General features: G+C 38.3%; 4 protein-coding genes across 13 annotated transcripts in view; 2 read left to right on the top strand and 2 right to left on the bottom strand.

Annotated features, from left to right (window-relative positions):
• Nucleotides 1-24,500: 24,500 nt before the first annotated feature.
• SEC23A (Sec23 homolog A, COPII coat complex component) lies at nucleotides 24,501-95,689 on the bottom strand. Of its 4 annotated transcripts, none has more exons than XM_034992902.1 (20): nucleotides 95,503-95,689; nucleotides 77,485-77,726; nucleotides 75,760-75,817; nucleotides 75,473-75,559; nucleotides 74,124-74,360; nucleotides 70,957-71,036; nucleotides 69,621-69,765; nucleotides 67,315-67,473; nucleotides 66,100-66,215; nucleotides 62,880-63,003; nucleotides 59,838-59,918; nucleotides 58,186-58,275; nucleotides 56,895-57,001; nucleotides 50,647-50,800; nucleotides 43,152-43,229; nucleotides 40,786-40,947; nucleotides 38,524-38,610; nucleotides 36,543-36,698; nucleotides 34,627-34,692; nucleotides 24,501-25,899 (listed from the first exon to the last, which is right to left on the bottom strand). In XM_034992902.1, exons 2-20 carry the CDS (start codon nucleotides 77,703-77,705, stop codon nucleotides 25,810-25,812), a joined length of 2,298 nt encoding a protein of 765 aa, XP_034848793.1. In that variant the 5' UTR covers nucleotides 77,706-77,726; nucleotides 95,503-95,689; the 3' UTR covers nucleotides 24,501-25,809. The 4 variants fall into 4 exon arrangements, with proteins under 4 accessions (XP_034848793.1, XP_034848792.1, XP_034848791.1 ...); XM_034992901.1 differs by lacking the exon at nucleotides 95,503-95,689 and adding an exon at nucleotides 87,633-87,654; XM_034992900.1 differs by lacking the exon at nucleotides 95,503-95,689 and adding an exon at nucleotides 83,526-83,744.
• Nucleotides 95,690-97,097: 1,408 nt separating this feature from the next.
• Nucleotides 97,098-118,882, top strand: GEMIN2 (gem nuclear organelle associated protein 2). Of its 4 annotated transcripts, XM_034992905.1 has the most exons (10): nucleotides 97,098-97,295; nucleotides 97,679-97,763; nucleotides 99,151-99,240; nucleotides 100,079-100,138; nucleotides 103,066-103,179; nucleotides 104,839-104,883; nucleotides 106,013-106,081; nucleotides 111,177-111,287; nucleotides 113,218-113,276; nucleotides 118,422-118,882. In XM_034992905.1, the coding sequence occupies exons 1-10, from the start codon at nucleotides 97,126-97,128 to the stop codon at nucleotides 118,459-118,461; spliced, it is 843 nt and encodes a 280-aa protein (XP_034848796.1). In that variant the 5' UTR covers nucleotides 97,098-97,125; the 3' UTR covers nucleotides 118,462-118,882. The 4 variants fall into 4 exon arrangements, with proteins under 4 accessions (XP_034848796.1, XP_034848797.1, XP_034848799.1 ...); XM_034992906.1 differs by lacking the exon at nucleotides 104,839-104,883; XM_034992908.1 differs by lacking the exon at nucleotides 111,177-111,287.
• TRAPPC6B (trafficking protein particle complex 6B) lies at nucleotides 111,242-136,617 on the bottom strand. 4 transcript variants are annotated; one of them, XM_034992910.1, is made up of 7 exons: nucleotides 136,120-136,617; nucleotides 128,840-128,907; nucleotides 127,988-128,105; nucleotides 126,670-126,753; nucleotides 125,253-125,346; nucleotides 124,644-124,792; nucleotides 122,967-124,154 (listed from the first exon to the last, which is right to left on the bottom strand). In XM_034992910.1, exons 1-7 carry the CDS (start codon nucleotides 136,198-136,200, stop codon nucleotides 124,140-124,142), a joined length of 609 nt encoding a protein of 202 aa, XP_034848801.1. In that variant the 5' UTR covers nucleotides 136,201-136,617; the 3' UTR covers nucleotides 122,967-124,139. The 4 variants fall into 4 exon arrangements, with proteins under 4 accessions (XP_034848803.1, XP_034848804.1, XP_034848801.1 ...); XM_034992912.1 differs by lacking the exons at nucleotides 122,967-124,154; nucleotides 124,644-124,792 and adding an exon at nucleotides 111,242-111,356 and having other exon boundaries at nucleotides 136,120-136,605; XM_034992913.1 differs by lacking the exons at nucleotides 122,967-124,154; nucleotides 124,644-124,792 and adding an exon at nucleotides 114,797-114,824 and having other exon boundaries at nucleotides 136,120-136,603.
• Nucleotides 136,618-140,709: 4,092 nt separating this feature from the next.
• Nucleotides 140,710-144,179, top strand: part of PNN (pinin, desmosome associated protein) — a 6,970-nt gene continuing 3,500 nt past the window's right edge. Inside the window, exons 1-7 of the mRNA XM_034992904.1 lie at nucleotides 140,710-140,921; nucleotides 141,598-141,669; nucleotides 142,067-142,135; nucleotides 142,623-142,695; nucleotides 142,813-142,907; nucleotides 143,076-143,151; nucleotides 144,097-144,179. The exon at nucleotides 144,097-144,179 is cut by the window's right edge and continues 73 nt beyond it. Of these exons, the coding sequence (XP_034848795.1) occupies nucleotides 140,809-140,921; nucleotides 141,598-141,669; nucleotides 142,067-142,135; nucleotides 142,623-142,695; nucleotides 142,813-142,907; nucleotides 143,076-143,151; nucleotides 144,097-144,179 (581 nt within the window). The 5' untranslated portion in view covers nucleotides 140,710-140,808. The remainder of the gene's footprint in view (nucleotides 140,922-141,597; nucleotides 141,670-142,066; nucleotides 142,136-142,622; nucleotides 142,696-142,812; nucleotides 142,908-143,075; nucleotides 143,152-144,096) is intronic.

The following is a 144,179-nucleotide window of genomic DNA, read 5'->3' as shown; positions in this document are numbered from 1 at the left end:
CGTCATTATGTCATTTAATTCTCCTCCCAGCTTGGTGAGTTAGTTGGGAAAGTTTATATTATTGTGGAAACCCACAATAATATACAAGGAAACAGCCAGAGAGGTTAAGGGACTCGAGGAATCGGAACTTAAATCTAAGTCCTTTGGCTCTAAATGCTTGTTTTCTTTCCATGATACTTGCTCAAAGACAGAGCACCAAATATCTGATGATGTGCCTGACATTTTTAAACACACATGGAGACAATTATAGAATAGTGAGACTATCGATCTCTTTGCAGGAACAGAATTTTAAACTGAAAATCCTATCTTGTGAGGCAAACAGGATTTTTTTTAAAGATTTTATTTATTTATTTGAGAGAGTGCGTGAGAGAGCACAAGCAGGGGGGAGGGGCAGCGGGAGAAGCAGACTCCCTGCCAAGCAGAGAGCCTGATGCGGGACTCAATCCTAGGACCCTGGGATCATGACCTGAGCCAAAGGCAGACACTCAACTGACTGAGTCACCAGGCATCCCGAGGCAAACAGGATTTTAAGAACAGATGACGACCTTAGTTGTTGTGTCTTTGGAAAACTCCAACAATGGAAATACAGGCATCATCCCTGCAGAAAATACAAATGCATGTCCCCCTAAAGTAGACCAGCCCTAGAATAACATAGGGTCTTGTCTCTGCCCTGTTTGCCAAGCTTTATCCTCTTTGCTCTTGCTGCACATGTGTCCGTGTTTCTTTTCCTCCTGAGCTAACCTGCACCTAACAAACCAGAAGGTATCTGAGGAATGCTGGCGACCTAGAAAGATTCTAAAACAAAACGCCTGTTCAGAAAGGACATCAAATATCCCAGGTGTGGAGTATGAACCATTACAGAGTTTAATGACCGGTGAAGCACACAGCCTACCACCTTGCTCCTAGGGAAACTTTTACACCATCTCTCTCAAGAACCCACCTCATGCATCCATAACTTTGCCTCTGCACTCCATCCGCATACAGACAGATTTGACAATGGTATAAGGACCTAATATCCTGAATTCAGTGTTATTTATAAGTACTTGTATATTAATCATACCTCCAACTAGAAAGTGACCTCTTTTTTTAAGATTTATTTATTTGAGAGAGAGAGAGAGAGAGCGAGCGAGCACAAGGCGGGGAGGGGCAGAGGGAGAGAATCTTCAAGAAGACTCACTGCTGAGCGCAGACCCTGCGTCGGGCTCCATCTCATGACCCATGAGATCATGACGAGCCGAAACCAACAGTCAGACGCTTAATCGAGTGAGCCACGCAGGTGTCCCTAGAATGTAACATTTTGACATCAGTGTCACTTCCTTGTATCCCCGCCCCTTTGTCAGTATCTACCACAGCAATAGTCATTGTGACAGTCTATTATATCAGTGGTTCACAGTGAACCACAACAGCCAATATTCACACATTTGCGTGCTTCCCTCCCCATTTAGAGCATACCATGGACTGGTGTTGATCATAGAACTGGAAGTGGCACTGTCAATCCCTGGCCTAAGCCTTGAGAAGATCTGGAACTTCCGCTTGTGAACCCACGGGAGTTCTGAGCTACTATATGAGAAGTTGGGCTGTCCTGCTGAAGAGGAGGAGGCCCTGTCATCCCAGCGTCCCAATTGAGCTCTGCCCCCAGCTGCTCCAAAGTTGACTGAGGCACAGGGGTGACCATCAATAAGATCAACAGAACTCTGCAGCTGAGCCCATACTGCAGAACTATAAGAAAATTAAGGGTTTGTTTTATTGTCTTAAGCCCCTAAGCTTTGGGATTTATTATGCAATAATGGATAACTGAAACGGGTACTTGAAAAATATTTGTAGAATGAATAAATGAATGGAATTCATTTTTTTATTACTTTTGCTAAAAAACTACCATGGCAACAAATGTGACACTAAAAACTCATAAAGAAACAGAACAAATGAACAAACAAAACAAAACTCATGGATACAGAGAACAGACGGGTGGCTGCCAGAGAGGAAGGGGGTTGAGGGTGACATGGGTGAAGGGGGTCAAGAGGCACAAACTTATAGTAATAAAACAAATAAGTCATGGGGATGTAATGTACAGCATGGTGACTATAGTTAATAATATTGTATTTCATATTTGAAAGTTGCTAAGAGAGTAAATCTTAAAAGTTCTCATCACAAAAAAAATTTTTAATTTTATAACTTTTATGGGGATTGATGGTAACCAGAGTTATTGTGATCATTTCACAGTGTGTACAAATACTGAATAATTACGTTGTGCACCTGAAACTAATAGGTTATATGTCAATTATACCTCAATTTTTATTTTTTTAAAGATTTAATTTATTTATTCATGAGAGACAGAGAAAGAGAGAGAGAGGCAGAGGGAGAAGCAGGCTCCCCGCTGAGCAGGGAGCCCGATGCGGGGCTCGATCCCAGGACCCTGGGATCATGACCTGAGCCGAAGGCAGATGCTTAACGACTGAGCCACTCAGGCGCCCCTTCTTTTTTTCTTTTTTTAACATGTAATGTATTATTTTCCGCGGGATCTTGAGCTGCTTCCGTGACCCCATACACTCAAATTTCAGCTCCCCATGCAGGACACTCCTGCACTGATACTGACTCTTCCTTCCTACAATCCATCCCAACTCCCAGAACTGTTACAACGTTTCAACAACTCCTTTTTGAAACCCTTCAGGTCAGTCTGGGTGCAAGGGTCCCCAGTGATCCCTCTGGGCCAGATGTAGTTGTAAGGATAGTATCTCGGAATCCTAGAAAAACAAGAAGAGAAACTATACGCCCCAGTGCAGCACATGAAAATGCATACCATATCCTGACACACGTGTGGACATGCTCGGTAAGTCTGGGTGTGACAGTAAATAAGTATGCATTCTTTTACAAGCTCCCCAAATGATTCTGATACACAATCAGGTTTGAAAACCACTGTCCTGGTCCATTTAAAAATATAACTAATTCAGGAAAAACTGGTAGTTTTTACCCCTCAGGGCATATGTCATACTAATGGTATGTGAAAGATGATACATTCTTAATTATGTGGCCTATCTTGACATCTTCAATTCACTAGATGTCATCAACTATCTTCTTTAATGCTGAGGCATAAAACCAGTTTAATATCTCAAAAGGTTTTAAAAATCTCAGTAGTCATCCTAAAACTGGTACCCTTACCCCATAAAATGGCATAGATTTAGATTTGATTCTTTGAAGGGGTATTAATGCACCCTTACTATAATGTTTCCAGCTGATACACTTAAGAATATATAACTTGCCTTCATGTTTCTCTACTTTGCTAATTAAATGTAATGTTACGGCTTCCAGGTCAAAGTGGAATCGGGTTAACATTTTCCCATAAAGATGCTCCTACATTTGCACTAAAATAGCCATGAATGTATAAGACAAAACCCACCACACATATACCTTAGTGATTAATAACCTTATGGCAGAATCTTAGTGGAATCAAACAAAGCCCAAGGCATGTGCAAACTCACAAAGAGAAAAACCTATTTGTTGTTCATCACACCACACAGTCTGGTTTGCATCATGAAAAAGAAGCTTCTTGGCGAAAAAAAAATAATACAGATTTTTTTATTGAAACAAACAACAAGTTTTTTTTATTGAAGTATAATATAGATACAGAAAAGCTCATGTATCATAAATGATACATTGGCTTTTTACAAACTAAACTCATCTGTGTAACTAGCACCCACATCAACAGATTACCAGCGGCCCAAAAAGTGCCCTCAGGCCCCTTCCCAACCACTACCCCAACCCCCTAACACCAGGGTTTGAGCTTCACCGAAAAATCAGGAAAGATATTTCTATTCCCCCCACTTTCAGTTCACGGACTCAGAGTCCAAGAGAATGTAACAACCACTTTTGCGTCCTCCCTTCTCGCCTCTTGCCGTGAGTGTCCCTCCTGGAGGTGCTGCCTGCATGCTCCCCTGCACCCCCATCCCAGCCAAGCCTTGCAAAACTGAAGAAATCAAGGACTTTCTGCTCATACCCAGGCGAAATGATGCCAAATACATCAAGATCAAGAAAACTAAGGATAATGTGAAGTTTAAAGTTCGATGCAGCAGATACCCTTTACACCATGGCCATCACATACAAAGAGAAGGCAGAGAAACTGAAGCAGTCCCTGCCCCCAAGTTTGGGAGTGAAGGAGCTGAAATGGACCTGGCACAATGATTCGAACTGCATTAAATTTTTTAAATTCTTAAAAAAAAAAAAATGGACCACCCAGAGAAAAAGGCAGCCGCCCTCTATGCTCCCTCGGGGGCTCCTCTCTGTGCCAAATACAATATCATACAAGCCTCTCCTTCCCTACCCTACTCCCCCAAATCTCTGTACCCAGGCAGAGTCTGCAAATGGCAGGCAGTGCTGGGTGATCGGTATGTGTGCAGAGCTGCAAGGAGATGCGGTGAGGGACTGGAGTGGCAGCTGGTGGCTTCTGCCATAGGGACCCTGATTGCTGGGGACTGTAGTTTTTATGTATGAGGATGCTTTGTGTATCACAGAATCAGACATTAGAGCTAGATGGCATGTCAGTGAAACAAATGCCTACTTAGAAATGGGGAGTTAAGTGGAAGGCTCAGTGCATTAACCTGTCCTTCTCTGCAAAAGAGACCATAAAAAACATTCATCTCCTCTGAAAAAGAGACCATATCAAAACATCTTTGGACGTATCAATACATCGACATATTTTTGCGGGTGAGGGGAAAATAACAAAAGGCCTCCTCACCTGCCTGATGACAAATACACCGTCTGGATTCATCTCACCTTGTTCAAGGGATAAAAAGAAGGAAAACCAACATGAGTCTATGGGAAGAAGTTACAGGATAAAGAAAAAGAGAGCCATATGGAAGAGACCAGGAAAAAAAAGAGCTAAGCTCCAAAAATAAACTATTTCCGTACTCCAGAAGAAAATTTCCAACCCTGATTAGCCCTTTAAGGACAATATAAAAAGACACAGGGTTTAACAAAGAGAAACGGGACAAGGAAGGAGCAGGCTGGAATGAGATGGCAAAATGATCATCTTAAAGAGACTGAAAGCACTCTGACACACAGTACTGTTTTAGTGAACAGTTTGATAATATCTACGAGTTTAATTATATGCATGCCCTATTACCCAACAAACCCTCTCCTAGATAGAATCTTTACCCAAAGAAATGTCACAGGGGCACCAGGATACACATTTCAAGTTAATAATACCGTACTGAATATTGGAAATTTACTAAGAGAGTAGATTTGGGGGCTGTAAGTGTGTGAGGAGAAGAAATGTTAATTAGGGGCACTTGGGTGGCTCAGTCAGTTGGGTGACCGACTCTTGGTTTCAGCTCAGGTGATGATCTAGGGGTTGTGAGATCGAGCCCTGCATCAGGCTCCATGCTGAGCGCAGAGTCTGCTTGGGATTCTCTCTCTCCAATTCTGCCCCCCTCCCTCAAATAAATAAATAAATCTTTTTTTTAAAGCTATGTTAATTAGCTTGACTGTAGTAATCATTTCACTGTGTATATATGTATATCAAATCACCGTGTTGTATAGCTTAAATATATACAGTTTTATTTTTTAAAAGTTTTTAAAGAATGTTTTTGGCAGAATTGCTTGTAGTAGCAAAAACAAACAACCCAACAGCCCAACTGTACATAGGATAATGTGGTAGTATACACAAACGATAGAATACTCTTCAGAAATGAACATGAGCAACCTAAAACTCACCACAGCACACATGAATGTCACAAATATCATGCCTTGGGCGCCTGGGTGGCTCAGTTGGTTAAGCAGCTGCCTTCGGCTCAGGTCATGATCCTGGAGTCCCTGGATTGAGTCCCGCATCAGGCTCCCTGCTCGGCAGGGAGTCTGCTTCTCCCTCTGACCCTCCTCCCTCTCCTGTGCTCTCTCTCATTCTCTCTCTCTCAAATAAATAAATAAAATCTTTAAAAAAAAGAAAAAAAAAAACAAATATCATGCCTTGTGGAAGAAGCCAGATAAAACCTTCATAGTGATTGATTTCATGTATATAAAGTTCAAAAGCTAACCTACAATATTTAGAGATGCATACATAGGTAGTCAAACTATTAAAAAAGAAAAAGTAAGGCAGTGATTACTACCAAAGTCAGACGTGTGTGACCTTTGAGAGGAGCAAGGCTTTGTGCTTGGGATGAGGCATGTGGGGAGCCCTGGAGTGTTGCAGTATTCTCTTTCCTAACCTGAGCTGGTACACACAGTTCATTCTCTTAGTATTTCTCAAGCTGTACCTTAAGGATGTAGACACTTTTCTGTATGTGCATCATATTTCACAACTTTAAAAAGTGTTAGAAACATATTAGCAGAATTAAATCTAGGTTGACAGAAAAGGTGGGTTTGATAAGAGAAAAAAATGAAGGCAAACTTGTATCCTCTTATAAACTCAGAGGTGGAGACCAAAGATGACAGCAAGGAGAGGTGAGATGGTGACCATGGAGGTAAAAAAAAAAAAAAAAGACAAGGTTGGAATTTAGACAACTTGAGATCCCCAGAAAAAAAGTCCAATATAAAACAGAAGGGGAAATCTAATAAATGATAACTGAGTAACATAACAGGTGCTAGGCCAAGTACTTTGTATAAATTAACCCACTGAATCCTTACAATAACTCTAGGAGGTTAAATATCAACATCAGTTTTCTTCTTTACGCTCCTGGGAAAACCAAGACCTAACTTTCCCAAAACCTTATGACTGGGAAGCGGTAGGCAGGGAAGAGGTAAATAGATGCCTTGAGCCTCTGTCTGTGCGTGACAAGAGTCAGTCCTCTGAACCATTACTCCAAGCTACCACCTATTTTTCCCTGCTCTGGATTAAAACACAACATACTGCAACATTCAAGGCCAGAGGTCAGTGGAGAAAATCTTCTAAAAGATTTAAGGAGAAACTCATTTTGATCCAAGGATTTTATTTTGTTTGTTTATTCATTTTGTTTGTTTTTTGGTCTTTTTTTTAAAGATTTTATTTTGATATAAAGAGAGCACAGCAGGGGGAGCAGCAGGCAGAAGGAGAAGCAGGCTCCCCACTGAGCAAGGAGCCCGATGTGGGACTCCATCCCAGGACCCTGGGATCATGACCTGAGCCGAAGGCAGACGCTTAACAGTCTGAGCCACCCAGGCACCCCTGTTTGTTTATTCATTTTAGAGAGCACTAGAAAGTGCTGGCCCATGCGTGTGGAAATGGGGGGAAGGGGTAGACGCAGAGGGAGAGCATCTTAAGCAGACTGGTGGTGGTGAGCCCAGAGCCCATGGGCCCAGATCTCACGACCCATGAGATCACGACCTGAGCTGAAATCAAGAGTCAGAGGCTTAATGGACTGAGCCACCAGTCGCCCCAACCTAAGAATGTTATATGCAACCAAGTTGTCTCACACTTGTGAAAGCAACAAAACAAAATCAGGTATTTCAGAGAATATGCCCACTCATGTATAATTCTTTCAAAAGATATATATTTGGGGGTGCCCGGATGGCTCAGTTGGTTAAGCGCCTGCCTTCAGCTCAGGTCATGATCTCAGGGTCCCAGGGTCCTAGGATCAAGCCCCGCATCGGACTCCCTGCTCAGCGGAGAGCCTGTGGTTCTCCCTCTCCCTGCTCCTCTCCCTTCTTGTGCTCTCTCTGTGTCAAATAAATAAATAAAATCTCTAAATATATATAAATATAAATATGTATATATAAATATATATATAAACATATATATATTTGAAGACAAATTTCAAATGACCCAGAGAAGAGGAGGTAAAATGGAGGAATCATAACACAATGATTTTTCCAGAGATCTGAAAATAATTGAAACAAATATAAATTTAAATACTGCAGAAATAGTTTTTTAAAAAACTAATGTCAAAATGTACTTTTTTAATTTTTACAATAATCTATATTTAAAACCCCAGGTTCTGTTAACAAAAACTGTCTGCGTGGGTGAGGGACAATGAGCAATGAGAAGGTAGAAAGTAGGTGAACCTGCCCCGCCATGGTAATCAAAGCTGCTGTTTTACTTTTATGACAGAGAAATGTAAGTTAAAGAATGCTTTTGAAAAACGTAGAGAACTAAGTACCACTAGCAGAATTTAAATACGTGTGCAAGTATCTCCAAAGGAAGATAAAAGCAAAGAAAATGAGATCCATACTTCAAAACAATGAAAATGCAGAAAAAAAAGGGAAAGTAAAACGTGAAACAAGATGAAGAGTAAAACCAAATGTCTTATAGTCAAATGGCTTGCAGACTGCGTTTAAGAGTCCCATCTAATATAAAGTGACGTAAAGGGTTAAAAGTTAGAGGGAAGAAGAATGTAGGAAAGACAAAGGCAGGTATAAAAGAGGCAGTGAGGAAGTTAAGGCCAAAAACCTTACATAGGGCAAAAAGAATCATTTTACATTAATAAGCGGTATGGTCCTTAGTTACTAGCATAGCAGTCAGATCTTTATATGCTGACTAGGACTGTATTGAAACCCATACAGGAAGTAAGTCTTCAGAAATACAAGAATACATTTTCAGCAACTCAGTAGTAGCAGTGGACTTTGACACAGTATCTATCTTGACAAATCAAGTAGGCAAAAAATAAACAAGGACAATGTTTCAAGAAATCCACAATAAGGGTGCCTCGGTGGCTCAGTCGGTTAACTGGCTGCCTTTGGCTCAGATCATGATCCCACATCGGGCTCCCTGCTCAGCGGGGAGCCTGCTTCTCCCTCTGCCCCCACCACTCATGCTCACGCGCGCTCTCTCTCACAAAAATAAATAAAATCTTTAAAAAAAAAAACAAAACATAATAAGATCAAGTTAATAGATATGTATATCAAATTAGATATCCCACAAACCAAACACCACCTCCTAAAAACCTACTAAGTAAAAGAAAAAAATAAAAAAATGAGCTATGATCAGGATCAATTTAGAGATAACCAAAATGAGAATACTACATATAAAAGGATATGCTATCACCAATGAGACAGATGAAAATATTAATAAACACTTTAAATACTAAGCAAGAAAGCATTAAAATAAATGAGCTGAGCACTTATAAGAAAGCAATAAAGCAAGTCAAGGGTAAACACAAAGAAGGAATTAATAAAAGAAGAAAATAATGAATAAGAAAATGAAATTGATAAATAACCCCACAGATGGTTCTTTTTTTTTTTTTAAGATTTATTTACTTATTTGAGAAAGAGAGAGCGCACATGCATGCATGAGCATACAGGAGGGGCAGAGGAAGAGAATCCTGAGCAGAACCCCCTGAGCAGGGAGCCCTATGCGGGCTCAATCTCACGGCCCTGAGATCATGACCTGAGCCTAAGCGAAGAGTCGGACGGTTAACGGACTAAGCCACCCAGGCGTACCCCAAAGATGGTTCTTTGAAAAAAGCCATAAAATGGATAAAATTCTGTTGACTCTAATCAGCAAGCAAAGACAGAAAGTACTCACAGAGGATCAGGAATTGAGAGATGAGAACTTCTTTAAAATACAAGATTAAAAGTTTTGAAAATCTGGATCAAACAACAAAATACAGTTCCACACCGGTTAGTTTGGCAAAAATCATAAAAACCTAACAATAACCAACACTGTGCATGTGTGGTGGATGCACTAGGCTAGACTATTGAAAGCTGCTTTCGTTTTGAGGTTAGGCAACACTGAAGACTTCCAAGTAGTTTAAGTTGCTTTTATTTCAGTCTAGTCCCAGCACAGCAAATAGTGCAAAGGGTACCTAAGACGAAGGTGGCTCGATGCAGCTCCCCGTTACTTCCCTTGTTTTTCACGACGGCACACCAGAATTTTAGCTCAGCAGCTCAGAGAAGCACAGAATGGACGGCTCCCTGACTTGTTAATATACCAGACACATTAAAATCCAGAAACAGCTTTGGCTACTCAAGAAGCCAAGTTGCCTGTCCCTAATGTTTAGGTTCCATGCCTTGACATCCTTGCTGCTCCAGCTGTAGGGCAATGCCCTCGTCTGCACTGCAGGATCCAGGTGTTTTTCATTTATGTCTCTCAGGGAATTTATGTGCCAAGGGTTGGTCATAACCTTTCACAATGTAATACCCACTACTCTGATATGTCTATTCATTTGTTCATTCATTCAACAGATATTTGAGAGCCTTTTGTGAGCCAAGCAATCTAATAAACCCTGGGAATACAGAAGCTGGGCAAAAATTACTGCCCTCAATAGGGACAGCACATTCTAGCAGGAAAGACAGACACAGAAAAAAAAAAAAAAATTGTAATACCGACCATGTACTAGTATCTATGGGAGCAAGCCATGGGAAGTCAGGGAAGACTTCACTGGGAAAGGATCCTTTAGAATAAGTATGCAGGGGGCTCCTGGGTGGCTCAGTTGATTAAGCGTCTGCCTTTGGAAAAAAATAAAAAATTAAAAAAAAATAAAAAAATTTTTAAAAAAGCGACTGCCTTTGGCTCAGGTACTGATTCTGGAGTCCAGGGATGGAACCCTGCATCAGGCTCCCTGCTCAGCGGGGAGTCTGTTTTCCCTCTCCCTCTGCCCCTCCCCCACTCCTTCTCACTTGCTCACTCTCTCAGATAAATAAATAAAATCTTTAAAAAAAAAAAAAAAAGAGTAAGTATGCAGTATTTGTCTTTCTGGGTCTGGCTTATTTCACTTAGTGTAAAGTCTTCCAGGTTCATCCATATCGTTGAAAATGGCAGGATATCCTTCTTTTTTAAGGCTGAGTAACAGTTCAATCTTACATATATATATATTTCACACACACAATGAACTATTATTCAGCCTTAAAAAAAAAGGAAATTGCAACAATACTGCTTGTATACTTGAAATTTGCTAAGAGGATAGATCTCAACTTAAATCTCTCACCACACACACAAATACAAAATGGTAACTACGTAGAGATGATGGGTAAGTTATTTAGCTGGGTTGTGGTGATCTTTTCACAATGTATACATATATCAAAACATCAAGTTGCACACCTTAAACACACACAATTTTTATATATCAAACATACCTCAATAAAGTTGTTAAAAAATAAAGAAGACGTGTGAATTTTCTAGCTACAATGAGATACCTCCGGGCACAGGCTGCCTCTCTCCTCTCCCTCCCATGTCCACTACCCTCCTCCAAGCATCACCCGTCTTGCCTAGATGACCGCAAGTCCTTCCCATGTGCCCCCCTGTTGATTACATCCAGCCTTACCACCCTTCACTTTTCTGCTCTGAAGATACATTGCCTTTCAGGATCTGACCCCCGTCTGTCTCACCAGTTTTATCTACTGTATTTTCCCAGGTATTAATTGGGAGCAGAAATTACACAATTGAAATGACCCCCTACACCCTTGCCAGAGAATTTCTTGTTAAGAGTTTCTTGCAGGTCCCAACATTCTCTTTGCTATACGTCTGACATAACACCAGGGCCTGGGAATGTGCTGTACGCTCTCAGTGGGCGTGACAATGCTGAGGGCAGCGATAGTGGAGGAAACGGACTATATCTCCATTAAAAATAAGGAAATTGGGGCACCTGGGTAGCTCAATCAATTAAGAGTCTGCTGGCTCAGGTCATGATCCCAGGATCCTGGGATTGGTCCCGCATTGGCTCCCTGCTCAGTGGGGAGCCTGCTTCTCCTTCTGCCCTTTCCCACAACCCCACCCCTGCTCCTGCACGCTGGTGCACTCTCTCTCTCTCTCTCTCCCCCCCCCTCACGCATGCGCAAAAATTAACAAATAAAATCTTAAAAATAAAATGAAATTTGGGGCGCCTGGGTGGCTCAGTTGGTTAAGCGACTGCCTTCGGCTCAGGTCATGATCCTGGAGTCCCGGGATCGAGTCCTGCATCAGGCTCCCTGCTCCGCAGGAGGCCTGCTTCTCCCTCTCCCACTCCCCCTGCTTGTGTTCCCTCTCTCACTGTGTCTCTCTCTGTCAAATAAATAAATAAAATCTTTAAAAAAAAAATGAAATTAGGAGCCTCAGAAGAGAGGGAGGGTAAAGTAGGAGATGGGTAGTAGTAAAAGAGGGAGATTTAGGACATGGGTGTGAAGCTTTGTGTCTCAACCCAGCATCAAAGTGCTTGGCGGAGGGTTAAGTAGTAGAGACCCAGGTAAGTATAAATCCCCAGTCAAAAGAGGCTTGAGTCTGTTCCTGCCTGGAGTTCTATTCTACAGGTGACTATAGTAAAGTAGATAGCGGCGTGGAGAGGGCCTGAGAGAACAGAGCTTCACCCCTGCTCAGGTGTAGCTGGGTACAGGCAGTGAGCTGGAAAGAGTCACAAGAGGTTTCGAACCCCTTAATGAAAGGTGCAGAAGGTACCTGAAAATCAGCACACTGAGCAAGAGGTCATCTCAGCTTAGAGCGGCGATGGCCCGCACCCAGTGGCCAGTGTGGACCCGCTGACTTTGGGAAGGCCAGGAGGACCAGTGTGAGCAGGTGTGGGAGCCTGATCAGCAAGGGGTCACAGCCGGACTTTCCTGGAGCATCACCAAGAAAAACAGGCCAGAAGTTACAGAAGTGACGCACAGTGAGGAAAAGGCTGATGGCCAAAGACCAAATGGGACGGCCTTCCACCCAGAAGTTGGTGAGGTCCAAATGACCCTTTGTGGCTTGTAAACTTGCTCCCATACACAGAGGCCAAGGAGAGACTGAAAAAGGAGGCAGGCCACTCCAGATTGGGAAGTCCAGGCATGGAACCCTACATCAGGCTCCCTGCTCAGCGGGGAGTCTGTTTTCCCTCGCCCTCTGCCCCTAAGAAGCAAGGGAACTTACGAGGCTCGTCTTCGGTGGCCGCAAGCGGAGTAGATCTCTGCACCCGCTCACCGGAATCTTAAGTTTCTACAACTGCCTTAACTGGGTTCAGGTAACACCAATCAAGGCTGTGTTACAGAAACAGGGCCTAAAGAGGGAATGGCGGGCGGAATCTACATTACAAGGACAAGGAGGGAGCCAGCTCACAGGTCAACTGGAGGTCACGACCTCTCAATGACCTCCACCAACACACTGCCCTTATCTCAGGACCACTACAAGCTCCACAGGAATTTTAATCACCCTCAGGGAACGGAGCAAAAAAGGAGCATGGATCCTGGAGAAAACTATCTGGACTTAATCTCTAGTCTACCACTAAATAGCATGTGATCTTGAGTAAGTTGTTTAACCACTCTGTGCCTTAGTTTCCTCATTGGCAAACTGGGAATTATAATAGTGTCTGTCTTAGAGGTTATCCTTAGCACATAGAACACTGCCTGGGGGGCGCCTGGGGGGGCTTCAGGTCGGGTTCTCAGGGTCCTGGGATCGAGCCCCACAGGGCTCTGCCCTCCTTCTCCCCCTCCCCTGGCTCGTGCACACTCATGCACACTCCCACAGTCTCTCTCTCAAATAAATAAAATCTTAAAAAAAACCCACTGCCTGGCACTTATTAAATGCCCTGCCAAGTGTTGGCTGTCATCATTGTCATGGGAGGCCTGACTGCACATTACAAGCACTCAATCGTTTAATCCTCACACAACACTATGAGGTAGGTACTATGATTTTAGAAGGATGTGAAACAAAACTTGTCAAGAGACGGGGCACCTGGGTGGCTCAGTGGTAAGCACCGACTCTTGATTTCCGCTCAGGTCATGATCTCAGGGTGGTGAGATCGAGCCCTGCACTGGGCTCCGCACTCAGTATGGAGTCTGCTTAAGATTCTCTCTTCCTTTCCCTCTGCGCTCCCCCCGCCCCCAAGCACTCTCTCTAAAAATAAACAAATCTTTAAAAAAAAAATGTGGTCACATCTAGAGATGCTAGGATGGTGCGTGACCTCAAAATCCCAACCCAGCCTCTCTTACTGTACAATTGCTGCTTTTAAAAGAATTGATTTACAGAACAAATAAAAAATTTCATGTATTTATAATTTTCTTCTGAGAACTCCGATTTTGAAAGCTTGTCTTGCATGATGTGGAATTAAAGTCATACTCTTCAATTTTGTACCCTTTCAACAAACTATGTTTTACTTTTGGGGTCCAATTATTTCAGACAGGAGTCGGGATTAGGTTTCAAAAAACAAATACTAAAGCATGGGTGTTGATAAAAAAATGTCACATAAAAATTAGAAAAGTTCAGAATTTAAATTGGAGGAGAAAGATATTAAAACAGGATTTGAGTTTCCAGTTATGTAATAGCTACTGACCCCCTGAGGTGAAAGTGTTAGGCCTTCAAGCTGTAGTCACCTCCACTGAAATTTATTTTAGCATTTTCTAACCTGTTTCTCTGAAATGCTTTCCTTGCTATTTTTATTATATTATTATTTATTTCTTCCTTTAGTGACTCTCTCCTTTGTTCACTGAAGGCTTAATATAAAAACTCAGAGTGAATTAAAATGTTCACTCAATTCAAGAGCTAGTTCAGCAATTCCACAAATAAGTAGAAAGTGAAAATAATAGAGAAATATAATGACACATTCCTCAACAGAAAAAAAAGCACAGAATAATTTTTGTCTCTTGTCAAGTTTTTTTTTAAAAGATTTTACTTATTTTAGAAAGAGCGCGAGCAGGGGGAGGGGGAGGAGCAGAGGGAGAGAATCTCTCAAGCAGACTCCCAGCTGAGTGAGGAGCCCACCACAGGACTTGATCTCATGACCCGAAGATCATGACCTGAGGCGAAACCAAGAGTCAAGATGCTTAACCGACTGAGCCACCCAGGGAACCCTATTTCTTGACAAGTCTTGTTTCACATCCTTCTAAAATTTAATAGTAAAGAATTGGCTAGAAATACAAGTTTATTAATTTTGTGAAATCCCCGGATTCAGAAACAAATGACAAATATATTCTGTATGAGTCATCTAACACATAGCAAATCTTTCATTGATAGGATGAATGATTAAATATGCCTTCCTCCCTGCAGATTATCTGACTGGTAGGTTAGTTCTATTTCTAACTTTTTAGAATCATCAGCAACTAATATTTTTAGCACAAAGCACTGCTCTATAAATCATTTGTATCTCTGGTCTCTGAACACTTATCTAACCTACATGCTATTGCATATAAAGTGATTGAATGGTAGTATCTCTGAGCTATTTTTCTAGCTACAACTGTCAAGAAACACTTACTGATGCTACACAACGTGTCCTCGAGTTGTGAAAAAGAGGGTCCATTTTTAGTCCTGACTCCAGGCAGGGAGGGACTCTCGTCACCCAAACACACTTTCCATGGCTCCAGCCCACAAAGAATCCCCACCCAGCAGGACAGACCCAGCAGGCGGAGAAGAACATAACCACACAACATTCTACAGAAAGCTGGTGCGTCGTGTCCACCATTCTCATTAATAAGAAAAGCAGGCAGATGGCCTTGTCCAGCGTTTTAGAGGCAAGCATAGCCTTTCATAAGAATTGGTTGAAGATTCAGCTCCTAAGGTTTACCTTGAGCAGTTTCTAAGCAAATCCTGTAACTAGGAATAAAGGTTCTACAGTCAGAACTATATATCACGAAACAGACTGCAGGGGAAGAGTTGAGTGGGTGGGACCCAGGAGAAAATCTGGGCAAAGAATGTGTCAGAAAACATAATTATTTCCAAGACATGCTGATTAAGAGAAGAACCAGACTGACCATGGGATTCTCTGTGTGTGTACCGTTCACACTCTTCTGATGGATAAATATGCGGCAAGTGGCTTGGACTAAGATGTCAAGATAACATGGACAGCAGGTTCCAGAGTGAGTTGTAAGGCCATCAGGCAGAAATATAAATGAGGTGATGCATATTTCCCACCTAGCATAGGACCTGGTCACTTGTGAGTGGGGCTATGTCTATGACTTGGAGTGATCTTTAAGTTTATTCGGTGAGAGTCACCCCAAAATGATCACCCTGCTACAGTGTCCATCGAGTGGCTGAGGGGTGGGAAACTACACACATTGAACACCTTCAAAGGGACAGTCAGAGACAAAATACAATAGCTTTCATAATTATGGCTCACGAGCCTCCTCATTCAATATACTAGTTACAAAGATGTGGAGCGAATCATATGTAACTCCCATTACTCATTGATATTAAGGCTTCTGTTGTCAGAAAGCTGTTAAGTTAGTAATCCTGCTGGGTAGTGTTAGAAAGACACCTGAATCTGCTGCCTGGACAGATAAAACACTGCATCTCCTGGGACTGTGTCCAAATGTGGCACACTCTGTCTTCGTCTGATTAGTTTCATGAGTACTGAATCCCTATTCTTTGCAATATCAGGTCAAAAGGTAAATCATCATGGCCACGGTGGTCTTTATTTCGCCAATAAGTTTAGTTCTTCTCAGATAATGGGGATTTGCTGTAAGGGCACATTTGGGAATCAGGGTGAAAGGATTCTAGAAATAGCCATTCTACAGGATTCAAGGCAAAATAGGAACCATTTCCGAGCCAGAGTTCATGAATCTTCACCCTAATGTTCCACCACCAGTGTGCTTCTTCCACTTCTTGTTTTTCCTCTATCATTTTTCCTCTCATTACAGAACGGCTGCTATTCTCTGGAGTTTCCTATTCAACTTTTAGAGGAGAGTGTAATTGGTCTAGTTCGTTACCATTATCCTTACAGAGGAAAGTTTTTCACACCAACTCATTTCATAGCTCACCAGCCAGTCTGTGGATTAAGCGCCTTTAGAAAATTTGATCCTATCTCTTTGCTTAGGAAAGAGACTGGGGCTGGTTGCTCAGCTCAGCAGAGGGCTGCAAGTGGGAGCGCATCTTCAATGTAGCACATGCGATGACTGACATGCCTCATACGCTACGGTAAGGATTTGGTTTTCTTCCTCTGTAGTGGTAACTTTAGGTTTTCTTTATACAAATGGATTTTATCTATGACAGAAACAGAGCCTTATATAACCCATATCACAGCTACATCATTATTAAACATATTTTGTGATTATTATTCTTAATAAATGAAAGTATTCTTTGGACATGGTTAAATGTAACTGTTTGACAATCACAGCCTCATCATCTACTTAATCATAAGAAATCCCCACATCATTCCACAGAACTATTATTGTGTGGAAGGTCCTGCAGAAAGGTGGAGATTTTTTTTCAATGTAGTTAGCTTCCTTCATTAGATACAGTCAGATTCTTAAGTTTTACAGACAGCTAATGATATCGACTTAAAACTGCAAGGTGCAGATGGAGAAGCAGATGTAGCTGTCACCGGTAGAGGCTGAGTAAGCACAGTGGGCGCCGTGAATGTTCCTGCCAGGGGACCGGCAATAATAAAACATTAGTTCCCTGAAATGGTGCTGGACTTTAGACTCCAAATGGAAGCTAATCATTAGAGTCATTTACAACAAGCCATGTCAAGAGTGTGTATGACACTCAGTAAGTAAACATAATTGAAAAGGTTCACTATAAATATATAAGCAGATGAGAAGACACAACACACACAAATCAGTAGTCTGTTGGTCTAAAGTCTGCTCAGACGGTCAAATTTATTTTTCTAACTCCAGGAAGATCCATGTCTACCCTAATCCATATGGGGATCTAAGCAACTAATAAACATACTTAATTAAGAACATTTCAGAATATGCCTTGGCAGTCTATTTCATGGTCCTAAAAAAATGGGACATTTCTTCTTAAAATAATTAAAGACAGCTGTTAACTAAGCCATTTCATAGTTTATTACTCAGGATCTTATTTTTTCAAAACACCTGTTAAAATACAGAACTTAATCCTGGGTATTATCAAAACCCAGGATTCAATGAAAACATTCTCTTTGGTCACATGATATTGTACTACCTATTAATATTTCAGTAACTTGATAGCCTTTTTAATAGAAATACTTCCTTGCTGAAAAAGATATATTGGATAAATCAGTTGGCTTAATGTTCTCATTAAAAATAGAATTTTAGAATTAAACACTGCAAGAGACCATACATGATGGCATAATCCGTGCTCAACAGAGGAAGACTGTCTGTGCTCCCTACATACCTTGTTAGCACTTAGTAAATAATTAATAAAAGCAACTTCATCTAATCTCATAGCTTCAGCTATCAATTCTAGGCTTATGGTTCCCAAACCTAAGTCTCCTGATTCCAGAATGCACATTTCCGACCGACTGTTGGACTTCTTTGTGTGGAAGTCCCAACACATGGTGAAAATGTTGCTTTTAGCAGAACTTGCTATTTAAATTGTGGTCCAGAAAGCACCACTGGTATCCTGGGGAATTTTGTTTGAAATGCAAAATCTCAGACTCCGTTTCAGACCTACTTTAAAATCTGCGTTTAAGGGGCGCCTGGGTGGCTCAGTCATCAGGGTCCTGGGATGGAGCCCCGCATAGGGCTCCCTGCTCTGCGAAGAGCCTGCTTCTCCCTCTCCCTCTGCCCCTCCCCCTGCTTGTGTTCCCTCTCTCGATGTCTCGCTCTCCATCAAATAAATAAATAAATAAAATCTTTTAAAAAAAAATCTGCATTTAATGATCTTCTGTAGGTGATTCCTATGTATGTTCAAGTTTGAGAAGTACTGTTCTAGGATTCGTCTCTGTTGAATTTTACCTCTTCACCAATGTTTTCCAAACACGCAAAATATTTGACCTCTCAGCATCTCACAAGGATTTTATGTAGATTAATTTTTAAACCTTTGCAGACTAAGTTATTTTTAAACTGCCTTGAAGACAGGAACTATCTGCTCTAACGCACTAAATAAAGTGAAATGCGATCCCTCACTTCGGAGGTTCTTTAATCAGTATACTTATCACTTCAAAATGACATCCTTACTGTAACTCAAAAGTAATCTCCAGATTTGTTTCTCTTAGAAAAATCTCTAACCCCTACAAAAATTGTTGATTTTATGGATCTCCCTACTTTGCCAAAACAAACAGCAGAACAGGTTAAACATATACATAAGGATCATTCTGTGGCTGCTTCACCCGGGTAAGGCAGCTGAGCGAGACCTTGACACAGATCAGAAAACAGCCCTTTCCCCAGGAGAGCAAGCCACATTTCCTATAGGAAACAGACTCACGCCACTTGTCTCTGCAATGCACTTTTCTCTACCTAAATACTCTGGTTATTGCTGTTGGAAAACACACAGTGCTCTGTTAGAAAGTGAGTGCACCATGTCCTGCTTAGAAGCGTTTTTCTAAATTGGCAAACACCTCCTGCATTATGGGTTGCCCGCTCTCTTTTAATGACAGTATCAGAGAGCGCCAGATGGCTTTGTAGGTCAATGATTATCATCCCTCAGAATGTGTTGTGTAAAACAGATTTAAATGTTCTCCATCAAATTCCAGTCAAGGCTTATTCCGGTATGTGGCATGTTATTCCTTCCCAATTCACTAACATTATCTTTTCTCTAAGTGTTAAGTCATCTGTAGCATTCAGCAATTTACAGCTATCTTGTTTTACTTGCCACTGAAAGTGCTCTGTATACAGAGGTCAGATGACCAACCATCTGGGATATTGACAGGGAATTCTTGAATTGGATAAAAAGATAGGGCTTGACCTCAATGGACTCTTTGAACTCCAAGATTCCACAATTTCTCTAGTTTGAAACTACTTCTACATTCCTGAGTAGGAAATGTATGACTGTAACATCTAATCTTCCCTGAAATTCACTGGGGGAAAAATTTTAGATGGCTTGGTCATTAAACAACTAAACAATTATGCTTCTTAATTGGACTGAACAAAAAGTTTTAAATGATTACTATGACTTCCATTTAAAAAAACACTATTTTACTATTCAGAAGATGAGTTGATACTCAATTTCCTTCTTAGCTTTAGAAATGGGTTTAAGACTTTTAAGCTCTTTTTGGGCGCCTGGGTGGCTCAGTCATTAAGAGTCTGCCTTCGGCTCGGGTCGTGATCCCAGGGTCCTGGGATCGAGCCCCGCGTCGGGATCCCTGCTCGGCGGGAAGCCTGCTTCTCCCTCTCCCTCTGCTGCTCCCCCTGCTTGTGTTCCCTCTTTCGCTGTGTCTCTCTCTGTCAAATAAATAAATAAAATCTTAAAAACAAAAAAAAAAGACTTTTAAGCTCTTCTCTTTTTTGTTTTATGGAACATCTCCATTGATTTTTGTTTTGCTTTCTATCTCATTAAAAATCTGATTTTATCATTATTTCCTTTCTTCTTTCTTTAGATTTGTTGTTCTTTTTTATTTTCTTGAGTTGAATGCAAAGTTTATTTCCAATGTTTTTTCTCCAGTTGCATTTAAAATACTACATATCCCTTTAATAACCCTTTTTCTCATACCACAAGTTTTGATACATAGCACTTTTACTGTTCAGTTCTAAATATTTTATAATCTTCACTGAAATTTCTTATTTAATTCATGAGTAAATCAAACCTTATTGTTTAGTTTCCAAACACAGTAGTATAAAAAGGACAGAGCAGTTTTATCATTCTATGCCAGCAATTACAGATGTCAGTGACAAAATACTCCCACTTGAAAAAAGACTTTTATTGGTCTAAAATCTAAAAACTTGGAAGAAAAAAAATAAAAATCTGTACAATTGCTATGGCTACTGCTGAATTTTAATGTTTGTAACCTTCCGATTAGCACATTCTTATTACTTATCCTTTAATAAAGATTATACTGTATGCAACTTAATTCAGAGGACTCCCAGTTAGATATATCTGAGTCCAGTCCCAACATACATAGACACCCTTCAACTTGGAGGGTAAGTTAGTAACACATTTCAATTCATTTCAGCTCCCTAGGTGTAGGTGGGGAGAGTTTGTTTCTTCAATACCCATGGTACTAAATTTAAACAGTAGGTTCAAGTAAACCACACTAGCCTAGTAATTGCAAAGATGAGGAAACAATTCTCTCAATCTAAACTTGGGAGTTTCTGTTTGTGGATAATGTTAAAACAGCAAAAACGAAGTGTGAACTTTGAAGTGGAATTTTTCCAAGTGCACATTTTTAGTGCCTACATGGAATCTTTTACTGAATTTGAATATCTTTACAAGTAAAATTTGTCTTTATTAACTGCTGTTTGTTTTAAAACTAAAAGACTAACCAAGAAAATAAACCATTAAATCAGTGGCAAAATTTAGAGATTTTTCTTGGTGTAAAGATTCAGATGAGGTTAGTTAAAACTCAAAGTAGTTACTAGCAGTCTAAATCAGGCTTGAACATTGTATAGTGAGACACTAAGCTTTCGATCAGCACATAGAAACTACAGAGAAGGCAATTAAATATGCAATAACAAAATGTAAGAAAAAAGACATATACACTGAAGAATCAAAGTCAAATAACACCTGTAAAGTAACAGAAGACGTTTGTCTTGCATGGCCAAAATTAAAACAGCAGTATTCAAATGCCTTGATCTATAACTGAACATTTGTTCGAAACCAATGGATCTAATGCCAATGTGCACCATCGTTCAACCATTTGCACTCATTTTTGCAAAAGAAGAAAAACTTTGGAGGGTTTTACCAAACGTAATAGGAATTTATCTTGAATTTTGTAGTTTATATATTATAGTGGAAATCTTTCTACCAAGAACTTTTTTTTTTGAAGATTTTATTTGACAGATAGACAGAGAGCATAAGTTGGCAGAGAGGCAGGCAGAGGGAGAGGGAGAAGCAGGCTCTCCACAGAGCAGGGAGCCGGACGTGGGGCTCGATCCCAGGACCCCGGGATCATGACCTGAGCCGCAGGCAGACGCTTAACTGAGCCACCCAGGCGCCCCTCTACCAAGAAGCGTTTTGAAAGCTGCCAGCATCAATTCTGAATAAACAGTTTTAAGAATTTAGGAATTTATGAAATTTGTAAAAATGGTTTTTTTATGACTATCAAAATTTGAGAGCTTTCCTACTTGTGTATCTTTTGCTTCAGATGAAAAACTTTTGAAATTAATAATGTGTTCTTCACGATCAACTGAAAAAAGACTGACGAGTCTGACTATACTTAGTAAAGCATGGATACGTGAAAAGATCAATTTTTATGAAGCCTTAAGACAAATTTACAGAAGGTTCAAAATACTATGTATGATTTCGTTCATTACAGTGAAAGACCATTAAGTAGATATTTTCAATTTTCATAAAATACACTAAAAAGCATTAATCCATTTTTTCTTCTTTATATCTCTTATTTACCACGCTCTCCTTTTGCTGCCTTTTTCACCTTTCTTGCCTTTTGACTGATCAGCTTGCTTTTATTGCTTCTTTTCCTCCATTGGTTTGGAAGTTACATATTCGGGTTTGAAAGTTTTATATCCTGGTTTGATCTTTGTTATCCTTAACTTTTAAAAATACATGGCTAGGGATGCCTGCGTGGCTCAGCTGGTTAAGCATCTGCCTTCGGCTCAGGTCATGGTCCCAGGGTCCTGGGATCGAGCCCCGCATCAGACTCCCTGCTCAGCGGGAAGCCTGCTTCTCCCTCTCTCACTCCCCTTGCTTGTGTTCCTTCTCTCGCTGTGTCTCTGTCAAATAAATAAATAAAATCTTAAAAATCCGACTTTATTTAGTGACTGCGTTATTCCATATCTAGTATTGCATACCAATTATTATATTCACCAGATAATAATACATTAAGCCTAGACAGTTTGTTTCTCTATTAAAAGGAAGAATGAACATAAGGAAAATGTTTTAATTTCATAAGGTAAACTATTAAAAAGCAAACAAGAGAAACATCCGAATTACTTGATAAAATGCTCAAGATGAATATAAATCAAACACAAAAAAGTACAAAAAGTATGCATGTGTGTATATTGGAAAAATGAAAACAAAAATGTAAATATAGGCATTAGAAAGCAAATAATCGGGGCGCCTGGCTGGCTCAGTCATTAAGTGTCTGCCTTCGGCTCAGGTCAAGATCCCGGGGTCCTGGGATCGAGCCCCGCATGGGGCTCCCTGCTCGGCGGGAAGCCTGCTTCTCCCTCTCCCCCTCCCCCTGCTTGTGTTCCCTCTCTCGATGTGTCTCTCTCTGTCAAATAAATAAATAAATCTTTAAAAAAAAATTCTTTAGAAAGCAAATAATCCTAATTTGTTGGTAGTGTTTGAAAAGTAACTGAATAATTATGTTCATTTAAAATAAACTAAGGGCAGTAAGCCACAGCATTTAATTTGTAACAGCCAGTGAAGAATGCATTTGCTTTTGTCACTGTATAAAACCAAATACCACACCTAAGACTAATGCTTAGGTAGAACTAGAGACCCCTCTCCAATACTATACCTTTTCAACTGTGTCTTTTGTGCTAATTTTCTAAGAGATACCTGGGATCCAATTGATGTGTAGTATCCAATGTTACCAGGTCAAAGTGTTTGGAGTTTATTATGAGGGCAAAAGGAATGACATAATCAAATTTGTATTTCAGTGAATTGAAGAGAGGGCTGGAGGAGACTGGGGAAAGCACCAAACACATGAGATATGATGAAGGCAGAAGAGCAGTAAAATGGAAAACAGCAAATAGAATAGGGAGATATTGAAGAGGCCAACCTGGTAGAATTTGGTTACTAAAGATGTTGTGGAGAATAAGAACTGAAAATGATTCATTGGTTTCTGGCCTGGACTAGACAACAAGCACATTCATCAGGTGCAGTCCATGGGCTAGGGAATATAAGAGGGAAGTTTATCAAGTGGGGCCCTGGATAGAGAAAATGTCAGCTCACTTTTGGAATCAGCCAATAAAAGAGTAAGTTTATCTTGTTACAACAAAATATAAGTGTACAAAGATGACGTCTAAAGTTGTTTTTAGAGATAAGGCCACTAGGGATAGAAGGTTCAATAGTGAATTACAAAACAGTTGTGGACATACCAAAGCTTCTCAGTGCTGCTAACAATTTAACAAATATTCTTTATCTACTCTAAATTTCATTAAAAGGGTTAAACAGTCTTCTTCAATAATCTATTTTTTTATTTTAAGATTTTATTTATTTGCCAGAGAGAGCGCAAACAAGCAGGGGGAGCGGCAGGTAGAGGGAGAAGCAGGCTCCCACTGAGCAAGGAGCCCGATGTGGGACTCGATCCCAGGACCCTGGGATCATGACCTGAGCCAAAGGCAGACACTCGACTGAGCCACCCAGGCGTCCCTCAATAATCTATTTAAATAGATAGCAATTTAGTAATAGCTAAATTATACACAAACAGATCCCAGGTGCTTTCTTTCAACCCTAAATGGGGGTATGATGATATATTTGTTCCTCCTTATCCCTTAAATACAGAGGTACTTTAGCACCTTCAGCTGTAATTGATTTAGAAGTAAAGGACAGTTTTGTGGTAAGTACTCACTTATCACTCAAGAATAACAATGCATTCTTAAAGAGCGTAAGCTAAGGGGCCACGCAAATTAAACATGTATCATCATCACAGGGGCTTAATTCAATTCAAAATATGTTAACTCCAAAACACAGTTTCCTTATAGCAAAAACTACTACTTTGGGGAAGATGAAAATGCTCTAAAATTGATTACACAACTCTGAATATCCTAAAAAACACTGAGCTATACACTTTAAATGGGTGAACTGTGTGGTATGTGAATTATGTCCCAATAAAGCTGCCATTTTTTAAAAAATGAACACTTTTTCATCTGCTCATAGCATATTATATAACTGTTCTAATTTTACATTAGGCTTCTCAGGCTTTACTAGATTTCAAAATAAGCAGGAAAACACAGAAAAAGTATATTTTATTGGTATTTAGGCCTAGCACAGTTCAATTCAAATGGAACAGAGCAATTTATTTAACTGAATATAACATATGAACAATTTTTTTAAGTTTCTGTTTTATCATATGATTGTGTTCATGCAGGTACAATCATCAAACTGCCCTTCTAAGCATTTATCATAGCACCACCTTTTATTTGCAGTACTTGATATAAATTTCATTGTCAAACATCTGGCTTTAGCAATGTAAACATTTGCTACAAGTAAACTTTAAAAGGTAAAAGTGAATGATATTAATGAATAAATCAAAATAAAACTGAGCATCACCACATGAGATCATCCAACAAAATATTATATAATACTGTTTCAATAAGAACTTAATACATTTCACAAAATGGAAGCAAAAATAAAAAGTAATATGTAAACTCCCAAAATAGTGTTAAAATACTGAAGGATATATGTAAAATTTACTTCAGAAAACAAGGGCAAACAGCATAACCATGCAGTAAAAATCAATTTTGGTTTAGTAGTGACAACAGTTACTTTACTGCAGACTTCCTAAAATACATTATGACAAAATGGTTTGTTTATTTTCCATCACTCTTTTAAAAAAAAAATATCATGTCTAATCACGTAAGTTGGGTACTTTATGGAAATTTCACATTTTTTGTCTGTTATGGAACTGCTACCCCAGAAACTTTTCATCTAAACTATTTTTCCAAATGACCAAAAACATTAAATTATCTTTGTGAAAATTACCTTATATAAAGTCAAAGAATTCCTAAGCAAATCATCATAAAAATAAATCTGCCTTAACAGAGTAAGTACAGAAAAAGTATACGCATAAGTGCTTGAAAATCACGGATATATTTCAATGAACAGGCAAAAATGTTCACATTTATCATTACTGTTGATGATTTTGTTCACTTTCTGGTTAAAATCAAGAAACAAGTTTTCAAAAAGTTAGCAAGGACATTCAGTGCCACTTTGGATTTTTCTGTAATATACAAACAAGTTACATCTCTGTAGTACAAGGCCAACTCTATTTTTACTCTTTAACATAATTAAGTTATAAAGACCTCAGATTTCTAAAACCAGTCATAATACTGTGGCAAACTAAATAAATTTGTTCTTATTGCTCTTATATTCCAGCTTAATCTACAAATGTGAACATTTTTCCACATGTTGTCTCAAACCATACTAATACAAAGAGTCTAGAGATACCTGTTAGTTTCCACAGATAAACTGAAAAAGGAAAAAAATGAAATTGAAATAATTTCATCTTCTTAAGTGTCCTTAATATGTTTAGCACTTCAAGCAGCACTTGACACAGCAAGTTTCTTCAAGTGATCCATAAACACTTGTAAACTAACATCATCTGTGAGAATAGGTGCTCCAGATTCCTAGAGGAAAAGAAAGATATTTGCTATGATTAAAACATAGAGTAATACCTTAAAATGTATAAGCAAATGTTTAAAACAGACAAGGAATCATTGTAAGCAGAATAATGCCTATGCTCCTGTTGTAAAATAAAGAATCCGACTGGCCTTTATCCCTGGTTCCTCAGAGGGAGACTACATCCTTGGAATTTCCTAATAATGTCTTTGTTATTCATAAACCCCTCAGAACACAGCTGAGTTCATGCTTTGAGATGAGATAAATCAGGATGGGGGCCAGTCACCAGAAAGATCAACATGTGATTAGAGGACTGGGGATTTAAGACAGCCTGACCTCGGGGCACCTGGGTGGCTCAGTCGTTAAGTGTCTGCCTTCAGCTCAGGTCATGATCCCAGGGTCCTGGGATCGAGCCCCGCATCAGGCTCCCTGCTCAGCGGGAAGCCTGCTTCTCCCTCTCCCACTCCCCTGCTTGTGTTCCTTCTCTCGCTTTGTCTCTGTCAAATAAATAAATAAAATCTTAAAAAAAAAAAAGACAGCCTGACCTCTAGGGAGGGGAAGTGAGGTCAAGGAAGGGAAAAGAAGAAGGGAGCTGGAGATTCAATCAATCAGGCGTGGTAGTAAAGAAACAAACTCTGGATACCAAAGCTCAGTGGAGCTTGCTAACAAATTTATCAATATGCTAGGAAGGTGACACATTCTGATTCCACGGTGAAAGAACACAGAAGCTCTGTATCTGAAAGCCTCCTAGACCTCACTCTGTGGGGTCTCTTCGCTGGTCCTTATTTGCAATCTTTATAATAAAACTGTGATCATAAATACAGTGCTTTCCCAAGTTCTGTGAGTTGTTCTAGGGAGCTGTCAAACCTGAGGTGGGGATGGGGGGTGTGGGGAATACCCCCCCCACACACCCACACAGATTTGTAGCTAGTTGGTCAGAGGTGCAGGATCCTGCTTACAGCCGGCACCTGAAGTTGGGGGCAGGCTTGCTGTGAACCATGTCCTTTAACTGGTGGAGTCTGCACTACCCCAAGTGGTCAGGATCAGATTTGCACTGCAGAATCAGAATAGCTACATACCCAACTTAATCTTTACAGCAGTGAAGTGTTCATTTGTCTTAAATATATTGGCGCTTTATCACTACTAAGGAATAAATAAATGGCTTGGTGAGATTATTGCAGCCTGACTACTAAATAAAACTGAAATTGCACATATTTTGGGGTGCCTAGGTGTCTCAGGAGCATTTGACTCTTGGTTTCTGCTCAGGTCATGGTCTCGGGATCCTGGTATCGAGCCCCATGTCTGGCCCTGTGCTCAGTGAGGAATCTGCTTAAGAGATTCTCTCTCTCTCCCTCTCCCTTCCCCACTGCTGTTTCCCCTGATTGTGCTCTAATAAATAAATGAAATTTAAAAAAAAAGAAATTGCACATATTTTAACAGACATGCCAGCTGGAAAGAAGTACATTTACAGTATTTTTAAAATAAACTATGTTTACTGTTTTCATTCAAGTCATTTTAATTGATCTCCATGGGTTCTAATTAACAAGAGTTAAGGAAAATTCCTAACTTGTATTTTAATAAAAACTGTGTTGACAGAATGACTTTCACTAATCCAAACCACTAATAGTACAATTCTATTGTAGCAAGAAAAAGGTTTTCTGAAAGATTTTATATCTGGATTTTTAAATTTTTCACCCGATACTCAAGTTCTCATTTATAAGTAAATATAAAAAACCTAAAACAAAGAAGTAAAGTAATTTTTAGAGATCAGCAAGTGGGTAACAAATAGGAGATGGGAATTTATAGCTCTTGTAAATTCTAGTCTGGCATTGCCACAGACAGGCCGTAACCTCTCCTGAATAAAGGAAAATCAATTTTATTATGTGTTTTCATACGTTAATTATAAAAACTTGAAAAACTTGACAATGAAGGGAGACAACAGCATTGGGAATAAGAGCTTGGAGTTTGGAGCCAGACTGCATGGGCTCAATTCCTCACTTAGCCACTTACCGCTTGCATCATTTTGAGGAACATACATTACTTAACCTCTCTGTGTCTTAGTTTCCTCATTTGTAAAATAAGGATAACAACAGGACCTATTTCATATGGTTGTTATAATGATTAAATGAGTTCAACTGTGTAAGGAAACCAGAACAATACCTGACACATAGCAGGAATACAACATGTTTGAGCTATATTATTACCTCTTTTGAAAAATCTATTATTTTGTAACACTGAAGTATTTTTCCTTATTGTACATTCATAGTTAACACAGAGAGAAGCAAAGGCCTCAAAGATATGACTTAGACTAATAATAACCTGGTAACTCTTGCTTTTTTTCTTTCTGTAACTATTCCTGATTTTCTTTCAATTTACACGTTTTCCACCTCAACTTACCCAATCCCAGATCTATTTCTCCCGGTCAAGACAAAATACACATCAATTTTCTAATTTATATACTGTAGAGATCTTATTTGAAATTATATGCTCAACTCAGTCTTATCAAAAATTTGCAGTTGATTGATCTTAATTTTTCAACTGCACCCTTTTTCTCCTTAAAATATATCCACGATTAGGCAGAAAGAGCCAAGCTTTCTATCACTGAACGTAGGAAGCACGACAGCAGTGGGGAAGCAGTGTTGCAGTGGCGCCCTCTTCAGGCCATCCATGGATAAAACTTACCGCTGGTACTTGATCGCTGACAAAAAGAAAACTAAAATGTAAGATTGTATAATTTTTAGTAAAATGCTTGGCTACCAGGTTAACTCCTTAAATTGCAATCACTGGTTTAGCTTAATGATTAAAAATTCAGATTCTCCAGTCAGAGTGGTCTAGGGTCAAATCCAGACCCTGCCACAGTTTAGCTATGTGATCTTGGATAAGTTACTTAAGCTGTTTAAACGTAATTTCCTCTTCTGAAAAATAGAATTAATAGTAACCACCTCATAAGAGTGTTTTAATGATTAAATAGGAGTGCATAAGAAGCTCAGCACAGGAACTAAAACAGTATAGATTCAGTTTATCAGTTATTATCTATAAAAATATTAACATAATTTCTCTTACAAAAAGCATAGGTCAAGAAAGACCTTAGGGTTCTTGTTTATGTCTCTAATGCCTCTACTTCCGGGTCATAATAATTAAACTTCAAAGTTTAAAACAGGTTTTCTTTCCTATTTAAACTATCTTTGGGGCCCCCAGGTGACTCAGTCAGTTAGGCATCCAACTCTTGATTTCAGCTCAGGTCATGATCTCAAGGGTCATGGGATCAAGCATCAGGCTCCACACTCAGCAGGGAGTCTGCTTGAAATTCTCTCTCCCTCTCTCTAAAATAAATAAATCTTTAAAAATAAAATATCTTAAGGAGAGACTTATTTTTCCCCATTGATAACAAGGAAAATTAATAAATAACTAATAACTAATATTTACTGAGTCTTACTGTGCATATCAAGCACATATTATTAAACTGTAACAAAGAAGAAAAAGCAAAGATAAGTAACTTATAGTTCTCAACTACCAGCCCAGAATGATGCCTCTCCATGTTTAACAGCTCAAGTTCTTTATAAGCATACAGACTGTATCTCCATGTAATTTTTTTTTTTCTTAAGTAGGCTCCAAACCCAATATGGGGCTTGAACTCACAGCCCTGAGATCAAGAGTCACAAGCTCTACTGACTGAGCCAACCAGGCGCCCCCATGTTGTAATTTAAACCCAGAAAAGCAAGAAGCAAGTTTTATTTCCATGAACTAAACTACACTTTTTAATGTAGAAATTCAGCCACAAAGATATATTTTATTTGGTCTGCATTAATGTGAGCTCACAACGTTTTGTTAAATAAATTATGTAAATGGCAATGATCAGCTAGAGGGGAGGAACAGTTACCCCCTCTAGAAAAGGATTTCTGTATTCTTCGCACAAACCCTAGTCCACCAGAGCCCCAGGTATTGCCTCTTCACACAGAGAGCATCAGATTTTCTTAAAGGAGCTTCACTCATTTGTTACTCACCTGGCCCCCAAGGGCATTTGATAGGGGACCCCTGATGAATACTATTTTAAAGCATCCTCTAAGCTCCTCTTCTCCATAATGACTAATCACCATTTCCATGAACTTTATTCATTGGTCCTACTTTCCTATCTTCTTTCAATTTTCTTTTCGTAAGTAAGTTTCTCTTAAGTTGTGAGATCCAGAACTAAATCCAATACTCAGATGACTCAAGCAAAATGGAAAGGCTGATTCATTGTACATTCTTTTTTCCAAACTTCCACGTCACAGTAGTATACTTGACTTTTCATTTCACAGCAAGTGGAATGGTGAGGGTGATACTGATAATGCATAAGTATATGCATTATATGGGCATAAATTTTTTTCTCTCACATACCATACCCCCTTCCACACTTTCCAAGAGTAAGCTCCTTTCCTTACCATAAAAACCTTACCTTTCAGGAGTTTTAGACCATGGATTCAATTTATTTATCTATATCATAAAGGCTCCTTAACTCTTAAATACCTCCACAAAGCTCCCATACTCTAAACTCTGTTCTCCTGCCCAAATCTATTATACTCAATACATGCTATGTTTAAGGTACTGTGGAAAGTCAAAAATTAAAATGACATAGTCATTACTCATAAGGGCCATCAGAAATGGATGAAAAAAAGGAATGAAGGGGCAGGGATATTATACCAAACGAGTCATGCAATCATTAAAAAGTTTCATGGAAGGCACCTGGGTGGCTCAATCAGCTAAGCATCTGCCTTTGGCTCAGGTCATGATCCCAGGGTCCTGGGATAGAGTCCTGCGTCGGGCTCCCTGCTCAGCAGGGAGTCTGCTTCTCCCTCTCCCTCTACCCCTCCTACCTGCTCATGCTGTCTCTCTCAAATAAATAAATAAAATCTTAAAAAAAAAAAAAAAGAAAAAGAGAAAGTTTCATGGAGTCAGTGAACTTTGAACCCAGCCTTAAGGGATGGCTACCATGTGGTGACATGGGGGACTACTAGGGACAAGTCATAAAGATGGTAACATGCTTACTGTATTCAAAGTGAAATAAGAAATCTAGTTGGCTAAAAAGGCAAAACAGTAGCTAAAAGTGGGAAAACTTTGGATTATGCAACAAAGGACCCTAAAAAGCAATATAAGGAGTTTATATGTAATTCCAAAGGAGGTTATTAAAGATTAAATTTTTTTTTTTTTAAGATTTTATTTATTTATCTGAGAGAGAGCATGGGAGCACGTAAGCCAGGGGAGGGGCAGAGGGAGAGAGAGAATCTCTAGCAGATTCTGCGCTGAGCGCAGAGCCTGACACAGGGCCTGATCTCATGACTCTGAGATCATGACCTGAGCCGAAACCAAGAGTTGGACACTTAAACGACTGAGCCACCCAGGTGCCCCAGAAATTAACTTAGAACTGCTTCAGGGAGACGACTCTGGCCATTGCCAAAATGGAAGAAACAGGGCTGAAGCACTGACAATCTATGTGAATAGTAACAAGGGCTTGACCTCAGTTAGTGACAGGGAAAGGAGGGAATGGATAGGGGCAAGAGACCAAATAATTTGTGAATAATTAGGGGCAGAAGGGAGAAAATAAAATGCAAATGACTAAAGTTCCAAGCCTTGGGAATTGAGAGAATGGTGGGGCCCTCTGTAAAAATAGGAAAGTCAAGCAGAACAAGACGGTAAAAATGAGAGTAAGTTCAAGTTGGGACATGTTGCTTATGAAATGTCTACAGGAAGCTCCAGTGATGTATAACAGACAGTTATGGAAATTCCGGGCTATAGCTCAAAGTGAAGTCAAACCAAAGGTGGAGATTTGCAAGTTAGCCTCGGATGAAAGCTGAAGCCACAGGGGTGTAATCACCCAGAAAAACAATGTATGCAGAGAAATCAGGGCAAAATTTTGAGGCACCTCTATATTTAAAGGGAAGGGGCCTTAATCCTAATTACTACATCTTCTACCCAGCCTGGACCTCACAGTCATTTAACATTGCTCTAAATCATTGCACTCCCTTTAATGTGTCCATCTTTCTTATCTCCAGTGCTAAATTACCCCCAAAGTCTTTCATCTCTGATGCAATGCCTGAACTACAATGCATGGTTAAAAGAACATAATGGAAACAAGCTCTAGAAATTGTTAGTAAATAAAATGGGCCCTCACTGCTATAAAAGCCTTTTGTTCACCTGCGGTTGCTTTCTTATATTCCTTATAGCTGTTTTTAAATCTTTTCTGTTTTCTATTCCTTTAACCCCAGCATGTTTCACTCTTAGTGAATAATCCACTATTACTGAAAAGTAACAGGTAATTACCCAATATGAGCATTGTTCTCAACATCTTTCTCTGTCATTACCCTTCCTACCATTTGCTTCTGCAGAACGAAATGTTCTGCCTCCTTAACAATGCTTCAACTCCATACAGTGCTGTGATCACACTGTCTGCTTCTGAGGATCTTAAACATCTATACTCTGTTCTTTTATCAGCATCTTGCACTTGGTCTACACATAAGTTCTGTATCCTTATCCTAATAAGAATCATCCTTCTATCCTACTACCCGAACTCAGACTAAATTTGCAAAAGAACCATTAACACTTACAACCTCCACTTCTTCACCACCCACTAATTCCTTACAATCTATCTTGAACTCAACGACTATTTAAAACTGCTTACCAGGGCCACAAATGACCTCCTAGTCTTTAAATCCATCCACCTTTTTTAAGTCTTCATCCTCCTTCAAAGGTCTGCAGCATCTCAATATTTGTTAACCCCCTTCCTTCTTTCTATAAAGCCCTCCCTCACCTATTATGACAGTATGGTATTCTTTTCATTTTCCTTCCACCTCTCTATTACAAAATACTCCTACCACTTGTACCTCCTCAAGGGTTTATCTCATCCTTCTTTTGCCTCTCAACTCTCTCCCTGAACAAGTATTCACTGTGATGACTTTAAGTATCACTTGTCCATGATCAACTTTCACATTCTTGCCCTGATCATCAAACCCAAATTTCTAAGAGCCTGCTCAATCTGGCCATCTAGATGTTATCTCAAATTCAGTGTGCTTAAAATCAAACATTTTCTCTCTGCCTTCCCACTTACTGGCACACTTCTCCTAGTTACCCAGGCTCAAAATCCTACATTACCTTGTTCTCCCTCAACTATTTATTTTTTAAAAAATTCAAACGTATAGAAAAGTTGAGAAAAAAGTACAATGAACACCCACATATTCTATACGTAAATTCACTGATTAATATTTTGCCACATTTGCTTTATGTTTCTATATGTTTCCTTTTCTTTCTTTTGTTGAATCATTTCTATAAGTTGAAGACATCATGATATTTTACCCCCTTTAGGATACATCTCCCAAGGTTACAGACAATCTCCTATATAACCACAGGAGTAGTATCACAATCAAGAAATTTAATATTATACTAGTAGCTGATACACAGTCCATACTCAAATTTCACAAATTATCCCAATTATGTTCTTTATTATTGTTTTCTCTAATCCAGAATCCAATCAGAATTCACATTTTGCATTTAGAGTAACTTTTACTTTCCTGCAACTTCCAATCAAATCTCACTGGTTCCACATTTAAAATATCACCAAAATCTATTCCTTTTTGCCATCTTGCCTTCATTCCCCCTCACTTGGATTACTTCAAAATACAGTTTCAACTTACAGACTACTCTCAATTAATCTTGAGTCAACTATATTATCTAAGACTCAAATTTGCTCCTGTCCAAAAACCTTCAGTAACATTTTATTACTTACTAAATGAAGACTCAGCTCCTCGGCACTCAACCTAGCATTTAAGATCCTCTACAATTTAGCCACACAATACATTTCCAGTTTATTGTTCTATTCATCCTATGTGTGTACCTTACTTGGTCCACACTGTCCTCTACCTGGAATTTCTCACACAATTTCTACTTCTTGAAATTGTAACCATTCTAAAAGGAAATGTTCCCTTTTCTGAGCTCTTTTCTGATTACACGCTGTCTCCTGCTGCCACCATGCACTCTCTTCCCCTCTTCCTCTTCTAACTCCTGTAATATTTTATATCTATCTAAAAAGAACATATCTCATACTGACTTATTATTTAGTTATCTTATCTCTAATGCTAGACTACCAGCTCTTTACAAGCAGAGATAATCAAAGTGATGAATCACTAAATTCTACTTCTGAAACCAATATTACACTATATGTTAACTAACTAGAATTTAAATAAAAACTGAAACAAACAAAAAAAGCAGGGATGATCACTATGTACCCAAAAGTACCAACAGAGTCCTGTAATTGGATACTTGATAAATGTTGATATATTGTACCAAGAGGTAGGACTTCTAAGAAATCAAAATATATTAACAATGATTTCCAGGCCTCCTGCCTCTCTTGTTCAACTACAATCCCTGACCTCTTCCAACTTATTATGTGTGGTCTTTTATAGTTCACGTCCTAGCAGTAAGCTTAAATCATCACTTCCTATCTTATAATATGCACTATATTGCTTTTTGTCTCAAGGGTGTAGTCCTAAACTAGAAATATGAAGGAATTCTACCTATTTGATATGATCACCTTTTATTTTCTATGGTGCCACCAAATGCTAATTCTATTTTCTACTCATTTTTTCATTACTTTTCCAATAGAAATCATTAGCAAATACACAGGGAAAAAAATGTAGTTCTCACTAAAATAACAAACTATAAATACACAAAAGAAATAATTTCCAAGATCCACTATTTACACTTACCTGTCCCCAGGCATACATATTATTATGAGTCTGGGAAGGGTTGACTTTTGAAAGCAGGAAACGGGCCTTAAAAGCGAAGAAGAAATAACATTATTCATCAAAAATAGATTTAGTCAATATGAGCTGAACAAACACATTATGCGATCTAAAATCAACTTTATTTAGTATGTTCTGATAAAATTAATTTTATTAAGAGGCAACTTTAAAAAAAAATAAATTTTGGAAATATATGGGCCACTACATATTACAAATAAATGCACCCTCTTCTCTCCAAATCATACATTCATTAACAACAAATTAAACTGCTGAATCCCAAACTCAGCATATAAAATTTATGTGTGCAACAAGTACAAGATTAGTGTGAAATTTACTAAACCCTTGGTCTGAAACGTCATCAGAGATCTGAAGTACCAAAAAGTACCCTATACATTCTTTTACCTTAAACAATGACTCTCAAACTTTCTTAACCTGGCTATTCCATAAGACAACTTATCCAACATTTTAACCATCTCTCAACTAAGCTTTATCATCATGAAAACCAGAATAAAAGAGGAAAATAGCACTACACATGATGAGACATCAATGAGAGAACTAGGCATAAATTATTATTTCATACTAAAAAACACAGGCAGTCATATCTTCTGAAATTCAGTATCACACAAAATCTTTTTCTAATCCATGAGTAAGCAGTTTAACACAAGAGCACTGGCTCTAGAGTCAGAACACCCAGATGTGAATGCCTGCTTCTTCATTTACTGTGTTTCCTTGGCCACACGTAACCTAAGCCTCAGTCTTATTATCTGTAAAATGGAGATAACAATAGGACTGTTATGAGGATCAAATGAGACAAGGTGTTAAAGTACTAACAGCTTTGCAAATTCTCAATACATGGTACCTCTTATTATAAATATAATAAAACCCTAAAAATAACTACTATCATTTATGAATAATAGTTACTAATACTTACCATTTATTTTATAATACTGTGCTAGGCACTAGGGAAACAACAATAAATGAAGCAAGGTACCTGCCTTTAATAAGTGAAACAAACTTATGATAACCTGTAATTAAATTTATTATAGCTCTAATACAATTACAAGGGAGAAGTAAAAACTATTTTAAGAGTCTATGATAAGGGGCTCAGTCGTTAAGCGTCTGCCTTCAGCTCAGGTCATGATCCCAGAGTCATGGGATCGAGCCCCGCACTGGGCTCCCTGCTCAGCGGGAAGCCTGCTTCTCCCTCTCCCACTCCCCCTGCTTGTGTTCCCTCTCTCGCTGTGCCTCACTCTGTCAAATAAATAAATAAATAAATAGTCTTAAAAAAAAAAAAGAGTCTATGTTAAGGGGTCTTAAACCTAGCCTTCTGAAAGGTCCTGAAGGGTCATGTATATATGTACATGTACTTTATTTAATCTTCATAATTCTAAAATCCACAAGGCCTTTTGTAATATAATGCTTTCCTATTATATGACATTTTCTAGAAAACTGAAATGACAGAATGAGGAAAACAGAAAAAATTATGTTACCGCAAACTTCGTATTCCCAGACTTCTTCATTAAATAAACAGATTTAACAAAATTATACTAAAAAAGCTACACTGAAATTTTTTCCAAGTTGTTCTTCTTGCCCCACTAAAGCTGATGTGCCACCATAACATCATCCTGGCTCTGTTATTAAATCTGAGCTGGTGGCAGAAGGTGGGAGAAACTGCTAGCTTTAAGCAACTGGCCAATAATCACTGCTTTGCTCCCAATGCTAAGGCAAAAAGCAAGCATATTTTCCTTTGTGACCTTCTACCCGCATCCTTCCTCTTTTACTTGCCTTGTGAAACAGTCTTTTCAAATTAAGAGTCAGAAGGCAAATAGGAACAACTCATTACAATCAATACTAACAACAAACAAATTAACTATACTTACCTGGCTACCTCCATGTTCAGTGTCAATGTATCTTGGCATTGGAAATCTGGAGTGAAGAATCTCCTGTGCATCATCCACAGGGGCTTGTAGAAGATGGCGGAAATTTTCATATTCTGGCATGTCCTGGTATCCTGACTTGCGCCACTGTGCAATGGTCTAATTTTAAAACAATTAAAGGAATTATTACTTTTAATTTCTTGCCTATCCAAAAACTTTAAGAGGTTTTTTCAAAGGAATGAATCTTCAGAAAATAAGAAAATTATAAATCATTATTTATCAGTTTTTAAATCAAGAACACTAACTTTGAGGCGCCCGGGTGGCTCAGTCTTCAAGTGTCTGCCTTCGGCTCAGGTCATGATCCCAGAGTCCTGGGATCAAGCCCCGCATGGGGCTCCCTGCTCAGCAGGAAGCCTGCTTCTCCCTACCCCGCTCCCCCTGCTTGTGTTCCCTCTCTCATTGTGTCTCTCTCTGTCAAATAAATAAATAAAATCTTTAAAAAAAAAAGAAGAACACTAATTTTGGCATTCTTGAGTAAAGAGATGCAAAATTAGAATATTTCTTCTCCTTTAGAAGTAAAAAGAAATAGTAAACCAGAAAAATTTTTAAACACTACATTTATATTATTAGCTAAAATCTATCTACTTAAGTTTATGATAAACAAGAGGGATTTTTGTTAACAGATTTCCCAGAGACTTCAAAATTAACCACCTACTTTTATAAGGTTTTTATCAATGGAGTTATGTTCTGGCAAGATATATAAACGTAAAAACTTTAGTAATGATAGCAATAAAATTATAAAGACAGTATATACCTGTAGAAGAGCATCTGAATCAATTCTTTTATTAAGGTAAGTGGCTCCAAAAACCATGTAATTAAATCATCCAAAAATTTAAACCTGGGCTTGGTTTCTAACTTAACTGCATCAGTCAATATATACTCTATATGGCTTTATAGCTCTGTATTTAACAGAGAAACAGTCACGTGCATTTCAGACTTCTCCTTTAAGCACATTAACAAGCTAGTTTTTAAAAAATCACACACAAAAAAAGCAGCAAAATACCTCACTCGGTCATGTAACAGGCATTATCCTTAAAAATTAAAGGACATTAGTACTGGTATCAATTAAAAATAATAATCAATAAATCTTTTCAAAGGCCTAGATAATATTACCTAAAAGGATATTTTGAGTACACCTCTACAATTACAGTGCAAATCTAAAATCATTTACAATTAAAACAATTGGAAAAATAAATCTGCACAAGTTACTAGAATCCTAGACTATAAATTTGAGCGTGGGTCTGTGAAAAAAAGAATCTCTGTATCTTTCAAGGCATCCAGAACACAGTGCTTTCTTATACAGAGGAAACATTTAATTACTGGCTGAATGAATAAATGCAGGAATGAATAGAGTTCTGCTAAATACCTGATTAAAGCTTAATAGCTACTAAAATATTCTGCTCTTTTCAATCATGTACCATTCCAATTAAGTAAAGGTATAAATTTTAATTTTAATTCACTTATCCATTAAAATGAGTTTTCAGATCATGTGGAATATTTTTTAAATACTTTAAAAGCATTAAATGGAATACTTTTTAAATGATTACCATGAAGTAATGAAAGGGAGAGCCTGCCTACTTGACAAAGGCTTTTCCCTTCTCGATGTCTCCGGTAAAACCCAAAAGTATGGCATGCCTATGTATACATCAATGCTCTTACTTTCACAACATTACGCTTTGTGTAAAATCCACTTATCCAATCGTACATGGACAAATGGACAAAACAAGCACAGGCAGGTCAAGTGCAAATGAAGTCTAAAAACCAGTGGCAAGAAGAATCATATTTTATACCCATTTTATAAAAATGGAAATAAAAGTTTATCAGAGAGGAAACAGTAGTCATATGGTAAAGAAGGGACGGCTTCCATGAATAAAAACACCCTGTTGCACACACGTGCATAGCATTAAATGCAACGGAATCTTACCTCACCATGATAAATCAAAATCTGGAAGAACGTGTCCATGAGAAGGATGCGATCCGCAAGAATGCTGCTGCTATCAAGAAGAACCGGCTAACAGAAGAAAACAATGAGAAAGGAGGAGATGGAAAAGAAATTCCTTGAAGTTACAAAACAGATCTTTCCAGGATATCTTTAAGATTTTAAATTTGTATCTTATAACTTAAAAACATCTTGCTATCATGAATTCTTGCAGTACATTTTAATTTTCTGAGAACTCATATAAACGGAGGTAACAACTGAAAAACAGAGTAGAGCCAAGAGGAAATCAGGGTTAACGCCTAAGCCTGATGATGGACCCGTGAGTGAGAGGGGAAAGGCTTGGGAAAGAGCAAATTTGGAGATGGAAAAATAGTTCTGAGTAGGAAAGGTAAGGGAGTGGCCAGAACTAATGACATAAATTTGGATATCACATGCATGAAGATGGTAATTAAAGCTATGTGATTGGGCGCCTGGTGGCTCAGTTGGTTAAGCGGCTGCCTTCGGCTCGGGTCATGATCCTGGAGTCCCGGGATCGAGTCCCGCATCGGGCTCCCTGCTCGGCAGGGAGTCTGCTTCTCCCTCTGACCCTCCCCCCTCTCATGTGCGCTCTCTCTCTCTCATTCTCTCTGTCTCAAATAAATAAATAAATAAAATCTTAAAAAATAAATAAATAAATAAATAAAGCTATGTGATTATACTGCATCACAGTACATATCTATACCACAGGGAGGGAAGATAGAGCAAAAGCCAGAGACTGGGCCCTGGAGCATGCCAACACTTCAAAGATCTGAAAAGAAGTCAGCAAAAGGAAACTGAGAAGGAACAGGCAGTGATTAGGAGGAAAACCAGTAGGTTTTGCAGGTGTCAGAGAAGTTTAAACAAAAGGTTTTCGAGGAGAGTCCTCATTAGGTAAATAAATGCTGTCGAGAGTTCTGGCAAGACGTAGGACATTGGTAGCCTGGTAAGAGTTGTTTCAGTGTAATGGTAAGGACAAGAATCTGAATAATGGAGGTTGAGAAGAGAATGTGAGGTGAGATCATCATAGAGACAATAGGTAATTTTCTGAGTTTAGCTGCAACTGAGACCAGAGAAATGAATAGCAATTAGAGAAAATGTGAAGTCAAGGGTGGTTTTGTCTGCTGGTTTTTAACATGAATGTGACTCAGGTTTCTATGTTAATGAGAATGATCCAGAGGAAGAGCAAGTGATGATGGAGGAAAGAGAGTAACTCCAACAGCAGAGCCTTAAGTAAATGAAGCTAATGGGATTCGTGGATTAAATGGAAAGGTTGGAATTTAACAGAAGCAGACAGTAGGGATTGTGGGATTCCAAATTTCTTCTAAACACTAATCTACATTCTCCAGATATCTACAATTTACATGTATTACTCTGAAATGAGAAAAAAAAATCTCTAAAGCTTTCTTTCCCAATTCAAAGAACTATAAAACCAAATACATAGCTAGACCATCACATTAACAATATATATTTTCTAGAAAAGTAGACACTATGACAAATTAAAAACAGTTATAGTAACAAAATGTTTTATATACTATTTTTTACAAACAATGAATAAAGGCATCACCAGAGATCATTAATCAGGAGATATTATAAATATTCTCTTTATGCTGACCATTCTTAAATATTACTTTCAAATACAGTCATTACATACTTGTAAGTGGTAAAACAGACAATTTTAACTACAAAACAGAAAAACTTTATTTAACAATTGGTTAAAGTAAGTGGGGCAGTTTGCTAAGAAATCTAAATGGATGACTTTATGACCACCTTTCTAAATATACATCTTTATAATTAACTGTATCTTAGGTTTAAAAAAAGCTACAGGAGAATAAGATGATATTTAAGCAAGAGGTTTTCTTTAGACAGAATGTCCTAATTATCAGACTCTGGAATAAGCTACAGGTTCTAGAATCATCATTACTTCTGGACACTGTTAAAGACAAAAGGATAATCATAAGCCCTAGAGGATTTGATCAACCAAATAACTGCACAAATTGATCTTAAAAGTCTCTCCCACCTCAGTTTTTATACTTTTTTAAATGATTTCCTAGTGCAACCTAGCATATAGTAAGCACTCAAACATTTTTAAGTGAATATATGGGTAACATAACTTCTTGCACTAAATTCCTGTATTTAGTAACTATATTCCAAGAAAAACTTAGTTGTTTTCACTTTTTAATGACACACATCACAGTAACAAAACCAATTTTTGTTTTCTGCCTCTCTTACCTCTGGGGGTCCACTAAAAGAGTACGCATACAGAATAGGCTGAATCATGATTAGGGACTGGGTCAAATCTTGACGCATAAAATGGTGACGATAATATGAACTCTCATCAGGACTATTGTTAAAAACTTGTAAGAAAGGAGATCTTCTTAAATGAAACATAAACTACAAGAAAAAAAATATGAGATAGCTTTTACTGATTTTACTTCAACAGGAGTTTACTATTACAAAAGCATTTAATTAGAACTATTAAGACAAAAACAAGTTATAAGGACCTTCTAAATTGTAGTCACGATCTTTATCAGTTACTTGAAAATATAATTTAACAACAATAAAAAAAATTAAAAGAGATGACTCAAAAGGAAAACAAGAATAGGGAAAAAAAAAGTCCTTGCTCAGATCTAAGTTATTCAGAGGCTGATGCTACATGGTGCATTATCAGCATTCTTTGTTTTTATTCCTCATCTCTCTGGCCACATCTTTGAACTTTTTTACTACTATTCCTTACCACCACCAAAAGACTCCAAGAGAACATAAAAATAGACTAACAGATTTTCTACTTTTTCAGAGCTCCCAAAAGTTGCACTGGGAAGGATCTGCATTGACTTAAAAAAAAAAGGACTTACATACACCTACTTGTTTCTTAATATTTAAGTTCTTCCTCATCCCTAAGAAACATTCTTTAGACCGGTTCATTACTTCTTTCTCCTTTCACTTTCCTTCCACCCACTCCTCATATGAAAGAGATCAAAAAGGGGAAGAGTCTGGCCTGAATAAAGGACAGCTACATTGTGCTTTGATAACAATCAAAGGGTCTCAGATACAATCAAAAAAATCAGCTCTCCAAAGAACTCTCATTTGTCTTTCAGTTACTTCTCTCCATTGCCCTCCACCCTCAGGGCTCAAGTGCCTACATGATGCTCCTGCCTGGGACTCATTCCACAGGTCTCTCCCAGCACATGCTGCTCAGTGACACTCTCATTCCTTCTCTGTTCTCAGTGATCAGAATTCACTAAGAGGCTCTCTCATCCCTTACCACTTCAGCCATTCCTGTTTACTCACACCAATGTGTAACTGGTAAATTTGGGGGTAGATTTTCCAGAAATAAAAACCTTCCCTAAATTTAGTCTATGTTACCTTTTAGAAGAGCATCAGGCTTTGGAAGCCCAAAGAAAAAAATTATTTCTGGGTCCTCTGTGATTTCCAATAGAGGGGAAAAGATGAGAGGCCCAGATCTCTCGGGAGATCTATCAACTATCAAAAGCCTAAAAAGAAGGCTTGGAGTTGGGAGAGAAGAGAAAGAAAGGAAAGTGTTCGGCATTCAGTCAAATACTGAGGGCTAATGCCCACATTCTCTTTCCTATTAGTTTCTGCTAATATGAGGCCTGAGAAAGGGTTTTGCCTGCCTTAAGAGACTCTGCCCTTTCCTAAGTTCTCCAAAACTGCAACCAGAGGTTTAGGGACATCTCCCTGTATAAACATGAAGTTTCTACACTACAGATCAATAAAAAATAAGAGTAGTTCTCAAAACAAAGTTGAAGCTTTGAGCAAGGTGTTCATGGGCAAAAATTTGAATTTCCACATCTCAATATAATCATCCTTCCAGGCTAAGCTAAAATTGCCACCTCTTCTATAAAGATGTATCACACCATTCACTTGGAATGATTCCTTTAAGTTTCGTTTAAATTTTGTATATCTCACATAGCATTTCTCCCTTTCTGTTCTGTGTTATATATATTTCAGATCTCACCCTTCAGACAGAAAGCTCCTTGAAAGTGAGATCTGTGTCAGTCATCTTTATTCTCCTAAAGTTCCCTGCATAAAGACCTCAGCTGAATAAATGTTCTGTTACTCATCATATAAACAACCTAGATTTTTAAAATATCTATCAAAATGAGACAGGTAGATTCTACAACCCAAGTGAAAAAAGTTCTGTAAGATAAATCAAATTAGCTTCTTTTCTATTTATCTGGTATATCCCCATAAATTTGTTCTCAGGTAAAACAGTACCATGCTGTAAGACTAGTTGACTGGTCAAGTTACTTCCTTTCGGTACTACTATAATTAGATCCCTTATATCAGATGGAAAGCAAATCTACCTCACACCTAATTCTACTCCAGAGTAGGGTTCCAGTGTAAATTTATTTCACCACAAACGACTGTTTTGAAGGCCATCATAAAAATATTATAATACACTTTTCAATGACTATTCAAGCACAATATTAATTTCTTAGCTATCCCAAAACTTAAAACATTACCAAAAGAATAACCCAATACAACAGGTCCTATATTCTTACACAACAGAAAAAGTGAGACCCAGTGCTACTGTCAACAGTAAGAAAAGAACATGGACTTTTTAATCTACTCACCTGTGGATAAAGGGAGAAAGTTTCTGAAAATCTGAAGGAACTTGGATCATCTTTGTGATACTCTCCAAATTTCTGACACTAAATAAAATAAAATGTTAGTAATATATTGCCTGGCATACAGCTAAACCTCTTGCCTATACATATTCTATTTTTTTAAAGTTATTACTCTTGGGGTACCTGGGTGGCTCAGTTAGTTAAGCGTCTGCCTTCGGCTGAGGAAATGATCCCAAGGTCCTGGGACTGAGCCCCTAGTCAGGCTCTCTGCTCAGCTGGGAGTCTATTTCTCTCTCTCCTTCTGCCTCTCCCCCTGCTAGTGCTCTTTCTCTCTCTCTCGCAAATAAACTAAAAATCCTAAAAAAAACAAAAAAAAGCTATTACTTTTTAGAAGGCAGATATTTGATATGGGATAAAATTGGAATTTACTTACAGACTTACCAAGAGAAGGATTATACCCCAAAAAAAATATTTGAATTTGAGAAGCAAACAATACATTGCTCCGGCGCAACAACTCATCTTCAATGTTTGGATTTCTTTAAACCAAGCATATCTGATAAAGAATTCTTAGATAATGGCCAAAAGAGCTCAATATGTGCCCCTTAAGACTCTGCCGAAAAAGGACAACAGCTTACTGACAGGAAGATGCAACTATCAAAATACCATAGGGGTTATAAAAGCAAGTTAATGATATAAAAGTCTACAATAGAAACAATGCCAAAAAAGAAAGAAGAGCCGAGGAAAAGAAAATCTGAGACAAACAGGTAAACTGGTAAACAAAGAAGAAACACAAAGGCAGAAATAAGAAGGAAATAAAGTAAATGGAGGCACATACACTGGCAAGCGAGAAGTAAGCCCTCCATGATGATGTGACAAAAGGCAACTAAATAACTGAGATAATCCATATGAGAAAGTGCTCAGCAAAATGACTAACACTAAGCCCTCAACAAACATTAGCTTCCTCTCCTTGTTCTTGCGTAGTCTCTGATCTGAAAATTTTTTTATAGTACTAATGTAACTGGTCCATATCCTGGCAATGTTCAGCACAGTTCTCACATATGATCAAGGGCACAAATAACAAGTAAAAACTAGCAAAGATTCACTGCTATAATTAGTGTAGTTGCTTTTGCTTCCTGGAATGTTCAACTATATGATTTATTTATGCAACTATGTATAGAGCACATAGAAAGGCATAATTGGTTTGATCACATTTTTGGCTTCGAGGAAAAATCATTTCAGCCGAAGGCAGACACTTAAAGACTGAGCCACCCAGGCGCCCCAACATTATTGACTTTTATGCTTGGGTAACCAGGGATGTCCAAAAGGCTAATTTTTAGAGTGGGACATATTTGATACTTATGTCCAAAATTTTTACTTGTATTATGAACATTTATTTTCATATCACTAAATAATCATTTCATTTTTAATGGCTGAAGAGCTTTCCACTATATTAAAATATATACCATAACAATCTTATCCAATCCTTCATTATTAGCATTTATATTTATCTTGTTATATTTCTAGAATAAATTCTTAGAGGTAGGATTTCTAGGTAAAAGGCAGTTTTTAAGCTTCTGATATATGTCATCAACTGCCTTCTATATATAAGGTTATACAGATACTTATAAAAGTTGTACAGTTCATACTCCAAACCTACAAGCTATGAAGCTGTCCATTTCCCTGAATACTAACCAACTTTTAAGTATTGTGTTTTTCTAATTCTTATTAGTTTGACAGATAAAAATTGTTATCTTGTTCTATTTTCTAACTTTGATTATAAATAAGATTGATAATTTTTTCGTATGTTTACTGGTCATTTGCATTCCTTCTTTTGCTAATTCCTCGTTCCTGATCTTTACTCATTTTTTACCCAAATCTTACTGATTTGTAAGAGGATATATATATGAAAATTTCCACATTCTGTTATACGTATAAGAATATGTCGTAGATATAAGTCATACATACAAGTTGGCATTAAATTTTGATAACAGTATTTTTACCACACAGATTTTATTTTTCTAAGATTTTATTTATTTGAGAGGACAGAGGGAGAGGGCACAAGCTGGGAAGAAGGGCAGAGGGAGAAGGAGAAACAGACTCCCCGCTGAACAGGGAGCCCAACACAGGGCTCCATCCCAGGACCCTGGGATCATGACCTGAGCCAAAGGCAGACGCTTAACTGACAGAGCCACCCAGGCACCCTTACCACACAGATTTTTAATTTCATTTTAATATAATAAAACCTTTTATTTTTTTTTAAGATTTATTTATTTATTTTAGAGAGAGAGAGCAGGGGCAGAGGAAGAGGGAAAGAATCTGAAGCAGACTCCCTGCTGATCTGGGAGCCCAACATGGGGCTGGATCCCACAACCCTGAGATCATGATCTGAGCCAAAATCAAGAGTTGGATACTTAACTAACTGAGACACCCAGGTGCTCCTGTAATAAGATTTTTTAATATTTTTATTTAATGGTTCCTGCTTTTTATTTTGTGTTAAAAATCCTTCTGCATCAGGGGCACCTGGGTGGCTCAGTCAGTTAAGCATCAGCTCAGGTCATGATCTCAGGGTTGTGAGATCGAGCCCTGCATCAGGCCCCACACTGGGTGTGGAGCCTGCTTAAGATTCTCTCTCTCCCTCTGTCCCTCCCGCCTTCCCTCCTAAAAAAAAAAAAAAACCTTCTGCATCCAGAAGTTAAATGTGTATTAACCTAATTTTTCGATAAATATAGCCAAACTTTATCATAGATAACAATATAAAATTTGCAAAGCTTCTTAAAAACAAACATACATTTCTAATCTTTGAGTTACCTTTTTTTCCAAAGATTTTATTTATTTGTCAGACAGAGAGGGACAGCGCACAAGCAGGGGGAGCAGAGGCAGAGGGAGAAGCAGGCTCCCCGCTGAGCAAGGAGCCCGATGTGGGACTCCATCCCAGGACCCTGGGATCATGACCTGAGCCAACTGAGCCACCCAGGCATCTCACTTTGAGTTACTTCTTAAAAATTTTTTTGGACACTTATCAAGTGCCCTGCATTAATTACTGGAATCATGAGGAATAGTCCTTATTTACAACCTAACCAAAACACTAATACAGATGGAAAAAAAAAACCAGATTGAAGAATAAAGAAGGTATATCAAAGATCCATGGTTTGAGTTATTTAGAAGGAAAAGATCGGGCAGATAAGGCAACAATAATTTTCTTGAGGAAAATAACAACACTTAACAAGAAATATAGTCCTGTCTTTAATTCAGTAACTATTTACACATAAAGGCAGACACATAAAAGGCCCTAATGGTCAAAGCCTAACTTCTATAAGAAAATGGTAATGACAAACGTGGTCATCTTTAAAAACAGCACAACAGGGGCTCCTGGATGGCTCAGTCAGTTAAGCTTCCAATTCTTGATTTTGGCTCAGGTCATGATCTCAGGGTTGTGAGATTAAGCCCCCTATCAGGGTCTGTGCTGGATGTGGAGCCTGCTGAAGATTCTCCCTCTGCTCCTCCACCCCCGCTCTCTCTTCAAAAAAACACAAAAAAACAAAAAACAGCACAACTAACGTGCGTGGTCCCACTGGTATAACAAGAAAAAAGCTGGCTGGGGTAGGATTTGCTAGGAAAGTCCCAAGGGTCTCCTGGGCCAAGTCTAATCAGATGAACTGTTTATCCACTGTAGCTAGCAGCACAGCTAAAGGGAAAATACAATTTGTGGTTAGTGGGTAAACCAATGGTCAAAGAGGAAAAAAAAAAATCAAGTATCAAGTTTAAGTTGTAAAACGGTATCATTCAACAGAAAAGGTCAGGAGTCAAAAAAGTAAGGAACAAATCCATGAAGGTGGGCACAAGATGGACCCAAACAAGAGGTTTGGATGTAGGTGACAAATCAAATGTTGATACCAGTATCTTAAGTGATTATGACCACGGGGAACAAGCGCTTACATTAAAAATGTCAGAAGCAAATGTGGTACAGTACCAATCTGGCCATACAGTGCCCATTATCTACAAAACATTTTTTAAAAAGATGTTTGGGTTTTTTAAAAGATTTCTTTATTTATCTTAGAGAGAGACAGAGACAGAGCATGAGCGGGAGAGGCAGAGGGACAGGGAAAGAGAATTTTTTTTTTTTTTAAAGATTTTATTTATTTATTTGACAGAGAGAGACACAGCGAGAGAGGAAACACAAGCAGGGGGAGTGGGAGAGGGAGAAGCAGGCTTCCCGCGGAGCAGGGAGCCCGATGCAGGGCTTGATCCCAGGATCCTGGGATCATGACCTGAGCCGAAGGCAGACGCTTAACGACTGAGCCACCCAGGCGCCCGGGAAAGAGAATTTCAAGCAGACTCCACACCGAGCAGGGAGCCCAATGCGGGGCTCAATCTCACGATCCTGAGATCACAATCTGAGCCAAAACCAAGAGTTGGCCACCTAGGTGCCCCAAAAGATATTTATTTTTAACGAAAATTAGTCTGAGGCATCAAGAAAAAAGAAAACAATTATATTCACTATGCCAAATTGAAGAAGTTTCTTAGTATAATTTCCTAGATTTTTCTTCATTAGGAAAAAACTTAGAAAAGTAAAGCACCGAAAAGGTATTATTAACCCCTTCTCTGTGTTGTTATCACTGTTATAGCTGAAACTTCAGCAGTACAGAATCAATACAAAAAATGAATCTTAGAACAGCCTCTGTAACAAAGCCTCATTGGTTGTCACCTTGAGTTCACTTCCACTGTATGCCAATTTGATTCAATCAGTTAAAAGAATGTAAAGATACATTCTCACCACTTTTACCATAAATCAGGGTCTCTTAGTCACTATAGGGTCTATGAGACTGTGTTTTTTTTTTTGTTTTTTGAACTTTGCACACCACATGATGCCAGCCACAGTGATAGACGGTTTCCAAGTTACCTGTTAGCAATTTCTCTTAGCCACCTTTCAGTCCCATGTGTCAGTATGCAGTAGGACTATGCTCATTTGGAGAACTCCATTCTCAGTTTTTGACATATGATAAGGGAGGCCACCAGAACCGGTGAAAGCTATTTTGCACAGAAAGCAGGGCACTAGTCTGGTAATGTCAACCTCTCCCTCAAATTACCTCCACCAACTTCCTCTTACACACATTTGCCGACTGACTTATAAGAATAGACAAGCTATATTGGTGTGGCAGAAGATAAGAGTAAAATTTTCATCATGCCATGACTCATCTATTCTCTATCCCCAGAAGCCTTGTGCTGCTATTGTAATGCTATAAAATTGCAGAATGTGTAGAAGTAAATTATATTGTAGGTTTTATAATTTTGTACTTTTTGTAACTGTCTCATTTAGTTCTTTACAAGGCCATTCTGTTTTATATATTAATAGTTTGTTTTTTACAAGCATGTCAAACAATATGGCAAATTTGAAGTTCAGGTGTGAGAGAGAGAGAGAGATTCAAACAGAAGTCCACAGAAAATTCTGAAGAATTACAATCTTCTGAGTCATTTCACTACACTTAGGCAATAAGGGACACAGAAAAGATCAATCTTTACAAATGAAACCTACTTATCAATGGCTTTTATGCGGGCTGATAACCCAAGTTGTACTATTTAGTTTTGTGTCACATGTGACAGTAATGCAGTAATATGCAGTAATAGTTCTAGCAAAACAGCAAAAGCACTTTACTACAAACCACAGCCATTTGGCAAATAAAGGTGCTGATTACTTTAAACACCTTCTTCTCAAAACAACAAAGTGTTTATTAAAACAAAGTCACATTCGTTGAAAAGGCTCAGGAAGCAAGCTATTTCAGATTACTAACTTCTCACCCAGAAAAGGAAAAGTCACAGAACTAGTAATAGAACCTAATAATACCAATATATAAAATTATAGTAAGTAAAATGCTAGGATAAGATGCAGTCTGAGCGGCGTCTGGGTGACTCAGTTGGTTAAGCTTCTGACTCTTGGTTTTGGCTCAAGTCATGATCTCATGGCTCATGAGATCGAGCCCCATGTGGGGTTCCATGCTCAGTGGGGAGTCTGCTTAAGACTCTCTCTCACTCTGTCCCTCCCCCCACTCACGCACACACTCTTTAAAATAAATAAATCTTAAAAAAGATGCAGTCTGAGAAACTGAAAAGGTTCCATTTTAAAACAATATAATAAGTGAATGCATTGATAACATGTCACATGATGCTAAAGAGGTTTATGCAATCAGCTGAAAAATAACAGCTTCTCTATTCAGGTTGATGAGCCAACAGATTGCACTAATGTCATGTCAAACTGCTAAATGGTAGTGCGATTCAAGAAAATGTTTCTGCTGTCCCAAACTAGCAAAGGTCAAAATATATTTAATAGTTTTTCGTCCTATCTAGAAACAATGGTTCATCTTGGAGGAACTGGGTTGGCATTTGTACTGATGGTGTTCAATCAGTGGCTGACTCTATGAGAGGTTTTATGCCTCCACTTGAAAAAGACATGCTGATGTTATAACACTGCTTTCACCACAGAGAGGTTAGTATAAAAACACCTTTGAAGGTAAAGTGAAAAAAAAAAAAAAACAAGTCCTGGATGATACTAAAAAAAGTTCACTCAAGAATGTTTTAAAAACTACATGAAAATCTAAACAAAGTGCAAAATCTGTTACAAACAGAAATCTAATAGCTTAGCAGAGAGAGTTCTCAACAGGGTGTTTGACTAAAATAATAAGCCAGAGTTTGCTGAGTAAAAATGTAGCATTAAGAATAAAATTTAATTGGGGCACTTCATTTTGAGGGGTGTCTGGGTGGCTCAGTCAGTTAAATGTCTGCCTTCCGCTCAGGTCATGATCCCAGAGTCCTGGGATCAAGCCCCGCATCAGGCTCCCTGCTCAGTGGATAGTCTGTTTCTCCCTCTCCCTCTGCCTCTGTGTGCTCGTGCTCTCTCTCTCCCCTCTTTCTCAAATAAATAAATAAATCTAAAAAAAAAAAAAAGAATAGAACTTAACTAAGCATTGTGGGTCAAAATATAAGTACTGGGTTCCTGCTATATTATAAACCCAAGTATATCAGCATTATCAATAATTTTACTAACATACATTTTGCTAATAGATCCAGATAATCAAGACTTACCTATATTTTTATATGTTAATGTATATAATTTTTATATCACAATTAACTCCCCTTAAATACTAAAACCATGGCAATGAAGAAAAAATATGCAAAAAAAAAAAAAACTAAAAAAATTTACAATTTAGGATTAAATTTGGAACAATGTGATACCAGCCCCCAAAAAAGAAAAGAAAAAAAAAAAAAAGAATAGGTTACTTAGGTGTAACTCTTTCTTTTAAGGAGAAAAGGTATTTTAGTTTACTGGAAGAGATAATGTACTTACTATTCATTACTATGCCTTTCTCAGCAACTTGAATAGGAATCTCTCATACAGTCTTTCAGTTAAATTCTCAAGTATGTTGAAAGAGATACTTAACAAAAGCAACAAATACTTACAACAAACAAAAGCATATAGATTGAGAAAAGTGCAATGTTTACTTCTTACCAATCGAATGAGCTGTCTGTCTAGCCATCTAAGCACATCTGGTCCTTCCTCTGTTTCTGCTCTATAGATTGCCAGCCGGGCCATAAGAATGGCAGCTGCCTCCTGGTCAAAAGACGCAGCAATGTTTTGGATTTGAGTTTGAGCATCTGCCCAGCTAAAGGCAAGAAGAAAGCATAGAGATGCTGCTGAATTACTCAAGTCACAATATCACAGTTGGCCACCACACAGATTTAAATTAAAGTGATGCAGAAAATTACATCAATATTTGAAAATTCCAACATTACCTAGAAAACCAGCATTTTTAAAATCACTAATAGCAGTTTCAGTATAGCATTTCAGAAAAATATATCCAAAGCTAATAAAGTCCTCTAAAATAACTGTAAAGACAGATCTCCAAACATACTCCTTAAAACATTAAGATTTTTACAAGTAAAAAAATAGCACAGGTATATGTGTATGTACGCATGTGCACACAGATACACAAGTCTCTGTATCAGACTTTCAAATTTTATTTCTTCAATCTTCTAAAGGCAGAAACATGAAAATAGAACAAAAATAAAAGTTTTCCCCCCAGCCTAAATAATTCTCATTTACCAACCTGGAAAATGAACAAAATTACCAAAAAATGTTTTCTCATTTGGTCTTTAATTCAATTATTAATGATAAAAATTATATAATTAAAGTCTCTTTGTATTCTTTTCTCTCTATGTTAATATACTGACTACAACTAATCAAAAGTTAGTAAATGAAAATTTTAGTTTAAGGGACTAATTTGCTATTATGTATAAAACAGCAGTCATTTATTAAATTCAAATGTTCTATAAATCCAATCAAGTCAAACTGATCCTGGGTAGACACAGCGAGAGTTTTTATTTGTTTGTTAGTTTAATGTTTCACAAAGTTTTGTAATACTTCAGCTGATCCTAATTCTAAAGTACCTCACTTTAAGCAAGTCTGGCAATACTTAAGGACTTTTGAAAAGCTACACCACTTTTGCATGACTCAAAGATGTAAGAAGTAATCCCAAGAAAATTTAGGCAGTAACGTTTTGAAAAATTCTTCTCCCTTCTTCCTCTATTTTTAATTTTTGTCAAATAGATAATTTTTTAATATTTTCCAGACGACTAACAACCGTTAAGTAGCTCAGTCTGGTGAAATAGACAAGAGGCAGAAAAGAATGAGAATGAGTAAAAGAATAAGAACTAGTAATTTTGAAATTGTTTTTAATGTAACTTAAACAATGAGTGGTTATACTAATAGTTTAAGTATTAAATTTTAATTTAAAAAACTCAAAGAACTCAAAATAAAATTATCAAAATCAATATCTTCCCAACTTAGATGACCATCGTATTCACTTGCTTCAAACTGAAACATAAAGGTGACATTTTAATTACACTGACAAGTAAACACATGCATATTTACTAATTAAAACTTAGTTATAACTTAAAAATTGTGCCCTTAAAATCAAGTTTTAAGAGTTTATTCACATGGTACAATCTGTCTTCTGCATTTCCAATATCCCCATCTCACTGTAATTCTTACAACTAGTTTCAAATCAAACTTATTTTATTTTTTTAAAGAAATATATGGGTTTTCTTTAAAGATTTATTTCTTTATTTGGCAGAGAGAGAGAGCAAAAGCACCCAGTACTAAACAAAACAAGTGCCCTCCTTAATGCCCAAAACCCATCTAGCCCATTCCCTGCCCACCTCTCCTCCAGCAACCCTATTGTACTTTATAGTTAAGAATGTGTTTTAAGGGGCGCCGGGTGGCTCAGTTGGTTAAGCGACTGCCTTCGGCTCAGGTCATGATCCTGGAGTCCCTGGATCGAGTCCCGCATCGGGCTCCCTGCTCGGCGGGGAGTCTGCTTCTCCCTCTGACACTCCCCCCTCTCATGTGCTTGCTCTCTCTCATTCTCTCTCTCTCAAATAAATAAATAAAATCTTAAAAAAAAATGTGTTTTAGGGGTGCCTGGGTGGCTCAGTCAGTTAAACATCAGACTCTTGATTTCAGCTCAGGTCTTGATCTCAGGGTCATGAGTTCAAGCCTTGACATGGAACCTACTTAAAAAAAAAAAGAGTCTGGTTTATGGTTTGCCTTTTTTTCATGCTCATCTGTTTCATTTCTTAAATTCCACGTATGAGTGAAATCATATGGTATTTGTCTTTCTCTGACTTATTTCATTTAGCATAATACATTCTAGCTCTATCCACATCATTGCAAATGGCAATATTTCATTCTTTTGGATGATACTCAACCATCTAAAACAATGAAATATTTATATATATATATATATTTTTTTTTTTCACCTCTTCTTTATCCATTCATCAGTCGATGGACATTTGGGCTCTTTCAATAGTTTGGCTATTGTTGATAATGCTGCTATAAACATTGGGATGAATGTGCCCCTTTGAATCAGTACTTTTGTATCCTTTGGGTAAATACCTAGTAGTGCAATTGCTGGGTCATACAGCAGTCTTATTTTTAACTTTTTGAGGAACCTCTATACTGTTTTCCAGAGTGGCTATACCCGTTTGCATTCCCACCAACAGTTTAAGAAGGTTCCCCTTTCTCAACATCCTCGCCAACATTTGTTGTTTCCTGTGTCGTTAATTTTAACCATTCTGGCAGGTGTAAGATGGTATCTCATTGTGGTTTTGATTTATATTTCCCTGATGATGAGTGATACTGAGCATCTTTTCATGTGTCTGTTAGTCATCTGTATGTCTTCTTTAGAAGAAATATCTATTCATGTCATGTCTTCTGCCCATTTCTTTTTTTTTTTAAAGATTTTTTATTTATCTGAGAGAGAGAATGGGAGACAGAGAGCATGAGAGGGGGGAGGGTCAGAGGGAGAAGCAGACTCCCCGCTGAGCAGGGAGCCCGATGTGGGACTCGATCCCTGGACTCCAGGATCATGACCTGAGCCGAAGGCAGTCGCTTAACCAACTGAGCCACCCAGGCGCCCCTCTTCTGCCCATTTCTTAACTGGATTATTACCTAACTTTTAAAAACTTTTCATTTTAAGAATATTTTAAACAGGGGAACCTGGGTGGCTCAATCAGTTAAGCAGCCAGCTCTTGATTTCAGCTCAAGTCATGATCTCAGGGTCCTGGCACCGAGCCCTGAGTTGGGCTCTGAGCTAAGTGGGAAGTCTGCTTGAGTATTCTTTCTCTCTTCCCCTCCCCCTGCTCATGTACATGCTCACTTTCTCAAATAAATAAATAAATCTTTAAAAAAAAAAAACACGTTGGGGCGCCTGGGTGGCTCAGTTGGTTAAGCGACTGCCTTCGGCTCAGGTCATGATCCTGGAGTCCCGGGATCGAGTCCCACATCGGGCTCCCTGCTCAGCAGAGAGTCTGCTTCTCCCTCTGACCCTCCTCCCTCTCATGTTCTCTGTCTCTCATTGTCTCTCTCGCAAATAAATAAAATCTTAAGAAAAAAAAATTAAGGGGCGCCTGGGTGGCTCAGTTGGTTAAGCGACTGCCTTCGGCTCAGGTCATGATCCTGGAGTCCCGGGATCGAGTCCCGCATCGGGCTCCCTGCTCGGCAGGGAGTCTGCTTCTCCCTCTGACCCTCTTCCCTCTCGTGCTCTCTGTCTCTCATTCTCTCTCTCTCAAATAAATAAATAAAATCTTTAAAAAAAAAAAAATAAAAATAAAAAAAAAAAACCACGTTATTTTTTATTTTTTTTGAAGATTTTATTTATTTATTTGACAGAGAGAGACAGCGAGAGAGGGAACACAAGCAGAGGGACTGGTAGAGGGAGAAGCAGCCTTCCCATGGAGCAGGGAGCCCGATGTGGGGCTCGATCCCAGGACCCCGGGATCACGACCTGAACCGAAGGCAGACACCCAACAAATGAGCCACCCAGGCGCCCCCCCAAAAAATGTTATTTTAAACATAAAAGCTATGACTGGAGGGGTGCCTGGGAGGTTGGTTAAGCATCTTAACTCTTGGTTTCGGCTCAGGTCATGATCTCAGGATTGTGAGATGGAGCCCTGTGTCCAGCTCCACACTGAGTGCAGTCTGCTTGAGAGTCTCCCTCTCCTTCTGCCCCTCCTGCTCATTCTGTCTCTTTCTCTCAAATAAACAAATGAATCTTAAAAAAAAAAAAAAAAAGCTATGACTAGAATAAACTCCTATATATCCATCATCTAGATTTATCAGTTGTTGGCATTTTAACACATTTGCTTTATCATTCTCACTTCTTTCATACACAAACGTACTTTTTCCTTTGCCAAACTTATTAAGTTAGAGATATTATGACCCTCTCCCTTGAAAACTTCAATGTATATCTCTTAAGAACAAGAAAATTATCTTATATTCTTATATAGCCTTAATTATCAAATTCATGAAATTAAACATTGATATAACATTGTCCTATATATAAACCATATTCAAATTTCTCCAATTGTCTCCATAGCGTCCTCTATAGCAAAATTTCTCCTGACACAGGATTTAACCAAGAATCACATATTGGCTTTAGTCATAACATTTCTTCAGTCTCCTTTAATCTGGACTGGTTACTAATGCTTTGCTTGACTTCCAAGACATTTTTGACAAGTCTAAGTCAGTAGCTTTATAAAATATCCCTCCACTTGGTATGTCCAGTAGTTTCTGTAAGTAAATGTTTTGAATGTCCAATTTAAGTTGCACATGCATGTGCTCACGCACGCACGTGTGAATGTGTGAGTGTTGAGGGGACATAAATAAACTGACATGTTTGCCAAGAATCAAAATGTCCAAGTTCCTGATCTGAAATATGAACAAATCCAGGTGAATGCTCAGTCAGTTGGCATTTTTAGTTTAAATGAGTAATGTATTCCTTTGACATTGGTCCAGGATTTTAAGTCAAAGCAAGGTAATAGAGCAGGACAGTAAATCTATGTACAATCCTTTCTAAGCAATAGACCACCCAACCAATACTCAGTTCAAGCATAAGGCTAATGTCTATCACTCACCAAAACCACCTCATGGTTTTCAGGAATGAAGTTTAAATACAGTTCAATAAAATGAGAGCTCCGATGCCTTCTGTGTCCATTTTCTAGCCCATGCTTAAATCAGGTAAGTTTATACTAATCAACTCTCTCTTTTGCCTTATTCAGGAAATATGTCATATAGATACGAATAAGAAAGGGCATCTGGTATGCCCTATTACTCCCTTGTGGAAACTGAAACTACCTCAAGAAATGTAGGACATGACTTTGTTACATAAAATGATACCTTATAATATTAACTGTTAAGAGACTTTCACCTTTTGTGGTCTCAGCCAGTGCTATGCAAAGTGTGGTATGCAAACCCAGTGCCAGTTCACATGAGGTAAGAAGAGAAACTGAGAATAAATGTTTAGAAATTTTTAAGCGATTTAACAAAATAATTTTTTGTCTAATGATAAAAATAGGGACGTGTATTTTGAATTTTTTAAGTTTCTAGTAATTCATTTTTATCGTATTTAATAAAAGTATTAGTCTCCAAAAAATTGGAAGGAAAAAAACAACTGTCCCTTCACTACAGACTTTTGAGGACTGGTCTGTTCCACATCATATAGCAGACCAAGTATGTTAAAGTCCTTTGCATTCCATAGCCTGCCCTAAAAGTACCTAATCCACAAATGAGACAATGAATAAAGGTTTGGTAAATGAATTAAATGACTAATAAAAACCTGAAAAAAATACATAATAATGAAAGTAGCTAAGAACTTTATCATCAGGAGCGCGTGGGTGGCTCAATCCGTTAAGCATCTACTTTCGGCTCAGGTCATGATCCCAAGGTCCTGGGATCAAGCCCCGCATAGGGCTCCCTGCTCAGCGGGAAGCCTGCTTCTCCCTCTCCCACCTCCCTTGCTTGTGCTCTCTATCAAATAAATAAATAAAATCTTTCAAAAAAAAAAAAAGAACTTTATCATCAATTGAAAAGTAATGCTATTATTATGTTATATGTATATACATATTATTATTGCCTATTATAGGATAATGTTTATTAGTTTTTCTCCTCCTTTCAGAGGAATATGGTAAGTAAAAGAATATTTTGAAGAATGTGTGTTAGGAGTCATTTTTTAAATTACTTTACAGTTCCTAACAATGAATATTTTAGCCAATAAGCTGGATTAGAAAGAAATAAAATGCTATTAGTCATAAATGTTCACTTTCTAGTTATAGATGTTGCTCAAAACAGAAACCCAGTTTGGAAACATGACCCAGAATAGTTTTAATATGCAAATTAAATCTCTAACAAATATAACTTACTTCCTAGCGATGGTGGTCACTCGGATGCGTCTCTGCCCACTTGAATGCTGATACTGAGTCACAAACTGGATTGCACCACGCCCTCCTTGAGGAATTGGAGCATTATGCTATATAAAAACAAGAGTAAAATCTAAGCAAAATCTATTACAGTGTTATCATACAGTTTCCCTAGCATTAATGAAATTCATTCTAAAATCGATTAGAAGGATGGTTGTTTCCAATGCATACCAAACAATTGTGATTTGCCACATAAAAGAGAACTGTATCTGGGAAAGAGGAAAAATGATGAAGCATAAGAGAAGTGAGTCCAGCTAGGATATCAATTTCAAGTAATATATAATCAGAGGGATGTGAAAGAACAAAATGAAGAGAGAAGTGTAAAGAAATTAACAGATACTGCAAAGGCATAAGTAAAGCAATTTCGCTAAATAGTAGCTGGATAAAGAGAAACTGAACAAGTCCTTCTCCCCTCAGTATATGAGATGAAAACAGAACTTTTAGGAAGATAATCACATGATGAACAGATGACTAATGGAAAACTATTAATGAGAAGAGCCCAATAGTAATTTATAATAATGATCCTCAGAAAGAAATAGCAAGGGGTCAATACGAGAAACTTTCTTCATGACCTTTGACAATAAGCGTTCTTGCTTTATTTATTTATTTGGTCAGTAAGAGCCACTATTTTTTCCACAAATTTTGAAGGATAAACAAAAAAATTCCTGTACCTGTCTTAGGAAAGCTGACCATTAATATTTTGTGGTTCATTTTATGCCTAATTAACTACTGGTATATAAGTCACTAATTTGTACATTATATCATTCTTTAATATAACTTCCTCCTATACCAGAAAAAAAACTTTTCAAATATTAGAATCTTTACCTTCCAATCATTTTCTATGAATTTTGATATATTAAACTTTCTTGTAGGGGTTTCATATATTGTTATATACCTTGTCACAACTAGGAGGAGCTTGATGCCTAATTACAAAAATGCATAGCTAGTACAGAATTTAAGATTTTATTTATGCTTCAATTTTATATTAAGACAAAAAAAATAAAAAGAAAACTGAGACAAAAAGCTGGGTTGCCCAACGTTAGGCATTTGCAGGTTTCCCTAACATCTCTTTCTATTATAGTTTATCCTCTCACCAAGGAGTTTAGTCTTGCAAAACAGAAAATGACAAACAAAAATTCCAAAACAGATTAAGCTTCAAGTAATAATTACTATTGGAAAAAAATATGAAATATATATGGCCTAAATTGAGTACTTCTAATACAAAAAGTCATACCTGATTGACAACCTCAAAATATATAGCTAAGGTTGTAGTGGGGCTGAGTCCACATATCTTCCATTGACAAGTACCACCTGTTCCTATTTCCTGTAAAAACAACACACAGTATGTGTAAAAGCTAGAGAACACAATTTTTAAAAAGATTTTGCTTTCAAGTAATCTCTATACCCAAGGTGGGGCTCGGACTCACAACCCCAAGATCAACAGTAGCATGCTCCACTGACTGAGCCAGCCAGGCACCCCCAATCTATTACTATAATATATATTAAGGTAAAAAGGGGAGGAAAAAACTGCAGTAAAAAAAAAACTGTTTCACATTTCTAACTAACTTAATGAACGTTAAAAGCTTAAGATTTTTAAAAGTCATATAAATGTTATTAAAATTAAGCAATTCTTACACAATAGAATTATAATTCAAATTCTTGCTAAGTATTGATACAAGTTCTTCATATTATAGACTTTAAAAGTATACATATTTATTTTTTTATTTTTAAAGATTTTCATTTATTTATTTGACAGAAAGAGAGAGAGAGCACAAGCAGGGGGAGTGGCAGGCAGAGGGAGAAGCAGGCTCCCTGATGAGTAAGAAGCCCGATGTGGGACTCCATCCCAGGACCTGGGATCATTATCTGAGCTGAAGGCAGATGCTTAACGACTGAGCCACCCAGGCGCCCCTAAAAGTATAAATCATTTAATGATTAAAAAAATTACAACATTTAATGACATAATTACGACTAACACTATCCTTCTAACCAACTATTTGATCTGTGTAAAGAGATATTGATTTAACACATAATATATGCACATATGAATATAGGTTCTCTAGATCAGAATTCCATAATGTAAGCAGTCTGATTCCCAAAAACACTTCTTGGATATGAATTTTTACCATGCAAACTGCTTAAAATTAATTTTTAAACTCTGTATTTTTATTTATTTTATTTTTTTTAAGATTTTAATTATTTATTTCACAGAGACACAGTGAGAGAGGGAACACAAGCAGGGGAGTGGGAGAGGGAGCAGCAGGCTTCCTGCTGAGCCGGGACCCCAATGTGGGGCTTGATCCCAGAACCCTGGGATCATGACCTGAGCTGAAGGCAGACGCTTAACGACTGAGCCACCCAGGTGCCCCAAACTCTGTATTTTTAGAGAGGATTACTCAGTTTGTTATCTGTCCCATCATCCTCTCTACAGCTATATAATTCCACCATTTTAAAGTGTATTATATGACCACTAGATGGGATAGCAAAAAAGAAAGGAACTGAAACTAAAATCTGGCTAATTTGGTTGCTTTGTTGGAAATCCTACTAACAAAAAAAATTTCAGATTTGACTTTCAGAAGTTTCCAAATTTCTAAATCACAGTTTTTGGGTTTTTTTAGACACGCTGGGGCAAAGAATAACTTAGGCATAAAAAATAAGAGATTGGTGACAGTACAAAAGGTTGAAATTTAGGGGTAGATGTTAAAAGGGGTATGCAAAAGGAGTGACCACAAATAGATTATACCAATGGAAACCGAACCACGTTCTACTGAAAACTTAGCCCACACGACAATTTTGAAAGGAATGCTATAGGCTGCCACTCCAGGTCTCTTGTTGGTCTGCCCTTTGAATTAACTATATTTTCTTTTTAGAGTAAAGGTGACTTACATTTTCAGATACACAAGGTCCTTTGGAATTGAGAGACACACAGGGTCCAATAGCTCCTGAAATCTTTATTTCCCTTGAGGTCTGCAAAATAAGAATACAGTGAAAACTTCAGTGTAGTCAAAGATAAGTTCAAACACATTCAACTGTAAGTATATAAGAATAGACATTTTTTTTCCATATTTAAAACTCAAAAGTCAATGAAAACATGCTAATGTTAGAAATAATGAATCACTGGGCACTTCTAGGTTGGTAACTCCCAAATTTAAAATGTAGTCCTGGGTGCCTGGGTGGCTCAGATGGTTAAGCGTCTTCCTTTGGCTCAGGTCATGATCCCGGGGTCCTGGGATCTAGTCCCGCATTGGGCTCCCTGCTCAGCGGGCAGCCTGCTTCTCCCTCTGCCTCTCTGTCTCTCATAAATAAATAAATAAAATCTTTAAAAATATATATATATAGCTCACTATAACTTTAAAAAATTTTAAAAAAATAAAATAAAAAATAAAATCTAGTCCTGACCTAACTTTAATACTCTATTTCCAACTGCCCATAGGAGGTCTCCATTTGGAAATCTCACCCTCAATGCAAAATAAAACCATACCAAAAATTCATACATCCTATTATAGGAGATGGGAAGGAAAAACAAAATAAGGGAAATCAGAGAGGGAGACAAACCATAAGAGACTCTTAACTATAGGAAACAAATTGAGGGTTGCTGTAGGGGAGGTGTGTGGGAGGATGGGGTAACTGGGTAATGGGCATTAAGGAGGGCACGTGATGTGATGAACACTAGGTGTTACATGCAACTGATCTCTGAAATTAATAATACACTATATGTTAATTGGATTAAAATTTAAAAAAAAATTCATACATCCTAATCCAAAGCCTTAAACACTATCTTCTGTTTTTCCTCCCTTAGAAAATCTGTCACCAAGATTGGTTTCTTTCCAATCTCTACTGACACCAAAATTTAAGCTATTATTACTTTCTATCAAAAAAATTAGGGGGCGCCTGGGTGGCTCAGTGTGTTGAGCGTCTGCCTTTGGCTCAGGTCATGATCCCAGGGTTCTGGGATCCAGTCCCACATTGGGCTCCCTGTCAGCAGGAAGCCTGCTTCTCCCTCTCCCTCTGCCACTCCCCTCTGCTTGTGTTCGCTCTTTCTATCAAATAAATAAATAAATATAAAATCTTTAAAAAAAAAATTAGAAAGCCTAATTCACTTTTCTTGAGATTCTTTTTCATGACAAACTGAATACCACTGTCAGACAAATATTACCCGAAACACTGTTCTTCATTAATTTACAATGGCTTCTTCTGCCTAGACATGCATCTCCAAACTACAACCAACCACATTATTAAAACTATTTCCCTTACACTGCAATAAAAACCATTCACTCTCAGTTGGAAGTTTCCCCAAATATACCATGCTGATTCTCACTTCTTTACCTCTCCTCACATGGGATCCTAACTAAAATGTGTTCTCCTTAACCAACTTAAATTTTGCCATCTTTCAAAACCACTATAAGTCACTATAAAACCACTTATCATGAAGAATAAATTGTAACCTGCATACATTCATGTTTCTTCCCTAAACCTTTACATGACTTTTATAATGTTATTACATTCTATCACAAGTGTTAATTTTATCTTTCTTTCAAAACTAAGTTCCTTTTTTTTTTTTTAAGTAGGCTTCATGCCCAATGTGGGGCTTGAATTCATGACCCAGAGATCAAGAGCTGCATGCTCTATGGACTGAGCCAACCAGGTACCCCAAGGCTAAGTTTCTTCTTAAGAAAACCTGTGCCTTATATATCCCTTGAGATCTCTAATTTCCTTGCTTAATGCTGGACGTAGAGCAAGCATTCAATAAAATAAAAAGATTGACAAGAAATATTTAATGGAAATTCAAAATCAACGTGTTTGTAATACACCTGTAACTAACACTAAGCCTTTGGGTTTTTTGTTTTGTTTAAAGATTTATTTATTTATTTTAGAGAAAGAGAGAGAGCAGAGAGGGGAGAGACAGAGGGAGATGGCGAGAGAGAATCTCAAGCCAACTCCCCTCTGAGCCTTGAGCCCGACGCAGGGCTCGATCCCACCACCTGAGCTGAAACCAAGAGTCAGATGCCCAACCGACTGCCACCCAGGTGCCCCCAACCCTTTAGATTTTTAAAATCCAAATTTGAAGTGAATGATAGAAGTGAGTAATATCAGGGGCACCTGGGTCGCTCAGTTGGTTAAGCGACTGCCTTTGGCTCAGGTCACAATCTCAGGACCCTGGGATCGAGCCCCACATCGGGCTCCCTGCGCAGGGGGAAACCTGCTTCTCCCTTTCCCACTCCCCCTGCTTGTGTTCCCTCTCTCGCTATCTCTCTCTCTGTCAAATAAATAAATAAAATCTTAAAAAAAAAAAAAAAAGAAGTAATATCGACAACCTACCAACCATAAAACAATTACTGATTATCCAAATGGTACAGAACAGGTTTCTCCTAAGTTAGAAACTAATTCCTACAATTAACAAAATCTAGCATTAACAATAGCAAACACAACACTAAAAAGATAAAGCACACTTAAAAAGAGTTAAATGATATTTTACCTATATAGTATCTTCTTTTCTAACAATTATTTGGAAATGCTCAAGTAATATTTCATGTACATTTAATGATGACACATTTTTCTGGTAAAATCTCTAATTCTGGTTTTCGATATAAAACAACCACTACTTTTAAAGCTTATATTGAATTTAATTAATGATTTTTTTTTTAAAGATTTTATTTATTTATTTGACACAGAGAGAGAGACAGAGCGAGAGAGGGAACACAAGAAGGGGGAGCTGGAGAGGGAGAAGCAGGCTTCCCGCTGAGCAGGGAGCCCGATGTGGGACTCGATCCCAGAACCCTGGGATCATGACCTGAGCCGAAGGCAGACGCTTAACGACTGAGCCACCCAGGTGCCCCTGATTAATTGATTTATAATATTTTAAAATCACGGTCAAGCATATAAATTTCTCTTGATAACATACCATACATGTCAAATTTTGGCTCTTACCTTTATTTCTAATGTACCACCAAAGCCCATTTTAAACTGTCCATGCATATCTTTGGTAAAGACTCTTTGAAAAGTCTGCTTGAATAAGGAAGTGTTGAAAGAGTCACCCATTACCATGTATCCTCTGCATGGAAAGAAAAATAATGTATGTGACACAAGTACTGGGTCCATGTGTTAAAACCAGAAAAGTAAATTACCTTTCAATACTACCAACAAATTTTAAAGATACTTTTCAAAATGTGCTATATTACTATTAACTTTAAAAACTCAAATATATGAGACTATCTTCACCCCACAAATTATCTCAATCCTGAGGGTATCTGAGTGCCCCTAACATTTACATTTGTCCTTGGTAATTTACTAACGTTATTTTATAAATAGATAATACAGCCACACATTACAAAATTCAAAAGGTACAAAATGGTAATCTTAAAAACAAATATGTATCTGTGTATGTATATATTTGCATATACTGTCTCTGCGTATATCACATCAAACTTAACAGGATCACACCCAGTGAATGAGAAAAGGAGACTGAAGGGCCATTTTCACTTTAAGCACTTATGTACTGCTTGATTTTTTTCAGTAAGCATATACCTATTTTAATTTTTTTTTAAGTTTAAAAAAACATTAATGGTCAAATAAGAACAATTCTGAGATGCCATTTTATTCTAATAGATCAGCAAAACTCACAGTTTGACAACATATTCTGTTGATGAGGCTGTGGAAACAGATGGGAGTGCAAAATGATGCAACCTGAATGCAGGGGAATTTAACAATATCTAACACAATTACCTATGTGTTTTCTCTTTAATCTAGCCAACCCACTATTGGGAATCCATCCCAAAGATATTCTGGAAAACAAAAACAAAAAGCAGAATATATGCACAAGGGTATTCACTACTTCTAGTAATAAAAGATTGGAAACAATCCAGATAATAATCCAGATGATCATCTATTAGAGACTAGTTCAATAAAATATGGCACATCCACCCAATGAGGTAATATACTGCTACAGACCACTTTGTAGGGTATAAGTGAAAATGCAAAGTTGGTAAAGTTATGTAGAATTTTCTGCTGCTCATACAAAAAGGAGATACATACACCCATACACTCACATGCATGCAAATATTTACATACATTTGCTCATATTTTTAAAATATTTTAGGTAGCTTTTAAACAAAATACAATCAAAAATTAAAATAGGCAAAAGAATAAACCCGATATGGCAAAATTAATGGTAATTTTATTTTTGATACTGTGAAACTCTTGATTTATGTTATCTGATGCTATTATATATTTTTTTTAAAGATTTTATTTATTTAGTTGAGAGAGAGAGGCAAGCTAGGGGAGAGGCAGATGGAGAGGGAGAAACAGACTCCCCTCTGAGCAGGGAGCCTGACATGAGGCTCGGATCTCAGGACCCTGGGATCATGACCCAAGCCGAAGGCAGACACTTTAAACTGACTGAGCCACACAGGCGCCCCTATATTTTTGTAAATGTTATTTTCTGTTTGTCACCAGTATACAAAAATATAGTTGAATTTTGTACACTAACCTTGATCTAGAAGTCTTGACAACTTAACATATTAATTCCAACAGTAACATATAAATTCTTTCAGACTTTCTACTTTTACAAACATGTCATCTATGATGATCTATGTGATCACTAAACCTGGTAATGCATACTACATTAAAGACAACTTACACCACCCCACTTATCTGTTCCCTTTTATAGCAAACCTCTATGAAAGAGTTGTCCAAACCCTTACTACTCAGTGTGGCCCTTGGCCCAGCAACATTAGCATCACCAAGGATCTTTTCTGAAAAGCAGAATTCCAAGTCCCATCCTATGCACAGTAAATCCAGAACCTGTATTTTATAACAAGATACCCAGCTGATCTGCATATGTGAAAGTTTGAAAAGTTGTAATCTATACCAGCTGTTTCCAATCCCCCCTTCCTATTCTTCTTCTAGGTCACTTTAAGTCAACATTCACTGATGACCTTTGCAGTGTTAAATTGCAAAATCTTACAATCTCATCCATTTTTACTGCTATTTAAAAAAAAAAAAACACACCAATATTCTGACAGCTCCCACATTTTTATCCCCAGCCCAAACCTATCTCCTGCACTCTGTGTTGTAATATCCAACTGCCTACTCAACACCTCCTCATGGATGTCAAATGGCATCTTAAACCAAACATGTTCAGAACTGAACTCCTAGTCTTCTCCCCAAATACTCTTCTTTCCACAGGCTTACTCATTTCAATAAAGGGCAATCCTTCCAGTAGACTTCCTTTGGTTTTCCCAAATCCCAGATCCAATCTATCAGCAAATCTTCTACCTTCTAAATACACCCAAAACCCAACCACTTCTCAGCCACCACTTGGTATTCCTGTATCCCTATAGACTCTATGTAGACAACTGATGTCAGATGGTCCCTTTAAAACATTACATCAGACCATATCACTCCTCCACTGAAAACTCTCCAACGACTTCCCATCTCACTCAAAGAAAAATCCAAAGCCCTTACAATAGTCAAAAGACCCTCACAATCTATCCTTCTCACTCACCCCACTCCAGCTACAAATCCAACACCCTATGATGAAAAAAATCTCAACTAAGGACAGAAAATTCTTCAACCTGATAAAGGCATCTACAAAAACCCACAGCTAACATCACACTTAATGGTGAAAAATGAAATGGTTTCCCCGTAAGATCAAGAACAGGCAAATCTATAGACAGTAGATTAGTGGTCTAGGCTGAGAGAGGGGGAGAGGGAGAAGAAGGAAGCAGGAAAGGGGAATGACTGCTAATGGGTACAGAGTTACTTTCTGGGGTAATGTTAATGTTCTAAAACGAAATCTGGTGATGGTCACTTGACCTGTGAATATACCAAAAACAAAACATTGAACTGTAAGCTTTAAATGGGAAATTTTATCATGTGCAAATTATATCTCAAAAAGCTACTACAATAATAAAACAATGAATGCACGATATCAAGACAAGCTTTTCAAACAGAACTTGTGCCTTTATAACTAAATTTTAGAAAAAATTTAAAGTGAGCTTTACTGAAAGGAGTATCAAAAACTGTTAACAGTTGTCCTGGAGCGGTAGGACGACAACTGTTTTTCTTAAACTGCCATTATTGGTTTATATTTGTAAACTGTAATTATCAGTCTATAATTGCAAAAACTGTAAAAACTATAAATACATACCCAGTAAGGTTGGGACAACATTTCATCTCCAGGAGACCTGTCTGATCTAATGCACAGGCATAGATATCAATAACATGGCCAGTCGTAGCAGCTCGATTAGCCAATGCTTCAAAATGCTATAAAAGATTTTTTTAAATCAAATCAAATCAAAGTAATGTGCAAACGTAACCATCCTATAAATCATTTTTCCCATAAAGAGATCAAAATAACCTAAAAAATACTAAAAGAATAATCATAATAATTTAAATGTGATTATGTTCTAATTTAATTTTCTATAATAAAAAATTTCTCATTTTACAGTAACTTCTATAAGCCTGACACTTGCATATTTTGAAAGCATTCTTTCTAAATATACTCCTAAATGAAGCTAACCTTGGAGAAAAGGCCTATCAAACATCTTGCTCTTCATACATGAACATAGTAGGACAACACAGAACTGTTTTTCCTGAGTAAATCCACATCCAGGTAACAAAAACATCAAATATAGAAAAATAGTAATAAAGGCTATTAGATAAACAAATAAAAAAATACTTTTTGAAGCTCTAAGAAAAATTCCAAACTCAAAAGGGAAATTAGGTAGCAGGAAAAAAGCATCCAGTAATAGTGACAAAAATTATGTTATTAATTACACTTTTAAATATATATAATGACTACCAAAAAAAAATAAGAGATAATACAGCACAACTAAACTAAAATTGTGAACTCCAGAGAATTTTTTTTTTTTTAAAGGGACATTAACAGCGGAACCAATTCAAGGGAGTCAAGAGTCAAAAGTGAAAATGTACTGCCACGAACCCAAATAAAATTGAAATAACATGAACAGAAAACAACTCACAAGAAAATGATGGACTACCCATGCTATGAAAAATATATGTATCTACAAGACAGCCTCTTGGAAACAAAAAATTGGAAAATGCAAGAAATTTTTCCAAAGCAGGAAAGATATTCTTTTAAATGAATATTTAAAAAGCACACAGAACTTCTCTCTGGAATAATCTTTAAAGAGATACCTATTGGTGCTATTAAGCCTTTAAATATTTAAAACCAGAAAAATTACCAAGAAAAAAAAAAAAAAACTATTTCTCCAATTCTGAATAGTAGTTACAATATCAGACTTTGCAATATCGGATTTCTTATCATCAAATATTTGTATTCTTCCTCTTCCATCAAATGAATTTGTCTACTAAAGCAAAAAGGCTTAAAAACCAAAATTACCTTAGTTCCCTTTTTAACATATTTGGCACTGTCTTTTTCAATGTCATGCCATGATCTTATAGGTGTCTTCAATTCATCTCCAACCACCATTCCAGGCCCCTGAGTGGCTGGACCGCCAATGAACATCATGATACGAGCACCAGTGTTGGGAAAAGTACACTGTCAGAAAAAAGTAACTTGTCAAAAGAGTTTAAAGGAAAATACAAGATACACATTTCTTTTTTTTTAAAGATTTTATTTATTTATTTGACGGAGAGAGACGAAGCGAGAGAAGGAACACAAGCAGGGGGAGTGGGAGAGAGAGAAGCAGGCTTCCTGCCGAGCAGGGAGCCCGATGCAGGGCTCGATCCCAGGACCCTGGGATCATGACCTGAGCCGAAGGCAGACGCTTAATGACTGAGCCACCCAGGCACACCCAAGGATACACATTTCTAAAAGTAAATTTTGATATATTCTTTCTAGAAACAGGAAAACATACATTTTCCAAGAAATAACCAAATGTTTAAAATGAAATTTAAAAACAAGGTATTTGTTTGAATAAATCTCTTTTGAAATCCTATACTAAATAAGAGTACTTTCCTAACTTTAAAATAATCTATAAACCTGACCCCTATAAACAAGGACGCTTCTCCTGCTTAGCTAATCCTAGACTGGGAGAAGTAGAAAAGAGTGAATAGAGCGCATCTTCTGTCTTTTTGTTATCGTTGTTTTATCTTTTATTTTTATGTCTAAAACACAAGCATATGTTTCTAGTTCAAGATGATGGACTGAGTACTCTAATCTACCTCTCCTTTTTCCCAACGTATCAGCGATATGAGAAAAAAATGGTATTATTTTTTAGATAAACAAATAAATAAATAAGAGTGCTATCAGTAAACCAGAAATTTTGAGGAATCCAAACACAGTGGATTACAAAAGTTATGTCATTTATTTCTTTTCTGAAGCTATAACATAATATGAAAAATGTGCTCTGAATTTTTGTCCAATAACTATGGAAATTGCACATAAAAGCATTTCTAATACGACTACATAAATTTTACTAATTATGGAACAAAGTAGAATAACTATACACATAGAGGAGATGTAAACTCCATAATGATATTAATAAATAAATAAATTGAAAGTTTGATGAGGAACAGGATATTTGCATGGATTCAAAGATCCTCACCATCTAATGTTTATTAATTACAAAAGGAGGGGAAATAAGAGTAATTGTACAGTGGAGAAACCTGCAGACACAATCTTAGTAAGTGATCATGGTGATTATATCACCTTGCAGGAGGCAAATGAAAATCATGGGCCACCCGATAGGGTGTAATGAGAATAGCATTATTTGTGATATTCCTGCCAATGATGCAAGAACTGAATCTAAGTGTAAGGATACATCAAAACAAACCTAGTTTGAAAGTGTCTATGAGATAACTGGCCTGAATCTTCCAAAGCATCAAGGTCATGAAAGTAAAAGAAAAGCTGAGGAACTGTTCCTGACTGAAGGAGACTAAACAGACATACCACTAAATATAAATCTCTGAACTAAATCTTTTTAGTAAAAGAAATTATTGAAATAACCAGCAAAACTTGAATGAGGTCTGAAAATTAGGTGGTTAGTAATGTATCCGTGTTAATACTCTGATTTTAATAATTGTATTGTGGTTATGTAAGCAAATATCCTGATTTATAGGAAATGCAAATCAAGTATTCAAGGGGTTGGGAATGTACCAGCAACTTAAATAGTTCAAGAGGAAAAAAGTTCTTGGGGCGCCTGGGTGGCTTGGTCGTTAAGCGTCTGCCTTCGGCTCTGGTCATGATCCCAGGGTACTGGGATGGAGCTCCACATCGGGCTCCCTGCTCTGCGGAAAGCCTGCTTCTCCCTCTCCCATTGCCTCTGCTTGTGTTCCCTCTCTCCCTGTCTCTCTCTCTGTGTCAAATAAATAATAAATAAATAAATAAAGGAATAAAGTTCTTTACAACTTTTCTGTAAATTTGACAGCATTTCACATTTTTAAAATGCATTTTTTAAAACTCTCTTTTCTAATTATAAAGCTTAAGATATGTGTAGTGTAAAATTTTCCAATTCTACTTAAAAGCAAAATTCCCCTTATCCTAGCACTGCTAATACTTGGATGAACGCCCTTCCAGGGGCCTCTCTGTACACAAAAGGATATACTGCAAGTCAAACTTTAAATATAATTATATATTTGCTGTCCTAATGACCTGATTTTTTCACTCAACATTATCTTGTACATATCACTGATACACACACACGCATACACATTTACATTCTAAAACAAAGCTATTGTCACTACCTCAAGTAGTCCCACAGCTATGGAAAGTGCCACTCCAGAGGAACGCAAAGGTCTCTTTCCCTGTGGTACAGGCCAAGGGTCTCGCTGCAGTTCTCCCAGAAGATCTGTGAGATTCATGTCTATTTTCTGTACTGGCTGTAAGAATCTGCAACACAATATTAAATAAAAAGTCATTTATAAATGTTTGTGGGTGGGGCGCCTGGGTGGCTCAGTTGTTAAGCGTCTGCCTTTGGTTCAGGTCATGATCCCAGCATCCTGGGATTGAGCCCCGCATCAGGCTCCCTGCTTGGCGGGAAGCCTGCTTCTCCCTCTCCCACTCCCCCTGCTTGTGTTCCCTCTCTCGCTGTCTCTGTCAGATAAATAAATAAAATCTTTAAAAAAAAAAAAGATGTTTGTGGGTAAGAGCTTAAGAAACAAATTGTCTACTAATAGAGGAAAGTATGGGGCGCCTGGGTGGCGCAGTTGGTTAAGCATCTACCTGCAGCTCAGATCATGATCCTGGGATCCTGAGATGGATTCCCACATTGGGCTGAGCTGGGAGCCTACTTCTCCTGCTCCCTCTGCTCCTCCCTGCTGTTTACCTACTCATTCTTTCTCTCATAAATAAGTAAAATCTTTAAAAAAAAAGAAAGAAAGAAAGAAAGAGAGAAAAAGTAACTTGAATACATAGCAGACCAATGGTTCTCTAACTTTTGTGTACATCAGAATTGGTGGGAGGGCTTATTTTAACAGATTGCTGGCTGCAGAGCTTTGTTTCAGTAGGTCTGGGGTAGGGCCCAAAAATTTGCATTTCAGACAAGTTCCTAGGTGATGCTATCTACTGGTCCAGAACCACAGTCTGAGTACAACTGCTATAAGGGAAACATTCACACCAAGTATTACTTCAGGATTGCATCTTTTATTTACCAGTCTAGTAAGTTTTAAGGCTACTGAAATAATTATGAGACTCAATTTTAGTTAATACTACCTCTGATTAGTAAGTTTAGGGGGGAAAAAAACTACCTCTAAGGCTAAGAAGGCAAAATGAAAAAGTTCTGAGACCCTATTTTTGCTTGGCTGCCTTCAACCACAAAAGTTTTTATGAACTTAAAAATAGAAGATCAGGAATATATCAAAACTTAAGTCACTCCTTAACATTGCAATGATGAGAAAGCAACCATTTTGGTGACATGATTCTGCCTCCACTCTTTAGAAGGTATACTAATGCAATGTATTTATATTCCCAAAACTATTTAACAACATAGTATTACTGAATGTCTATTTTCAAGTTAAGGGGGGGGATGCTTAAAAGAGCTGCACAAATTGTAAAATTCTCTTTGCCATATTTAATTATTACCTGTTGGAAGGAGGTGGCTGCTGTACCTGAGGACCACGTGTTGCTTGAGTAACGGGTACTTTAGAGAGTCCGAGCATTTCCTGTAAAGAGATGATTTCTGTGAGATCCATTCAATTACTCCTACAAAGATGTATCAACCTCTTACCATGTGCAAGGTGCTATGCTAGGTATTAGGAACATAAAAATAAAGAACATAAAGTCTCTTTCCTCAGAAAGCAAAAGGTCCAGTTGGGGAGTTGGTCAGGTAAACTATAACAATACAATGAAATAATCACCATAAGAGAGCAAAGTACAAGATGCTGTAGAAACAAAGAGGGGTACTAGCTCAGAAATACTTCATTTCTAATTAATAGTCAAAAAGTTACTGTGTAACTTGAATGTCTGTATTTCTTAACTTATATTCATCTACCCCTTTGAGCAACTATATTTCAAGTATCTGCTATGTGCCACGCATCTAATGGTAAAAAAAAAATACACAGTCCCTGACCTTATGAAATTAAAATCTGGTGAAACAAACAGCAGATAATAAAAATCATTAGCTAAAAAAAGTATAAAATTGCAATTGTAATAAATGTTATAAAGGAGAGGTACATGGAATCATATAAAAGGGGTTATAAGGGGCGCCTGGGTGGCTCAGTCATTAAGAGTCTGCCTTCAGCTTGGGTCGTGATCCCAGGGTCCTGGGATCGAGCCCCACATCAGGCTCCCTGCTCGGCAGGGAGCCTGCTTCTCCCTCTCCCACTTCCCCTGCTTGTGTTCCCTCTCTTGCTGTGTCTCTGTCAAATAAATTAAATCTTAATAAATAAATAAATAAAGGGGTTATAAGGTTCATATACCTTGTATGTTTATATTTCTTAATTTTTGACTTATTGCCTAACCAAACTGCCAGTTTTGTTTTGAATTTTACATGTGTACAAAATTCCTCTCTAGACACATAAAAGTATTTTACTATTCTTTTTTTTTCTTTAAAGATTTTATTTATTTATTTGACAGAGAGAGAGACAGCGAGAGAGGGAACACAAACAGGGGGAGTGGGAGAGGGAGAAGCACGCTTCCTGCGGAGCAGGGAGCCCCATGCTGGGCTCGATCCCAGGACCCCGGGACCACAACCCGAGCGGAAGGCAGACGCTCAACGACTGAGCCACCCAGGCACCCTTTAAAGTTTTCTTGATTTTAGAAATGCTTCATCATGAAGTGATAGAGTAAAAGTAGGTAACAGAAAATCAGAAAGTCTAAATATCTGGAAAGAAAAAAATACTGAACTAATCCTACAGTATTTCCTATACTCCTAGCAGGAAAAACAACTTTTTACTAAGAACTTACTATGTGTTAGATTCTGTGCTAAACTCTTTATATATACTCTTTCTTCATACAACACAATGAAGTAAATTTCTTAGTCCCTGCTTTATAAATGAAAACTGACACTCAGAAAGGCTACATAACTTGCCAAAGGTTACACAACTAGTTAAGTGGCAAAGCAAGATATTAATGCAGGTTTTGCCACAAAGCCCTGTAACAGTTTACACTATTCTGAGTATTCTCACATTATTTCACTTAGTACTAATAATAGGCTTGTAAAATAGGGATTTATCCCTTTCCACAGAGGATAAGAAAACAAGCAAAGAGATCAACCCAAGATTGCACAACTGGAAGAGTTTAATACTATTTGGGGAGCAAAGACCAAGCTCTTTTCGATGAAATGGATAGAGAAGGAAAATAAAAACATTTTAATGAAGAAGAAAATTTAGTCTGTAGGCATGTACTGCCTGCTACAAAAACGGAGGTATTTTATGTGTTACATATGTATTATATAAGTAAAATGTACTCTACAATCACAGGTAACATTAAACAACTTTAAATAAATTTACACTTTAAAAATAACAGCAAACACTTACAGGCACAAACCATTTAATTTTCATGACCACACTATAAGGTAGATACTATTATTACCTCTCTTCTACAAATGAAAAAAATTAAGGCACAGAAAGACTAAAACTTGCCCACTTTCTCTCCTGTCTCATAGAAACAAATGATCCTCCTCTCTATTCCCTACCATGTCTTCTGAAGCCTCACCTCACTCTTGTTTTCACTCACCCTCTTTAGTCTCTCTTTCCCTGTGTATAAACACATTCAAGTGTCCCTCCTAAAGTAAACCTGTTAACTCAGTTCTCTCTCAAATTCCCACACTATTGCCTTCCTTATCTTCAACAAACCTCTTGAAAGAACACAGACTCTAATTTTCTTCACTTCCTCAAATCTTATTCATGATCTTATTCACTGTTTATTATCCTCCCCATCCAAAGCTGCAAATTCCTCCACTATTTTCTATCTCAATTAACTGTAGCACCACTATCCTGTCTGCCAAGCTTCAAATTAGAATCATTTAAAACCATTCTCAAAATCTTCTTTTTCATTCTGGGCTACCTGGATGCTCCAAAGTCTGACTTCATGTCTGTGTACTTTATACGAGGCTTACCTATCATCTTCTAGGCTAACTATTCTTAACTGAGGGTTGTAGCAGAATCACTTAAAAAGTTTTTCAAAATACTTACATGAACAGTCTTGCCCTCTCAACAACCTATACAATACAAGCACATGTTCACTTACTCTCTCAGGGTCTAGCAAAACCTCTAAGCAAAAAAAAATATATTGAAAATATACCCAGATGATCCTAGTAAGCTACACATGACTCCCTGTCTTGGAAGAAAAGCTTCAATTTGCCCCCAAAATAAAAATGTTCTCCTAGGGTATGAAAAACTATATACTCTTGGTTCATACATTAATAACTCTCAAGCTTTAAAATACTCCCCTTGCCAAACATAATAAAAGTGCTTACATCCTAAATGAGATATCAAGAAACAAAAGTTAATATTCATTCTATGGTTGCTTTCCCTCAGTCTTCAGCATGACTTCCATAAGCCTTTTAAATCTCTAGCAAAACACCTTCAGTTTCACCATTAAAAGTTAGGGGTCTTCAATCTGTGTAGTAACAATTTAAGGCAAATGAAAGAAAACTGATATCAACACTAAATTGAAAGCCTTTGTTAGAATGTAATTAATCATTCATCATAAAAATATTTTCTACAAACTTATATCAGAATGCATTTATAGACATTTACGGAGTGGTGCCCACAGATAAGATTCAAACTACCATTCTTGTTGTTTACCTGCAGTTGTTTGGCAGACAGATCTTTTGTTCCTCTGAACACGTAGCTTTTTGAAATGCCCTCACATCCAAGTTCATGAACCTGTACCATTCTCCCAAAAGTAATAAGTCCAACCAAAGCTGTAGGTGGTAAAAGACTTAGTGACATCTGCATAGATTCTTTCAGAGCTTGTAAATCTTCATCTTCCATGCAAGTATCAACCACATAGAGGAATATCAAAGGCATCTGAGGACCACGCTTTTAAAAAATGTTGCAATAAGAAAATAATGTTAATGCATTAATACTCAGCACAATATACAAGAACAATTAGTAGAAGACTAATTAAATAATTTACAGTACAGTCATACAATGAAATCTTAAGTCATTTCAGAAATGAAACAAGTTACATATGAACAGAGAGATATGTAAGACATACCAAGAGAAAAATTAAATTTAAAAACATTTATAGTTTCAAAAGCTTTTGATTTGTTTAATTGCGTGAGGCTTCATTTTCTATAACAAGTATTTATTTCTCTTACAAAAACAGTAGCTATAAAGCTTAAAAACAAAATAAGGTAATTTTGGGGGCGCCTGGGTGGCTCAGTCGTTAAGTGTCTGCCTTTGGCTCAGGTCGTGATCCCAGGGTCCTGGGATCGAGCCCCACATCAGGCTCCCTGCTCCGCGGAGAAGCCTGCTTCTCCCTCTCCTACTCTCCCTGCTTGTGTTCCCTCTCTCGCTGTCTCTCTCTGTCAAATAAATAAATAAAATCTTTAAAAAAAAAAAGGTAATTTTTATAAAATAATTATCTAAACCTGAATCAGACTACAAAAGAACTGGAAACTAGGTAGGCTGGACAAATTACTTACTGGCTCATGTGAACCATATTCTGCTTTCTCTACAACATTCATAAAGAATATTATCACTTTAATACTTAAATATGTAAACAACTATGTAAAGTCATTCAGAAAGGGAAGAAAAATGACTTTCTTAACAAGGACCAATGCAAGAGTAACTTTATTAATTAGACTTGGGGAAATATCATCAGGTTCTAGCATCATATTAACAGACAAGTACTTCTGAATTAACCTCCCAGCTACATAACAACATTGACACTGTACTGTTTATTGATCTACTCAGCATAGCAAATCATCACATCACCCAATATCCTGCCACCCATTAAATAACTACAATAGAGAAATTACCTTGTTCAAACCGACTAGGACAGTTCTTACCTCTTAAATGCTCCATCAATTCAATGTGAGAATCAAGAATGATGCCCTTTAAGTCATCTCAACTTAACAATTATTTTGGTATAAAGGAAATTACTAGATATTTAAAACTTTGTTAAGGATTTACTCTTATGTTCTTACCAGAACTACATATTCAATGCTAGAAAACTGAGGTAAAAGCTCAGCAGGTTGATTCAGTTCAGATATACCAGCATAAGTAGGTGGAAACTGTGGAGGAAAAAAACAAAAAATTTTAACAAATTTTTTACCAGAAAGAGTAATGAAATTCTAAACTGCAAATAATTTTCTGCATTTAGTTATTAAAAAGTATTTTTCATATGAAAAATTTCATCTTTTTTAAATATGCATTTTTCTACATATTTAGACCAGTACCAAAGCATTAACATCTGCATTGGGGGTTTTCTTACCTGATTCCTTTGATAACAAAAATTGCAAGCCCAGAGTTTTGCTCGATAATCCACCTGACTGTTTTAAGAAAAGATAAAAAAGAGCTCATGTTTCAGTTCAATTGTACAATGAACCTAATTTTAATAAAATTAATTTCTTTCTGAAACATGAACACATTCAAATTAAGTTAAAGTGATCTTTAAAGGTAATTACTTTTAGATGTTGCCAATATCTAATTCATACTTTTAGCATATACAAGTTCACCTAAATGAACATAACTTTTAATATATAGGAAATATAAATAAAATTAAGATAATCCTTTTTTCTTCAAATGATTTAGTAACTTCTATACTCAGATCTAGAAAACATTTATTTAATTCAAAAATATATTTACTGAATGCTTAATTTGTACCAGCTATTACTCCAGGTACTGGTGATACAGCAGTAAACAAGAGATCAAAGGTCCCTGTTATCATGGAGCTTATAATCTAGAACAGAAAGACATATAATAGAAAAGGAGATGCATAAACACAGAAGATACTTTCAGATAGTGATAATAAGAGATTAAAGATAACAAAGCAGGGTGTGGGAATGTGTTTGGGAGGGCTACTTTAAAAGAAAGCCTTCTTAAATAAACAACTGAAATGTGATCTAAATGAAAAGGAACCAGTCAATCCAGGCAGAGCAATCCAGGCAGAATATATAGCTATTGCACAAGTTTCAAGGTAGGAATAAATCTGGATGCTCAAGGATCAGAAAGAGGGTAAGGTATAATGTAGATAACAATAAGGAAAATGGGTAATATAAGATGAAGGCAGAAATATACAAACGCTAGGTGATATAGGTTTTTTTAAGTCTTGACAAGCAGTTTGGATTTTTCATTGCAAGTATAGTAAGGACACTACTGAAGGATTTTAATAATCTGATATGCATTTGTAACACTCTAGCTTCTGGATAAATAATAAACTGCTGAGAGACAAGAATGGAAACAGGGTGGCCATTTAGGAGGATAATTAAATTGTCCAGAAAAAAAAAAAAGGTGTATCTTGAAGTAGAGTGTACTAGGAGAATCAGTAGTACAGAATATAAGAGACAGAATCAGTAATGTTCTGGAGGCAGAATCAGAGTTGCTAGTGGACTGGGTGGGGAGAGAGGGTAGAAAGAGGAATAAAAGATGATTCTTGATATTCTGGTTTATGCATTAAGAAATTAACATTTTCAGGGCGCCTGGGTGGCTCAGTCATTAAGCGTCTGCCTTTGGCTCAGGTCATGATCTCAGGGTCCTGGGATCGAGCCCCATATCGGGCTCCCTGCTCCGCGGGAAGCCTGCTTCTCCCTCTCCCACTCCCCCTGCTTGTGTTCCTTCTCTTGCTGTCTTTCTCTCTGTCAAATAAATAAATAAAATCTTAAAAAAAAAAAAAAAAGAAATTAACATTTTCAAATACCATACCACTCAATTATGACTTTTCTAATGACAAGATGGGTCTAATGACACACAGCCAGCACCAGTATCTAGAGATACTAGTGAGAGGATCTAACAGTTCATATAGTGACAATTTTATCTTTGGTCTCTTATCAACTCATTACAACTAGAATATCCTTCAATTTTACAGCTCTTTGGATTTGAGTATCCTAATTTGAAAAATTATAACAAAAACAAAGACATTCTATATAAATGAGCAAGAAAGAAACTATAATTTTAAATAGTATTGCCATATAAGTTTTTTTCAATGTATTTTAATTACCATAAAGGATTCAGAACTGCACGGCAAGTGGTCCTACTACACAGAACAGGTTCATACTGAATAGGTGGTAAATCAGGTCTCTCCTTCAGTGGTGTAAATAGGGCTGCTACTGGAACAACCATTCTTGTAGCTTCCAGTCGACTTGATGGCCAAACATTCCAACTAAATCGGACTCCATCTCGTTCTTCATTTTGTTGGATGAATTCCAAATACGTTGTCATAGTAGAGCCTGACGGTTATTTCTGTGACAAATTAAAGATGTTTAAAAATCTTTTTTTTCTTTACAGATTTTATTCTTTTATTTGACAGAGAGAGAGCTCAAGCAGGGAGAGTGGCAGAGGGAGAGGGAGAAGCAGGCTCCCTGCTGACATGGGGCTCGATCCCAGGACCCTGGGATGATGACCTGAGCCGAACGCAGACACTTGACGGACTGAGCCACCCAGCACCCCTAAAAATCCTCTTAAGGAAAACTAAGTATGTTTTTTCCCCACTTACAGCAATATTAATCCATGAGAAATCATAGCCAAATAAAAGTATTTATCTCAGAAAAAAAAATTCGTAAGCAACAATAACCTTACTTATAACAAAATAACGAATGACTCTACAGAACCCAGTGCTCATTAGGCCCAGTAAGAGGGGGTTTTTTTGTTTTGTTTTGTTTTTAAGATTTTATTTATTTATTTGACAGAGAGAGAATGTGCACAAGCAGGGGGAGTGGCAGGCAGAGGGAGAAGGAGAAGCAGGCTCCCCGCTTAGCAGGGAACCCAATGCTGGGGGCGGGGGGCTCCATCCCAGGACTCCGGAATCATGACCTGAGCCAAAGACAGACGCTTAACCGACTAAGCCACCCAAGCGCCCCCCAGTAAGAGGTATTTTATCCTTTTTATTCATTCTTAAAATAAAAAAACTACAGCAAAAGAAATAGTAAAATAGGTATCCTATTTATTTAAGGGTGTATAGGAAAGAAAGTCAAAGATGGGGAAAAATTTAGATCCTACATTTTCTATATCAGCCCTCTAAGTTACATTATTCTAATGAACAGATTATCAAAAACATTAAATTCTAAAGCTCATATGGTTTTCTAACCAGAAGATGACAAGTTTCCACAAAATCTGCTAGAAGAGAATGCTTAAAAGCGCTTAACAAAAACATTTTTCTAAAACTGGGTACTTCTATTTTAGACAATTTTTTTTATTGTGCAAATACAGGACCATTTGTCCACAATAAATAAAATGCTTGCTAAGTGGTGTTCTGTATGATTTATATGCCATTTGACTTCTTTTGCAGAAACTTAATTCAGAATATTTTTAACATTCCAATATTCCAACTTAGGAGAGCATTTTAAACTCTAATTTGAGACATACAATTTCAATATAATCACTTAAATTTATTAGCAGGGGGAGGAGGATGCTGCTCTCATTAGGGCCCAGTATCAAGAGACATCTCCCATCTTGTTACTCTCTTACTGCCTATCTAGAAAGCCAGCTTTCCTACCTCGGCAACAGTTCTATCTCACATTCTGAAACTGCAACAGTGATTAGTGAAGGAAGGAAACTGTAAAATTTAAAGTTCTGAGAAATAGAGAGTTTAAAGTGCTATGTGGCTGGCCAAAAGATTTGTAGGAGGGATGAAAGATATCAACAACTGAAGAATTATGAAGGTAGGGTGCCAAAAGAGCCAACAGGGATGCTGAAGTTGCTAAGAATGACTACAGGATGAGGAACTGATTCTAAAATGTAACTGAGGGAAGAAAAGGTATTTGAAAAAAGCATACTGAATATAATAATTTTAATTTTAGAAACATTTTCAAATAGATCTTGTTAATAAAAATTACAGAAAGCGAAGCTTAACAAATCTAGGTATTTCTCTTCCTTAACAGCTAAGAATTTTTTTTTCTTTAAAAGAAAGAAGAATGTTATATATTAAATACATCTCAGTTAAAAAAATAAAAGAAAAATTAAACACTGTTATTTCCTATCAGAATCTCAGAGACAACTAGAGAATTGTGTGCTAATCAAAAGCGAACACAGATTTTTCAAAGGTTGATAAGGGATAAAGAGGAATCCTAAGATAACTAAACTTGTTTAGAAAAGATGATCTTCATGGTAAATACAGAAGCCAGATTCGAGAAGGATAGTATGAGTTTTCAAGAAAAAGTGGGTGTTGAAAAATAACAATAAAACAAAGGTCTGGAATAGTCAGAGGACAGTTAGATGCCAACCTCAGTTTTAAAGGAGAAACAGCTTCCTCTGGGAGAGAAATCCAGGTTTAGCAACAGCTTCCATGCTACAGATGTGAATATAAACTCCAGGACTGGGGCGACTGGGTGGCTCAGTCGTTAGGCGTCTGCCTTCGGCTCTGGTCATGATCCCAGGGTCCCGAATCGAGCCCCGCAACAAGCCCAGCATTGAGCCCTGCATCAGGATCCCTGCTCAGCGGGAAGCCTGCTTCTCCCTCTCCCCCTGCGTGTGTTCCCTCTCTAGCTGTCTCTCTCTCTCTCTCTGCCAAAAAATGGATAAAATCTTTAAATAAATAAATAAACAAACATACAAACTCCAGCACTATGCAATCCCTCCTATTATTTCTACAGAACAAAAAGCAAATGAAGTTTTCCATTTTTGCATGTATAATCGAATCTATGTAACCTAAAATGTATTATCAAAAAAATTTTGGGGGGCGCCTGGGTGGCTCAGTTGGTTAAGCGACTGCCTTCGGCTCAGTCATGATCCTGGAGTCCCTGGATCGAGTCCCACAGCGGGCTCCCTGCTTGGCAGGGAGTCTGCTTCTCCCTCTGACCCTCCCCCCTCTCATGTGCTCTCTCTCATTCTCTCTCTCTCAAATAAATAAATAAAATCTTTAAAAAAAAAATTTTTTTAGTTAGAATTTTAAAAAATAATAAAATACATCACCAAAAAGCATTAAAATACCTATTAAAATACTAGACCAATCAAGGTTTTTCATCTGAACCACAAAAACACAAAAAATGTTTTGACTATTTTCTCAATTCTCCAAAAATGGTACATAACTAGTACTTAGATATTTGGCATACACTTTGTCAATTGATGAAGTGAATCTGTCACCTGGAAAATAATTGACAGTAGTTAAGAAAGATAAAAGTTGAGCTTTCAAGCAAATATAAAAAAATTTTTTTTAAAGGTATTATTTATTTATTTGACAGAGAAAGATAGAGAGAGTGTACAAGCAGGGGGAGCAGCAGACAGAGGAAGATGGAGAAGCAGGCTCCCCGCTGAGCAGAGAGTCTGATGGGGCTCTATCTCAGGGTCCTGGGATCGTGACCTGAGCTGAAGGCAGACACTTAACCCGCTCAGCCACCCAGGCACCCTACAAATATCAAAATTTTTGAAAACCTGTGTCCAGGACCCTGAGCTTCACAGCTGGCTAGTAGGTAAAGATTTTTCTGATAAGATTGGTGTTGATATTAATGTGAATTTTCTATTGCTATAATGAAACATGTCAACATTTAGAAAATATACTTTATTCAGTGAAGCAAAATCTCCCAAATGATCAATTCATGGTATTACAAAATCATGAATGGATATAGATCCATTCAAAATGCAGGACAGACCAATGAATTTTAATGCAATAGAATACAAAAGTACATTTCTAAGATTTCAGACTTCACACTGTTATTAATCCTTGATTTCTGGGGCGCCTGGGCGGCTCAGTCATTAAGCGTCTGCCTTCGGCTCAGGTCATGATCCAGGGTCCCGGATCCAGCCCCGCATCAGGCTCCCTGCTCAGCAGGAAGCCTACTTCTCCCTCTCCCACTCCCCCTGCCTGTGTTCCCTCTCTCGCTGTGTCTCTCTCTGTCAAATAAATAAATAAAATCTTTAGAAAAACAACAACAACAACCACCAACCCTTGATTTCTCAATTAAAACTGTCAAGTTGTGGTGTAGTACCAAAGAAGAATATGCACAATTATATGGAAAAGCTATTAAAATATTCCTCCTTTTTCCAACTACGTATCTATGTGAGGCCAGACTTCTTTCATACAGTTCAAGCAAAATAACATACCACAATAGACTGAATGCAGAAGTAGATATGAAAATCCACCTATTTTCTATTAAGGCAGGGGTGGGTTTTTGGGTTTTATTGGGGGGGCCTCAATAATGTTTAAGAGTCCAAAGAGATCCTAAGAACCAAGGTCTTGGGGCACCTGGGTGGTTCAGCCGGTTAGGCGTCTGCCTTCGGCTCAGGTCATGATCCCAGGGTCCTGGGATCAAGTCCTGTATTGGGCTCCTTGCTCAGCAGGGAGCCTGCTTCTCCCTCTCCCTCTGCTTGCGGCTCCCCCTGCCTGTGCTGTCAAATAAATAAAATCCTTTAATTAAAAGAAAAAAAAGACAAAAGAACCAAGGTCTTAGGACATTAGGGCTTAATTCAATCAGAAAGCCTAGTAGACAAAGGCTCTGAGACTTAGCATAAAGACATTTACACACAATAGTCAGGTTTAAGTTTTTAGAAGTAACAAGGCTGGACTGTAACATCCTTCCTTTTAATATGACATACTAAATATCACCTGTGTGATATTTGAGCACAATTACCCTCCTTTTCCTCTCTGCTCTAATATCGTATTTGTTCACTAAATCACATCTATTTTATTTTGTACATTCTCACTTTCCATCACTATTTTGAAAAAGTCCCAGCTATTTCTTCTTAACTGGTCCCATTACATGGCCATGCACAACACCTCCCTGACTTCCCTCACCTTTCCAAGACAGGAATCGCTCAATTTTAAAACTAATTCCAGTACAAACCTTTCCACGCTGGGCCTCATATCCAACAATGGCATATCTGAAATAAATTCCTTTTACAAACTAGCTTTTTATAAAATGCATTCATTATTTGATCAGCACTGTGTCCCCTAATCTTATGTTAAAACCAAATAAATATGATTCAGACACTGTATTAGGATGGAGATTTAAAATACTACTCATAATATTTTTTTAAAGTGGTACAAAACACAAACGACTACGCTAAAGAAATGTCTCATTTCCCAGCACAAGTTATAATCAGTAGGACTTACTTTAGTTAAATAATTTCTCATGGTATAACTAAAAGCAAAGAAGCAAAGCAAAGCATTATGTCTCTTTAACCTAGCATATCAAATACATGCCCACAGTATTTTTAAAAGCTTTTCCTATTCAATAATAATTGGGAGTTTGCAATATTCCAATTTTAGCACTTTTATAGATCCTAAGTGAAAAATATCCTAAATTGCAAGTAAAATATGAGTTTCTTCCAATCAGATGTATTTAACAATTAAGTGTGCCTCTCTACTTTTCAGTTGTAAAGTCCTCAATGAAGTATTTTCAACTGCTTTCCATGCCTAGCTTTATGATCTTGAACAATTCACGTGAATTCAACATACACCAGAGATTATATGTACATTGACTGTGCTTTTCCTTTCCCACCAAATTGGGAAAACGCTAGCACAACAGAAAAGACTGGTCCGATTTGAAAACTGCTCTCTACTTGTAATCGAGGCCTAAGGCGTTAGCTTGACCTGGCACTTAATTCTCCTTATCCCCTTTGACTCCCAAGGCCGAACTACCGGTGACGAAGGCACCTGGGTTCAAAGTCTAGGGCACTTCAGATTAGGCAAGGTATGAACCAAGAAGCCCAAGGGTCCAGAAGCGGTGATAAGCTGGGGTGAGGAAGGCAGGTCGCCCGGAAGGCAGGGGTGGGTGCTCGGCGAGATGCTGAACTGCCGTTTTTGACCCGACTCCCACCTTTCGCACCTTATCCAGGGAAGCCTGGTGAGGGGCCCGGACTCCCAGGCCCCGGAAGAACGAAGCAGAGTGGTGGGTGAGACAGCGAAGGGGTGAGGATTCAAAGGTGCCTCCGCCGGCACGCCCGCCTGCTCCGGAGCACCAAGAGGGCAGAGCGGGCACCACCCAGGGACCCCGGCCCGCCCGCCTGCCGGCCCACGGCCGCACAGCTTCCCCTCCCCCGCTTTCCGCTGAGCGCCCGCGGCCCCTCCGGGAGCCGGGAGGAGGCGGCCCCGAAGCCAGTCCTTACCACAGTGCCCCCAAACAAGATCCGCGCCGGTCGCGGCCACCGCCTTGCAAAATCGGTCCTTTCCGCCGACCTGAGCAACCGTGGCACCGCAATCAGGGCCGGCGCCGCCCCGCCCCCGGCCTCCGCGCAGAACTCCGCTGGGCCAACATGGCTGGCGCCGCCTCTGCCACGTCAAGGGGTGGAGGGGCGGGGCGACCGCGCCAGGAAACTGAAGGGGAGAGTGCGGGCCCGGCGGAGTAGAGCGGGGATAGGGCCCGAGGAGGAGAGAGGGGAGGGGAAGGGGCGTGGACGGAGCCGGGGCGGGGCTCCCGGGTGAGGGAACTAATGGGGAGGGTGCGGCACCCGGGAGGAGCCGTGAGGGGTGGGGACGAGGAGGAGAAAGGGAGGGAAGGGCGGTGACGGAGCCTGGGGGGCGGGGCAACCGAGCCAAACCTCGCTGGGGACCGCCGGAGGGGAGAGGGACCCCCGCGGAACTGGAGCGCCTTAACCTTTCTCGGCAGCCTCGGCAGGTCCCACTCCCTGAGGGCCGCAGGCGAGAGTGGGAACTTCTGTCGCCATTCAGACTCCTCAAATCGCAGGAGGGGGCGTCCGTAGGACATCCTCTCCTGTAGGGCCCTGACTGATTCCTAGAACCACAAAACCACATCTCTCCTAAAAAAACAAAGTGAGAAGTTCGTTTTTTCACCTAGTGCAACAAATATTTACTGAACACTACTATGTGCCAGGTACAGTAGCAATGCTGGTGATACGACATAGGCAAAACAGGCCAAAATCCCTGGCCTGTACATTGGATTTTTGTATTCCGAGACAGTCCACCTCTTTCCTCCTACACTGCATCTGCCATCCCTCCTCCTCACCACTACAATCTCTGGCTGATTAATCTTAATGCGTTTTCTCCTTCTCTTTCCAAGGAAAGAGCTGAGCGAAATGGGAGAGAGAAACAGGTTGGAAAGTCATTAGAGCTTGGTGGTCTGGAGCACCCCATCCTTAAGTGAGGGGTTGCTCATGGAATTAATTCCATATATGACAACACCTAAAATCCTGTCAGGTTTAGCCTTATAAGCATTTTTAAGGAGTAGGAAAAAAGATCCAACTCTTGTTCTTCATTATAGTTGAGAAATAAGATGCACACCAATCATATATTTTCTGCCTATAATGTGTATGCTAAGGTTGTTTTGTAAGGTAGAAGAGGATGCTTTTGCTTGTCAAATTTAAATACAATCCTGAAGAGGAAATGGGAATCAAACACAAAAATTCAGTGTAGGCCTGCAAATAAAGTGAGCTCTGGATGCTATCTTAATGAGGATTCTTGACTGAAAGCACAGCAAGTAAAGAGCTATGGGCAATGGTAAAAAAGGTGGAATAAGGACATTCACAAAAAAGAAGCAAGATCCAAGAATGAGTAGGGTAAATAGACATAGATGAGAGGATCTATGGGAAATCTGGAATTCAGTGAGGAATAAACCAAAGTGTAGCACCTTTGATAATTTCATTCATTTCGTGGTCCCCAGAAATACCTCTTTGCCTTGCAGCTCAATGAAACCTAAGAAGTCATAAATCCCTTGTTCTTAGCTGAACAAAGACCTTTGTTCCCTATTACAATGAAATAGATGTTAGGATGGGAAATAAATTTATTTATATCTGTCTTCATGTACTTTAAGATGAATGAGTTATAGGGCGCCTGGGTGGCTCAGTTGGTTAAGCGACTGCCTTCGGCTCAATCATGATCCTGGAGTCCCGGGATCAAGTCCAGCATCCGGCTCCCTGCTCAGCGGGGGGTCTGCTTCTCCCTCTGACCCTCCTCCCTCTCATGCTCTCTGTCTCTCATTCTCTCTCTCTCAAATAAATAAATAAAATCTTTAAAAAAAAAAAAAAGATGAATGAGTTATAGCATCAAGATCTACTGGACCCAAATTTAGTTTTTGGGGGTTTCTTTTTTTTGGAGTTCTGTGTATAAGAATCCATATTTCATGACTTTTATTTTTTCTTAGAGGTCTTCCAAAGAACAGAGAAAATAATTTTTAAAAATAGAATAAAACTTAATCTATTGTAATTGCCTTATCGGTCCACTGGACTCTTATAAATCTAGAATATATCATGGGACCTTACTGATCTTATTTTTCTATATCTGGAAATATTCTGCTAATTCATCATCCATGGAATTATTTACCCATCAATTATTCAAGCTCTTTAAAAAAACTAAAATAGGGGCACCTGGATAGCTCAGTCTGTTAACCATCTGCCTTTGGCTCAGGTCATGATCCCAGAGTCCTGGGATCAAGCCCTAAATCCAATCCCGCTCCCTGCTCAGCAGGGAGCCAGTTTCTCCCTCTCTTGCCTCCCCTACTTGTGCTCTCTCTTCCTCTCTGTCAAATAAACAAATAAATAATCTTTTAAAAAATTTAAATTAAATTAAAAAGACTAAAATAATAAGAAAATGGAAGAACAATAGGATTACCAAGATGATACAGTAGTGAAGTAGGTCATATTGCATTATCTTCTTGTAATGCTCAAAGTACTGCAGCATTTTTCAAGATTTTTGTACCATGCTTTTAGTTTTCAATAAATATAAGTAAGAATTCAGAATTTGGAAGATGAATGCAGAGATACAGAAAACAGCAATCTAGATCCTGATAATGATAGTGAAATCTTAAACTGTGAATCTTTATTTTTTTTTAAGATCTTATTTATTTGAGAGAGAGAACATGGAGGGGGGCAGGGGCAGAGGGAGAAGCAGACTCCCTGCTGAGCCGGGAGCCCAACGTGGGGCTCGATCCCGGGACCCTCGGATCATGACCTGAGCTGAAGGTAGACGTTTAACCAACTGAACCACCCAGGCGCCCCAAACTGTAAATCTTTAGATTACTATCTCCTAGAATTTCTCAAACTCAAGTATCAATGAGTTAATATTATTTCTTTTTTTGTTTGTTAGTTTTTTCAATTTGTATTTAAATTTTATTTTATTTTTTTAAAGATTTTATTTATTTATTTCACAGAGAGAGACACAGTGAGAGAGGGAACACAAGCAGGGGGAGTGGGAGAGGGAGAAGCAGGCCTCCCACTGAGCAGGGAGCCTGATGGGGGCTCAATCCCAGGACCCTGGTATCACGACCCGAGCTGAAGGCAGACACCTAATGACTGAGCCACCCAGGTGCCCCTTAAATTTTAGTTAATTAACATACAGTGCAATATCGATTTCAGGAGTAAAATTCACTGATTCATCACTTACGTACAACACCCAGTGCCCATCACCCATCTAGCCCATCCCCCCACACACCTCCCTCCATCAACCCTATGTTCTCTATCCTTAAGAGTCTCTTTGACTGAGCCATCCAGGTGCCCCTATATTATATCTTTGTAAATGTTGTTTTCTCTATGTTTGCCACCAGTATACAAAAATATAGTTGAATTTTGTATATTGACCTTGATCTAGAAGACTTGACAACTTAACATATTAATTCCAACAAGTAGTATATAAATTCTTTCAGACTTTCTACTTTTATAAACATGTCATCTATGATGATCTATGTGATCACTAAACCTGGTAATGCATACTACATTAAAGACAACTTACACCACCCCACTTATCTGTTCCCTTTTACCCAGGCGCCCTGAAATATGTTATTTTTATCCAGTTATTCATTCAAAAGCAATAACTTGATATGTGCTCTTAGCAAAATGAGACCATCCTGATTATTCTTGCAAAATATTGTATAATCAAGTTATTCATGACCGTGTTTCTTTTATGATGTTTATATGGATAAATTTACTTGATATGATTCTTAAGTAGACAAATGCTAATAATGGTAGTCGTGTATACTAAGATGATAGGAAGGAAATAGATACCCTAGAAATTAAAAATTCTTCGGGTTGGGGTGCCTGGGTGGCTCAGTCAATTGAGTAGTCTGACTCTTGATTGCAGCTCAGGTTGTGACTGTGGGGTCATGGGAGCAAGCCCTATTGGGCTCCCCACTCAGCAGGGGTCAGCTTGAGGATTCTCTCACTCCCTCTCCCTTTGCCCCTCCCCCCTCACTTGCATGCTTGCTCTCTCTCTCCTTCTCTGTCTCTCATAAATAAATAAAATCTTTTAAAAAATTTTAGGGGTACCTGGGTGGTTCAGTTGGTTTAGCGTCTGCCTTCGGCTCAAGTCATGATCCCAGAGTCCTGGGATTGAGCCCCGCATTGAGCTCCCTGCTCAGCAGGAAGTCTGCTTCTCCCTCTGCCTCTGCTCCTTCCCCTGCTTGCGTGCTCTCTCTCTCTGTCAAAATAAATAAATAAAATCTTTTTAAAAATAAATAATTTTAGGGCGCCTGGGTGGCTCAGTTGGTTAAGCGACTGCCTTCGGCTCAGGTCATGATCCTGGAGTCCCGGGATCGAGTCCCGCATCGGGCTCCCTGCTCAGCGAGGAGCCTGCTTCTCCCTCTGACCCTCCCCCACTCATGTACTCTCTCTCTCAAATAAATAAATAAATCTTTAAAAAAAAAATAAATAAATAAATAAACAAATAAATAAATAATTTTAAAAATTAGAAAAAAATTTAATTCTTTGGGTTGCTTATTTATAAAACTAAAAATACAAAAGTTTTGCAGTTAGGGAGCAAAAATGATGGCTGTCCTCTTTTCAACAAAATTATGAGCCTTTAAAGTTCTCAAAAAACTCTTCAGGTCCTGTGTTTTGGTGATACAAATGCACAAAGAACCAGAAGTAACAATTAGCTAGGATATAGTAATGAAGCATTTGAAATCTGCAATCACTGTTTACAAGATGGATATGTTCCAGACTCATGCATCACAGTTGCATTCAGAGGACATTGCCCATTTTGGATATGTCTTCAAAACCAGGAAAATATGGAATAAAAATTGGGATTTGCTATATTTAGATAGTTACTTAAATTTCCAGTAAAGTTGTTTTCCATTATGCCTTTACTCTTTTTATAACAGCTTACTCTTTTTATAACAACTTTGAATATCCCTTTACTCTAATTTGTATAAATAACTCATGAAATGATATAAAAATATAAAAATGAAAGAGTCCATTGGACTTAGATTATAAATGGTGAAGACTATTTTTCTTGGTATACTTAAAGTTAAGAGGTTTTGATTTGAGGAAGAGAAGAATAGAGAGAGAATGGAAAATATCTTGAGCTCCTGGGAAAGGACAATTAGACTAGGAATTGGAGAAAGGGAAGACTCTCCTAAAACAACCTTCTCTGGCTTTCTAACTTAATCTATAGACATCCCTGGCCCAAGGCATTTGAGATTAATCTGTGAATCTGAAGGATATTTGGGTGGTTTTTTTTTTTTTGTTTTTTGTTTTTTTAAAGATTTTATTTATTTGACAGAGAGGTGGGGTAGGGAGAGTACAAGCAAGGGGAGCAGCAGGCAGAGGGAGAGGGAGAAACAGGCTCCTAGCCTGATGCGGGGCTCGATCCCAGGACCCCTTCTCATGACCTGAGTCCAGGTCAGACACTTAACCGACTGAGCCACCCAGGTGCCCTGAAGGATATTTGTTAAACATTTACCAACATGCAACTGATTATAATTGTTTACTTTCATTACACCACCTTGTACAGATCCTGGCACAAAATAATTGTTCCTTAAATGTTCATGAATGTGTAGCAGCTCTTTCTGCCCACAGGTCCTGTCCCCATGCTTTAATAAAACCACCATTTTGCACACACACCAGAAAAAAATGTTCATGAATGTGCATGAAAACCTAAACAATCATAAATTATTATTATTATTATTGGGACACCTAGGTGACACAGTCGGTTAAGCATCTGACTACTGATTTCAGGTCAGGTCGTGATCTCAGGGTCTTAAGATCAAGTCCTGGAGCACCTGGGTGGCTCAGTCATTAAGCACCTGCCTTCGGCTTGGGTCGTGATCCCAGGGTCCTGGGATCGAGCCCCACATCAGGCTCTCTGCTCAGCGGGAAGCCTGCTTCTCCCTCTCCCACTCCCCCTGCTTGTGTTCCCTCTCTCGCTGTCTCTATCTCTGTCAAATAAATAAATAAAATCTTAAAAAAAAGATCAAGTCCTGCATGGGGCTCTGCACTCAGCGGGGAGTCAGCTTGATATTCTCTCTCTCACGACCCAAGCCCCTCTCTCTAAAATAAATAAATCAATCTTTAAAAAGAGAAAGAGAAAGAGAGGGAGAGCTTCTAGAGTCCAATAAAGTCTGGAAGCACCAGTTAAATTATGTAAAATAGGCCTCTTGACTTGTCAGGGGTTTTAGTATGCTAATATTCATTGTGAATGTTTAAGCACAGCATTTAAATACATTTCCCAAAGATATTTGACCTTGGAACTTTTTTTCCAGGGACTATCTGGGATCAAGTATTATAAATACCCTATGACTTTGTTTTCAGTCATTAATTACCTTAAATACTAGTTAATGTGTAACAACCAGTATTTTCCTGCGTACTTCTAAACCCACAGATATTTCTCAACTGAAGATTCCAGAACTTTGAACAGTGTCAAGGGAAGTGTAATGTAAACTGCTTGGAATTTTGTATGGTCACCACCAGATGGAGCTTTTCCCAGTACTTTTTTTTTTTTTTGGTTTAACCCATTTTCTAGCATAAATCAAGTGCCTGCAGTTTTTTCTAACATGAATTCTCTTCCATTTGTTCAGATGGTGACATTACATGGCACCCACCAACTATTTTTGTAGTACTCACTAGAAAAAGCAATACTCAGATTGTTCTAACTTTGAATTTTCAGCATCAACAGTGTGTCAAGTCCATGTATATAGGATATCATGTGTCTGGGGCTCTAGTCTGCGCACACAACTACTACAGTCACAGTAAATATAGTATTAATAAATAAGGCTAATTTATAAATTACACATGAGAGTTATAGAACTCTAAATTCAAATAGACCTTACTGATCATTTGGTCTAATCCCTATACAGGACAATGAATTAAAGATAAGAGAGGTTAAAAAGCATATCCAGGATCAAGGTGCTGATGCCCATTTAAAACCTGTAACACTGAGTTTCCTTTTTTTTTTTTTTTTAAGATTTTATTTATTTATTTGAGAGAGAGAGAATGAGAGACAGAGAGCATGAGAGGGAGGAGGGTCAGAGGGAGAAGCAGACTCCCCACCGAGCAGGGAGCCCGATGCGGGACCTGATCCTGGGACTCCAGGATCATGACCTGAGCCGAAAGCAGTCGCTTAACCAACTGAGCCACCCAGGCGCCCAGTAACACTGAGTTTTCATTTCATGCATGTCTTTTCCCCTTCAAAGGCTGACAAGACTTGCCTTTAAACTTTCTAGCTCTTGCTCCAACAGCAAGTGTTTCTATTCCACAGAGTGCCCCACCAGTATTATACTCCAACATCACTTCATCCTGCTACTCTATCAACTCCAGGATGATTACTAAGTTTATTTAATCAAACTAAACAAATGAAATCCTTTGATCTACTCTTAAACCACTTATAGTAACCCAAAGAAACAAATCATAGTTACATACTGACAGATTTTTTTCTTTTTATATACACAGGGTTTTTGTTTTATTTTATTCTTTTAAGTAGGCTCCATGCTCAACATGGGGCTCGAACTCACAACCCTGAGATCAAGAGTGGCATGCTCTACCAACCGCACCAGCGAGGTGCCCCTTCTTGTTATCTTTTATTTGATTTGTAAAGAACATAAGAATTCTTTTTTTTTTTTTTAAAGATTTTATTTATTTATTTGACAGAGACAGAGACAGCGAGAGCAGGAACACAAGCAGGGGGAGTGGGAGAGGGAGAAGCAGGCCTCCCGCCGAGCAGGGAGCCCGATGTGGGACTCGATCCCAGGACCCTGGGATCATGACCTGAGCCGAAGGCAGTCACTTAACCAACTGAGCCACCCAGGCGCCCAAGAACATAAGAATTCTTAAAACTCATGTAGCAAAGAAGGGAACTTCTCTACTTTAAAAGAAAGGAACTAGATTTGTGTTTTTACTTTAAAAGAGGAGTAAAGTTTTTGTTTTGTTTCATTTTCTATAATTTTTAAAAAATATTTTATTTATTTATTTGACAGAGAGACACAGAGCAAGAGAGGGAACACAAGCAGGGGGAGTGGGAGAGGGAGAAGCAGGCTTCCCGCTGAGCAGGGAGTCCTATGCAGGGCTCGATCCCAGGAGCTGGGATCATGACCTGAGCTGAAGGCAGGCACTTAACGACTGAGCCACCCAGGCGCCCCTCACTTTCTATAAATAAACTAGTCCTTGCCTTGATTTTCTGATATCAAGTCAGCTTTGTAGTCTTCTTTGTGCATCTGGACTCCAGTGTTGGAGGACAGCATTCTCAAGGAGACAGAGAGATGGAGACATAGAGACAGAGAGATTAAAGAGACTGCTCGTGCTCAGAGGGTATGTACTAAGACTAGAAATCTGGGTGCCTGGGTGGCTCAGTCAGTTAAGTGTCTGCCGTCAGCTCAGGTCATGATCTTGGGGTCCTGGGATCGAGCCCTGCACAGGGCTCCCTGATCAGCGGGGAGTCTACCTCTCCCTCTACTCCTCCCCACCATTTGTGCTCTCTCTGTCTCTCAAATAAATAAATAAAATCTTAAAAAAAAAAAAAAGACTAGAATCTCCTTGTATCTATCTTTTCATTGCCTCTCTCTACTCTATGACCAGTAGGTTGTAAAGGCTCTATTTAGCTACTTATCTTCATTGAGCTGTATCTTGTGAAGCATAGTGATTTACTTATGGCTCATTACGTCTGACCACCCAGGACAGAATCTCAACTCCATCCACTTTCTAGCTGTGTAACCTAGGTATTTCCCATAACTTTTTCTGAGCCATAGTTTCTTTATCTGAAAGTGAAGATATAGTAACCTACCACTTAGGATAATAACACATTGTAAGGATTAAATGAAATAATCTATATAAAATGTTTAGCCCTGAGAAGGAAAAGCAGCTTCTAAGAGCCTGAAATTGGGCCGGGCTCTATCAACTGTGCCTAGCTGTTGTTAGGAGCTGTCCTGGCACTCACAGCAAGGCCACGTGGTTCTCCTGTTGAATATAAACCATTTCACAGCACACCAACATCAGACAAGGCCACTTAGTGTCCCAGAAGGATCAAGACAAAAACAAGACAACTCTGTATTAGTGTCTGAACTCAGACAAATGAAGAAGTTTGTCCAAGCCATAAAATGACCAAATACCTCCCTAACCTATTTTGAGTGACTGCTCCTTCTTTACCAATTATATCATGAGCTTCCTTTTTTCCTTCCACCTTCTATATAAGTATTAAGATACCTAATCACAGAATTTGTACTCAGATGAGCTAGAGAAAGAATTGAGCTGCTCGATGTCAAAGTAGGCAAAGCAACAATGAGCCAAAACGGAATTACCGGTGAAGCTTTTAATCACTTACTATGATTGTACGAGCAAGAGTCTGTTCCATTACCCTATGGAACCAATTCCCCCACTGTCTGAGGGCCAAGTGGATCAGTGCAAACTTGGGCATCATCTCACTGTTGAGGGAGTCCCTAATAAGTGTTTTCTGCAGATTTATGCAACTAGGCCATTGTGAAGGGTTGGGGAAGAAAGGAATGGAAAAGTAGGAATGGAAAAGTACTGGGTACTGAGAGAGTGGGTCAGTTTCCCGATAAAGAGACCTCCAAATGGGGACACCTGGCTAGGAATGCAACTATACATAAGAGCATGGCCAGCCAGGAGGGGCCGAGTCTGACGGCAACTCCCTTCAGAGCCTGCAATGCACTGGCTGTGCACCAAGTGTGGTAAGGGAGGGCAGTTTTCCCCTGTGAAGCCTGCCAGGTAAAGCCTTTTTTTTTTTTTTTTTTAAAGATTTTATTTATTTTATTTGAGACAGAGAGCATGAGAGGGAGGAGGGTCAGAGGGAGAAGCAGACTCCCTGCCGAGCAAAGAGCCCGATGCAGGACTCGATCCCGGGACTCCAGGATCATGACCTGAGCCGAAGGCAGTCGCTTAACCAACTGAGCCACCCAGGTGCCACAAGAAGCTAGAGCACTTTATTTATTTTTTAATTTTTATTTATTTTTTTTAAGATTTTATTTATTTATTTGAGAGAGAGAATGAGAGAGAGAGAGCATGAGAGGGGGGAGGGTCAGAGGGAGAAGCAGACTCCCCGCCGAGCAGGGAGCCCGATGTGGGACTCGATCCCGGGACTCCAGGATCATGACCTGAGCCGAAGGCAGTTGCCTAACCAACTGAGCCACCCAGGCGCCCCGGGGGGTAAAGCCTTTTTAACTGCTATGGTCAGGCATGAAAAATCACCCACAGGTGTTTTAAATTTGTTTTGTTTTGTTTCATTTCATAGTTTTAGATTTTTTAAAGATTTTATTTACTTGACAGAGAGAGAGAGAGAGAGAGGGAGAGAGCATGAGCTAGGGGGAGCACGCAGAGGGAGAGGGAGAAGCAGACTCCCCGCTGAGCAGGAAGCCTGATGTGGGGCTCCATCCAGGAACCTGTGATCATGACCTGAGCCGAAGGCAACCACTTAACAACTGAGCCACCTAGGTGCCCCTACCCATAGGTTTTTAACCAGCAGTCAGACTCAGAATATCCTCAATTCCTGACATCCCCAAATCACCAAGGCCCTAATCCTATGATAAATAAGTTAGTCTTAGCATCCTTTTACTGAGACATACCCTAGTCTCAATAATCACGTGACTACAGGAGTGTTCTGGTAGTCTATGGTTGGAGGGCATTGACAGCCCCCAGCACACAGTAAGAAGGTGCCCCATACATAACTATGTACAGCTACATATCTCACAACCCTGTCTAGCACCATTCACTCCCTATTTTCTATGCATCAGCCATATTGACCTCCTTCCAATTTTTCCAACATGACCTATTTCTTCTAGTAATAAGGCCCTGAACAAACCCTTTCCTCTACCTGCTGAGACTGAATATACAAATGGACAATGGCCAGACCATATATATATAAATAGGACTCTGACCTACAATCTGCAGTAACCATCCTAGGAAATCAACCTATTATTCTACAGTAACCAGCCAGGAAAAGCAGCCTAGAAGTCAAACTTGTAGGAAGTCATACTGCTATCTCTAGAAACAATCCAGAAAGCCAAACAAAAACTTCATAATAATTGTCCCATGATAGCCAGGACTTGATTAACAATTGACAGCTTTCCTAATATTTTTCCCTGCTTCCAATTTAGGACCAACCAACCAAAGAAAGCAAATATGCACCCCTAACCAATTTCATAGGATGTCCCTCTTCTAGGTAGAATATGGAGTCAGAGCACGCCACTCCCAAATATGCCACCCTTGGCATATTATTTTGAGTTAAAGTCACTTTAAAAAAAAGCATATACAAGAAGGGTCCTCTAACCTTCCTTTTTTTCCCTGAAAGCAGGAAATAAAACTCTCATGTGAAAGGTACCCTCCCTATACCAGTAGGATTTTCCTATCACCAGAGATGGGAAGTTGAAGCTGAGATAAATGTGTAGACAAACCTTATTAAACTAAACCCTTATGTTCCTAGTTACTTTCCCACAATTAACTACCCCAGCCCAAATCCCTTTGTTACATTATCAAAATTCACTACTCTTTGTGCAACCTATTATATCAGCTTTCAGTCCTACCTTACTGGGGTCTTGATTTTTCTTGTGACGGGTCCCATGTACATGTAGGAAATACTAAATAAAATTTATATGCTTTTGTACTGTTATGTCTCCTGACATAAGTCTTATGTCAGTTTAATTATTAGGCCCAGTCAGAGACTCTAAGAGGGTGGAGGAGAAGTTTTACCTCTCCTACAGTAGCCCACCTATAGCTTTCCCGTGCCACAGCCTCCAACCAGGGCATATCGAAGCCTTCCCTTTTTTTCCAGTATAAAGCTTTCTTACTCCACTGCAGTAGCAGAAAGCAACCCTTATAAATTTTTAATTTACTTTCCTCTTTCCTGAATGAATTTATTCCTATGTATTTAAAATTTTAGAATCATTTCAAATCATTTGTGTACTTTATTACTCACCTCTTCTTTTGGAAAATAATTATTGTCAAGGACAACCTGTGTTCCGTTCTGCTGTTCTTCTCCTTTCTTTCTTCATCTATGTGTAGTTCTGCCACGTACTTATACATGAAATTCAGTGTCAAGCATGGTTCCTTTGGAGGTTGGTCTCCTAGGTAATTACCTGTTCTTTTATCCAAAAAGTGGGTGGGAATTGCTAACAAATTAGTTCCCCCCAAAAAAAAGAAAATTGTAAGAAAATCCAGAAATGAAGTCATCACTTACATTTTCTAATTTTTTCTTGATTATTACCAAAATGTTTGGGGACAAGAGTCTCCATATTTCTCTTCAAATTTGTTTCTTCCAAAATCAGTAAAAAAAAAATAAAATAAAATAAAAAATTTTAAATGCTCACCTCCATAAGTGTAGTTACCATCTGTCACCAAAGTTATTACAAAATCAGTAACATTTTAAACCAAATAACCTTCCAGTTTGCCCCCAAGCAGTGTGTTTATGAGTCTCCCAATTGTTTAGTTACTGTTCATAAGCACAAATTTCTTTAGCTCTTAACCCAAGTACTTGTTCTCACTTTATCTTCAAATGAGAGAGTTACATTCTGGTATTGAAATCAACTGCTTGCAAGCTAAAGGCAGTGCTTTAAAAAAAAAAAAAAAAGCCTTAAAAATAAACATAATCTTAGAAAATAAAAGTCAATTGTATTCACTTAGAGCTTGTTTAGAAAGAATGAAATATAATACTTTCACTGTTTCTTGGAATTTGTCACCCAGCACAAGTTACTTAATCCATTTCTGACTTATTTCCTCACCTGCGAAATGGAGATAATAGTACCTGCCTCACAAGATTGGCCCTAAGATTAATCATGGTCACTTTTGGGTACTGGCATTAGCTTTATCCTTTCACTACTCATATTTAAACAAAGTGGTCTCTCCAAAAAAAAAGAAGAAAGTAATGGCTAAGCAAGGTCTAATATTCATTTCCGGAAAGTATAAAGTGATCTTTCAAGTAGCCAAGCACAAGAAATTTCTCTGGAAAATTTATTTTTCATTCATTTGGCATCAGATAAATCTGGTTTGGAAATGGCTCTTCCCCTTCGGAAGAAAGTCACAGCTGTGACACAGTCTTTCCATCGATTCCCTCCCCTACAAAACCGGGATAATGCCACTTACTTCAAAAGGTTGGATTAAAAATTAAACGAGGAAATACACGTGACGTGTCTACCAGGGTTTAAGAATCCAGAGCTTGCTTAAATAAATAAATAAATAAACTGATTTCTTGTAGACAATTTAAAAAAAGAATCTAGAGCTCAGTAAATGGTAATTACAGTAACACTGCTCGTTAATTCAAAAAATATTCAAGGATCCCTCACTACTGCAGATGCATAAAGGTTAATAATCCTCTGTCTTTACCCTCGCCTTTTAAGAGAGAACGAAGGGAAACACACAGAAACACTTCAGAACCACTTCTGCAAGGAACTAAATTCACCGTCTTCTTACACCACCGGACCCTTAACCTTGGGACAATCAGCAGGCTTCCTCAAGCGCAATTACGCCCCCTAAGCCCTGCCTCCCTAAACTCCGCGCCTAAAGTGCCTACCTCTGCGCCTGCGCCGTGACCTAGATTTGGCGCATGCGCTGGGTGGGACTGGCCGGATTAAAAACCATGGCGTGGATACCAGTGGAGTCGGCAGTAGAAGAGTTGATGCCCAGGCTGTTGCCAGTGGAGCCTTGCGACTTGACAGAAAGTTTTGATCCCTCCGTACCACCGAGGACGCCTCAGGAATACCTGAGGCGGGTCCAGTGAGTGATTTGGCCCTGTGCGGGTGGGCCGGTCGTCCGCTCTGCCCCTGGGCACAGCTCAACTCCCTAAGTGTGATAAAGCCCCGCCTGTTTCCCTTCCCAATCTCACGCGAGGTAGGGTCGAATCAAGATCACTTGATTACATCTTTACCTGGGCGAGTTTTTATGAGCTTAATTATGTTTACCTGTGTGAAGATGTGTACTTTTAGATTTCCTTGCTTTCAATCCAGTTAATTTCGGAAATACGTTGTTTAGTACGTCAATTGCAATTCTGAACTTTTTTCTCATTTCGTAAAGAACCGTAGAAATGGATCGCTCGTTTTACTACACATGAACAAAGCACAGCCGTAATCACATTTCTTGCATTTATTACTTATTTGTAGGATCGAAGCAGCTCAATGTCCAGATGTTGTGGTAGCTCAAATTGACCCAAAGAAGTTGAAAAGGAAGCAAAGTGTGAATGTTTCTGTGAGTTTTATTACCCAGCGGGGGATTCTCCCCTTTCCCCCTCCCCCGCCCAAATGGAAAGATCAAGGCTTTTCCTATGGTATCCCACAGTATCTTTATGATATATGTAAGATTTGACTACTCTCTGTGACGTTAGACATTAGCTTGTACTTTTCCCCCAAAAAGACAGTTGGCATTTACTGCCTCCAGAGAGGTTTTCAGTAACGCTGGCATTCGTGGAGACTCATCATACTTTAGGGCAGTCCTAAAAGACTCTTTAAATAGGTTACTTACGTTATCATTTATATTTAGGGAACCTTTTTCCATTTGTCTTCATAATTATTCTTGGGCTGGTGTTTAATGTTATTTAGTGTAGTTTGCATGTTCTGAATTTGACTGGGTTTTTTTTTAAGAAGAGAAACTCAGGTATCTTACGTTTTTCTACCTACTTGCACACCTTGAACATTTTTGTTCATTTGTTTATCCAGCATATTTTTTATTAAGCGACTAGGTTGTGCCAGGCACTGAGAATACAAGAGAGAATGAGACACAAAAATCCCCACCCTTGTAGAGTTTACATTCTCCTGAGGAAGACAGAGTAAACAAGCAAACTAAGTAATTATATATTGTGACTACTGATATGAAGAAAATTAGCATGTATAATGACCAATAAGTAACAAGGTAGAGTTGTCGCAGAAGGTCTCTCTAAGGTCGTGCTATTTAACCTAAGGTCAAAGGAGAGCAGCAGTTTTTAAATTGTGATAGGTCCTTTTCCTTTTATGTTCCAAGTAATTTCTTTATCTGATGTTTATTATCAGGATATTTTAATTCAGATACTATAATGTTTCATATAATTTTTTTTCAGAAATTTTTAATTGATGGACAAGAATGTCTTATATACCTAGCTTTTGAAAAGTACACTTTTATTTCAAGGCAATCTGTCATCAATTTTGAACTGTTTTGCTGTCTTAGCAAGCTAAAGTAGGCTTTGTAAAGTCAAGGGTCTTAGATTATTTGAGTACATTCTGCCCATACCAAATTCTTTATTTGGGATATATCTCTTTGTTTCAAACAGTTTCTTTATTATAGAAAGGTAGGACTAAGTTATATCTTCAGAGCTCATATAATTTAGATTTCTTAGTTTAGAAACTCCCATCTATGAACCATTCCAGATTGCTCTTATTGAAGTGACTCTACAAGGATCTTTTCCTAATGTTTAAACTTGGACAGAAATAATGAAGTGAAAGCCCTACTTTTTTGCATCTGCAAGAAGTATAGTTTCTTTCTTATATAACCTTAATCATTTACTTTATTACTCTTCATCTTGATTCTGCTTTTACTTTGCAGAGGCATGAGATTCTAGTTATAACACTAACATTGATTCTAATATTTATGAACTGGTCTCCAGCTTTCAGGATGCCAACCTGCTCCTGAAGGATATTCTCCCACACTTCAGTGGCAACAACAACAAGTGGCACAGTTTTCATCTGTTCGACAGGTAAGTGTACTTTAATTATTTAATCAAATTAAACCCCTTCTACCAGAGAAAGAAATATGGTTTCACTCATATGTGGAATATAGTAAACAGTGCAGAGGATCATAGGGGAAGGAGGGAAAACTGAACGGGAAGTCATCAGAGAGGGAGACAAACCATGGGATACTCTTAACTATAGGAAACAAACTGAGGGTTGCTGGAGGAGAGGTGGGTGGGGGATGGGGTAATTGGGTGATGGGCTTTAAAGAGGGCACGTGATGTGATGAGCACTGGGTGTTATATGCAACTGATAAATTATTGAACTCTACATCGGGAACTAATGATGTAATATATGTTGGCTAATTGAATTTTAAATTAGACGACTTCCTGCCTTCCTCCCTCAAGATTTATTTCTGTTCTTAGACTGAAGCTAGAAAAATAAGATTCATTTTTCTTTTTTTCTTTTTTTTTTTTTTAGATTTATTTACTTGAGAAAGAGAGCGCACACGCATGCAGGCAGGGGGGAGGAGCAGAGGGAGAGAATCTTCAGGCAGATTCCCCAATGGCAATGAGTGTGGAGCCCGAAGAGGGGCTTGATCCCATGATCCAGGAGATCATGCATGACCAGAGCCAAAACTGAGTCAATCGCTTAACCGACTGAGCCACCCAGGCGCCCCAAGATTCGTTATTCTGAAGGATAAAGTTAAAATATTTATAAATCAATTACCAGATTATAATCATTAGACATAATACAGTTTGAAACATGTCTTCCAAGTTTCAGGATTGTTAGGATGTTTCATAATTGATTTCTTTTCAGTTATCCATTCTCTGAAGATCACTTGCCTAACTTTTCTTCCTTTAGAGTGTGATCAGACATAGAAGTCACTGGAAGTCACAACAGTTAGACAGTAACGTGACCATGGTATGTAAGTTTCTTTGGTTAAGTTGTACAGTGTTTACCTATTTGAAATAGTCCGTATTTACTGCCAGTCTTTAAAGATTCACTTGCTTAGTTTATATTATTTTTGTTCTTTTTCATTGACCATTAATAGAAACAATTCTGTTGTATTAGTAGCCTTAAAAGTATAGAATCAGTAATGCAAGTTGTTATTTTTATGACAGTTTTAATCCATAGCGTCTTGAGAGACTTTGAATAGGTAATTGTTCAGCCTCTACAATTTCTTTTTTAAGTTTTTTTTGTTTTTTTTTTTTAAGATTTTATTTATTTGACGGAGAGAGAGATAGTGAGAGCAGGAACACAAGCAGAGGGAATGGGAGAGGAAGAAGCAGGCTTCCCGCCAAGCAGGGAGTCCGATGTGGGACTCCATCCCAGGACCCTGGGATCATGACCTGAGCCGAAGGCAGACACTGAATGACTGAGCCACCCAGGCACCCCAGCCTCTACAAATTTTTAAGGGTGCTTCTAGATATTGCCTTTTTAGAAAATAAAGGCATTTTCAGTATTTACAAAAAGATTGAATAAAGGCTTATTGGATTTTCCTGGTGAGGTAATGGTGCCAATACCAGAGACATTTTAGTAAAGCCTGTTGTGCATATTAGAAAGTAGTATTTTCTGTGCTTTATCAGCTTAGATATAATTTTCAACTTCAGGAGATATGTCATATCTGGACTACTGAATAAAAAAGGGAGTTGGAGAAGAGATGGATACATTGCTTCAGGACAAAACTTTTAACTTTTTAGGGAGTCTCATATTGTTCCTGAGAATCATACAAAAGCTATTTATCTTCAGAGGAAAAAACTGTGTGCACCAGGGCACACAGTTTTGCTCCCAGTTTCAGGTAGTTCATAGATTTCAGAGTTTAGAAGCTTCCTCTAGGCAGTGTTTCATAATATCTTTTACATTGTAATACCTTGGGATAAATGGAGGAGGCTGCTTACATAGCCCTAGACTATGAGCTGAAAGCTGAGAAATTAAGGATATGGACTCTACTTGCTTCTCTATACCATTTGAAAGCTCTGCTCTAGGAAATGTGTGAAACGAACTAACATCACTTGCCCAAGATCATTTAACTCATAAAAGGTATAGCTGAGATTCAAACCAAAGTTTGGCTGTAAAGCTTTTTGCTGTGCTGTGAGGCCTCCTGGGAAAAGGGGGTAGGGGGACGGGGTAGGTAAGTAGACGTATTTTTTTCTTGCTCAGTATAAGGACTTTTGGGTACATGCTTACTAATTCAAAAAGAAGCTGCATCAGTAACATTATGACAATATAATTTTGTCAGAAATGTAAATGACCAAACATAATTGATTGAATAAATCATGATCCATCAAAACAGTGAAATATTAATAGCATGTTCATCATGGCAAAAGTAAATGTTACGTAAATAATAAAATGAAAAATTTTTCAAGTAAAGCACTCTGACATTTTATTTAAAGTAACTAGATAAATATAAACATTTATTTATTGACTTATTCAATCATTTATTAAGCACCTATCTTTAATAATCAGGGTATTCAGGCTGCCTGGGTGGCTCATTTGTTAAGTGTCTGCCTTCAGCTCAGGTCATGATCCCAGGGTCCTGGGATCGAGCCCCTTATCGGGCTCCCTGCTCAGCGGGAAGCCTGCTTCTCCCTCTCTCCCCTGCTTGTGTTCCTGCTCTTGCTATCTCTCTCTCTGTGTCAAATAAATAAATAAAATCTTTAAAAAAATAATAATCAGGGTATTCAGTGTTACCCGAAATAGAAATAGTCTCTGACCTAATGGAGTAAAGGGAAAGGGCAGATACAGTGTTCTAGTACAATAGGTTTTAACCTTTCAGGGGTCTGTTGTTTGTCCTGAGAATCTAATGAAAGCTATTTATCCTCGGGGAGAAACTATACCTATGCAAAGTAATGTGTAAGGTGTTGTGTACAATTAAAAATGGTTTTGTCAATGTTTCTCCCCACTGGTCTGCATTTGGTAGTGTAGAATAAATCTATTCTTTCTTTGATTGGACTGCCCTTCCAAGTATGTGAAGCATTTAATTCTGTCTCTTTCCCTGGTATAAACATCCTTCATTCTTGTGTTTTTAATGCATTTTCCCTACACCAGTTTCCATCTTTATCACCCTCTTGTACAAACCCTTATTGGTCAGTGTCCAAACTAAACACATCCCACATAATGTGTAACACTTGAGCACTGTATTAATTTGCTAGGGCTGCCATAATAAAACACCACAGAGTGGGTGTTTTAGCAAACAGTAATTTATTTTCTCACAGTTCTCTAGGCTAAAAGTCTAAGATCAAGGTATTAGCAGGTTTGGTTCCTCTTGAGTCCTCTTTGGCTTGCACGTGGCCATCTGGCTATGTCCTCACATGGTCTTTCCTATGTGCACAAGCATCTCTAGTGCCTCTTGTTATGTCTACCATTTTCTCTTTTTTTTTTTTAAATTTATTTATTTTAGAGAGTGTGTGCACATATGGGGGGGCGGTGGGGAGGGGCAGAGGGAGATGGGGATAGAGTCTCAAGCAGACTCCACACTGAGTGTGGAGCCCGACGAGGGGCCCGAGATCACCACTAGAACATAAATCAAGAGTTGGACGCTTAACTGACTGCACCACCCAGGTGGCCCTAAATTTCCTCTTCTTATAAGGACATCGGTTAGATGATGAAAGGCCACCCTAAAAGCCTGGTTTTAACATAGTCCATTATAAAGGCCTTGTCCAAATACAGTCACATTCTAAGATACTGGAGGGTAGGGCTTCAACATAGAAATTTTGGGGGGACAAATTCAGCCCATAACAGGCACCATATCTTTCTGTTGAAGTGGTAGGAATATAGAGGACTTCTTTTTTACTATTCCATTAAAAAAAACAAAACATAGAAATAAGTAAAATTTTTTTTTTCTTTAGCCAAAATCTGAAGATGAAGAAGGCTGGAAAAAATTTTGTCTGGGTGAAAGGTTATGTGCTGAAGGGGCTGTTGGACCAGCTACAAGTGAAGGTCCTGGAATCGATTATGTGCAAGTAGGTGATCTGTGGATAAATAAAAAGGGTTCTACTTTTAGTGCATGATTTAATGCAAAGATTCTGCAAACTACAACCTAGGCCAAATCTAGTCTGCAGCCTGTTTTTTTCAGCCCATGAGCTAAGAGTGTTTTTTTTATAATACTAAGTTACTGAGACAGTGTGTGGCCTGCAAAGCCTAAAATGCTTACTGTCTGGCTCTTTACAGAAAATGTTTGCCAACCTATGACCTAGTTAATTGGCTCTTTAACTTAAAAATGTGCAGCCCAGTTTCCGAAACAATGTACTGTGACTTTTCTTAGGTGGGCTTCATATCTCTTAGGTTTTAGCTATGTGTTAACTTCGTGAGTTAGATAGGAGTCAGGGTTTGTTTGTTTGTTTGTTTTTTTAATGATTAAGCATGGGTTACGACTTGTGAGTAGTCAGGGAAACAAAGGAAAACATGACACAATTAGGTGCTTAAAAATGCTTGGTAGATTTCATATTCTGGAATGAAGTTTTAAAGGTATATTTAAATTTCCCATGGCTTTATTCTAATCATAAATTATGTGGCCAACTGGTTCTTGGCCCCACAAGGTGTGTGTTTTTCCCATTTAAAAGTAATTGATCCGAAAAATGTAACAGCTCTAAAAATTGGGACACCTGGGTGGTTCAGTAGGTTGAGCATCCAACTCTTGATTTTGGCTCAGGTCTTGATCTCAGGGTCATGAGTTCAAGCCCCACATTGGGATCCACAATGGAGACTACTTTAAAAAAAAACCAAACAAACACCAAAAGTCACTAAAAGACCAAGAACCCAATTAAAACAGAAAAGGCAAAAGAAATAAATAGCTCACAGAAAGAAAAATATGAATTGCTGTTATGTGAGAAGATGCCATATTCACTCACAATAGAAATATAACTCATAACTCCACTGAGCTGCTATTTTTGGTAACATTGGCAAAGGAAATTTGATACGCTGTATTAACAAGGGCTGGGAAAATAGGCACTTTTACACATAGTAGTGGGGTATAAATAGATTCAGATCTGGAAGTGAACTAATTTGGCCCTGTTTCTTACACAATCTGTTTTTCTTTTGGATAATACCCCTAATGGATGTTACATTTCAAAATGTGTTTTAATTTGACAAAAAATTAAGACTTATTTAGCTTGTTACTACAAAATATATACAAGGAAAATACACCATGTGGAAGAACCATAAGGAAGCAGAGTTAATGCACATCCTCTTAACTTCCTCTAAGTCAGTGCTATTTTCATAATGAAGGCTCCCAGCATTAACCTTCAAAATACTTTTTTAATTGAATTAGATTAGGTTTGAAAAACAATTACTCTTAGTACCCTTAATTCCTGAAAATGTTAGGTTTAGCTGAAGATTTTGAAAAAGTGTGTGCAGCATGTTAATCGTACTATCAGTTTAAGAAATTTCATATTTTAATTACTAAAGTCATTATTTTTAAATTTATATATTCAAATTGCAAAACATTTTTTGAGGCATTACCAACATAATAGTTGATGGAATGTTTTATTATAATGGGTAATGAAGGAATTTCCTGTTATTCTTTGTTTTTAAAAAGTGTGGTAAGAAATTCACCAGTTTGAAAACAATGAATCACCCTTTATAATATCATTTAGTAAATTTCAGTCTGATTTTTCTTTCAGATTGGTTTTCCTCCCTTGCTTAGTATTGTTAGCAGAATGAATCAGGTAAAATCCATCTAATAATAAGGATGTATGTATTTTGTTGTTTTCAATGTGTATGAGAGTATATGAAAACATTTATTGAATACTTACAATGTATAAGGCCCTGTCCTAACCTCTTTAACGATTCTTATTTAAGCCCCAATACAACCCTATATGGAGAATTATTATTAATACTCAATTTTTATAGATTGGGAAACAAAATTCAAAGTTAAGTGACTTTCAGGTGGTTTTTCAGCAAGTTCCATTGGCAACACTGGGATTTAACCCCTGTTTGATCTAATTCCAGAGCTCATGTTAAAACATGTTGCTAAACTCTTCAGTTGTATACATTTCAGTTTTAAGTCTTAGATTCTGGGGTTTGAAGTAAAACTAAGGTTAGATTATTATTCCTAGTTCCAGATGTCCTGCACATCCCATTAAAAATGAAATACATAATTTCTTGGATCAAAAGCTTCTTCACTCTTTTAGGATGAAGAACTCTCTTACCATTTAAAGAGCAAATGGAAAATTGGATTGTTTTGCCTTCACATAGCATTGGGTGCCCTTGGAAAATAAATTTTTTTAAGTGTTGTGCTCTGTTGTAAATCATATACTGGTCTCACTTACTTGATCATTTGCATTAAAATACTGTAGTAGTTAAACTAAATTCAATGAGTGATTTTTGTTAACTGTCCAACTATGCTTGAAGAAACAAGGGAATATTTTCAACAGTTTAATAAATTCTATCTATATAACTTTAAAAACAGATCTTTCTCCAGCTAATTTTCTCCTTATATTTTGACTTTGACTTAATGAAAATAACTTGAAGGTATTTATGCAAAGGTTTTTTAAGAGCATGTGGAATTTTTCAAGTATTTATAAACTAAATTAGTAGTTACAAACTAAATCCTGGTATTTAAACCAAGGTATTGATACTTGAAAGTATATAAAAATATGTGTCTAAAAAGCCTCTTCTGAGTGAGCCACCTAACCAAATTACTAAATACAGTCAGTTTTCTCTGGAAGTCTAAAGAATGGGACTATTTTAGATATCAGAGTTGCTTTCTAACCAAACTTAATGAAACCCATGTTGAACTTGTCTTTGTTTTATTACTAATACATTTCTTCCACCTTCCCTTTCCCCTTTTTTTAGGCAACAGTAACTAGTGTCTTGGAATATCTGAGTAATTGGTTTGGAGAAAGAGACTTTACTCCAGAATTGGTAATATCGCATCTTTTTATTTTCATAATGCAGACAAAATTGTATAGACTTATTTTATATACGAGATATGGCTCTAAGATATTTATGTATATGTGTGTATTATACTTGTACATATAACTGTGTACAATGCAAACTATGCTTGGTTGCAGTGAAATAAGGAACTTACAGGAGAATGCAAATCAACATTAAACTTCCTTCATTGAGAAAGATTTGCCTTGGAAAAAGTCAATTAAAGAGCTTATTTATATCCGGGAGAAGCAACTTATCTTACTGCAGTCCAATAACAAATAGATCACCAACTGACATCCAGTTTGGACATCCCATTTTGAGTAGCACTGACTTAAAGAAATTTGAAATGCATTTTCTTTTTTTGTTTGTTTGTTTGTGTGTGTGTGTGTTGTTTTGTTTGTTTTTTAAGTAGGCTCCATGCCCAACATGGAGCCCAACATGGGGCTTGAACTCATGACCCTGAATCAGTCAAGGCCTTAGATGAAATCAAGAGTCAGATGCTCAACCTACTGAGCCACCCAAGTGCCCCAGAAACAGTGACTTTAAACATTAATTTTTCCCCCTAAATGTACATGTTATATAGTAGAGATTTAAAAGAATAAAATACAAAAACAAAAAATGAAAATCTAGTGGTAAAGAATATGATCATTATACTTATATAAAAGACTTATCTAAGCTACTTAGATGAATGGCAGGCTTAAAAACTTGTACATTGTATTGCGGTGTTGGTTTATCTGTTTCTCCCAGCAGACCATAAGTTTCTGGCGGGCAAAGATTATATCTTATGCTTTGACAGGGAGCTTTGGAGCTTCAGGTACACTCTTTTGCAAATATCCTTAACTATAAAAAATACATGTTTCTAAAAATTAAATCTAACTTGATAATAAAATTTCTTACTAGGGGATTAAGCAGATTATTTATATAATGTCCACCAAACTGACCCATTTTTAAAGGTGAAAATGAGCTGTGAATATAAAACTATAAAGTAGAGGGGCAGTGCAGCATAGTTGTTTAAGAGTATAGCTGGATTGCTGGGGTGTGAATCTTCGTTCCACCAGTAAGGATATGTGTCATCTTAAGCAAGTACTGAATCTTTATGTACTCTAGTTTCCTTTTCTGTAAAATGCAAATAACAGCTCATAGGTTATTGGAGGATTCAAGGAATTACTGTATACAAAGTTCTTAGAGTAATGCCTGGCACACAGTGCTTGCTATTATTACTGGTATTTGATATTCTTTTGTAAATTGGATTTCAAGACCATGGTTAAACATCCAACTCTTGAGCTCAGCTCAGGTCTTGATCTCAGGGTTGTTGAGTTCAAGCTCTGAATTGGGCTTCATGCCCAGCATGCAACCTACCTAATAAATAAATAAATAAAAATAAATAGAAAGATAAAATCACGGTTTCTGATTCAGTGGTCAAACATGTCTTTTACATAGTGTAATTAATATACTATTCTGGGTTTTTTAGCTTAGATACATGTATATATTTTTATATGATAATGTAATTCATATAATTTCCATTGTCTTAATGTCTCATAGTTTACTTTGATTCTCTCATTATTGACCATCTGGGTTCTTATAATCATGACTAAATTAAAACATTTATACTAATTTCATTTTAATTATCATTTTCTCAGGATATTGCTAGGGCATAATTATTGGATCAAGATTTCATAAGCTTTTTTTTTTTTTTTTTTAAAGATTTTATTTTTTTATTTGCCAGAGACATAGCAAGAGAGGGAACAAAAGCAGGGGGAGTAGGAGAGGGAGAAGCAGGCTTCCCCACGGAGCAGGGAGCCCGATGTGGGGCTCGATCCCAGGGTCCTGGGATCACGACCTGAGCCGAAGGCAGATGCTTAACGACTGAGCCACCCAGGCGCCCCAAGATTTCATAAGCTTTTGTTACATTCTGCTACATTGCTTTCCAAAAGGAATGAACCAGTTAATAATGCCATTGGCAAAGGATTCTTATTTTTCCCTGCAATTCCAGTTTAAGTTGAACCATGTGCATTTGCCATTTTTGTAGGTTAAAAAATTTGATGATCAGTAATTCCATATGGTTCCATCTAACATTTTATAATTTCTGTTTATTTTCAAATTTAGTGAATTTATAGTAGCACTTCAAAGTAAATGTAATTTGTATTTCCTTGAATGTCAGTGAAACTGAATATTTTTCCATCATGGGTATATTAGGTATACCTTTTATAGATAACTTTGTTCATATTCATATTACTTATTCATTGGAATCTGGATATTGAACTTTAAATTCCATATCCATTCTTTCTCTCTGATAGTGACGTTTTAGCACTATTACCTGACCTGTTTTCCTTCTCTTCCTTCAATCTTTATTTTTTCAACTCTTTGTTTTAAGATTTTTTTTTTTTTAAACTTCTAAAGATTACCCACTGAAGAGGGTGATAAGTTTGACTTTTCCTATTAATTAGTGAGAGCATATTACCAAAAAGTAGCTATATTTGCCAGAGGAACTGACAACTGATTTACTAAATTTTAACTTAGTTAATCCTTTGCTTCTAACCTGGAGTCAATCTGTCTCTTAAATCAACGGTGTTCAATTTCTTTTTTTTTTTTTTTTTTTTAAAGATTTTATTTATTTATTTGAGACAGAGAGAATGAGAGACAGAGAGCATGAGAGGGAGGAGGGTCAGAGGGAGAAGCAGACTCCCTGCCGAGCAGGGAGCCTGATGCGGGACTCGATCCCAGGACTCCAGGATCACGACCCGAGCCGAAGGCAGTCGCTTAACCAACTGAGCCACCCAGGTGCCCAACGGTGTTCGATTTCACTATCCAATTAACTGTACTATCAGAACTCTACTATTGAGAATATCAGTGTATAAAAACCGGTATCACAAAGTTTGCTTATCATAAACTAGCAAAAGGAAAATGGATCTCTTTTTTTAAATGTCTTTTCTTGGGATTACTTTAATTTTTTCTTGAGAAATAAATACAGCCTTATTTTTCATCCAAATGTGAGGTATGAAGGAATATCTTCAGCTATCTTGTTTTGGGTTTTGTTTTTACATTTAGTATTGCCACAGTGAGCTCACTGACTTTGAGAAAAGGCACCTCTCAGTATAAATACATCTTAGACAATCAGTAGAGGTTTAAGCACCATTTCAATACCTGAATACCAGTTATATTTGGTAAATGTAGCCCTCAGAATTTGAGCCAAGTTTAAATGTATAATAGCTTTTTTGATAGAGAAGAGAATTCCACTTACTATTTATAAAAGAAACCTGGATGTGAATCTTTTGTTTAAGAAAAAGGTTGATTTGGGGTAGCTTGAGGAGCTAATTTTTTTTATTCCATTAATTGCTATGTAAACATTGTTTAATATTCTTTAGGTTTCTCCAAAGTGATGCGTTGCTCAGAATAAACTCAGTCATATAACACTGCTGGTGGAAATATAATTTCATATAACTTTTCTGGGGTACAATTTATTGATTATATCTTAGAAACATTTATGAACATACATACCCTTGGATACTGCCATTTTATTTCTAGGAATTTAGCCCAAAAAATCAATCAGAGATGGTCTAAAATTTATGTCCAACGATATTTATCACACTATTTTTTATATAGCAGCAACAAATTAAACCCAAGTGCTCAACAATAGGAAATTGGTTAAGTAAATTATGGTGCATCCAAAATGGAACACTCATTCCACAGATATTTTAATTTAAGCTCCTGTTGTGTTCCAACTCTAGTCTGGGCCCTAGGAGTATAATATCTAATTTTATACTCTCACAGAGTTTGGGGAAAGAAAGAATAAACCAGCAGTGACAGGAAAGTATAAGTGTTTGGTTAAAGAGTATAAGTGCTGTGTTGAGATTAATAACATTCCCTCCCAAATCCCATTTAACAACATGGGGGATATTTATTATGTATTGCAAGTAAAAAAGATGGCTACAGAATAGTGGAACTTCATTTTTTTTAAAGTTGTACATATAAATACGAAAAAGATAAAAATTAGCATTTTTAAAATTAGAAACTATCTGGATGGTGGGGTTGCAGGTGTGTTTTCTACTTTGCGCTTTTTGTATTCAGTTTTTCAGCATTGAGTATTTCTTTTGTAATTGAAAAAATTTCATTTTAAAAGAGGATTGGGGGGGTGCGTGGGTGGCTCAGTCTTTAAGTGTCTGCCTTTGGCTCAGGTCGATTGAGCCCCGCATCGGGCTCCCTGTGCTGTGGAAAGCCTGCTTCTCCCTCTCCCACTCCCCCTGCTTGTGTTCCCTCTCTGGCTGTGTCTGTTTCTGTCAAATAAATGAATAAAATCTTGAGAAAAAATGAAGTAAATAAAAGAGGATGGGGATGGGGCGCCTGGGTGGCTCGGTTGGTTAAGCATCTGACTCTTGATCTCAGCTCAGGTCTTGATCTCAGGGTCGTGAGTTCAAGCCGTGCATTGGGCTCCATGCTGGGCTTGGAGCCTGCTTTTAAAAAAAAAAAAGGATGGGGATAGATTTAGTTTGCCATGGTACTTATAGAAGTATCAAAACATTTTTTATAATTTTTTTAAGATTTATTTTTTTAAGTAATCTCTATATCTAGCGTGGGGGTTGAACTCACCATCCCGAGATCAAGAGTCGCATGCTCCACTGACTGAGCTAGCCACGTGCCCCTCAAAACATGATTTCATCTAGAGTATACTTCCTTTGCATAGACACAGGGGGCAAAGTTATAAAGTTATAAAATTATTTGTATACATGTCTATAAAGGGCAAAGGAAAAATATGTGTCTTAATTTTTGCAAGGATTTACGCACATCTTAATGTAGTTTTCTACCTATAAATTGGGACTTCAATTATAGTAAGAATCTCTGAAATGAACTCTTTGGAACTAAGGGTATTTTGAAGTGTTCAGTGTTCTGTGTCTGTAGTAAGAAGATACAGAAAATATCAGCTGGCTGTCTAGATGATCCCTTGTTGTCTATATCCAAATATAATACAGTTAATGTTACATTAATTTATTCATAGCAAATAACCAGATACAACTTTGGACATTTTAAAAAATAAGTTAAACTTATGGTACAGTATTTGCTACTTACCACTTTTTAAAATCCTATTTAGGGAAGGTGGCTTTATGCTTTATTGGCTTGTCTTGAAAAACCTTTATTACCTGAGGCTCATTCACTGATTCGGCAGCTTGCAAGAAGGTGCTCTGAAGTAAGGCTCTTAGTGGTAAGTTCCAACTTGCTGTTTCAAATGGAGAGCGCTCATTGATTTATGTGGTGATAAAAAAGGATGCCACTGAAATAGGAAAATGTGGAATATTTTATTAGTCAAGATTAGATTTGGCCACGTAATTTTGAAAAGCCCCAAATGACAGTAGCTTAGATGAAATGGACATGTTTTTCTTAGATAAAGGAAGTCTACAGGTGCTCAGAGCAAGTCTAATATGGCAGTAACCCTGCTTTTGAGTTCTGACTCATGTAGCTTCCGTTGTCAAGCTCACCTCATGGTCCACGGTGGCTGCTGGGGTCAGCCATTATATTCGGTTATAGGAACTAGAAAGAGAAGGTTGTCCTCTAACAAAGCTTCCCAGAGGTTCCACAAGTATATCTGGCTATATATAGAACTCATTTAGCCAGAATTTAGTCACATGGCCATAAGGAACTATGGGAAATGTTTACTTTTAGCTGGGGGCAGTGTGCTTAGGTAAAAATGAGCTTCCTTTGCTAAAGAGTAAGGGAAAACAAGAAGCTAGAGTGGTCAACTAACAGTCTCTGGCAGGATGATTGTTTCGAATTTCTCCCATCAGACGCTTCACTAACTCATGCCTGCAGCATTACAATATAAATTTTATGCCAGATTAAGTCCACGTGTGATTTTTTTCTTCTTTCATCCCTTTCTCTTCCACAAAATGTATACTCGTTCTCTGTTGACTACTCAAAAATATTTTTGTTAAACATCTATGATATGGCCCAAATTAGCTTCTATGGCTTGTACTCCAAGCAAAATGTACTTGCTACTCGGTAAATATTTCCCATGTTTTGTTCCTAGACTTTATTTCCTCTACAGAAGTGCCTTTTCACTCTTCCAATCTGCATCTAAATACCATTTACTTTTCACAGTCTGGCTCATATTCAACCACTTTCTGTGACACTCTCCCTGACTCTAACAATTTAAAAGAATTTCTGCATTCTCTGATTTTTCAGTATACTTCATATTTTTTTATGGGCACTTAACACATTTTTCCTTTCATTAAAATTAATGTGGATATTTCATTTTCTCTGCTATTAGCAGGTAATATGATTTATTCAGCTTTGTTCCATATAGTGCTTGACACATAGAGTTGAGTACACTAACATTATGGAAGTGTGTCCCAAGTTTGAATTAACATGTGACATGTCTGTTATAACATTACTCGATAGGTTATTGTAACTATATCTTGAAATGTATAAAAATAAACTTCACACTCTGTAATACCACTTTATAAAATATATAGTTCAGCAACTACCTCCATCGTAATCGAGAACCCTGATCTGCTGGAGTATTTTCTGGTATGTCTTATGCTAGAAGCCAGGATTTCATTCCTCAATTCTAAGTTCTTTAAAATATTTTTATATAATTTATTTTCACTACTGTCTAGTTAGGACATTGGGGTTGTTTTTTTTTTTTTGCTCCTCTGCTTGGAACCAGGAAAAATCTCTCTCCCAAGTTATTCTCCTTTGAACCTTCAACTCTTTCTTTTCCCTGTTAAGGACCTTTCTTTAAAAGATCATGTCAGGGGCCACCTGGGTGGCTCAGTCTGTTAAGCTTCTGCCTTTGGCTCAGGTCATGATCCTGGGGTCCTGGGATCGAGTCCTGCATCGGGCTCCTTGCTCAGCAGGGAGGCCGCTTTTCCCTTGTCTGCTGCTCCCCCTGCTTTGCTCTCTCTCTCGTTCTCTCTCTCTGACAAATAAATAAATCTTTAAAAAAGATCATGTCAGATGTTTCTCAAAGGTTGTTAACTCTATAATTTTCTCCTTTTTCTTTGAGGTTTTCTACTTCCATGTGATTATTACTATTATCTAATAAAATTTTCATATTTTGCATCTTAAAAGGAAATTTTCTCAAAAATATTAAGGAGAACACTACATTTTTCTGATTTTTTTTTTTTTTTCTTTAGGACAGCAAAGATGATGAGCGGGTTCCTGCTTTGAATTTATTAATCTGCCTGGTTAGTAGGTAAGTAATCCTTGACTCCTTGCTTTGTAATAGTGTTATTAATGGAAAATACTATTTTCATTTTCAAGCAGAGGAAATTGAGGTGTGAGGAAACAATATTTTATGTATCACAATTCCCTGTATTTTGAGTTTTCTCTATAAGTAACGCCATGTAGATCTGTATACATTATAGCTCTATTATTTCCTAAGGGCAAACTCCTAGAAATAAGTTGAAGGGCATGCATGTACTTTTAAAACTGAGATATTTATTAATAGTTTGCCTTCCAGAAACTCATACCTTTCTGTGTTCCCATGAAAGTGTCAGACTGCCCATCTTCTATTCAACATTTTCGATTGATATAAATATTTCCATTCTAATAACAAAAAGATACAAATTATTTTTATTTGCATTTGTTTAATTACCAATGAGGGTAAAAAATACTTCATTTTGTTGCAATTTTTTTTAATTGCCTGTGTTCTTTATTCATTTTCAGTTAGGACATATTTTTATTTAGTATGTGTTTGATTTTATTTCTTACATTGAAATTCCACATTGAAAATGTTCTCATATTCTGAAGTCATGTGTATGAGTATGTGTGTATTATACTTACACATATGCATGCACACATATTTATTTTAGGTCTCTTTCTGGGCTTGATATTTTTGTACATTGGTCAGTGTTTTTAATCTAATGCCAATAACTTTTTAAAGCTTTATATTATATTTAAATAGAAGGTAAATGATCTGTGTCCATTATCCTTCCTCAAACAAGACACTTTTTCAGAGTACACACATGTTCAACATATAGTTTCTAAATTTATAATAATTATGCTGCTGGTGAAACTTAATACTTAACTAGGCACTTTGTTCCAAGCATTTTTCTTAGTGCTTCATAATAGAAACTCATTTAATCCTTAGAAGGTAGGTGCTATGATCAGTTACATTTGAGGAAACCATGGCACAGAGATAAAATAAGTTTCCTGCCATCACAAAGCTAGTAAATTGTAGGGCTAGGATCCCAAACCAGGCAGCTTGCTTCAGAGCTAAGTTCTGGACTATGCCCGTATCAAACTACCTCATCTCTTGGTAATAAGGATTAAATGAGAGCCCTAGGTGCTATGTATACTGGGTCTTTAATCCTTGCAACTCAGAGTTTTTTCTTTTCCTTTCACAGATGGAGACACAGGTTCAGAAACATTAAGTAATTAAGGTTCAGTAAACTAGTATTGAATGGAACCAGAGACTTAAACATATCATCTGACTACTAATCCACTGATAGTTTATAATGTGCAATTATGAGAAAAGAAATATCCAAGTAATTGGTCATGGTTATTTTTTTTCCTGAGAACATTACGTAAAAATGGAAGATAAGTTCTAAGCTAGAAAATTTTCTTAGACTATAGGCTTCACTTAAGAAAACTTGCAGAAGAGGGGTGCCTGGGTGGCTCATTTGGCGTCGACTCTTGATTTCGGCTCAGGTAATGATCTCAGGGTCATGAGATGGAGCCCATGTTGGCATGGAGCCTGCTTAAGATTCCATTTCCCTCTGCCCCACACAGCGGGCCCTCTCTAAAAAAAAAAAGAAAAGCAGACTTAAAGAGGATTCTAGAAAGTTTGAAAAAAGATAACATAGACCTTGACTCTTTGCAGTAGCCATTTCAATATAAGTACCAAATATTGTTTTAAGTCTGTTGTGGTTTTTTGGGCTTTTTTTTTTTTTGGTCTTGTTTGTCTTATAGGTTTAAAGCAAAAACTGCTAATTGATAGAAATACCTACTCAAATGGGATCTAATAGCCATATGTTAGCCACCTTAATTATTTTATCAGTGAAAAATGTTTTAAGCTTCTTCTTACGGAGATTTTCAAGCACATACGAATGTAGTAGAATAATATGTCCCCCCCCCGCCCCAAGCAATCCACCCAAGTTCAGCATTTATTAACTTCACCAGAATGTTTCATCTGTCTCATCTTTTTTGTTAATGTATTTTAAACAAATCTCAGACAGGTCATTTCTCCTGTTTTAGTGTATCTGAGTGATTAGGACCTTTTAAAAACATGACTCTAATACTGGTATCACGAACCTAATAAATTTAATAACTCCACAATATTATCTGATGCCCAGTTTATGTTTCATATTCCTTAATTGTCCCCAAAATGTCTTCTTACATTTGAATTGTTCAAATTGGAATTCAACCCTTTCCCTTTCTATACTAGCCAGGGAGGGGTCCGACCACATGCTGTTGTTCTGCATTCCCATGGTAACTTAAAGAGAAACTTTCACATGTCCAGAGCCCTTGATATCCTGCAAATGAAGGAGGAGGATGTCCTCAAATTCCTTGCAGGAGGAACCCACTTAGGTAGCACCAACCTTGACTTGGAAATGGAATAGTACATCTACAGAAGGAAAAGTGATAGTATCTACATCATAAATCAGAAGAGAAGGGTGCCTGGGTGGCTCAGTTGGTTAAGCATCCAACTCTTGATCTCAGCTTAGGTCTTGATCTTGGGGTCGTGAGTTCAAGCCCCATGTTGGGCTCCATGCTGGGCGTGGAGCCTACTTTAAAAAAAAAAAATCTGGAGAGAACCTGGGAGATGCTTCTGCTGGCAGCTCGTGCCATTGTTGCCATTGAAAACCCAGCTGATGTCAGTGTCCTGTCATCCAGAAATATTAGCCAGCGAGCTGTGCTGAACTTTGCTGCTGCTACTGAAGCCACTCCCTACTGCTGGCCGCCTCACCTCTGGAACCTTCACTAACCAGATCCAGGCAGCCTTCCTGGAGCCAAGACTTCTGGTGGTTACTGATCCTAGGACTGACACAGCCTGTCACAGAGGTGTCTTATGTTAACCTGCCTACCATCGCTCTGTGTAATGCAGACTCTGCTCTGTGCTATATGGACATTGCCATCCCTTATAACAAGGGAGCTCACTCAGTTGGTCTGATGTGGCAGATCCTGGCCCGGGAAGTTCTTTGCATGCTTGGCACCATTTCCCATGAACACCCGTGCAAAGTCATGCCTGATCTCTACTACTACAGAGATCCTGAAGACATTGAAAAGGAAGAGCAGGCTGCTGCTGAAAAGGCTGTGATCAAGGAAGACTTTCAGGGTGAATGGACTGCTCCAGCTCCTGAGTTCACTGCCTCAACCTGAAGTCACAGACTGGTCACAGACAGTTCCTTACTGAATGAAAACTGGAGTGCTCAGCGTGCCACTGAAGACTAGCCTGCAGCTTCCACTGCTTAGGCTACTGAATGTATAGAAACAACCACTGAGCAGCCTTCAGCTGCTCTTCCAAAAAGTCAAACAAAATGGAAATAAGGTTGATGGAAAATAAACAGTTGCTTAAAAAAAAAAACCCGAAAAACAAAACAAAAACCCAAATCGGGATCCAAGTTAAATGCACTCATTGCTTTTGTTTGATATGTCTCGAGTCTCCCCATCAATTTCCTGGGTTTATCTCTTTGCCATTTATTTATTGAAAAAAACAGTCCTTTGACTTGTAAAATATCCCATGTTTTGGTTTTGACAGCTGTATCTTATCTTCATGATAGTGTTTAATGTGTTCATTTATCCCCCATATTTTCTATAAGCTGGTAGGTTGGTTTAAAGGTTTGATTATTATATATAGTGTTTTTTTTGTTGTTTGGCAAGACTCCATGAGTGCTGTTGTGCACATCAGGAGGCACATGATGTCTGGTTTTTCCACTTTTAGTGTGATGAAATTGATCACTTCATTCAGGTAAAGGGATATTGCAGTCATTATCTTTGTTGATGCTCAAATTGTTCCGTCTTTGGCCGGTAGGAACCCATTAGGTCAATTCCTGTGCTTTTTGTTCTATATAACCCTGGTGGTCTTTTATAGCTTGCTTGCTTTCAGGTATGTCAGGATGGTTCAAATGTATCTTAAGACATTTCTGGCCCCAGATCTGGAATCAGTCTTTATTCCCAGGACTGCTGGGTCCTCTTTTAAAGTAGAAAATGGTTAAGAGTCCACAATTTGGACATTAGGGAAGCTAGCTGTTATTAGGTTGGTCATTGCCTTTAGGCCTTTTCAATGACCAGAGGTAGGAAGTATGTATTTTTTAGAAAGAGAAAAATGAAATCGTGACTTCAAATTGAAATTTCAGTTGATTTAAGATTACATGATTTTTCTTTAAGCTATGTTTCTTTTCTCCTCTGCTGAAAATTCTGGTTTCTAACATTAACAATTATTGGCTTTATCCAACAATATGCACATAATAGTTTCAGAATAAATATACTAACAGTGTTACTGATAGTACAACTGTTGAAATCAGTTTAAGAGTTCTTTGCAGTTCTTTTGGTCTCTGGTATATCTCACTAGGGACATATACCAGAACATCACGTTTAAGAAATTATTCCCTTCAGGGCGCCTGGGTGGCTCAGTTGGTTAAGCGACTGCCTTTGGCTCAGGTCATGATCCTGGAGTCCCAGGATCGAGTCCTGCATCGGGCTCCCTGCTCAGCAGGGAGTCTGCTTCTTCCTCTGACCCTCCCTCCTCTCGTGCTCTCTCTCTCATTCTCTCTCTCAAATAAATAAATAAAATCTTAAAAAAAAAAAGAAAGTATTCCCTTCTGTGTGAACGGTTATGCCAGCAATCTGATAAATGAGAAGATTCATTTGGTTGGGTTTGGTGATTTTCTTTTTTACTTAATCTTGTTTTATAATTACATAAAATATTTACATTGTTCCAAAGTTAAAATTTTAATTCAAGGTACATTTGAAGTATTTTAGAACCCACCTTTATCCTCTCTAGCCTTTCTCCCTTCTGTAGTTTTCCATTTTATTATTAATTTTTGGTTTATCCTTCCATTCACTCTTTCTAAAAGTATAAGCAAGTATATATAAATATATCTGAATTCCTACACATCCTTACAAAAGGTAGCATACTAAACATACTCTTCTGTACCTTGTTGTTTTCACTTAATAAATCCTAGAAGTCACATTATATAGCGGTGCATTTTCCTCATTTCTTTTTATAAAAAAGGCTTTTATAAAAAGCCTCGAGTCTTCTACTGTCCAGATGTACCATAGTTTATTCAACGAGTGCCCTTATTGATGGATGTTTGGGTTATTTGTGGTGTTTTGCTATTACAAGTAGTGCTGCTATTAATATTTTTAAACATACATGAAATTCTTTTTTTACTAGGTATTTTGACCAACGTGATTTAGCTGATGAACCATCTTGATGTAGCTGGCCTCTCAGGGATAGAAGATACTTGTGATGAAGGCAGCCTGAGTCTGAGGATGTACAGGGGCAACTCAAGTGAGAATTGAATTACATCTTCAACATTATTCGAAGGGTCTTCATCTTAACCTGTGCATCTCAAGTTGACATTTAGAAGATAAATTGTATTGATTTGAGTATCTGAAGTATTCTTTGGAAAATCCCAACCAGCCAGTTTTTGATGAACAGTTAAAACAGTTTTCTGTAATTACATGTTTTTAAAACAAATTGAGTGCCATTTATTGATGAAGCATCCTGTACAGAAACTGTATGGTGAAATTTTACAGAGATCCTTGGTGCTTTTTCATTGTTTCTTGTACATATACACATAAACTCTTACTGAAAATGTGTTTTGGTTATTAAAATCTTGTTTGACTCTTTTTTTTTAAGATTTTATTTATTTTTAGAGAGAGAGCACAAGCAGGGGGAGCGGCAGAGGGAGTGGGAGAAGTGGACTCTCCACTGAGCAGGGAGCCTGATGCGGGGCTCGATCCCAGGACCTTGGGACCATGACCTGAGCCATAGGCAGTCACTTAACTGACTGAGCCACCCAGGCGCCCCTTCTTTGACTCTTGAACAAAACAAAAGACAATGGATAAATGTCCTTAGTATTAGAATTAAGATAATTGGTTAAATGGCAAATGTTTTCATAGTCAGCAACAAAACTAATCAAATGTTTTCCCTTTAAGCTCGATACTTCTCAACTGCTTTATTACATAAAACTTTCTTAAATCATTTTGTATAATACCCTAATAAGTCATCTGTTTTGTCTGTCAGATCTCTTGCTCATATCACTTAAAATTTATCTATTTCTTTATCAGGTAGGAATGTTTTCTACTTTAACAGAAGATCCCAGTAGCAGTGGTTTTTCAGTAGGGATTTTTCTCACAACCAGAAGTCAAGAGGAGCTGGCTACTGGCATTGGGTCGATGACTCCACAATACCAATGTATCTGAGAGTCTTGTGGCCTTTCCCTTAAGGGTAACAAGATGGCCACTGCAGTTCAAGGCAATGTGTCTGTATTCAAGACTGAAAAAGGTGGAAGGACTCAGAGCCTTCCATATCTGATTCTTTTATCGTAAAAGGAAAACTCCCCAGAAATTCACAGCAGATATGTGTTCATTTGTTGGCCATAAGTGTACAACATAATCACCTCTAGCTCTGAGGAAGGTGGAGAAATGAAATTGTAAGCCTTTCCAGTCTTTCCAGTAGGAGGAAGAAAAGGAAAAGGGGGGGAGGTGGAGAGAAAAGGGGATTGGAAATATCTGCAGATCTGGGGCACCTGAGTGGTTCATTCAGTTGGGCATCTGCCTTTGGCTCAGGTCATGATCCCCAGGTCCTGGGACTGACAAGAAGTCTGCTGCTCCCTCTCCTACCCCCCCCCCCCCCCCCCCGCCCCGTGCACATGCATGCTCTTTCTCACTCTCAAATCTTTTTTTTTTTTAAAGATTTTATTTACTTAAAAAGAGTTTATTTACTTATTTGACACGGGGGTGGGGGAACAGCAAGCATAAGCAGGGGGAGCAACAGGTTCCCCGCTGAGCAAGGAGCTGGATTTGGGACTCGATCCTGGGACTCCGGGATCATGAGCCGAAGGCAGACGCTTAACTAACTGAGCCACCCAAGCGCCCCCAAACAGACTGATTCTGATGACATCTCCAGTCCTAAGTCCTCTTATGAGGTTGGACTGCTAGACCTGAGAGATCAAGCTGTGTCATTACGGTTAGTAGAAGCCACTGACTAAACAGTTTATGTATGCAGTATACAGTATAGTTCATACAGTATAGTTTTTGTTTTTTTAGAGGGAGGGGTGGAGCAGAGGGAGAGAATCTTAAGCAGGTTCCACGCCCAGTGTGGCGCTTGATGCAGGGCTCAATCTCACAACCCTGAGCCAAAGTCAAGAGTTGGGACACCTAACCAACTGAGCCACCCCATCACCCCCATATAGTTTTCTACTTTTGAAAAATACATCTGCTCTTTAAAACAGGTATGCTATTCATTAAGGGTCCTTGATGACTATATTTAAGATGAAATCATGCAAAAGGATACTGAAATTGAAGCTACTTTCTAATTGCAATAGGCTTATAAGCCAGAATATTCTGTGTTTTTATTCTTTATTTCCATATATACACACAACAGACACTGTGCTATTTACATGGATTATCTCAATGTTTATACCAATCTTATGATTTTATCCCTCTTAACAGGTTTTTTTTTAAAAGATTTTGTTTATTTGAGAGAGAATGAGAGAGCATAAAAGCAGTGGGGAGGGGAAGAGGCAGAGGAAAAAAGCAGACTCCCCGCTGAGGAGGGAGCCGGACTCAGGGCTCGATCCCAGGACTCTGGGACCATGACCTGGGCCGAAGGCAGATGTTAACTGACTGAGCCACCCAGGTGCCCCTCATTAACAAGTTTTTAACCTGGAGTCCATGAACTTGAATGGGAAAAAAATTACATCTCTACTTTTACTATCCTCCTGTTACGTAGCATTTCCTTCAGTTACAAACATAGGCAACAAACCATAGCAGCATTCATTGATAACTGTGACTCTTAGCATTAGAAGTCCTAAATGTTTTCATATCAAATTGTAGTTGCAGGTGTTTTAGAATATTCACACAGTAGTTCAAAATATGGTAGCTATTAAACCTACCTCTAGATCATGTGTGATTGCAGACGTCCTGTCTATAGCTTCTGGTACCAAATAACCATAGGCCTGGAAGCCAACACCCAACATTGTAGGTGTATGTTCTCACATTGGTGACATTGGTATTTGCATTACTTTCCACCATTCCCTATGTATGATTGATCTATAAATGGAAGGAACTGAGCCACAAGACCACCCCACAGGTTCTTAGGCAAGCTAAACAACAGCTGTCATACTCATCTTTATTAAAAAATTAACTTGCCTATATATATACATATATATATATATTTTTTAAGTTTAAATATTCTCTACACCCAATGTGAGGTTCAAACTCACGACCCATGGGCGCAGTGGCGTGTGCCTGTAGTCCCAGCTACTCAGGAAGCTGAAGCAGGAGGACCGCTTGAGCCCAGGAGTTCTGGGCTGTAGTGCGCTATGCCGATCAGGTGTCCGCACTAAGTTTGGCATCAATATGGTGGCCTCCCAGGAGCAGGGGTCCACCAGGTTGTCTATGGAGGGGTGAACGAGCCCAGTATGGAAACGGAGCAGATCAAACTCATGACCCAGAGATCAACAAGAGTCATAAGCTCTTCTCCCTGAGCCAGCCAGGTGCCCCTTGCCTGTATTTTATTTTTATTCATTTATTTTTTTGGCCCTTTGCCTATATTTTAAATATACTGCCTTGCTTAAAGTATATATCAAATTTTAAAAATATTTTGATAACATATCAGTATAATTGTTTCCCTTGTAGTCTTATGTATTTTATTTGTGCAATAAAAACATTGTGAGGAGTTCATAAACATCATCACACTACCAAATAGGAGTCCATGGCCCCCAAAAGGTTAAAAAAAACAGAATCCTATACCATGAGAAAATGAGTTTTCACCACTGTCCTATCCCATCCCAGGTACGGGTCCTGAGAGTTTTCTCCAACATTTCTCCCAAGAACTCCTGCTGCAAAGAAGGGGTTATTATCCAAAAGCGGCAGTTTGGATGAGGCTCGATACAACTTTGTGCGAGAGTGGAGAAGTATTCCTTCTGCTAGGTGGTCTATAGCTGATGACCCAAAGAGTCCCCCTTTTGAAAGAGAAAACAATGGCTTACCTGGTTCCTTGGGCACAAGTGGCTTAAATATTTGATCTGTATCACTGGCTTGTCTTTCATGTAGTAAACAATCTCTTCTCTGTGGCACTGAGCAACTTGATGTACAATAAATCCCCTCTGCAGATGACACTATAATGCCTTTCTCCCAAACCCAAGGCCTCCACTAGGTGGCCTCCCTGACTTCCGCTAGCTTTAGGCCTGTACTCTGCCCCCCACCAAATTCTCAGCTGAGGTCACCCTGTGAAACCTAGGACTCAAAAAAACATAGCTTGAAAATCACTGATTTATCATGATTTCTCACCTCAAATAGAAATACCTTTATTGTGGCAAATGATTATTTTAAAACCCAAATAATAAAAAGCTAAAAGTCAAAAATCTCTATCCACTGTACAATTTACTTGTAACTTTCCAGTCTAATACTCAGAATCATGTATATTTATACATTGTATGTGCTGTATCCTATAACAAACTTTTTTCTCTTAATGTTAATTAATAGCATATATACATGTAGATTTCATCCTTTTCACCAGCTGCACAATATTTTCTTATATGTCAGTACCATAATTTAATCAAGTGCCATCAGTGAACACTTAAATAGTGAAAATCCTTATACATACAAATTTGTGTACTCATTCTTCCCAGCTTGAGATATACTTGACATATAACATTGTTTTTTAAGTTTAAGATGTACAGCAAGTAACAAAATACAGAACCAAAAGTAGACTGAACAAGTTAAGGAATTTATTATCTCATGTAACAAAAAGTCCAAAGAAAAAGCAGTTCCAGGATTGGTTAATTCAGAAGCACAATTAAGGTGCTTTCTATCATGCATCCTGCTATCCTCAATATGATGGCTTTCATCTTTATGCTTATCCTCCCGGTTATCAGACGGAAGAGGAAATGACAGATGTACAAGATGAGCACTGACGCCAACACACTGAGAAGATAGGGTCCAATGAAAGTTGGTGTGCCTAATCCGGTTATCCACCCCTCTGCTCTTCGGAAATAGTAATTAGAGAATTAGAACCTTCACCAGCCCTTCCACACATGGGGAGAGAAGCTGAAGTCAAGACTGTAACAGGAGTAAGTATAAAATTCCTTCCTCAAATACCTAATATTCTTTGGCCCTGGAGTCACTGAATTCACATTTAAACTAATCTATATTACACCTTATTACATTAATGGAGCTCTCAAGGACTGAATTCTATTAAAGTAAAATTAAGGACTAAATTCTGTTAAAGTAAAATGAACTTTTTAAGCAATTTAGGCAGTTAGATAGGATGTATGTATCACACACACACATAATATACAATGTATATAATAAAATCCTTATAGGCATAAAAATTCTTAATAGAAATAAATTATAATATAAAAATTGTTTAATTTAGTGTACTGTTTGCTTTTCTTAAATAACTAAAACAAATTCATAAAGCAAAATCAGAATTTGTTCATTCTTACAGAAATGATTCTGATTGATACATACTTTTCTTAATGCTAATTCATCAAACCCTGAATTTTGCTTCTCTATCTGTGGTTAAATACACACCACTATAAGCAAATAAGAACGTTTAAAATAAGGGTCCTACATCTTGGGGTTTAGTTATTTGAAATCAGGTTTTTCATTCTGAATAGTTACAGTAAAATCTATGTTATGATAGAATGTCTCTTTATCTGCTTTAAAAAGGTCTGTTAAATTAATAAACTAAAACCTTACTCCTGCTTAAGAGTGCATCTTTCATTACATAAGTTAGCAAATAGCTTATATCAATACAAATGTCCAATAATATAATTAAATCATTGCTACTTGAAATACTTTATACATGAATAATTTATCTCTTTACATTGTTGAAGCCTTGCCTTGCATTTCAGTATGTTTTATAGCTTCTGTATCATCACCTGAAATTTACCTAAAAAAGGAAAAAGGAAAAATCATTCCTTGATTTTTAGGTACAAGGAAAAAAAGCCTAAACATCAATTTTCTGTTGTATTAGAGAGTAGTTCCAATGAAGAAACTTGCTATGTCAAACATCTTTTCACACTTTTCATTCATAATACTCAATAAAGTCAATTTCATTTTTATGAGATGATTATTTGTTTTGTGAATAGGTGTCTTTGCTTCTCTTTGTGATTCCTACCTTTTGGGTATTTCACTGCCTATTATCATTGTGAATAGAAAGGAAATATAGTGAAGCTCAAGTCAATTTTATTCTTGGTTGGTAGCTTTGGTAAAAAGATCTTTGGAAAGGAGTTTAGCGATAAAAGACTAGTGGCTTTATCTAGCTTTATTCTAGAAAATTGTTTTTAAAAAAGACATTTTCAATGCTATAGGGAAATTTGTTATCTTAAAAGAATAATGCAGAAATTTTTCCTTTAAAAGTTAAGAATCACCAGAGCACCTGGGTGGGGCAGTTGGTTGAGCATCTGACTCTCGGTTTCAGTTCAGGTCGTGATCTTGGGGTCTTGGGATTGAGCCCTGTGTCAGGATCCGCACCGAAGACAGAGTCCACTTGGGACTCCCTCCCTCTCCTTCTGCCCTCCCCTGCCCCTAGAATAAATAAATCTTTAAAAATAAATACATAGGGACACCTGGGTGGCTCAGCCAGTTAAGCCTCTGCCTTTGGCTCAGGTCACAATCCCAGGGTCCTGAGATAGAGCCCGTATCAGGCTCCCTGCTCAGCAGGGAGTCTGCCTCTCGCTCTGCCTTTCCCCCTGGCTCGTGCTCTGTCACTCACTCTCTCTTGCTCTCTCTCAAATAAATAAAAATAAATACATAAATATATAAAAGAATCACCACTTAAACTGTCTTATACATTTGGATTACTTTAGCACACTTTCTTAAATCACTGTCCATTATGAATTCTACATATTACATTAAAGTTAAAATTGATAAAAGTTAAAACAAAATGGCTTTAGCATTTTAAATTTGCTTTAAATTAACAAAAACAAACACCAGACTTGAAAAATAATCACTGAAAACATTTTTAAGAAATGTGAATTCAACTTACAGGCTGGCATTGAAGACACTTCAGCTGTGACAATACTTTTTATCCCCAAGTTTGATAAGCCACCTCTGATTAAGCCACACGTAAATGCTAAATACTGAAAGGGACAAAAATGTAAAGAATATTAAGGATTTACTAAGATAGCAATACTACTGATAAATATGACATTTAGTTAAGCCTTGCTATTAATAAGTCACTACTGGGGCACCTGGATGGCTCAGTTAGTTAAGCAGCTGCCTTTAGCTCAGGTAATGATCTCAGGGTACTGGGATTGAGCCCTGCATCAGTCTCCCTGCTCAGCAGGGAGTCTGCTTCTCCCTCTGCCCTTCACCCTGCTTGTGCTCTCTCTCTCTCTTACTCTCTCTCAAATAAATAAAAATAAAATACATAAATAAATAAAAGTTAAGAATCACAACCTAAGTTGTCTTATACACAAAACCCAGAAACACAGATATACTTAACACAAAACATGTATTCTTAGAAACAAATGCTAACAATATTAAAAAATTGTTTTTTTAATTAACTAAAGGAGATTGTAAATATAAACTCTGAGGTGAGTAATTTCGTACAACTAATGCCAGTTTTACAAGCTTGACTATCTTTTCTGATATATCTATGCTATATTCAAGAATCTAACATTAATTTACATTTCAATGGCATTTATTTATAGTGTTTCATTAGTCATCATAAGCCTATTCAGCTAGAGGTTAATATAGGTTATTTTAATATGATGAACACCTGTCTCCTATTTCATTGAAAAGAGCTTAAATAAAGGGGTGCCTGGGTGGCTCAGTCAGTTAAGCATCTGCCTTCCACTCAGGTCATGATCCACATCGGGCTCTGTGCTCAGCAGGGAGTGTGCTCCTCCCCTGCTCGTGCTCTCTCTCTCTCAAATAAATAAAATATTTATTTAGATTTTATTTATTTATTTGTCAGAGAGAGAGAGCACGAGCAGGGAGAATGGCAGGCAGAGGGTGAAGCAGGCTCCCCGCTGAGCAAGGAGCCAGTTTCAGGACTCAATCCCAGGACCCTGGGATCATGACCTGAGCCAAAGGCAGACACTTAACCAACTGAGCCACTCAGGCATCCCAATACATAAAATCTTTAAAAAAAAGAAAGAAAGAGGGGCTCCTGGGTGGCTCAGTCATTAAGCGTCTGCCTTCGGCTCAGGTCATGATCCCAGGGTCCTGGGATCGAGCCCCGCATCGGGCTCTCTGCTCCACAGGAAGCCTGCTTCTCCCTCTCCCACTCCCCCTGCTTGTGTTCCCTCTCTTGCTGTCTCTCTCTCTCTCTGTCAAATAAAAAAAAAGTGCTTAAACAAAAAAGAACAACTTTAAAACCTATTCTAAATTCAAAAGTCTGTTGTGGTTGGCATTGTGCTTTCCCTATGAAAACCCCCATCTTCTACTCCATTAAATACCTTAGATGCATGTTCTAAATACTGCTTTCCTGTAGACATCTGAGTAAGCAGACGGAATTTGTTGTCCTGAAGTACATAGATACCCTGTTTCAAAAATAGAAAAAACATCCAAAGTCAGTGTAGTCTGTAGTCCTTAAAAATGATCTCTTCCCTTCAAAACAATTCAAGAGTTTTTTTAAGTTATTAAAACTCTCCTTTCCACTGGTCAAATTTCTTTAAATGAAGGAATTTTGCAGTGTTCAAGCTGAAGAGTTGTTCAGAACTTTATAACACTAATATTTATTGAATGCTTTAAGATACTAAAGATATAAAGATGCATAAGATAGTTCCTACCCTTGGGGGCGCCTGGGTGACTTAGTTGTTAAGATAGTTCCTACCCTTAAAGAGCCCACAGTCTAGTGTAAAGGAATCAGAAATACATTTCCAGGTGGAATTAGCAGTTATATATTATTAGCTCATATCAAGAAAGCCAATAATCAGTCACTTCTTCCCATTAGCATTTCAATATTTACAAAGTAAAATATTGTTATATGAAAAAATGAAAGCTACTGGTAGCTACTAAATTATTTTCACTTTCTAATCCTTAATCAAATGCCAAATCCACTCTAAATATTTCCTTGAGTTTTATAAAACAAATCTATTTAAATGCATAAATTTCCATGTAATCTATTAAACCTTATATTAACAAATTATTTTAAGAAGAGAAAAATGACATCAACTAAATATTGCAAGAGTTACTTAAGAGTTAAATATGCTCTATAAATTAAACTTTAGAAATTACTCTAAAGACAAATTATTTTTTTTAAGATTTTATTTATTTGACAGGGAACACAAGCAGGGAGAGTGGGAGAGGGAGAAGCAGGCTTCCCGCTGAGCAGAGAGCCCTATGTGGGGCTCGATCCCAGGACCCCGGGACCATGACCTGAGCCAAAGGCAGATGCTTAACAACTGAGCCACCCCGGCACCCTTCTAAAGACAAATGTGACATATTTGTGGTTCTGCAGAAAACCACCACCAAGTAATAATAACTAAGGAACCAAATCCTAAAACCTTTAGCATTCTGACATTTGCTACTTTTTAAAACCTAAGATAAGTTATTTAATTGGGGGAAAGAAACATCTATCATTACCGATAATTGTCTTTTTTTTATTCACTATATCCTATTATAGAGAAAAGTAATGATGTATTAATAACATATAAAAGAAACATTTCAAAGTTGACTAGAAATTAAAGTTTTATATAATAAATAAATGACTAAAATAGAATATTTATGTTAAGTTAAAAGACTTAAAAAATAGGCGTTAATTTGTCTAAATACCTGATGATTTGTCCTTAGATTGTCAATTTGTTTCTTGAATACTGTAGTCCAAAAATCTTTACAAATGAACTTCATGATATCTAACTCATCCTTGAACCTTGCAGTATCTTTTGTAAACCTAAAAAAACCAACTTAAATTAGTATTTTTCCTCCAAAGAAAGCAGGAGGGTCATATTATTCACTAATTTTGAAATGCCAAAATAGCACTGAACATTTACTGACAGTCATAAAGTGATAAGCACCAAGCAAAGAAGATCCCATCTCAATTCACATTGTTATGTAATTATGGTGCTAAAATTAGTCTAACAGTAAGCTGCAATTTTAGGTACGATTCATTCTAGCACACTAAAAAAAAAATGCTGAGCATAATCATGGTATTGTTATATAAAACATAACCAGATTCAGTTATTCAGATAATGAGAAAGGAATACATTATGAATTGATCTATAAATTAGAAGATTACTAAATACATGAACATAGACTCTAAAGCATTTCCATCCCTTGCATCTAAACAAAAATCCATTTACGTTAAAGAACCTCCTAGACCGTAAGTAGAAAATGCAACAAGATTTTGGATAGTTGTTTCAGTACACCAAATTTTTTAGGAAAGAAGTCTAAAATACAAAATATACATATACATTTTCTTCAAATATTAAAACATGAAAGTTGGATAACGGAGTTAAAATAGCATCAGACCTAAAAACAAATTGTAATCTGTGAATTAAAGAACAGAGAATAAATAAAATTTAGGAATTAAAACTAAAGTATTTCAAATTTTATACAATCTTTTGAAATGGATCATCTTTGTTTATAACCTACCTGGAAGAAAATTTTCAAATCCATACTGCTCACCTTTCTATCAATCCTTGTCCCACTCGAAACCCCATGTTTTCCAGCTTAGTAATACAGCGTCCATTTTCCTATTTTAAAAAATATTAGTTTGGAATATTTTTAGAATGTGAGGATATTAATATTTAAAAAATTGTTTTAAGATGTTGACTAAAAATATTAATGTAAGTGGTTACACTTTTTTCACTAAAACATTCTTTTTCTTTTTTTTTAAATTTTATTTATTTATTTGAGAGTGAGCAAGAGACAGCCTAAGTAGGGGGAGGGGCAGAGGGAGACCAAGAAGCAGACTCCCCTGCTGAGCAGGAAGCCTGCCACAGGGCTAGATCCCAGGACCCTGAGATCAAGACCTGAGCTAAAGGCAGACACTTAACCGACTGAGCCACCCAGGCACCCTTACTAAAGTATTCTAAGAAAAAGTGAATTACAATTTATATTTGAGTTTTCTTAGTACTAATCATTTCATAAGGCAATAAGGTAAACAGGGAACTGTTACTACTTTTCAGAAATGCCAACCCCTCTTCCTAATTACTCCCTCTAACCTTTCTTTTTTTTTCCCATTTTCAACTATTCTTCTCTCCTCAGTTATAAAAATGAAGTCAAAGTATCACCTTTCCATCAGTCATTCCCTTTGGGAGGTCATTAAATTCTATTGTTCCTTGCTTCAAAATGTCTCTTAGAGTCATCCAAGCTTTCCAGTTCTCAGTGTCTTAGTTGATGACCCCACCATCCTATGCCAGGAATCATGCAGTTGAGTTGGTTTGCTCTTTGACGATCTCATTCAGTCTTCAGACTTTAAATACTACTCATATGCTGAATCTACAAAGTCGTATATAATCCAGATTTCTCTATCTCGCAGGCCTCAACCTTCTACTCTTTTTCATTCACATGGGCTCTAGCTATACTAGTCTTGCTGTTCTTAAACATGCCAGGCATGCTCCAATCTCAAGTCTCCTGCACAGGCAGCTCTTCCTCCAGATATCCACATAACCAACTCCCTTGCTTCAAGTCTTCACTCACATGTCACATGCCCATTTTTTTTTTCAGGTATACAATATAATCATTCAACAATTCTATAGATTATTCAGTGCTCATCACAGTTTAAGTATATTCTTAATCACCTTTATTTCACGCATCACCCTACCCACCCACATCAATGAGGCTCACTTTAACGATCTTCTTTAAAACTGCAACATTATTCCCTTCAGAAATTCTCCGTTCTGGTGATTCTCAAAGTGTGCCCCAAGACCAGTAACATTAGCATCATGTATGAACTTGTAAAAACTGCAAATTCTGAAACCCAATTTACTGAATCAGAAACTGTACGTGTGGGGTTAGTAATCTGTGTTTTAAGAAGCCCTCTAAAAGTAGGGTGCCTGGCTGGCTCAGTGGGTAGAGCATGCAACTCTTGATCTCTGGGTTGTAAATTCAAGCCCCACGCTGGGTGTAGAGATTACTTAAAAATAAAGTAAAAAAAAAAAAAAGCCCTCTAAAATGATTCTGATGCCCTATCCCATTTCCCTGCTTAATTAGTCTCCAAAGAACTTCTTTCACCATTTAACATACAATATACATTTTACTAATTCCACATCCCCAACCTCTGCTAGAATACAGCTCCAAAATGGCAGGATATTTATATATTCTGAAGCTTGTTAGTCTCCACTAAGTATATCATAGACCTCATTATTTGCTGAACTTTCTTCTAAGGAACCATGTATTCTACTAATAAGGTTGTGACTACTAAATCTGTACTTTTATACTACAGAGTTTATTGGACATAGCTATAGAGAGGTCCCACAGCCCCCTCAAATAAGGCACATTCAAAATGATATTTGGGGCACCTGGCTGACTCAGTCAGAAGAGCATGCAACTAGATCCCAGGGTTGTAAGTCTGAGCCCCACATTGGGTGTAGAGATTACTTAAAAATAAAATCTTTAAAAAAATTAAATGAGGGGCGCCTGGGTGGCTCAGTCAATTAAGCAACCAACTCTTGGTTTCGGCTCAGGTTGTGGTCTCAGGGTTGTGGGATCGATTCCTGCATTTGGCTGGATGCTCAGCACGAAGTCGGCTTGAGATTTTCTCCCTCTACCTACCCCCACCCTGGCTCCCACAGGTGCGTGTGTGGCACTCTCTAGCTCTCTCAAAAATAAATAAATAAAATCTTTTTTAAAAAAGTTATTATCTTAATTTCCTCAGCCTGTGCTGCCTCTAAAATTCCCTAAATTCATTAATGGCACCACCATCCACCCAGTAACCCCAACCAGAAAACTTCCATTTTCTTCACCTCTTTACTCCCAATCCTCCACATGCACTGCAGTCCTATGGAGCCTATCGTCTATATGTTTTCAAAATTTATCTTCTCTCTCCATCCTTACTACTTAAGTTAGCCCTTCTCATTTCTCTCCTGGTTTTCAGTCAGAGCTTTCCAAATGATCTCCTTTTGTCTAGTTTTTTCCTCCTTTGATTTCTGTCTTCGGTATTTCTGGTACAGACTTTCTAAAAACCAAATCATGTTCTCTACTGAACCTTTCAGCACCCTCTCCCCTTTCTTCAAAATAAAGATCAAACTCCTTAGCATGGCATTATGTGCCTTTCCTTAAATGAGCCTGGCTAGTTAACCAGATTCACTAACAGCCACATATCCACAAACATCTCTCCTTCTACCACTCTGAAATTTCTGCAACAACTCCAGAGTTCCATGCTTTCTTCAGCCATGCCACATACGGTATATGGAATACCACATGCTGTTCCATACATTGTATAGCTTTTTTATTTTTTTAAGATTTTATTTATTTATTTGAAAGAGAGCATGAGCAAGGGGAGAGGAAGAGGGAGAAGCAGACTCACCACTGAGCTGGATGCGGGACCCAATCACAGGACCCTGAGATCATGACCTGAGCCAAAGGCAGACACATAACCGACTGAGCCACCCCGGTGCACCTCTATTTTTAAAGATTTATTTGAGAGAGCGAGCGTGTGTGTGCAGTGGGGAGAGGGAAAGGAACAGAGAGAATCTCAAGCAGACGCCCCACTGAGCATGGAGCCTGAGATGGGGCTTGATCTCAGAACCCTGAGATCATGACCTGAGCCAAAACCAAGAGTTCGAAACCCAACAAACTGAGCCACCCAATAGACTGTATATCCTTTAAATTCAGCCTAAGTATCATATCCTCCCAAAAGCCTTCCTTCACACTCCTTTAGGCCCCATGCTGTCATAACACTCTGCACATAAATCTATTATTGTACTTACCACAATCATTCGTCTTTCTGTTATTCTCCAGCTCACTTCAAAACATGCTCAGGTGGGAAAAAAAAATGCTCAGGTGGAATAAGTAACCTGTCAGCCTTTGTGGGACAATCTGGTCTTTGTAGAATCAGCCAGGAGTATGTTGATTAGCAGGAAATATGATTATATGTAGACATCCTCAAATCCTAACTATTGATCACATGAGCTTTTGAATTATGCTCTAGTAAATACCTTCTGATGTTGCTATTTGTTCATTCACTTTGGTATTTGTGAATATTAATGAGTGGGTACCAAATCTTTAAGAAAAATTAAACTTGAGGATATTTTATCTATTAACTAAAAATCTATTCTCCATAAATTGGTAAATGCCCAATTATTCAGTTTTTAAAGATTTAATTCCTCCTTAAGCATAGTTTGAAAATCATTGATTTGGAGGGTGAGAACACTGGTTCTTTCCTTTATTTCACTTCAAAACTTATGACCATTTCTTAAAAGATATATAAAAATGATTGCTTAATGTCAGGCTTATGTGTCTTTCTTTTACATTTTTTTATTATGACAAATCTGAAGTACACTTAAAGTAGAGACACTAATACAACGAACCCTCATATACCTAGATTCCGAAATGAATTCTAATCAACACCGCCACATTAACTTTTTAAAATCCTTTTTGCTTATATGCACTTTCAATTCCCCACTGTAAACAAAGTGCAATAAGAAAAAATATATATTTTTATTTAGTTAGTTTTAAATATTTATTTTTAAGTAATCTCTACACCCAGGGTGGAGCTCAAACTTACAACCCAGAGATCAAGAGTCTCATGCTCAGTTGGGGCACCTGGGCGGCGCAGTAGGTTAAGCGTCCGACTCTTGATTTCAGCCCAGGTTGTGATCTCAGGGTTGTGGGATCACACTCAGCATGGAATCTGCTTGAGTTTCCCTCTCTCTCTCCCTCTGCAACCCCTCCCCCCCACTCTTGTGCTCTCTCTCTCAAAGAAATAAACAAGAGAGAGAGAGCAAGAGAGAACACAAGCAGGGGGAGCAGCAGAGGGAGAAGGAGAAGCAGGCTCCCCACCGACTGAGCCACCCAGGTGCCCCCCAAAAGTTCTCTTTAGATTAAATGATTCAAAACTTACAGCTTTCCTCTCCCTTATATGACGAGCACATCTCTTAATATTATCAGTCATGATTACAATAGCTCTGTTTTATTTTGGTTAATCCACTGGAAAAAAGAGGGATTAAAAAAAAAGATTTTCCAGGCTAAAAGTTGAAAGAGGGAAAGTAGAGAGAGAGGAGTAAAAAGAACTGATTGCACACATGCTGTTGAGGGAGGAGGGGTTTAATGACAAAAGAGTAAAAGAGGTGTGTTGCTCATTATTCTTTGGGAAGAGGGTAAAAGGAAGGCTAACTTTGCTTAAACAGTAAACGTCTGCTACTCATCACTTAGCATAGATGCTAAACATTAATAACTATTGGTTGTTGATGATAATGAAGTCAAAAGTGTGTAACCTGGAAAAAATCTCTATTACAGATGGGTCTGAATAAGAATAGATCTGCTTCATTTCCAATACTCTTCCCAGTATCTTTCTAATATCTCCAAATGCATCATGCTTTTCTGCCATAGACTGAATGTGTCCCCCCCAAAATTCTTATTTTGAAATCCTAACCCCCAATGTGATAGTATTAAATAGGGGCCTTGGGAGGTGATTCTGTCATGAGGATAGAGCTGTTAAGAACAGAATTAATGCCACTATAAAAGAGATCCCAGAGAGCTAGCTAGCCCCCTTCCACCATGTGAACATACAGCCAAAAGACATCCATCTATGAACCAGACAAAGGCCTTCATCAGACCAGAATTTGCTGGTGCCTTGATCTTGGACTCTTCAGCCTTCACAACTGTGAGAAATAAAGTCACCCACTCTACGGTGTTTTGTTATAGCAGCCTGAATAGACTAATACACTATCCTTCTTGTGGTTTACACATGAGCAGTACCTTTCCCAGATTCCTACAGACACCTAAGAAATTCAACCTGTTCAAAATAATTCATTCTTTAAACTTTTTAAAGATTTTATTTGAGAGAGAGAGTGCGCACACGCACGAGCAGGGGAGGGCCAGAGGGAGACAGAGAGAAGCAGACTCCCCACTGAGCAGGGAGCCCAATTCAGGACTCGACCCTGGGATCATGACCTGAGCCGAAGGCAGACGCTTAACCAGCTGAGCCACCCAGGTGCCCCAAAATAATTCATTCTTTATCTCTTTCTTTTATTTCCTCTCCATCCAGGACAGCTGCTCAAGTTAAAAACCTGGGGATAATTTTCAATCCTCAATCCTATACCTAACCAAGTCCTAGAAATTCTACCTCCTAACTTTCAAACCATTCTCTCCTTTTCTGTCTTAATTCAGATCTTCATCATCTCCTGCCGACTCCTGAAATAATGAATCTTCTCACTACAAGGATCTTCTCTCACCAACCCAAACACTGGATTATCTTTCTAAAATGCAAATCGACCACATCATTCTGATCTTTAAAATTCTCCACTGGGGCACATGGGTGGGCTCAGTCAGGTTAAGTGTCCAACTCTCGATTTTGGCTCAGGTCAAGATCTCGGGATTGTGAGACAGCCCCACATAGCGCTCTGCACTGAGTGTGGGGCCTGCTTAAGATTCTCTCTCCCTCTCTCCCTACCCCTTCCCCCATCACTTTCTCTCTCTTTCCCCGTGCCCCTCCCCAGCTCGTGCTCTCTCTCTCTCTTAAAAAAAAAAAAAATTGGGGCGCCTGGGTGGCTCAGTCGTTAAGCGTCTGCCTTCAGCTCAGGTCATGATCCCAGAGTCCTGGGATTGAGTCCTGCATAGGGCTCCCTGCTCAGTGGGAAGCCTGCTTCTCCCTCCCTCACTCCCCCTGCTTGTGTTCCCTCTCTCACTATATCTCTTTCTGTCAAACATATAAATAAAATCTTTAAAAATAAAAATCTCCACCGCGAATGTCAAATTCTTTAATCATACAGCATACAGGGCTCTTTCCAGCTTCAGTTCTCAACATTTCTCACTCTCCACCCAGGCAATCTAGTCACAGTGAAATGCTTAAGCATATTTAAATGCACTACACTCTTTCATACCCCTATGCCTTTACTTTTTCCTAAGATGCTTTCCCTACCCCCACTTTCCACCCCTCTTTATCAACAGCATTATAGAAAGGGCTTCTGACTTGAGCATGACTTTGGAGTATCTCATTTATAGTATTCATTAGAACTCCATGATTTTATACCTAATTACTATCCAATACGTTAATTATTCATTGAACCCCTATTCCGCAATGACTGTTAGGTGGGGGGTTGATCAGTGTCAGGCTCACAATACACACTTAATAAATATTTTCTGAATGAATCAATGAATGAATGAAGATTCCCACAAATTAGAAGAAACTCCCTGGAGAATGGAGTCATTGTTTCATTACTATACCCCCAGCACGAAGAACTACCTCTGACATATAATGGGCACTAAATAATAACTATTTTTTGAATTAAATGTGTTTCCTAATTATAGTAACGCCTGCAAACTTCCCTTTAATCTCAAATCGCATTAGCCTTCTGTCTTCGAGGTGCGTGCAGTAATGCTGATGGTTATAGATAGGAGGTGGGGGGAGTTTCTCAAGTCTGTCCAGTGGATGGCTCCGGGGTGCTGGAAGTGACAGAATTACGTAGGGGTGCCAAAACCAGCTGTGCGGTTAACCCTGCCATAAATTACGGTAGCGACAACGCTAAAAGTAAAATCTGTGACCTGCAGAATCAAATATGGGAATGGACAAAAAAAAAAAAAAAAAAAGATCAAACAGAAAATGCCAAAGAGAAAAGGATGAAAGAAGACTGAAGAGACTGTCATGACAGGTTCTGGGCTTAGGATACGTGGACGTGGACCAGTTTGTCTACTCTTCGGAAGGCCTTCGGTGGCCATAGGACAAGGGTTGAAGGAAAGAACTGAGAGGAAACAAAGAGTGTCACCGCAAAATGACCTCAAGGGCTTTTGGCAGCACTCACCACCTCCCCCTGCTCCGCGGACTTGTACACTCCAGACACCATCTCGTTATGGAGAAGCAAAAACAACGCCTCGTCCGCCATTTCCTGCTTAGTCTTCCAAACGCCGGGTTTCGGCTCCCGTTTGGGCAGGGCTCAAAGATTCCGGCTAGCGCCTGAGCGATTTGGACGGCGGCACCGCGACTCCTTCAGTCCACAGCCAGTTCCTGGTTGCTAGGAGACCGAGGAATTCACTCCGCTTCCCCAAGGCTGGTACAAGTGTGAGCCCGGTACCGGGGCGAGCCCAACGCAGGGCCACCAAGACCTCAGGCCCAACAAGTCTGACAGCAGGCGGAAATAGAGCCAGTGGAGACCCTATCCGGCCCCTGGGCGGGGGGCGAAAAAAACAACTTCCGGTCCCGTCTATCCGGGCATTCGCCAGCTCTATGATCACAGTTACTTCCCTGGGACCAACGGCTGGTGTCCAGACAGGGGGTTAGCTTCCTCTCACAAACGACTTCAGACGCGGGGCGGGGAGCGAGGGCGGGGCTGTGAGGGGGGGACAAAGGAACGCCTGATGAAATGTGTTAACCAGCTATGTGTTAGAACTGACAAGAATTAGCTTCATCAAAAGTTTTCATTTCTGCCATATGTTCCTCAATATGAAGAGTAAAGAGAGTGAATGAATAAATCATTTTTTCAGGTTATAAAGTTTAGATATTGAGAAATTGTCCCAATCCACTGTGGATTAACCCTGGTATGCAAAAAGATTGTCATTTTGGCCACCAGAAGTTTACTGGGAGTCAGGTATAAGAGTTAAGGGGGATGGGGGCGCCTGGGTGGCGCAGCCGGTTAAGCGTCTGCCTTCGGCTCAGGTCATGATCCCAGGGTCCTGGGATCGAGCCCCGCATCGGGCTCCCTGCTCTGCAGGAAGCCTGCTTCTCCCTCTCCCACTCCCCCTGCTCGTGTTCCCTCTCTCGCTGTGTCTCTCTGTCAAATAAATAAATAAAATCTTAAAAAAAAAAAAAAAGAGTTAAGGGGGATGAAGTAAGCAAAGAACAAGGTGCACTTGAAACAAAATACAGAACCAGACGATTAGGTGCATGAAAAAGTGCGAAGACCAGAAAAGCAACCTCACTGTGGGAAGTAGCTCATAGGAATTTATGGCAGGGACGCCCGGATGGCTCAGTCGATTGTCTCTCTTCTGCTCAGGTCATGATCCCAGGATTTTGGGATCGGATGAGTCCCACATAGGGCTCCTTGCTCAGCAGGGAGCCTGCTGCCTGTAGCTCCCCCTGCTTGTGCTCTCTCTCTGACAAATGAACAAATAAAATTTTTTAGAAAAGGAGCCTATTATCTATCGCAGATATGGGATTTAACTCCTACAGAGATGCAAACACATATATATGCACCTTTTAAATTTGTCAAGTTCTGGCTTAAACTTGTTGCTTAGCCTGTAATTGATTCTTTTCTTAGTAATTCACGAGGAAGATTCTTTCCCAATTAATATAATTAATTTAATTTAATGCTTCCCCCAAGTTTACATATTCAATTTTCTCTAGTTGTTAACAATAACCGCTCAGGGGCGCCTGGGTGGCTCAGTCATTAAGCGTCTGCCTTCGGCTCAGGTCGTGGTCCCAGGGTCCTGGGATCCAGCCCTACATCGGGCTCCCTGCTCCACAGGAGGCCTGCTTCTCCCTCTCCCACTCCCCCTGCTTGTGTTCCCTCTCTCGCTGTGTCTCTCTCTGTCAAATAAATAAATCTTTAAAAAAAAAAAATAAACGTCTTAAAAAAAAAAAACAAAAAAAACAATAACCGCTCAACTCTCCATATTCTTTCACAGGAATTTAAGATCATGTTCCAGAGTTGCCTGGGTGGCTCAGTCAGTTAAGTGTCTGCCTTTGGCTCAGGTCGGGATCCCTGCTCAGCGGGGAGTCGGCTTCTCCCTCTCCCTCTGCTCCTGCTCATTCTCTCAAATAAATAAATAAAATCTTTAAAAAAAAATTAAGATGATGTTCCATAATTGGAATTATGGCAACTTTTTTCTTTTTTTTTAAATATGTCCTTTCTAATGTTTGCATGTTTTTTTGATCACATAAACATTCCACCTAAGCCTTTGAAAACACTGTTAAAAAGAAAATCACAGGCCCAAAAATGGGAGTCATTTTTGCTACGCCATGTCATCAAATTAGAGCTTAATACTTAACCTAATTGCAGTTTCCTCCACCAGAAACGTAGTCTTAACTGGTAAGTTACGAACTTTTCTGGTCGATACCAATAAGATAATCTGTCAGAGAGGCTTTCTCCAACCCCCAAAGATAGATGAGGTAGTAATACACCTAATTAGACCCTCTTGTTCCCAAAGGAAGGTGACCTCACCTGAAATAATCCTTTTTTCTGTTTATGACTTCCTTGTCCTACCTGTAAAAATCTTTCCCTTTCTGTAGACTTTTGGAACTCTCCTCTGCATGCTAGATGGAATGCTGCCCAATTCATGAATCAATTAATAAAACTAATTGTATCTTTAAAATTTACTCTGTTGAATTTTTGTTATTTAATACTACTAGTGTAATTTCGGAGATTATTTTGCAGCCATAATCTTAATTTTCCTAGCACCCAAATTTCCCATATGTGGAATCATATTCCTTATGTCCTGACTGCATTCTCCCTTTATCATTACCATCAAGGAAAAGGAGTCCAAGCCCACCATTGAGGTCAAAGAGTAACCAACTGACCAACTTACTAAGGTTGATTTCTCAAATAACATGGGGTTCTTAGAGTATTTTGGAATTGATGGGAAACTAGTATTTATTACTAAATGTTGAACACAACAACCCCCTAATGGGGGGTCCCCCATAAAGCTGACTACATTAAATTGCCCAGGATCCTAGTAATAGGTCCTAGGGAAGCAGGAAAAGATCCTATGTTTTTGGTTGCCTCTTCCCGGGGTGCCTGGGTGGCTCAGTCCTTAAGCGTCTGCTTTTGGCTCAGGTCATGATCCCAAGGTCCTGGGATCCAGCCCCACATCAGGCTCCAAGCTCTGTGGGAAGCCTGCTTCTCCCTCTGCCCCTGCTTATGTCCCCTCGCTCCTCTCTCTGTGTCAAATAAATAAATAAAATCTTAAAAATAAATAAATAAAATCTTAAAAATAAATAAATAAAAGCATTTTCTCATGGAAACATTGTTACCTTTGGTGGTTAGTATCTACTATTACCACATTCTCATGCTTACAATCAGAATCAATTTAACAACCCTTATCCCTTTTACCCAGTTTTATTTTTTTTTTCCAAAAGAACTTCTCCATTTCTAACATGCCATGTAATTTACTTATATTTATCCTCTGTCTCCATACTTTTCCTGCCCCCAAGCTCCTTGAAGGCAGAGATCTTTATTGCACTCTCCAAGTACCTAGAAAAGTGCCCGGCACATAGTAAGCGCTCAGCAAATACTACTGAATGAATGAATGAATGAGTACATAAATGATTTTTGCTCCCCGAGGAGCCTACAAACCCCACAAAAACAGGAACCACAGCGATCTTGTTCTAGGTTTTATCCTCAGAGCCTAGATTACTGCTGATGCACAAAGGAACTTTTAAAGATAGACAAATTAAGATGGCAACTCGAGTTAAACACTGTTGTCCTAATGCTTGGTGCAAGGTTGATGCCCGGCTAAAAGATGATGAGAACCAAGATTATTCATAACATTGTTTCTGTGGGGAAATGCTTTGTGAGCAGTGAGCAGTAATTTGCAAATGCATTTCTGGAACAAAACGGTTCTTATGCTGTCTGTGTACATAGAACAGAACCACAAGTTAGAGGACACTGTCGTATACACACAGGTAACAATGAGCTCCAGACCCCATCCATTCCATCTTAAACTAACCAGCCGTATAGGCCAGGTGTAGACAATAATGCCAGCCTCACAGGTCTCGTCGTTCCTTTTTTTTAATCTAGTACACCCTTCCACAGGGTCTGATCAAATAGTGATTATCAGTTGCCGTGACCTAGGGAGTTAGTTATCTCCAGATTCAAATTCCTTATCAGTAATAACAAGCATTTTATTCAAGCTTTGAGTTAAAGACAAGGTATATAAAACGTTTCATACCGTGCCGAAAAAAAAAATTGTTATCTATTAGGATTAATGACTTTTCATGTTCATTTTTTGCTTCCCTCTGCTCATTTTGGTTTAACCCAATGGAGACGCCTGCACCACCCCCTCCAACCCCTCTCTGGGCATGCGCACCGACAGAATGGCCGCACCCTTTCCTAATCTGATCATTTACCCGGGAAGAGGGGAAAAGACTCGCCTTCATCCCACTCTGATGTAATTAGGTGGTTAAAAAGATACAAGGCACGTCATATCCCAGGTTAAAAGGGCTGGAAAACTCCGCGCTCCGCGCCACAGGAGCAGGGCCGTGAACCGGCGCCTCCGAGGACCCTGAGACTCTCAAACGCGCCCAGGCTCTGCGCTAGAAGCGAGCCCGGCCACCGCAGCTAATTCGGGGAGGGAGCCAACCGCCCAGAAGACTTTTCATTGGCCCAGAGTCACAGAGGCCGGCAGCTTCTCCCTCTTCCGGACGCTGAGTGGTTGAGGCCGTAAAACAACGCTTGTTGTCATTGGCTGGACCGTGCTGTCAGTCCTCACGCGTCTCGCGGCGCGACACAGCCAGTCGCGGCCTGTAGAGCCGTCTGGAAGCCTGCTGCAGAGAGAAGATGGCGGTCGCGGTAAGAACTTTGCAGGAGCAGCTAGAAAAGGCCAAAGAGAGCCTAAAGAACGTAGATGAGAATATTCGCAAGCTCACCGGACGGGATCCGAATGACGTGAGGTAAGAGGCGGATAAGAAAGGCCGGCTGAGAGACAGCCATCATGCCGGGGTGACTTGGGGGCGGGAAGGGTGGCTAGGCTTGAGAGGGCTAGAACATCTGGGCCTGTTCCCGGGGCGGCGGTAGAATCCGGTCCTGGATGAGGTGGGGAGTCTCCCACGCCCTCGCCGTCGGTCTCGGAGCTCAGGTGCGCGAGGAAAGAGAGTGGGTTCTACCTATGCCGGGACGCCTTCCTGGTCTATAGGAAGGCCCGGGCTGCCGATTCCCGCCTTCGGCCCTGCAGGCCCGGAATTGCAGCACAAAGCCCCTTCCCCATCCGGCGGCTACCTGGCCGGGTGCTGGCCCAGAGACCCTCCTGGGACGCGCGGTCCGCCGCCTGTCCCTCGCGCTTTTGCCCTCTTGCCCACGTGCAGCTTCTTCGGAGTTGGCGAAATTAGGGCCTGATCAAAGTTTATTAATGTGTAGTGGCAATGAAGTAAATGTAATTTCTGTGATACTGGTCTTGAAAAAACAAGGAAGTTAAAATAGGACTTCCTGTCTTGTTTCAAGCACGTGGATTTGAAACCGTATTTTTAGAACTTTTCTGGTTATTTTTCTTTTTATGATGTACCGCATCCATGAAAGTATTTGGTGACATTAAATAAGTGATTTTCATACTGATTTGTAAATACCTTTTAGGCCCATCCAAGCCAGATTGCTGGCCCTTTCTGGTCCTGGTGGAGGTAGAGGACGTGGTAGTTTATTGCTGAGGTAAGATTCTCTTAGGACTTAATTTATATGCTAAGACCATAGATACTTTTATTAATTAAGTATTGGTTTAAACAAAATTGGTGGTAGAGCCCACGTTAGATATATTTGTGTTTGTTTCGTTTAAAGTTGTGATCAGCTATAGTTTCCTATATAGTTATCTTGGAACTTCATTTATATGCAAAACTAGAGACTGAAGAATACATAAACTACCCATTTTGTGTACACTTAATTTTTATATTTTTTTAAAGTGCTAAAAAGCATCTTGGAAGTGGATGCCCATTTAAGGTTGTTGTAATTGGAAGGGTTTTTTTTTTAATTCAACTAAATGATCTTGCTAAAGGTAAATATCATTTATCTTAAATTTCATTTATTTTATATTGCACATTTTTAATTGCAGGCGTGGATTCTCAGATAGTGGAGGAGGACCCCCAGCCAAACAGAGAGACCTTGAAGGGGCAGTCAGTAGGTACGTTGGAGGAAAAGGTTCTCAAGACATACTTGTATGCTTTATTTTTTCTGAGGTAGCCGCAGATATAATTATTTAATAAATGTTGTTGAGTTGTGTTAGAATTAAGTAGTATACCACTTCAACTGAGTCTGTTCCCTTGGTATTTGGCTGAACTAAGTCTGTATTCCTCAGAACTCAGTTTTTCACTAACAGTAACAGAAACTTTACCAAAATAAAGATCACGAGAATAAGATTGAGAAAATAGTTTGTGCTACTTTTCTGTCTTGTACTGTAAAAACTTGATCCCCTTGAGAAATATAGATCAGTATTTGGATTGGGCATTGGTGACACATTTTATCCTTTTACTACTACAGGAAAGAGTAAAATGGGATGGAGATTGATAAAAATGAGACTTCTGGAAATAAGTCATAGTAGAAGTAATCATTTGTCCTTGGTATTAAGTCAGATTTTACAGTGGTCTTTTAAATTCTTTTTCCTATGTCAGGCTGGGCGGGGAGCGTCGGACAAGGAGAGAATCACGCCAAGAAAGCGACCCAGAGGATGATGATGTTAAAAAGGTAATTGAGATGAAAAGAACTACTTACGGGATGAGTGGTTTTTCCATCTTTGCTACATTTAAGAGTGCTACCTTTTCATGTGCTTGTTAAATTACTGAGATTTATTTTCTCCTGCAGCCAGCTTTGCAGTCTTCAGTTGTAGCTACCTCCAAAGAGCGCACACGTAGAGACCTTATCCAGGATCAAAATATGGATGAAAAGGGAAAGCAAAGGTATCTTTAGGTTTTTTTATGGGGAAAAATTCCTGTCAAACAATGCAATTTTTAGAAAATTTATATTTAAGAATTGTTCAAGTGTCTGTAGTATGTTTCTTTTACGAAATGGCAGGCTTAAATGAAGTGGAACCTACCGAAATTGAATTTTCTCTCTCTCTTCTTTAGGAACCGACGAATATTTGGCTTACTGATGGGCACTCTTCAGAAATTTAAACAAGAATCCACTGTTGCTACTGAAAGGGTATTTATACAGTTTTCCTTTGATTCTTTATTCAAAAGTAGTTTATTACAGGGACGCCTGGATGGGTCAGTCGGTTAAGTGTCTGCCTTTGGCTCAGGTCATGATTCCAGGGTCCTGGGTCCTCTTTCAGTGCAAAGAGCCCTGGTCTGTGACTCAGGAGAACCTGGGTTCTGATCTCAGCTCTACAACCATCTCATTTTGTGGTTTTGGACAAGACTCTTCATTTCTTTACACCTCAGAGTGCTTTCTTTCAAACAAGGGAGTTGAACTCAGCATTGTAACTAGTTCAATGATTGTAACTTTTAAGTTATTTATACACTCAGACAACAATTGGCACGCTGGAAGCAAAAGCCTAAACATTACCTGCCTTCCACAGTTTACTTAACTGCAGTCTTTCTGGAGGTTTTTTATTAAAGCTACAAAATTGGGTCCTTGGTGTTCAATATCAAGTTACTGCTTCTCAAAGGAGAACTATGGTGGAAAGGGAGATAACAATTCAGTTATAGATTAATAAAATTTTATTACAGCTTTTGTATGTTAACTTTCCTAGGGAACATAAAAGACTTCAAAGCACAGTGTTTGAAGACAGGATGTCACTTCTGTCACATTCTTTGATTTGAAAGGAAGACTAACTGTGAAGATAACTGAGACAGTGCTCTTCTTTTTTAGGTTTTATGAAAGAGTCTTGCTAACAGTTATATTTAAGTGGAACAGTTATTGATAATATGTCTAATGTCCTTGACATTTAGATTTTTACACGGAAAGGCTTTAGTCCCCATTTCCTGAAAGAAATTGCAATTAGCCTCAAATGCTGAGTACTAAGTTTGAATTAACTGGTATCCTGAATTGCAAATATGAAACCTATAAAGATAACTTAGTAAAGTTGTAATGTTTTACATAATCGGGATATGTAATGAGTTTTCAAAGATAATTATTTATCTTCAGCAAAAGAGGCGCCAGGAAATTGAACAAAAACTTGAAGTGCAGGCAGAAGAAGAAAGAAAGCAGGTTGAAAATGAGAGGAGAGA

The sequence above is a fragment of the Mirounga leonina genome, unplaced genomic scaffold (assembly GCF_011800145.1).
Source record: "Mirounga leonina isolate KUSES-001 unplaced genomic scaffold, KU_Mleo_1.0 Mir_82, whole genome shotgun sequence".
Classification (NCBI taxonomy): domain Eukaryota; kingdom Metazoa; phylum Chordata; class Mammalia; order Carnivora; family Phocidae; genus Mirounga; species Mirounga leonina.
This window is presented reverse-complemented; position numbering and strand designations above follow the sequence as displayed.

Excerpts from the sequence above, each read along its gene's own strand:
- SEC23A (XM_034992902.1), bottom strand. The coding sequence starts at position 77,705 with ATGACAACGTATTTGGAATTCATCCAACAAAATGAAGAACGAGATGGA. Across the intron at positions 63,004-66,099 it reads TGTTGTCCCAACCTTACTGG|AGGATACATGGTAATGGGTG; the intron begins GTATGTATTTAT and ends CTTTCCATGCAG. Across the intron at positions 57,002-58,185 it reads ATTTTGAGGTTGTCAATCAG|CATAATGCTCCAATTCCTCA; the intron begins GTATGACTTTTT and ends GTTTTTATATAG.
- GEMIN2 (XM_034992905.1), top strand. The coding sequence starts at position 97,126 with ATGCGCTGGGTGGGACTGGCCGGATTAAAAACCATGGCGTGGATACCA. Across the intron at positions 97,764-99,150 it reads AGCAAAGTGTGAATGTTTCT|CTTTCAGGATGCCAACCTGC; the intron begins GTGAGTTTTATT and ends ACTGGTCTCCAG. Across the intron at positions 100,139-103,065 it reads TAGACAGTAACGTGACCATG|CCAAAATCTGAAGATGAAGA; the intron begins GTATGTAAGTTT and ends TTTTTTCTTTAG.
- TRAPPC6B (XM_034992910.1), bottom strand. The coding sequence starts at position 136,200 with ATGGCGGACGAGGCGTTGTTTTTGCTTCTCCATAACGAGATGGTGTCT. Across the intron at positions 126,754-127,987 it reads ATCTAAGGACAAATCATCAG|GGTATCTATGTACTTCAGGA; the intron begins GTATTTAGACAA and ends TTTTTGAAACAG. Across the intron at positions 125,347-126,669 it reads ATTTAGAACATGCATCTAAG|TATTTAGCATTTACGTGTGG; the intron begins GTATTTAATGGA and ends TGTCCCTTTCAG.